The sequence below is a fragment of the Camarhynchus parvulus genome, unplaced genomic scaffold (genome assembly GCF_901933205.1).
Source record: "Camarhynchus parvulus unplaced genomic scaffold, STF_HiC, whole genome shotgun sequence".
NCBI classification, from domain to species: Eukaryota; Metazoa; Chordata; class Aves; order Passeriformes; family Thraupidae; genus Camarhynchus; species Camarhynchus parvulus.
The window spans coordinates 1-119,289 of record NW_022148633.1 but is presented as its reverse complement, the minus strand read 5'-3'; the positions used below and the strand labels follow the sequence as shown (position 1 = coordinate 119,289).

At 50.8% G+C, this 119,289-nt stretch overlaps 8 protein-coding genes across 10 annotated transcripts; 5 read left to right on the top strand and 3 right to left on the bottom strand.

Annotated features, from left to right (window-relative positions):
• Window positions 1–7,643: 7,643 nt before the first annotated feature.
• On the top strand, window positions 7,644–20,668 carry LOC115916984 (carnitine O-palmitoyltransferase 1, liver isoform-like). Its single transcript, XM_030970718.1, has 7 exons — window positions 7,644–7,669; window positions 11,210–11,372; window positions 14,092–14,193; window positions 14,871–15,008; window positions 16,493–16,571; window positions 18,860–18,967; window positions 20,640–20,668. The coding sequence occupies exons 1-7, from the start codon at window positions 7,644–7,646 to the stop codon at window positions 20,666–20,668; spliced, it is 645 nt and encodes a 214-aa protein (XP_030826578.1).
• Window positions 20,669–24,521: 3,853 nt separating this feature from the next.
• Window positions 24,522–32,391, top strand: LOC115916983 (carnitine O-palmitoyltransferase 1, brain isoform-like). Its single transcript, XM_030970717.1, has 9 exons — window positions 24,522–24,596; window positions 25,396–25,501; window positions 27,039–27,155; window positions 27,233–27,391; window positions 28,157–28,288; window positions 29,151–29,303; window positions 29,629–29,730; window positions 30,138–30,233; window positions 32,353–32,391. Exons 4-9 carry the CDS (start codon window positions 27,275–27,277, stop codon window positions 32,389–32,391), a joined length of 639 nt encoding a protein of 212 aa, XP_030826577.1. The 5' UTR covers window positions 24,522–24,596; window positions 25,396–25,501; window positions 27,039–27,155; window positions 27,233–27,274.
• Window positions 32,392–32,442: 51 nt separating this feature from the next.
• On the top strand, window positions 32,443–40,398 carry GRWD1 (glutamate rich WD repeat containing 1). The gene is given in 8 exon segments (XM_030970723.1): window positions 32,443–32,682; window positions 33,551–33,668; window positions 34,693–34,855; window positions 35,493–35,721; window positions 36,989–37,128; window positions 38,706–38,906; window positions 39,940–40,155; window positions 40,157–40,398. Coding segments are annotated over 8 exon segments (1,389 nt in total). The 5' UTR covers window positions 32,443–32,465; the 3' UTR covers window positions 40,262–40,398.
• Window positions 40,399–41,555: 1,157 nt separating this feature from the next.
• Window positions 41,556–43,187, bottom strand: TSEN34 (tRNA splicing endonuclease subunit 34). 2 transcript variants are annotated; one of them, XM_030970724.1, is made up of 4 exons: window positions 42,659–43,187; window positions 42,538–42,577; window positions 42,348–42,467; window positions 41,556–41,868 (listed from the first exon to the last, which is right to left on the bottom strand). In XM_030970724.1, the coding sequence occupies exons 1-4, from the start codon at window positions 42,965–42,967 to the stop codon at window positions 41,678–41,680; spliced, it is 660 nt and encodes a 219-aa protein (XP_030826584.1). In that variant the 5' UTR covers window positions 42,968–43,187; the 3' UTR covers window positions 41,556–41,677. The 2 variants fall into 2 exon arrangements, with proteins under 2 accessions (XP_030826584.1, XP_030826585.1); XM_030970725.1 differs by lacking the exon at window positions 42,348–42,467.
• Window positions 43,188–43,600: 413 nt separating this feature from the next.
• Window positions 43,601–53,472, top strand: MBOAT7 (membrane bound O-acyltransferase domain containing 7). The gene is given in 9 exon segments (XM_030970716.1): window positions 43,601–43,802; window positions 46,602–46,731; window positions 48,016–48,142; window positions 48,968–49,124; window positions 49,767–49,858; window positions 49,860–50,116; window positions 51,433–51,609; window positions 51,861–52,290; window positions 53,443–53,472. Coding segments are annotated over 9 exon segments (1,476 nt in total). The 5' UTR covers window positions 43,601–43,726.
• A 395-nt stretch (window positions 53,473–53,867) lies between these two features.
• LENG1 (leukocyte receptor cluster member 1) lies at window positions 53,868–58,427 on the top strand. Its single transcript, XM_030970722.1, has 4 exons — window positions 53,868–54,087; window positions 54,516–54,650; window positions 56,406–56,668; window positions 57,568–58,427. Exons 1-4 carry the CDS (start codon window positions 53,956–53,958, stop codon window positions 57,761–57,763), a joined length of 726 nt encoding a protein of 241 aa, XP_030826582.1. The 5' UTR covers window positions 53,868–53,955; the 3' UTR covers window positions 57,764–58,427.
• A 926-nt stretch (window positions 58,428–59,353) lies between these two features.
• Window positions 59,354–79,049, bottom strand: LOC115916980 (CCR4-NOT transcription complex subunit 3-like). The gene is made up of 5 exons (XM_030970715.1): window positions 79,016–79,049; window positions 66,291–66,501; window positions 63,247–63,379; window positions 60,508–60,633; window positions 59,354–59,690 (listed from the first exon to the last, which is right to left on the bottom strand). Exons 1-5 carry the CDS (start codon window positions 79,047–79,049, stop codon window positions 59,592–59,594), a joined length of 603 nt encoding a protein of 200 aa, XP_030826575.1. The 3' UTR covers window positions 59,354–59,591.
• A 2,537-nt stretch (window positions 79,050–81,586) lies between these two features.
• On the bottom strand, window positions 81,587–103,355 carry LOC115916985 (CCR4-NOT transcription complex subunit 3-like). Of its 2 annotated transcripts, none has more exons than XM_030970721.1 (8): window positions 102,922–103,355; window positions 101,429–101,524; window positions 94,846–95,064; window positions 90,964–91,094; window positions 89,562–89,609; window positions 87,957–88,293; window positions 85,676–85,783; window positions 81,587–81,627 (listed from the first exon to the last, which is right to left on the bottom strand). In XM_030970721.1, exons 3-7 carry the CDS (start codon window positions 95,003–95,005, stop codon window positions 85,740–85,742), a joined length of 720 nt encoding a protein of 239 aa, XP_030826581.1. In that variant the 5' UTR covers window positions 95,006–95,064; window positions 101,429–101,524; window positions 102,922–103,355; the 3' UTR covers window positions 81,587–81,627; window positions 85,676–85,739. The 2 variants fall into 2 exon arrangements, with proteins under 2 accessions (XP_030826581.1, XP_030826580.1); XM_030970720.1 differs by having other exon boundaries at window positions 89,553–89,609; window positions 102,922–103,353.
• Between the last annotated feature and the right edge of the window lie 15,934 nt (window positions 103,356–119,289).

Genomic DNA, 119,289 nt, shown 5'->3' with positions numbered 1-119,289 from the left:
CCTGGAGGGGGAAGATTTTGGGGTGAATTGAAAATTTTTGGGGGGGTTTGGGTAAAGGAAAAGGGTTTTGGAAGGGGTCAGGAGGAGTTTTGTGGGGGTTTCAGGGATTTTGTTGGGGTTCGAAGGTGATTTTGGGGGGGTCTAAAGGGGATTGGGGACGTTCAAGTAAAATTTGTGGGGGTTCAGAGGGGATTTGGGGGGGTTTAAAGGAGATTGGGGGAGGTTTAAAGAGGATTTAGGGGGGTTCAGAGGGGATTTTGGGGAGTTCAAAGGAGATTGGGGAGATTCAAACAAGATTTGAGGGGTTCAAAGGGGATTTGGGGGGTTTTAAAGCGGATTTGAAGAGACTCAAATAAGATTTAAGGGGGTCCAAAGGGGATTTTGCGAGGTTCAAAGAAGATTTGGGGGGGGGTTCAAAGAGGATTTGAGGAGTTTCAAAGACTATTTGTGGGGTTCAGAGGGGATTTGGGCAGTTCAGAGGGGATTTTGAGTTGTTTAAAGGCGATTTTGGGGGGCTTCAGAGGGGATTGTGGGGGTTCAAAGGGGATTTAGGGAGTTCAGAGGGGATTTGGCAGTGTCCAAAGAGGATTTGGGGGGTTTAAAGGCCATTTGGGGGTTCAAATGGGATCTGGGTTTAAAGGGGATTTGGGAGGGTCTGGGGATGCTCCCGACAATTTACAGGGAACCCCAAAAATTTGGGAGGTGCTCAGGAGGCTGGAGGGAGAGCCAGGGGTGGAATCCCAGAAGTTTGAGCTCTGAGCATTTGAGGGGCTCCCATGAGGGTCTGGGAAGTGTTTGGGGGAACCCCAAATATCTGAATAATCCCCTTTGGCTGTTAATTGGGGGTTTATTGGGGTCACCGAGGATCCCCACCCCCCTCCCGGTTTGGGGGTGCCCCCTCCCCGCACTGACGGTGCTGTAGGTCTGGTTGTTCCTCTTGAGTAGGAAACTGGAGCAGTTCCGCACCACCATCCACTGCAAATGGGCCGACATGGCGCCTGCGGGAACCGGGGAGAGGCCTCAGCGCCCGCCGCCACACCGGCACCGCGGCTCCCAGCCCGCTCCCCGCTCCATCCCGTTCCTCCCGCCCTTAGGACCCTTCCCCGGGGTTGGGGACCCCTCCCCCGGCACCACGGACCCCACGGGCCGCCCCAAAGCGGAGCCCCCACGCCGCACCTCCGCTCCCTGCGGTCGCCGGAAACGGAAAGAGCGAGAGGCTGCGGCGCCTTGCTAAGCTCCGCCCCCTTCGGCAATTTCCGCTCTCACTTCGGCAATCTCCGCCGACACTCGGTAATCTCCGCCCGACTCTCGGAGTTCTCCGCCAACACTCGGAAATCTCCGCCAGTGTTCGTGAATCTCAGCATTCCTTCGGAAATCTCCGCTTTGTTTCGGGATTTTCCGGCCCTCTTCGGCAATCTCCGCCGTAACCTCGGAGCTGCGTTCGGGTCCTTTCGGCTCCGTGAGGGAGTTTACGTAAAATGGCGGGAAACGTGAGGGGGGAAAAACGGCGGGAAGTGTGACGGAGAAATTATGGGAAACGTGAGGGGAAAAAGGCAAGAAAAACGAGGGAAAAGGGTAGGGAATGTGAGCGGGGAAAGGGTGGGAAACGAGGGAAAATGGGTGGGAAGCGTGAGGGGGGAAAATGGCGGAAAGCGTGAGGGGAGAAAAGGGTGGGAACTCTGAGGGGAAGATTATGGGAAACGTGAGGGGAAAAAAGGCCAGAAAAATGAGGGAAAGGGGTGAGAAATGTGAGGAGAGAAAAGATTGGGAAATGTGAGGGGAGAAAAGGGTGGGAAGTGTGAGGGAAGAAACGGGCGGGAAGCATGAGGGGGAAAAGGGCGAGAACTCTGAGGGGAGAATTATAGGAAATGTGAGGGGAAAAGGGTGGAAAACGAGGGAAAATGGGTGGGAAATGTGAGAGGAGAAAAGGGCGAAAAGCGTGAGGGGGGAAAAAAGAGTGGGAACTGTGAGGGGAAAATGATGGGAAACGTGAGGGGAAAAAAACCCAGAAAAATGAGGAGAAAGGGTGGGAAATATGAGGGGAGAAAAGATTGGGAAATGTGAAGGGAAAAAGAGTGGGAAGCATGAGGGGGGTCCTACCTGGAGCAACCCTTGCAGGTGAGGCCTTACTTGAGGGGGTTTTTGGGGGAATGTGGGTTTTTTTGGGAGGGTCTGTGAGCTTTTCCCACAACAATCGGGTGATACTGGGAGTTGTACTGGCTTGTGCTGGTTTATGATGGTTTGCACTGGGTTATTCTGGATGTGTTGTTTTATACTGGGTTGAATTGGCCCATACTGGGTTATTTGGAGTTATACTGGGTTGTAATGGGTTATACTGGTGTAGACCGAGCTGTACTGGTTTGAAACAGGTTATCTTGGGTTATGTTTAGTTATACTGGTTTATACTGGGTCCCTGAGAACCGGACGCCCATCCCCCACCCCGGCTGGGTGGGGGGGGTCCCGTGGGAACCTCACCCCCTCCCCCTCCACCCTTCCTGTTGTTTTTGGGGGGGGCAGGAAATGGGGGGGGGAGGGGCGAGGCCTTAAAAACTGCCCGGGGGGAGGGATGATGGGGAACAGCACCCATGGGAGCAGGTGAGAGGGGACCCCAAAATTGGGAACCCTCAAAAATGAGAACCTCCAAAAATGAGAATTCTCACCCCAAAATAATGGGATCTCAACCCCCCCTGTTCTGGGTTTGGGGGTGGTTCAGGTTTTTTGGGGGGATTGGGGTTTTTGGGGGGTTTTGGGGTCGTAATTTGGGGGGGATTGAGGGAGTTTGGGGGGTTCTGGGGTCCCCAAATTGGGGGGGGTTTAGAGCAATTTGGAGGTCCCAGTTTGGGGGGATTTTGGGGTCCTGATTAGGGGAGTTTGGGGTCCCAGTTTGGGGGTTTGGTGAATTTGGAGCCCTGATTTAGGGGTTTTGGGGTCCCAAATTTGGGGGGCTTTGGGGGTTTTTGGGGTCCCAGTTTGAGGGGGGTTTGGGGTCCTGATTTGAGGGTTTGAGGGTGGGTTGGGGTCCAGATTTGTGGGGTTTAGGGTCCTGATTAGGGGGGTGTTTGGGGGACTATGGGGTCCTGATTAGGGGGGTTTGGGGTCCCCAGTTTTGGGGGCTTTTAGAGGGATTTGGGGGTCCCACTTTGGGGGGGTTTGGGGTCTTGATTTGAGGGATTTTGGGGGGGGGGTCTGGGGTCTTGTTTAGGGGGGTTTGGAGTCCCCAATTTTGGGGGGTTTGGAGGGCTTTGGGGTCCCAAATTTGGGGGGCTTTGGGGTTGCAGTTTTGGGGGTTTGGGGGTCCCGATTTGGGATGTTTGGCATCTGGATTTGGAGGTTTTGGGGTCCTGATTTCCAGTTTTTGGGGTCCTAATTTGGGGAGGGTTGGGGTCCCAAATTTGGGGGGGTTTGGGGTCCCCACTTTGGGGGGGTTTGGGAGGGGGTTTCTGGTCCCTAATTTGGGGGGCTTTGGGGGGTGTTTTCGGTCCCAATTTGGGGGGTTTGGGGTCCCATTTGGGGGTGTTCTGGGGTGTTTGGGGTCCCAGTTTTGGGATCTGTCCCCCCCGCCCTCTCCCAACCCGGTACCGGTGTCATTGTCACAACCCCGGTGCCGGGGATGGGGGGGGATGGGCGGAGGCACCTGCGGCGGGACCCCCACCCTGGGGACACCCCGGTGTCACCCCTGCAGTGTCACCCCCATTGGGGACACCTCGGTGTCACCCCGACGGTGTCACCCCCCCAGGGACACCCCAACAGTGTCACCCCACCCTGGGGACACCCCGGTGTCACCCCGACAGTGTCACCCCTCCAGGGACACCCCAACAGTGTCACCCTGGCAGTGTCACCCCCCCCAGGGACACCCCAACAGTGTCACCCCGGCAGTGTCACCACCCCCAGGGACACCCCTGCAGTGTCACCCCACCTTGGGGACACCCTGGTGTCACCCCGACGGTGTCACCCACCCCGAGGTCACCCCATCAGTGCCACCCCTGCAGTGTCACCTCCTGGGACACCTCCCAGTGTCACCCACTGTCACCCCAGTGTCACCCCCCCAGTGTCACCCAATGTCAGCTCCATGTCACCCCAGTGTCACCCCAGTGTCACCTCCCAGTGTCACCCACTGTCACCCCAGTGTCTCCCAGTGTCACCTCCATGTCACCCCAGTGTCACCCCAGTGTCACCTCCCAGTGTCACCCACTGTCACCCCAGTGTCACCCCCCCAGTGTCACCCCCAGTGTCACCCCATGTCATCTCCAGTGTCCCCCAGTGTCACCCCCCAGTGTCACCCCCAGTGTCTCCCAGTGTCACCCACTGTCACCCCAGTGTCTCCCAGTGTCACCTCCATGTCACCCCAGTGTCCCCCCAGGGTCACCCCCCCCGAGTGCCCCCCAATTTCATCCCCAATGTCCCCCTGTTCCCCCCCAGTGTCACCTCCATGTCACCCCGCAATGTCCCCCCCAGTGTCCCCAAATGTCCCCAATGTCCCCTCCAATGTCCCCCTGCCTCTCCCCCCAAATTTGGACGGCACCATTTGGGGGGTTCCCATTACTTTTGGGGGGTTCCCATAAATTTTGGGGGGTTTCCCATAAATTTGGGCGGTTCCCATAAATTTGTGCGGTTCCCATAAATTTGAGGGGGTTCCCATAAATTTGGGCGGTTCCCATAAAATTTGGGCAGTTCCCATAAATTTGGGGGGGGGTCCCATTAATTTCGGGGGTGCCCCCTAAATTTAGGGGGGTTCCCATTCATTTTGGGGGTGTTCCATTAATTTTGGAGAGGAGTCCCATAAATTTGGGATATGTCCCATTAATTTTAGGGGGCTCCCATAAATTTTTGGGGGTGTCCCAAAAATTTGGGAGCTTCCCATTAATTTTGGGGGGAATCCCATAAATTTTAGGGTGTTCCCATAAATTTGAGGGGTTCCCATTAATTTAGGGGGATTCCCATAAATTGGGGGGTTCCAATAATAAATTTGAGGGGGTTCCCATAAATTTGGGCGGTTCCCATTAATTTTGGCGGTTCCAATTAATTTTGGTGGGGGGTTCCCATAAACTTGGGGGTATCCCATAAATTTGGGAGCTTCCCATAAATTTCGGGGGGATTCCCCTAAATTTGGAGATGGTCCATTAATTTTGGGAGGGTTTCCATAAATTTGGGGAGCTTCCCAATAATTTCGGGGAGCTTCCTATAAATTCGGGGGGGTCCCCTGCTATTTTGGGGGGGGGTTCGCCCTCGCTGGCCCCGCCCCTATCGGGGAGGGGGGAGGGGCGGAGGGGAGGGGCGGGGGGGGGCCGCTCCCGCCTCCTCCGCAGCATCCTCGGCCTCGGGGGGACCCCCCGGACTCCCGAACCCCCCAAAAATTTGGGGTGACCCCTCCCCATCCCATCGGGGAGCCCCCCCAGAAAACCTCGGGGTGTCCCGGCCCCCCCCCCGCGGGCAGGGAATGGTTTGATCCGGCGGAAGCTCCAAGGTGAGGGGGGGGGGTTGGGGACGGGGGTGGGTGTCCGTCCCCTTCCCCCCCCCCAATCGACCCTCGCGGGGGCTGTCGGGAGGGGGGGGGAGGGGCGGATCGAACCCCCCCGGGGGATGGAGTGGGGTGGGGGAGGGGCCGAGCATCCCTGGGGGGCGAGGGGATTTGGTGGGGGGAGGGGATTTGGGGGGTCCCGATTTCTTAGGGGGGTTTGGGGGGGGGATTTGGGGGTCCTGGGTGGATTTGGGGAGTATTTGGCGTTCCCAATTGATTTTGGGGTGGAATTCGGGGGGTTCTGATGGGTTTGGGGGTCCCCGATGGATTTTGGGGTGGATTTGGGGGATCCTGGTGGATTTGGGGGATCCCAGATGGATTTGGGGGGGGTCTCAGGTGGATTTTGGGGTAGAACTTGGGGTGTCAATGGATTTTGGGACTCCCCAATGGATTTTGGGGCAGATTTTGGGTTTGGATTTTGGGTTTGGATTTTGGGGTTTCCCCCGCAGATTTGGGGTTCCCCAATGGGTTTCAGGGCTGGATTTTGGGGCGGATTTCGGGGATTTCTGGGTTTCTGTCCCCCCAGATGGCAGAGGCCGCCGTGGTCGGTGCTTTTGGGGGTCCCCAATGGATTTTGGGGCAGATTTTGGGGCAGATTTTGGGGATCCCCAATGGATTTTGGGGCAGATTTTGGGGTTCCCCAATCGTTTGGGATGGATTTTGGGGCAGATTTTGGGGTTCTCCAATGGTTTGGGGCAGATTTTGGGGATCCCTAATGGTTTGGGATGGATTTTGGGGTTCCCCGATGGATTTTGGGGCAGATTTTGGGGATTTCTGCGTTTCTGTGTCCCCAGATGGCAGAGGCCGCTGTGGTCGGCGCCTTTGGGGGATCCCCAATGGTTTGGGATGGATTTGGGGTTCCCCAATGGATTTCAGGGCAGATTTTGGGGTTCCCCAATGGATTTTGGGGCAGATTTCGGGGATTTCTGGGTTTCTGTGTCCCCAGATGGCAGAGGCCGCTGTGGTCGGCGCCTTTGGGGGATCCCCGATGGATTTCAGGGCAGATTTTGGGGTTCCCCGATGGATTTTGGGGCGGATTTTGGGGTTCCCCGATGGATTTTGGGGCAGATTTTGGGGATTTCTGTGTTTCTGTGTCCCCAGATGGCAGAGGCCGCTGTGGTCGGCGCCTTTGGGGGTTCCCCGATGGATTTCAGGGCAGATTTCGGGGATCCCCAATGGTTTGGGATGGATTTCAGGGCAGATTTTGGGGTTCCCCGATGGATTTTGGGGCGGATTTCGGGGATTTTTGGGTTTCTGTCCCCCCAGATGGCAGAGGCCGCCATGGTCGGTGCCTTTGGGGTTCCCCGATGGATTTTGGGGTTCCCTGATGGATTTTGGGGCGGATTTTGGGGTGGATTTTGGGGTTCCCCGATGGATTTTGGGGCAGATTTCGGGGATTTCTGGGTTTCTGTCCCCCCAGATGGCAGAGGCCGCCGTGGTCGGCGCCTTTGGGGGGTCCCTGGGGGCTCCGGGGGGGCCCCCCCCGGGCCCGGGGCCGCTGCAGCACCTGGGCCGGGGCATCCTGAGCTCGGCACGGAGGAGAATGCGCAGAGTCGGGGTACGGCACCCCAAACTGGGGAGGGGAACCCCCAAAAATGGGGAGGGGACCCCCAAAATGGGGGAGAAAGAGGCCAAATTTGGGGTGAGGGGAGTCCAAAAATGGGGAGGGGACCCCCAAAAAATGGGGAGGGGGGGAGTCTGAAAAATGGGGAGGGGGGCACCAAAATTGGGTAGGGGACCCCCAAAAATGGGGAGGGGACCCCCAAAATGGGGGAGAAAGAGGCCAAATTTGGGGTGAGGGGAGTCCAAAAATGGGGAGGGGGACCCCCAAAAATGGGGAGGGGGAGTCTGAAAATGGGGAGGGGGGCACCAAAATTGGGGAGGGGACCCCCAAAAATGGGGAGGGGGGCACCAAAATTGGGGAGAAAAAGGCCAAATTTGGGGTGAGGGGAGTCCAAAAATGGGGAGCGGGAGTCTGAAAATGGGGAGGGGGAGTCCTGAAAATGGGGAGGGGGGCACCAAAATTGGGGAGGGGGACCCCCAAAAATGGGGAGGGGGGCACCAAAATGGAGAGGGGGACACCAAAATTGGGAGGGGGGCACCAAAATGGGGAGGGGACCCCAAAATGGGGAGAAAGGGTCCAAATTTGGGGTGAGGGGAGTCCAAAAATGGGGAGGGGGATGCTGAAAACAGAGAGGGGGAGCCCAAAATGGGGAGAGGGACCCCCGAAATTTGGGACAGAGACCCCGAAATTGGGGAGGGGGGAGCTGGAAATGGATATGGGACCCCCCGAATTGGGGGAGTGGGAACCCAAAAATTGGGGTCTCAGGTTTGGTTCTGGGGGTCCCAAGCTGATTTTTGGGGGTCCCGGGGTGGATTTTGGGGTCCCAAACCGATTTTTGGGGTCCCAAGCTGATTTTTGGGGGCCCAATGTGATTTTGGGGGTCCCCAGACCCGCCCTGCGGGCCCCAGGACGTGGCTGTTTTTGGGGGGGGTTTGGGGTGGATTTGGGTGATTTTTGGTGTGTTTTTGGGCTGGATTTTGGGGTTTTGGGGGGGATTTGGGGGGTTTTGGGGGTGTTTTGGGGTTTTTTGGGGTGCTGAGCCCATTTTTGGGGGTCCCAATGTGATTTTTGGGGTCCCAATGTGATTTTTGGGGTCCCCCAAACCCACCCTATGGGCCCCCTGGACGTGGCTGTTTTTGGTGGGGTTTTGGGGGTGATTTTGGTGATTTTTGGTGTTTTTTTGGGCTGATTTTTGGGGTGGATTTTGGGGTTTTTTGGGGTCCCAAGCCGATTTTTGGGGTCCAAATGTGATTTTTGGGGTCCCCAGACCCGCCCTGAGGGCCTCCGGATGTGGCTGGTTTTTGGGGGGCTCCTGGGAGGATTTTAAGGATTTTTGAGGCCCTGGGATGGATTTTTGGGGTGGGTTTTGGGGTTTTTGGGGTCGCACACCGATTTTTGGGGGTCCCAAGCTGATTTTTGGGGTCCTAAGCTGATTTTTGGGGGTCCCAATGTGATTTTGGGGGTCCCCAGACGCACCCCGCAGGGGCCCCAGGCCGTGGCTGTTTTTGGGGAGGGGATTGGGGGTAATTTTGGTGATTTTTGGTGTTTTTTTGGGCTGGATTTGGGGGTTTTGGGGTTTTTTGGGGGGGGATTTGGGGTTTTGGGGTGATTTTTTTTGGGGGCCATTTGGGGTTTGTGTTTTGGGGTGATTTGGGGCCCGTGGCTGTTTGGGGGGTGATTTTGGGTTTTTTGGGGTTCTGGGCCGGGATTTTGGGGTCCCAATGTGATTTTGGGGTCCCAATGTGATTTTGGGGGTCCCCAGACCCACCCCGTGGGCCCCAGGACGTGGCTGTTTTTGGGGGTGATTTTGGTGATTTTTGGTGGTTTTTGGGGCTTTGGGGTTGTGGGGGTTTCTTGGGGTTTTGGGGTGCTGGGGAGGCCCATTTTTGGGGGTCCCCAAACCCAGGAGGGTGATTTGGGGGTCCCCAAATCTGGGGTGGGTTTCCAAAATCTGGGGGCTCCCAAAATCTGGGGGTTCCTAAAACTTGGGAAGGGTCCCCCCAAATTTTGGGAGGGGGGGGGGGAGAAGCCCCAAATGGGGATTTGGGTCGGGTTTTGGGGGGGTGATTTTGGGGTTTGGGATGGAAATTTTGGGCTATTTTGTTTTGGGTTTTTTTGGGGTTCCCATTGGCCTGTTGGCCCAAGCCCGGGGGTCAGGGGTTGGGTTTTGGGGCTCCTGGGGGTCTTTGGGATTTAGGCATAGACATTTGGCTTTTGGACGTCCTGGGGCTTTTGGGGGTTTTGAGCCGGGGGCTTCCCCCTGGTGAGGGTTGGGTCCCCAAAGCCGTTTTGGGGTCCCCAACCGGGGTCCCCAAATCCCGTGGGGGGTCCCCAAATCTTGGGGGGGTCCCCAAAATATGGGGGGGAATCCAAAATCTGGGGAGGGGTCCCTAAAACTTGGGGGAGGTCCCCAAAACCCAGGAGGGTCCCCAAAATCTTGGGGGGTCACCGAAATCTGGGGTGGGTTTCACAAAATCTGGGGGGGGCTCCCTAAAATCTGGGGGGGGTTCCTAAAACTTGGGGAAGGGTCCCCAAAATTTCCCAAATTCTTGGGGAGGGGGGAAAAAGGGGAGAAGCCCAAAAATGGGGGATTTCGGGGGTCCTGGGTGGAATTTTGGGGTTCTGGGGTGGATTTTGGGGGTTTGGGGATGGAAATTTTGGGATTTTGGGGGTCCCTGGGTGGATTTTTGGGGTTTTTGAGGGTCCTGGGGTGGATTTTGGGGGCCCCATGTGAATTTTTGGGGTCCTGGGTGGAATTGTGGGGTCCTGGGGTGGATTTTTCGGGTTTTGGGGTTCCCTGGGTGGATTTTGGGGGTTTTGGGGGATCCTGGGGTGGATTTTTGGGATTTAGGAATAGAAATTTTGGGTTTTTGGAGGTCCTGGGGTGGATTTTGGGGGTTTTTGAGTTTCCCAGGGTGGATTTTTGGGGTCCCTGGGTAGATTTTTTTGATCCCTGGGTGTGTTTTGGGGTCCCTGGGGTAGATTTTTGGGGGTTTTTGGGGTCCCTGGGGTGGATTTTTGGGGTTTTTGGGGTCCCTGGGTAGCTGTTTTTGATCCCTGGGTGTGTTTTGGGGTCCCTGGGGTAGATTTTTGGGGTCCCTGGGTGGGTTTTGGGGGTTTTTGGGGTCCCTGGGGTAGATTTTTGGGGTTTTGGGGTCCCTGGGGCTGGGTTTTTTGGGGTCCCTGGGTAGCTGTTTTTCCCTGGGGTGTTTTGGGGTCCCTGGGGTTTTTTGGGGTTTTTGGAGTCCCCGGGTAGATTTTTTTTGATCCCTGGGTGTATTTGGGTTTGGGGTCCCTGGGGTGGGTTTTTGGGGTTTTGGGGTCCCTGGGGTGGGTTTTTGGGGTTTTGGGGTTTTTGGGCTCCCCGGGTAGCTGTTTCTGATCCCTGGCTGTGTTTTGGGGTCCCTGGGGTGGGTTTTTCCCGGGGTGTTTTGGGGGTTTTTGGGGGCCCCCGGGTAGCTGTTTCTGATCCCTGGGTTTTTTCCCTGGGTGGGGTTTTTGGGGTTTTTGGGGTCCCTGGGGTTTTTTGGGGTTTTGGGCTCCCCTGTGTTTTTGTCCTGGCTGTGTTTTGGGGTCCCTGGGGTGGATATTTGGGGTTTTTGGGTCCCTGGGGTGGGTTTTGGGGTTTTGGGGTTTTTGGGCTCCCCGGGTAGCTGTTTCTGATCCCTGGCTGTGTTTTGGGGTCCCTGGGGTGGGTTTTTGGGGTTTTGGGGTCCCTGGGGTGGGTTTTTTGGGGTTTTGGGGTCCCTGGGGTGGGTTTTTGGGGTTTTTGGGGTCCCTGGGGTAGATATTTGGGGGTTTTTGGGGTCCCTGGGGTGGGTTTTTGGGGTTTTTGGGGTTTTTGGGCTCCCCGGGTAGCTGTTTCTGATCCCTGGCTGTGTTTTGGGGTCCCTGGGGTGGGTTTTTGGGGTTTTTGGGGTCCCTGGGGTGGGTTTTTGGGGTTTTTGGGTGTTTTTTGGGGTCCCTGGGGTGGGTTTTTGGGGTGTGTTTTGGGGGTCCCTGGGGTGGGTTTTTGGGGTTTTTGGGGTCCCTGGGGTGGGTTTTTGGGGTTTTTGGGGTTTTTGGGCTCCCCGGGTCGATGTTTCTGATCCCTGGCTGTGTTTTGGGGTCCCTTGCCCCGTGTCCAGCCCGCTGCTGCCCGCTGCCCTGCGGGCCCCGCTGGCGCTGCTGCTCTTCTGCTCGGGGCTCTGGCTGCTGCTGGGGCTCACCCTGCGCCTGGGGCTGCGCCTGCTCCTGGGGGGCACCGGGGGCGCCCTGGGCCGGCCCGGACCCCCCCCCCGCCTCTGGGTGGTACGTGCCGGTCCTGGGGGGGGTCCTGGGGGGGTTTGAGGGGTCCTGGGTGGAGTTTGGGGGTCCTGGGGGGTTTGGGGGGATTTGGGCAGATTTGGGGGGGATTTGGGGGACCCTGGGCGGGCCTGAAGTCTCCCCCCACCTCTGGGTGGTACGTGCCAGTCCTGGGGGGTTTGAGGGGTCCTGGGTGGAGTTTGGGGGGGCCCTGGAAGGGCCTGAACCCCCCCTCGGCTCTGAGTGGTACGTCCTGGTCCCGGGGGTCCTGGGGTGGTGGAGTTTGGGGGGTCCTGGGGGGGATTTGGGGTCCCTGGGGGGGCACCAGGTTGGGGCTTTGGGCGGGGACGGGCGGTCCCTTCTGGGGTTTTTGGGGAGGTTTGTTGGGTTTTTGGTAGGGATTTTTGTTGTTTTTGTTTGTTTTGTTTTTTTTTTTTTTTTTTTTTTTTTGTGTTTTTTTTTTTTTTTTTTTTGTTGTTTTTTGGGTTTTTTTTTTGTTTTTTTTTTTGTTTTGGGGTTTTGGGGCAGTTTAGAGTTATTTTGGGGGTTAATTTCGGCCTTGTATTCTCTGGGTGGGGGGGGGGTGAAAAAAAAGTACATCTGGGGGTTTTTGGGGTATTTTGGGGGGTCCCTGGGGTTATTTTGGGGGTTAATTTTATAATTTGGGCCCTGGTGCATGTTCTCTGGGGGTGTTTTTTTTTGGGGCAGTTTTTTTTAGGGCAGTTTTTTTTTTGGGGCAGTTTTGGGGCAGTTTATTATTTTAGGGTTAATTTCGGGTGATTTTAGGTGTTAATTTCTGTATTTTCGGGTGTCCCCAGGCCCTGGTGCGCATGTTCTCTGGGGGGCATTTTTGGGTTAATTTTGGGGCAGTTTTTGGGTTAATTTTGGGCAGGTTTTGGGGCAGTTTTTGGGGCAGTTCAGCAGTTATTTTCGGGTTAATTTCGGGTTAATTTTAGGGTTAATTTCGGGTGATTTTAGGTGTTGATTTCTGTATTTTCGGGTGTCCCCAGGCCCTGGTGCGGATGTTCTCTGGGGGTCATTTTTGGGTTAATTTTGGGGCAGTTTTTAGTTAATTTTGGGGCAGTTTTGGGGCGGTTTAGCAGTTATTTTCGGGTTATTTTCGGGTTAATTTCGGGTTAATTTCGGGTGATTTTAGTGTTAATTTCTGTATTTTCGGGTGTCCCCAGGCCCTGGTGCGGATGTTCTCTGTGGGTGTTTTTGGGTTAATTTGGGGCGTGAGTTTTGGGGGTTTATTATTTTAGTTATTTATTTTTGTTATTTTGTATGTTTTCTGGGGGCATTTTGGGTAATTTGGGGCAGTTTTTGGGGCAGTTTTTGGGGCAGTTTAGGAGTTATTTTAGGGTTAATTTCGGGTTAATTTTGTGTAAATTTCTGTATTTTCGGGTCCCCAGGCCCTGGTGCGGATGTTCTCTGGGGGTGTTTTTGGGTTAATTTGGGGCAGGTTTTGGGGCGGTTTAGGAGTTATTTTCGGGTTAATTTTGGGTTAATTTTGAGTTAATTTTCTATGAATTTCTGTGGTTTTGGGTCCCCAGGCCCTGGTGCTCATGTTCTCTGGGGGTGTTTTTGGTTTAATTTTGGGGCAGTTTTTGGGTTAATTTTGGGGCAGTTTTTGGGTTAATTTTGGGGCAGTTTTTGGGGCAGTTTAGCAGTTATTTTAGGGTTAATTTCGGGTGATTTTAGGTGTTAATTTCTGCATTTTCGGGTATCCCCAGGCCCTGGTGCGCATGTTCTCTGGGGGTATTTTTAGGTTAATTTTGGGGCAGTTTTTGGGTTAATTTTGGGGCAGTTTTTGCAGTTAATTTCGGGTTATTTTAGGGTTAATTTCGGGTGATTTTAGGTGTTGATTTCTGCATTTTCGGTGTCCCCAGGCCCTGGTGCGCATGTTCTCTGTGGGTGTTTTTGGGTTAATTTGGGGCAGTTTTTGGGGCAGTTTAGCAGTTATTTTCGGGTTAATTTCGGGTTAATTTCGGGTTAATTTCGGGTTAATTTCGGGTGATTTTAGGTGTTCATTTCTGTATTTTCGGTGTCCCCAGGCCCTGGTGCGCATGTTCTCTGGGGGCAGTTTTTGGGTTAATTTTGGGGCAGTTTTTGGGTTAATTTTGGGGCAGTTTTTGGGGCGGTTTAGGAGTTATTTTCGGGGTTAATTTTGGGTTAATTTTGAGTTAATTTTCTATGAGTTTCTGTATTTTCGGTGTCCCCAGGCCCTGGTGTGCATGTTCTCTGGGGGGCATTTTTGGGTTAATTTTGGGGCAGTTTTTGGGTTAATTTTGGGGCAGGTTTTGGGGCAGTTCAGCAGTTATTTTCGGGTTATTTTCGGGTTATTTTTGGGTTAATTTCGGGTGATTTTAGGTGTTGATTTCTGTATTTTCGGTGTCCCCAGGCCCTGGTGCGCATGTTCTCTGTGGGTGTTTTTGGGTTAATTTTGGGGCAGTTTTTGGGGCAGTTCAGCAGTTAATTTCGGGTTATTTTAGGGTTAATTTCGGGTGATTTTAGGTGTTGATTTCTGTATTTTCGGGTGTCCCCAGGCCCTGGTGCGCATGTTCTCTGGGGGGCATTTTTGGGTTAATTTTGGGGCAGTTTTTGGGTTAATTTTGGGGCAGTTTTTGGGGCGGTTTAGCAGTTATTTTCGGGTTATTTTCGGGTTATTTTAGGGTTAATTTCGGGTGATTTTAGGTGTTGATTTCTGCATTTTCGGTATCCCCAGGCCCTGGTGCGCATGTTCTGCGGGCGCCGCCCGGGGCTGCGCAGCCTGCAGGGGGCGCTGCCCGCGCTGCCCCTCCCCCCCCTGAGCGACACCGTGCGCCAGGTGCGGGGGGGGAGGGGCGAGAATTTGGGGGGGCCTGGGGGGGTCTGGGATTTTTTGGGGTTTTTTTGGGGGGTTTGGTGTCCCTGGGATTTTTGGTTTTTTTTTGGGGGATTTTGCGGTCCCTGGGAATTTTTTGGGTTTTTTTGGGGGGGGGGGTTTGGGGTTTTTTTGGGGGGATTTTTGGGGTCCCTGGAATTTTTTGGGGAGGTTTTGGTGTCCCTGGAATTTTTGGGGTTTTTTTGGGGGTTGGTGTCCCTGAGTGGGATTTTGGGGTTTTTTTGGGGGGGTTTGGGGTCCCTGAGTGGGATTTTGGGTTTTTTTGGGGGGGTTTTGGTGTCCCTGGGATTTTTTGGGGAGGTTTTGGGGTCCCTGAGTGGGATTTTGGTTTTTTTTTGGGGGGGGGTTTGGTGCCCCTGGAATTTTTGGGGGGGTCCCTGGGATTTTTTGGGGTCCCTGGAATTTTTGGGGATTTTTTGGGGGGGGTCCTGGGTGGGGGTCTCTGGGTGAATGTTCTGGGGTTTTTTTTTGTTTAATTTTTTTTGTTTGTTTGTTTAATTTCGTTTGGGTTTTTTTTGGTTCTGTTTCGTTTTTCTTTTTCATTTTATTTGGTTTTTTTTTTTTGGTTTAATTTCCCGTTTTTTCCGCATTTTCGGTGCCCCCCCCCCGCCCCCCCCCAGGCCGTGGAGTCGCTGCAGAGCCTGGGGCCGGGGGGGGTGGGGGAGGGGCTGCCCCCCCTCGCCCGCAGCTTCTTGGGGGGGCCCGGCCCCCAAATCCAGCGGTGGCTGCGCCTGCGGGGCTGGGCCCTGCCCTGCTACGTGAGGGGGGGGCCGGGGGGGTTTGGGGCGATTTTGGGGGGTCCTGGGAGGGTTTGGGGGTCCTGGGGGGGTTTGGGGATTTTGGGGGGTCTTGGGGGGATTTTAGGGGGTCCTGGGGGGGTTTGGGGGGCCCTTGGGGATTTGGGGGGATTTGGGGGTCCTGGGGGGGTTTTAGGGGTCTTGGGGGGATTTTGGGGCGATTTTGGGGGTCCTGGGGGGATTATGGGGGGATTATGGGGGGTCTTGGGGGGGTTGGGGGTCCTGGGGGATTTTGGGGGGTCTTTTGGGGGGTTTTGGGGGTCTTGGGGGGGATTTTAGGGGGGGGTTGGGGGCTGGGGGATTTGGGGGGTTTGGGGGTTGAGGGGTTGGGGTTTGTTTTGAGGGTTGGGGGTTTTTTGGGGGTTTGGAGGTGGGGTTGGGGGTGTTTGGGGGTTGGGGGGGGGTTTGGGGGTTGGGGGGGGGTGGGGGGGGTGGGGGGTTGGGTTGGGGGTTGGGGGTTGGGGGTTTTGGGGGTTTGGGGGGTTGGGGTTTGGGGGTCCTGGGGGTTTGGGGGGATTTTGGGGGTCTGGGGGGCATTTTGGGGGGTCTGGGGAGGTTTGGGGGGTTTGGGGGTATTTTGAGGGTCCTGGGGGGGTTTGGGGGGGATCCTGGGGGGCAGGGGCTGGGGGTCCTGGGGAGGTTTAGGGGTTTGGGGGATTTCGGGGGTCCTGGGGGGATTTTGGGGGTCCTGGGGGTTTGGGGGGGATTTGGGGGGAATTTTAGGGGGTCCTGGGGGTTTTGGGGGGGGCGTTTGGGGGTTTTGGGGGAGTTGGGGGTCCTGGGGGTTTTTTGGGGGGATTTTTGGGGTCCTGGGGGATTTGGGGGATTTTGGGGGTCCTGGGGGGATTTTGGGGGTCTTGGTGGGGTTTGAGGGGTCCTGGGGGGGTTTTGGGGTCCTGGGGGGATTTTTTTGGGGGGGGGGGTTTTTGGGGGTCCTGGGGGAGTTGGGGATCCTGGGGGGTTTTGGGGGTCCGGGGGAATGGGGGGTCCTGGGGGGGTTTGGGGGGTCCCGGTGGGGTTTGGGGGGATTCTGGGGGGATTGTTAGGGGTCCTGGGGGATTTTGGGGGGTCTTGGGGGGGGTTGGGGGGTCCTGGGGGGATTTTTAGGGGGCTTTGGGGGGTCCTGGGGGGGGTTGGGGGGCCCTGGGGGGATTTGGGGGTATTTTGGGGGGTCCTAGGGGGGTTTGGGGTGATTTTAGGGGCTCTTGGGTGGATTTTGGGGGGATTTGGGGGTATGGGGTCCTGGAGGGATTTGGGGGAATTTTAGGGGGTCCTGGGGGAGTTTTGAGGGTCCTGGGGGGAATTGGGGGAATTTTGGGGGAACTTTGGGGGGTCCTGGGTGAAATTTGTGGGATTTTGGGGGGTGCTGGGGGATTTGGGGGGGCTTTAGGGGTCCCGGGTGCATTTTGGGTTTTTGGGGTCCCCAATTTTGTGTTTCCCCCAAGCTGAGTGAGCTGTGGGAAGGAGCAGCTGCACTTGGGGGCTCGGGGACCCCTCCCCAGCACGGGCAGCTACTACCTCATGGTGAGACCCCCGAAATTGGGGAGCCCCCCAAAAAACCACAAAAAATAAAAAAAAAAACCAAAAAAACCCCCAAAACTGCCAAAAACCCTAAAGATTAAAAAGAAACCAAACCAAAAAACCCCAAAAAACACCAAAAATCCCCCAAAACCCCCAAAAATCCTCTTAAACCCCCCCCCCCAAAAAACCCCAAAGAAACCCTAAAAAAAAAAAAACGGAAAAACTCCCAAAAACCAAAAAAAAACCTCCAAAAAGACCCTAAAAAACTCCCCAAACCCCCGCCAAAAACCCCCAAAAACCAAAAAAAGAACCCCAAAAAAACCCAAACCCCCCCAAAAATCCCCCCAAAACCTCCAAAGACCACCCAAAAACCCCAAACCCCCTCCCAAAAACACCCCCAAAAAAACCCTTAAACCCCCCCAAAAACCAAAAAACCCCCAAAAAAACCCACCCGAACCCCCCCAAAAAAACTCCCCAAAAGACCCAAAAAACCCAAAAAAAGCTCCCCAAAAAAAACCCCAAAACCCCCCAAAAATCCCCCCAAAAACCCTCAAAACCCCCCTCCAAAAAAAACCAAAAAACCCTAAAAATCCCCTCTAAAAAACCCCAAAGAACCCAAAAAACAACAACAAAAACACCCCAAAATTTCGGGGTTTGGGGGGTGGGTGAGGCTCTGACCCCCCCAAATTTGGGGTTGTGATTTTGGGGTGACCCCCAGGACCTTTTGGGGTCCCTTCCCTCCAATTTTAGTGCCTTTGGGGTCTCTTACCCCCAATTTTTGGGGTTTTTTGGGGGTTTTCCCCCCCAAATTTGGGTTTTGGGGGCCCAGAGCCCCCAGGTTTGGGGTCTGACCCCCCCCAAATTTGGGGTTCTGATTTTGGGGTCCCCCCAGGACCTTTTGGGGTCCCTTCCCTCCAATTTTAGTGGCTTTGGGGTCTTCTACCCCCTTTGGTTTTTTTCCAAATTTGGGATTTTGGGGGGTCCTGAGGTCTGCCCCTTGGGTTCTGATTTTGGGGTCCCCCCAGGACCTTTTGGGTTCCCTCCCTCTTAATTTTAGTGGCTTTGGATCTCTTACCCCAAATTTTGTTTTTTGGGGGTTTTCCCAAAATTTGGGTTGGGGTCCTGTTTTTTGCCCCCCTTTGGGGTTCTGATTTTGGGGTCCCCCAGGCCTTTGGGGCCCTTCCCTCCAATTTTAGTGGCTTTGGCATCTCTTACCCCCAAATTCGGGGTTTTTGTCCCCCAAATTGTTTTGGGGTCTGACCCCCAAATTTGGGGTTCTGATTTTGGGGTCCCCCCAGGACCTTTTGGGGACATTTCCCCATCATTTTTAACAGGTTTGTCTCTCTAATTTTAGGAGTTTGGGTGGTTTTGCCCCTCAAATTTGGGGTTTTTTGCCCCAAAATTTGGGATTTTGGGGGGTGCGTGAGGCTCTGACCCCCCCAAATTTGGGGTTGTGATTTTGGGGTCCCCCCCAGGACCTTTTGGGGTCCCTTCCCTCTTAATTTTAGTGGCTTTGGCATCTCTTACCCCAAATTTGGGGGGTTTTTTTTGGGGGTTTTTCCCCCCAAAATTTGGGATTTTGGGGGGTCCTGAGTTTCTGACCCCCCCAAATTTGGGGTTCTGATTTTGGGGTCCCCCCCAGGACCTTTTGGGGTCCCTTCCCTCCAATTTTAGTGGCTTTGGATCATCTCTTACCCCCAAATTTGGGGTTTTTGTCCCCCAAATTCGTGATTTTGGGGGGGTCCTGAGGCTCTGACCCCCCCAAATTTGGGGTTCTGATTTTGGGGTCCCCCCAGGACCTTTTGGGGACATTTCCCCATCATTTTTACAGGTTTGTCTCTCTAATTTTAGGAGTTTGGGTGGTTTTGCCCCTCAAATTTGGGGTTTTTTGCCCCAAAATTTGGGATTTTGGGGGGTGGGTGAGGCTCTGACCCCCCCAAATTTGGGGTTCTGATTTTGGGGTCCCCCCCAGGACCTTTTGGGGTCCCTTCCCTCCAATTTTCGTGCATTTGGGATCTCTTACCCCCAATTTTTGGGGTTTTTGTGGGGGGTTTTCCCCCCCAAATTTGGGGTTTTGGGGCCCAGAGCCCCCAGGTTTGGGGTCTGACCCCCCCCAAATTTGGGGTTCTGATTTTGGGGTCCTCCCCAGGACCTTTTGGGGTCCCTTCCCTCTTAATTTTAGTGGCTTTGATTAATTTGGGGGTTTTTGGGTTTTCCCAAATTTGGGTTTTTGGGGGGTCCTGAGTCTCTGACCCCCAAATTTGGGGTTGTGATTTTGGGGTCCCCCCCAGGACGTTTTGGGGCCGCCCCCCTCGCGGGTCCCGGCCGCCCGAGCCGCCAACGTCGCCTTCGCCTTCCTGAGCTTCCGCAGCCTCGTGCGGGCCGGGAGCCTGCCGCCGGTGAGCGCCGGTGCGGGATTTGGGGCGAATTCGGGGGGAAATGGGAAAATTGGGGGAATGGGGAAATTTGGGGGAAAAGGGGAAATTTGGGGAAAGGGGAATTTGGGGAAATGGGGAATTTGGGGGAATGGGAAATTTGGGGTCCTGGGAGGGGATTTGGGGGTTATAAGGGGAAATTTGGGGGAAAAGGGAAATTTGGGGTGGAAAAGGGAAAATTTGGGGGGAATGGGAAATTTGGGTGGAAAAGGGAAATTTGGGGGAAAAGGGAAATTTGGGGGGAAAAGGGGAAATTTGGGGGGGAATGGGAAATTTGGGGGGAAAAGGGGAAATTTGGGGGGAAATGGGAAATTTGGGGGATGGGGAATTTGGGGGTAATGGGAAATTTGGGGGGAATGGGGAAATTTGGGGGGGAATGGGAAATGTGGGTGGAAAAGGGGAAATTTGGGGGGAAAAGGGAATTTGGGGGAAAAGGGAAATTTGGGGGGGGAAAGGGGAAATTTGGGGGGAAATGGGAAATTTGGGTGGAAAAGGGGAATTTGGGGGAAAAGGGAAATTTGGGGGGAAATGGGGAAATTTGGGTGGAAAAGGGAAATTTGGGGGGGAAATGGGAAATTTGGGGGGAAAAGGGGAAATTTGGGGGGAAATGGGAAATTTGGGGGGGAATGGGGAATTTGGGGGGAAATGGGGAATTTGGGGGGAATGGGGAATTTGGGGGGGAAATGGGAAATTTGGGGTCCTGGGAGGGGATTTGGGGTTTATAAGGGGAAATTTGGAGGGAAAAGGGAAATTTGGGGGGAAAAGGGGAATTTGGGGGGAAATGGGAAATTTGGGGGGAATGGGGAATTTGGGGGGAAATGGGAAATTTGGGGGAAAAGGGGAAATTTGGGTGGAAAAGGGGAAATTTGGGGGGAAAGGGAAATTTGGGAGGAATGGGGAATTTGGGGGGAAAAGGGGAAATTTGGGGTCCTGGGAGGGGATTTGGGGTTCATAAGGGGAATTTGGGGGAAAATGGGGAAATTTGGGGTCCCCAAGGTGGAAATTGGGGATTGAAAAGATGAATTTTGGGGTTCAAATGGGGTTATTTTGGGAAATTTTGGGGTTTAAAAGGGGAAAATTTGGGGTGTCAAAGGGGAATTTTGGGGTTTAAAATGGGAATTTTGGGGTTCTGGAGAGAATTTGGGGTCCTGGGAGGGAGATTTTGGGGTTTGAAGGGGAAAATTGGGGTTTAAAAGGGGAATTTTGGGGGGGTTGTGGTGGGATTTGGGGTCCCCAGGGGGGAAATGTGGGAAATTTTGGGGGTTTAAAGGGGAATTTTGGGGTTCAAAGGGGAATTTTGGGGTCTAAAAGGGGAAATTTGGGATTCTGGGAGGGGGATTTGGGGTTTAAAAGGGGAAATTTGGGGTGTCAAAGGGGAATTGTGGGGTTTTGGGGACAATTTGGGGTTTAAAGGGGGAATTGGGGTCCAGAAGGGGAAATTTTGGGGGTTTAAGTGGGGGGGTGATTTGGGGTCTAAAGGGGGAAATTTGGGGTTTCAGGGGGAATTTTGGGGGATCAGGGTGGGATTTGGGGTTTTGGAGGAATTGTGGGGTTGTTTTGGGGTGATTTTGGGGTCACTTTGGGTTGTTTTTGGGGTGACTTTGGGCTGTTTTTGGGGTGATTTTGGGATCCCCAGGTGCTGTTCCGGGGCTGATTTTGGGGTGATTTTGGGTTGGTTTTGGGGTGACTTTGGGGCTGTTTTTATGGTGATTTTGGGGTGACTTTGGGTTGAATTCTGGGTTGTTTTTGGGGTGATTTTGGGGCTGTTTTTGGGGTGACTTTGGGGTGTTTTGGGTTGTTTTTGGGTTTTGGGGGTGATTTTGGGGTGTTTTGGGGTGACTTTGGGGTTGTTTTTAGGGTGCTTTGGGTGTTTTGTTTTGGGGTGATTTTGGGGTGTTTTTGGGGTGACTTTGGGGCTGGTTTTGGGGCGACTTTGGGGCTGTTTTTGGGGTGACTTTGGGGTGTTTTTGGGTTGTTTTTGGGGCGACTTTGGGGTGATTTTGGGGTCCCTGGGTTGTTTTGGGGTGACTTTGGGGCTGGCTTGGGGTAACTTTGGGGTGTTTTGGGGTTTTGGGGCTGTTTTGGGGTGATTTTCAGGTGCTGTTGACCCCCCACGTTCCCGCTGTAGGCCAGCACCACGCGGAGCCCCCAAAAAAACCCCCAAAAAAACCCCAAAACCCCAAAATCCTCCCCAAAATCCCACACGGGACCCCCAAAATCCCCCCTAAAACTCCCCCAAGTTTCACCTGGGATCCCCAAATTTCCCCTTTTTCCCACCTGTGATCCCCAAAATTCCCCCCAGACACCCCAAACCTCCTCCGAATCCATTTTGGGACCCCCAAATTCCACCCGGGACTCCCAGATTTCCCCCCAAATCCCCCCTGGACCCCCCAAATTTCTTTTGGGACCCCCAAAACTCCCCCAAATTCCACCTGGAAACCCCAAATTTCTCCCAATTTCCTCCCCTTGGGACCCCTAAACACCCCCAAATCCCTTTTGGGACCCCCAAATTCCATCTGAGACCCCCAAATTTCCTCCAATTCCATCTCTGGGACCCCCAAATCCTTTTTGGGACCCCCAAATTTCCCCCAATTCTCCCCCAAGGACCCCCAAACCTCCCCAGATCCCTTTTGGGACCCCCCAAATCCTTTTTGGGACTCCCAAAATTCCCCCAAATTCCACCTGGGACCCCCAAATTTTCCTCAATTCCCCCCCCAAGGACCCCCAACCCCCCCCCAAGTCTCTTTGGGACCCCCCAAATTCCACCTGGCACCCCCAAATATCTCACAATTTCCTCCCCTTGGGACCCCCAAACCCCCCTGGGACCCCCAAATTCCATTTGAGACCCCCAAATTTCCTCCAATTCCATCTCTGGGGGCCCCATATCCCTTTTGGGACCCACAAATTTCCCCCAAAACCCCCCCTGGACCCCCCAAATTTCCCCCAATATTCCTGTGTGATCACCAAAACCCCCCCTGGACACCCCCAAATCTATTTGGGACCCCCAAATTTCACCTGGGACCCCCAAATTTCCCCCAAACTCCATTTGGGACCCCCCAAACCCCCCCTGGACCCCCCAAACTCCATTTGGGACCCCCAAACCCCCCCCAAATCCCCTTTTGGACCCCCCAAATCCCATTTGGGACCCCCCAAACCCCCCCAAAACCGCCCCTGGACCCCCCCAAATCCCTTTTGGGACCCCCAAACCCCCCCCTAAATCCCCCTTTGGGCCCCCCAAATCCCATTTGGGACCCCCCAAACCCCCCTGGACCCCCCAAATCCCTTTGGGACCCCCAACCCCCCCAAACCCCCCTAGACCCCCCCAAATCCCTTTGGGACCCCCCAACCCCCAAATCCCCTTTGGGACCCCCCAAACCCATTTGGGACCCCCAAATCCCCTTTTGGACCCCCCAAATCCCTTTGGGACCCCCAAACCCCCCCTAAATCCCCTTTGGGACCCCCAAACCCCCTCCATTTGGGACCCCCAAAACCCCCCCTAAATCCCCTTTGGGACCCCCCAAACTCCATTGGGGACCCCCAAACCCCGGACCCCAAACCCCCAAAATCCCTTTTGGGCCCCCCCAAATCCCCTGGACCCCCAAACCCCATTTGGGACCCCCCAAACCCCCTTGGACCCCCCAAATCCCTTTGGGACCCCCAAACCCCCAAATCCCTTTTTAACCCCCCAAACCCATTTGGGACCCCCAAACCCCCCAAATCCCTTGGGGACCCCCAAACTCCATTTGGGACCCCCCAAAACCCCCCTGGACCCCCCAAAATCCCTTGGGGACCCCCAAACCCCCCCTGGACCCCCCCAAATCCCTTGGGGACCCCCAAACTCCCCCTCTGCTATTGGGGGGCTCCCCTGACGTGCCCGTGCCCCCCCAGACCGGCTGCTGCGTTCCGGGGGGGGCTCTGGGGCGCTGGCCGTGCTCTGGGGGGGGCGCCTGTTCCGGGTGCCCCTGCGGGCGGGGGGGGGGCGGCCCCTGAGCCCCCCCGAGCTCCAGGGACAATTCCAGAAAGTTCTGGAACAGCGGCGGGGCCGGGGGGGAGCCCCCCCCGAGGCAGAGAGCCCCGCGGTGCTGACGGCCGGGGACAGGTGAGGGGGGATTCGGGGGTTTTGGGGAATTTTGGGGCAGATTTGGGACATTTTGGGGGGAATTTTGGGGGAGATTTGGGGAATTTTGGGGCATTTTGGGGGGGTTTGTGGGATTTAGGGACACTTTGGGGGGAATTTTGGGGGAGATTTGGGGAATTTTGGGACATTTTGGGGGAATTTTGGGGGAGATTTGGGGCATTTTGGGGGGGGTTGGGGGATTTTGGGACATTTTGGGTTGAATTTTGGGGGAGATTTGGGGGAATTTTGGGACATTTTGGGGGGTTTAGGGACATTTTGGGGGGAATTTTGGGGGAGATTTGGGGCATTTTGGGACATTTTGGGGGGTTTAGGGACATTTTGGGGGGAATTTTGGGGGAGATTTGGGGCATTTTGGGGACATTTTGGAGGGGTTTGGGGGATTTAGGGACATTTTTGGGGGAGATTTGGGGAATTTTGGGACATTTTGGGGGAATTTTGGGGGATTTAGGGACATTTTGGGGGGAATTTTGGGGGAGATTTGGGGCATTTTGGGGGGGTTTGGGGCATTTTTGGGACATTTTGGGGGATTTAGGGACATTTGGAGGGGGGATTTTGGGGGTTTTTTGGGGGGATTTGGGGAATTTGGACATTTGGGGGGACATTTGGGACATTTTGGGGGAGATTTGGGGAGATTTGTGGGGATTTTGGGCAATTTTCAGGGGATTTGGGGCATTTAGGGCCATTTTGGGGGGTTTTGGGTGGATTTGAGGATTTTTGAGGGATTTGGGGGGGATTTGGGGCATTTTTTGGGAGACTTGGGGCATTTTTGGCGTGGTTTTGGGGGTATTTGGGGGATTTCTGGATTCTTTTTTTTTTTTGTTATTTTGGGTTATTTTTGGGGTATATTTGGGTATTTTGGTATTTTTGGGGCATTTTGGGATCCCTGATGAGTTTTTTGGGTTCCCCAGGTGCCCCTGGGCCCGGGGTGGTTTGGGGTATTTTTTGGGTATTTTTGGGATATTTTGGGGTATTTTTTGGGTATTTTGGGTTCCCCAGGTGTCCCTGGGCCCGGGGTGGTTTGGGCTATTTTTGGGGATTTTTGGGCTATTTTGGGTCATTTTTTGGGTATTTTGGGTTCCCCAGGTGTCCCTGGGTCTGGGCCCGGGCCCTGCTGGCAGCTGGGGGTGGTTTGGGGTATTTTTGGGGTATTTTTTGGTTATTTTGGGTCATTTTTTGGGTATTTTGGGTTCCCCAGGTGCCCCTGGGCCCGGGCCCGGGCCCTGCTGGCGGCCGGGGGGGGTCCCAGCTCTGCAGCCCTGCGGCTCCTCGAGGACGCCCCGTTCGTCATCGCCTTCGACCCCTCCCGGGAGCCCCCCAAAAACGGGGAGCCCCCAAAACGGGGAAACCCCCAAAAACGGGAACCCCCAAGCAGAACCCCCGAGGAGCGAGACCCCCCCCGGGACGGGGACCTGACAACGAGGCCAAGGCGCTGCTGCTGGGACCCCCCCACAACCGGTCAGAGAGCCCCAAAATCCCCTTAAAACACCCCAAAATCCCCCTGGGAACCCCAAAATCACCTTAAAACACCCCAAAATTCCTCTGGGAACCCCAAATCCCCCACAACCGGTCAGAGAGCCCCAAAATCCCCCAAAAATCCCCTTAAACCACCCCAAAATTCCTCTGGGAACTCCAAATCCCCCACAACCGGTCAGAGAGCCCCAAAATCCCCAAAAATCCCCCCAAAATCACCTTAAAACACCTCAAAATCCCCCTGGGAACCCCAAAATCACCTTAAACCATCCCAAAATTCCTCTGGGAACTCCAAATCCCCCACAACCGGTCAGAGAGCCACAAAATCCCCCAAAATCCCCCCAAAATCCCCTTAAAACACCCCAAAATTCCCCTGGGAACCCCAATCCCTTACAACTGGTCAGAGAGCCACAAAATCCCCCAAAAATCTCCCCAAAATTCCCCCAAAACACCCCAAAATCCCCTCAAATTCCCCTGGGAACACCTAAACCCTCCCAGAGTCAGTCAGAGAGCCCCAAAATCCCCTAAAATCACCTCAAAATTCCCCTGGGAACCCCAAATCCCCCACAACTGGTCAGAGACCCCCAAAATCCCCTTAAAACACCCCCAACCCCCCCTGGGAAAACCTGGGCCCCCTCAGGTGCTTCTTGGAGCTGTTTGGGGACATTCTGGGAGGGGTTTTGGGGGGTCAGGGATATTTTGGGTGCTCAGGGATATTTTGGGGGGTCCCAGGGTGGGATTTTGGGGAGATTTGGGCCCCCCAGGACCCCCCGTGTCCCCCCAGGTGGTTCGACAAGTCGCTGACGTTGGTCGTGTTCCCCTCGGGGCGCGTCGGGCTCAACGTGGAGCACTCGTGGGGAGACCCCCCCGTGGCTGGGCACCTCTGGGAGGTACCCCAAAAATACCCAAAAGCACCCCAAAAATCTCTCCCAAATCGTCCCAAAAATCCTCCCAAAAATACCCCAAAAATACTCTCAAAAATACCCAAAAATCCCTCCAAAATCCACCCAAAAATACCCCTGAAGATACTCCCAAAAATCCCCCAAATCCCCTCAAAAATTTGCCAAAATCTCCAAAATCTACTGAAAATTACCCCTGAAAATACCCCAAAAATCCTGCCTTAATCTCCCCAAAAATCCCCCCCCAAAATTTCCCCCAAATCCCCCTAAAATTACCCCTGAAAATACCCCAAATCCTGCCCTAATCTCCCCAAAAATACCCCCCAAACTACCCCAAATCCTCCTAAAAATTCCCCCAAAAATACCCCAAATCTCCCCTCAAAATGCCCCCAAAAATCCCCCTAAGTCCTCCCAAAATCCCACTAAATTTCTCCTAAAATCTCCCCCAAAATCCCTCTGAAATTCCTCTCAAAATCCCCCCAAAATGGCTCCTGAAATGCTGCTAGAATCACCCCAAAAATCCCCCCAGAATCACCCCAAAAATTCTGCCAAAATCTCCCAGAACTCGGGAGCCCCCCAAAATCTTTGGAAACTTCCCCAAAATCCCCCCAAATCTGGGACCACTCCTCAATTTTGGGTGGAATCGCGGGGCCCAAAATTGAGGAATGTGAGGGGAAAAAAGGTGGGAAATGTGAGGGGGAAATGATGGGAAATGTGAGGGGAGAAAAAAGCAGGAAAAATGAGGGGAAAAGGAAGGAAAACATGAGGAAAAAAGCCAGGAAATGTGAGGGGAAATGTGAGAAATGTGAGAGGAAAAAGGGCAGAAAATGTGAGGGGGAAATTGAGAAATGTGAGGGGAAAAGGGCGGGAAACGTGAAGGGACAAAAAGAGCGGGAAACGTGAGGGGGAAAAGGACAGGAAATGTGAGGGAAGAAAAAAGCAGGAAAAATGAGGGCAAAAGGAAGGAAAACACGAAGAAAAATGGCAAGAAATCGGAGGGGAAAGGCAGGAATTGTGAGAGGAAAAAGGGGAGAAAATGTGAGGGGAAAAGTGAGAAACACGAGGGGAAAAGGACAGGAAACGTGAGGGGAGAAAAGGGCGGGAAGTGTGAGGGGAGAAAAAAGCGGGAAAAATGAGGGGAAAAGGGAGGAAAACACGAGGGAAAAATGGCAAGAAATGGGAGGGGAAAAGGCAGGAAGAGTGAGAGGAAAAGGGCGGGAAAACGTGAGGGGGAAAAGAGCGGGAAAACGGAGGGGAAAAGGGCGGGAAAACTTGAGGGGGAAAAGGGCGGGAAAACGAGGGGGGAAAAGGGCGGGAAAACGTGAGGGGGAAAAGAGCAGGAAAACATGAGGGGAGAAAAAGGATGGGAAAACGTGAGGGGAGAAAAAGGATGGGAAAACGTGAGGGGAGAAAAAGGATGGGAAAACGTGAGGGGAGGAAATGAGGAAGAAATTTTTAGGGAAGGGTCAGGGGGAAATTGGGGAGGGTCCCCACTTTTGGGACCCCTCCCCTAATTTGCCCCCCTCAGTTCGCGCTGGCCCTGGACCGGTCCCTGGGCTACGACGAGTCCGGGAGCTGCATTGGGGAGAGCCAGGGCAGGGCCCCAGAGCCCCCCCAGGAGCTGCACTGGGACCTCCCCCCGCAGGTACTGGGAGCACTGGGAGGGATTGGGAGAGTGTTTTGGGGGAGTTTTTGGGGTATTTTTGGGATATTTTCGGGCAGGTTTCGGGGGTGCTGCCCCAGGCCCGGGAGCAGTTCCAGGCCATGGCTGAGGGGCTCCAGCTCCATGTGGTGTCGGTCGAGGCCCCCCCAGGAACCTCCGGGACCCCCGAGAGCTCCCAGGAGCTGCTGGCGCTGGCGCTGGAGCTGGCACTGGTCAGGGTGAGACACTGAGAGCCCCAAAATTCACCCCTGGGATCCCCCAAACTCCATCCCAGATTCCCAAAATTTCCTCAAAATTCCCCCAGGAACGCGGCCCTGCCCTCATATACGACCTGATCATGACTCAATTTTCCTTGAGGACTCCAAAACCCACCTGAGACTCCCTAAATCCCATTAAGATCCCCCCAAACTCCATCCCAGAGACCCCAAAATCCCCCAGATTTCCAAATCTCCCCAAAATCTCTTCAGGAACGTGGCCCTGCCCTCACATACAAGCTGATCCCGACACACCTTTTCCTCCAGGGCTCCAAAAGCTGCCTGAGACCCCACAAATCCAACTGAGATCCCCCAAAATCCAACTGAGACCCAACTAAACTCCATTCCGAAGACCCCAAAGTCCCCCAGAGTCCCAAAATTTCCCCAAAATCCCCTCAGGAGCACGGCTTGGCCCTCACATATGAACACATCCCGACTCATCTTTTCCTCAAGGACTCCAAAACCCACCTGAGACCCCCTAAATCCAACTGAGACCCCCCCAAACTCCATCCCTGAGACCCCCAAATCCCACAGATTCCCAAAATCTCCCCAAAATCCCCTCAGGAGCGCAGCCCTGCCCTCACATACGAGCCGATCCCGACTCGCCTTTTCCTCGAGGGCTCCAAAACCCACCTGAGACCCCACAAATCCAACTGAGACCCCCCCAAACTCCATCCCTGAGACCCCCAAACCCCCTGGATTTCCAAAATCTCCCCAAAATCCCCTCAGGAGCGCGGCCCTGCCCTCACGTACGAGCCGATCCCGACGCGCCTTTTCCTTGAGGGCCGCGCTGACGGCGCACGCGGCGTGGGGCGGCCCCTGCTCGAGCTGGAACGTGCCCTGAGGGACCCCCAAATTCCTGTGAGGAACCCCAAAAATGGGGCTGGGGACCCTAAAATGGGTCTGGGGGATGCTGAGAGGTCATGGGTTTGGGGGAGTCACTGGAGGTGTTGTTTGGTGGTGGGAAATGTGAGGGGGAAAGGGCGGGAAACGTGAGGGGAGAAAATGGTGGAAAATGTGAGGGGAGAAAATGGCAGAAAATGTGAGGGGGTAATGGTGGGAAATGTGAGGGGAAAAATGGGGGGAAACAGGAGGGGGAAAAGTGGGGGAAACGTGAGGGGAAAATGGTGGGAAACGTGAGGGGGGAAAGGGTGGAAAACATGAGGGGAAAATGGTGGGAAATGTGAAAGAAAGTTGTGGGAAATGTGAGGGGGAAAAGGGTGGAAAATGTGGGAAGCGTGAAGGGGGAAAATGGTGGAAAATGTGAGGGGGAAAAGGGGGGAAATATGAGGGGAATATGGTTGGAAACGTTGGGGGGAAAGGGCGGGAAATGTGAGGGGAGAAAATGGCGGAAAACGTGAGGGAGGGAGAAAAGGGCAAGGGGGGTCCCGGGAGGATTTTGGGGCGATCATTGGGGGGATTTTGGGGCAATTTTTGGGGGTCTCTGGGGGTATTTTGGGGTGATCATTGAGGGTCTTATTGGAGATTTTGGGGTGTTCATTGGGGGTCTCTGGGAGGATTTTCGGCAATCATTGGGGGTCTCATTGGGGATTTTGGGGCGATCATTGGGGGGATTTTGGGGCAATTTTTGGCGGTCTCTGGGGGTATTTTGGGGTGATCATTGGGGGATTTTGGGCAATCACTGGAGGTCTCTGGGAGGATTTTGGGGTGCCCATTGGGGGTCTCGGGGTCCCCCTAACCCGCAGTTCCCCTCTGTGCCCAGCGGGGGCGCCGGCGGGCGCTGCTGGAGGCGGCGCTGGCGCAGGCGCGGGGGCGGCGCCGGGCGGCCATGACGGGGGCGGGGCTGGAGCGGCACCTGCAGGCGCTTGCGGCCGTGGCCAATCAGATGCAGCTCCGCCCACCCTTCCTCACAGAGGTGGGCGGGGCTTTGGATGGGGAGGGAGTGTGACCTGAGAGGGGGGTGTGGTTTATAATGAGGAGAGGCGGGGCTTGGCTGGAATTGCCATGTAAGGAGGTGGGGTGGAGCTTGAGGGCTAAGAAGGGGCGGGGCCTAAACCAGGAGGGGTGGGGCTTGATGAAGAGTTGCCTTATAAGGAAGTGGGTGGGGCTCAACAGGGGCATGACCTTTATGTGGTCAGTGGGGCATGGCCACCAAAGGGTGTGGCCTAAAGAGACTCAACAGTGATTGGCTGGCACACTGTGTGTAGGTGTGGTCTCATTTGCATATCCCCACCTCCTAGGTGCTGGGGCAGCCCTGGGCTCTGGCGTTTAGCCCCGCCCCTCGGCCACACCCCCCACTGCTGCCCCACCCCCTGCGGCCTGCGGGGGGGGGATTCAACCCGGTGGGTACTGGGGGGACTGGGAGGGACTGGGGGGAACTGGGATGGACTGGGATAGATTGAGATGAACTGGGAGTTACTGGGATGGACTCGGATGAACTGGGAGGGAACTGGGGGGGGAATGGGATGGATTGGGAGGGAACTGGGATGGATTGGGATAGATTGAGATGAACTGGGAGAGACTGGGGGGTACTGGGAGGGACTGGGGGGTTCTGGTTTTACTGGGATGGATGTAGGGGCACTGGGAGGAACTGGGGGGCCCTGGGGGCTTACTGGGATGAACTGGGAGGGGGCTAGGTGTTACTGTGATGAACTGTGAGGGGGCTAGGTGTTACTGGGATGAACTGGGAGGGGGCTAGGGGTTACTGGGATGAACTGGGGGTCACTGGTGCTGACTGGGACCCCCCCAGCCCCACCAGGACGGGTATGGGGTGTCCTTCACCGGGGGAGGGGACGCCGGCCCCGTCCTTGTCCACATCTCCTGCAGGGAGGGCTCCCCAAAAACGGTGAGTGACCCAAAAACCCCAAAAAACCCCCAAGATCCCGCCCAAAACACCCCCCAAAAATCCCCAACACCTCAACCCCTGAAAAAAAACAAAAAAACCCCCAAAAACTCCAAAATCCCACCCCAAAAAAACCCCCAAAATCTCCTCCCCTCCCTCAGCGATTTGGGGGTTCTAGGGGGGGTTTTGGGGGTTCTGGGGGGATATTTGGGGGTTTTGGGGGGTCTGGGGGTGGTTTTGGGGTTGTGGGGGGGATTTGGGGGTGGATTTGGGGGATTCTGGAGGGGTTTTTGGGGGAGCTTTGGGGGGTTCTGGGGTGGATTTTGGGGGGTTCTGGGGGAATTTTGGGGTTCGGGGGTCCGTGACCCTGCCCTTCTCCCCCTTGTTAATTTTGGGGTCTCTGGGGGGATTCTGGGGGTTTGGGGTGGATTTGGGGGTTCAGGGGGGTTTGGGGGTGGATTTGGGGGTTCAGGGGTGGATTTTGGGGTTTAGGGGGGTTCGGGGTGGATTTGGGGGTTCAGGGGGTTTGGGAGTGGATTTGGGGGTTCAGGGGGGTTCGGGGGTGGATTTGGGGGTTCAGGGGTGGATTTTGGGGGTCAGGGGTGGATTTTGGGGTTTAGGGGGGTTCAGGGGTGGATTTTGGGGTTCAGGGGGTTCAGGGGTGGATTTGGGGGTCAGGGGTGGATTTTGGGGTTCAGGGGGGTTCAGGGGTGGATTTTGGGGTTTAGGGGGGTTCGGGGGTGGATTTGGGGGTTCAGGGGGTTCGGGGTGGATTTGGGGGTTCAGGGGTGGATTTTGGGGGTCAGGGGTGGATTTTGGGGGTTTAGGGGGGTTCAGGGGTGGATTTTGGGGTTCAGGGGGTTCAGGGGTGGATTTGGGGGTCAGGGGGATTTTGGGGTTCAGGGGGGTTCAGGGGTGGATTTTGGGGGTTTAGGGGGTTCGGGGGTGGTTGGGGGTTCAGGGGGTTCGGGGGTGGATTTGGGGGGTTCAGGGGTGGATTTTGGGGGTCAGGGGTGGATTTTGGGGTTTAGGGGGGTTCAGGGGTGGATTTTGGGGTTCAGGGGGGTTCAGGGGTGGATTTGGGGGTCAGGGGTGGATTTTGGGGTTCAGGGGGGTTCGGGGGTGGATTTGGGGGTTCAGGGGTGGATTTGGGGGTTCGGGGGGGGTCTCTGACCTGTGCCCCTCCCCCCAGGACCCCCGTTTGTTCTCTCGGCGGCTCCGGGCGGCGCTGGGGGAGCTGGGGGGGCTCCTGGGGGGGGAGGGGCCGGGGGGGGCACCCCCAGAGCCGCCCCTCCCCCCCCAATAAAGAACTGCCAGAACCCCCCAGTGCTGGACTGGGATGGACTGGGAGGGACTGGGAGAGGATTGGGGGGCACTGGGAGGGACTGGGATGGACTGGGAGGGACTGGGAGGGACTGGGATGGACTGGGGGAACTGGGAGGACACCGAGAGGTCACTGGGAGGGTCACTGGTGTTACTGTGAGTTATTGGGAGGTCACTGGTCTCACTGGGAGTTACTGGGAGGGTCACTGGGATGTCACTGGGAGGTCACTGGTCTCACTGGTCTCACTGGGAGTTACTGGGAGGTCACTGGGATGTTACTGGGAGGTCACTGGTGTTACTGGGAGGGTCACTGGTGTTACTGGAGGTCACTGGGAGGTCACTGGTCTCACTGGGAGTTACTGGGGGTTACTGGGAGGTCACTGGGGTCACTGGGATGTCACTGGGAGGGTCACTGGTGTTACTGGGAGGGTCACTGGAGGTCACTGGGAGGTCACTGGGATGTCACTGGGAGGTCACTGGTCTCACTGGGAGTTACTGGGAGGTCACTGGTCTCACTGGGAGTTACTGGGAGGGTTACTGGGGGTTACTGGGAGGTCACTGGGAGGGTCACTGGGAGGGTCACTGGGAGGTCACTGGGAGGGTCACTGGTGTTACTGGGAGGGTCACTGGAGGTCACTGGGAGGTCACTGGGATGTCACTGGGAGGTCACTGGTCTCACTGGGAGTTACTGGGAGGTCACTGGTCTCACTGGGGTTACTGGGAGGGTTACTGGGGTTACTGGGAGGTCACTGGGAGGGTCACTGGGAGGTCACTGGGAGGTCACTGGTCTCACTGGGAGGACCCTGAGGCCTCCCGACCGCCATCGGCTGTCACGTGACCGGAAGCCACCTCATCACCACCCACAAGTGGGCGGAGCACTCACCGGAAGTGCCACCTCCCCTCACGGCCAAGATGGCGGCGCGGCGCGGCTCCTCCAAAGCCCGCGCTCCGAATCGCCTCAGGGCTCCGAATCGCGACCGGCCCCGGCCCCGGGCCCGCAATCGCGACAGAGAGAACGCGGAGCCCCCCGGACGCGTGTACCTGCCCGGGGCGGGGCCGCCGCTGGGCCCCGATGAGGAGCTGGTGATGGATGAGGAGGCGTACGTGATGTATCACCGCGCCGGCACCGGTACCGAGGGGATGAGGGGAAACCGGAGGGACTGATGGGAACCGGGGGATGAAGGGGCTGGAGAGGCTGAGGGGAAACCGGGCTGAGGGGATGAGGGGAACAGAGGGGCTGAGGGGGCTGGAGAGGCTGAGGGGAACCGGGGGATTCTGAGGGGAGCCGGGGGGTTCTGAGCGGAGCCGGGGAGTGATGAGGGGGCTGGAGAGGCTGAGGGGAACCGGGCTGAGAGGGCTGGAGGGGATGAGGGGAAATCAGGGGTCCTGAGGGGAACCGGGGGGGTCCTGAGGGGAAGCAGGGGCATGAGGGGAACTGAGGGGAGGAGGGGAACTGGAGGTTGATGAGGGGACTGAGGGGAACCGGGAGGTCCTGAGGGGATCCTGAGGGGAACCGAGGGATGAAGGGAACCGGGGGGATGAGTGGAACCAGGGGACTGAGGGAGCTGGAGGAGATGAGGGGAACTGTGGGGACCTCAGGGGAACTGTGGGGTCCTCAGGGGAACTGTGGGGTCCTCAGGGGTTCCAGAAGGGGACGAGGGGGCTGGGGGGGCACTGGTGTTACTGGGAAGGCACTGGGAAGGGGATTATGGGGTGCTTTGAGGGGGGATTGTGGGGTGGTTTGAAGGGGGGGGTTTGGGGGATTTGTGGCAGGGTTTTGGGAGGATTTTGGGGTGGGTTGGGGGAGGATTTTGGGGTTTGAGGGAAGATTTTGGGGGGCATTTGAGGAAAGATTCTGGGAGGATTTTGGGGATGTTTGTGGGAAGATTTTGATTGGATTTTGGGGGAATTTGAGGGAGGATTTTGGGGGTTTGAGAGAGGATTTTTGGGGGCATTTTGCGGGTGTTTCGGGGTCTCTGAGCGCCCCCTCCCCCCAGGGTCGCCGTGCCTGAGCTTTGACGTGGTGCGGGACGGGCTGGGGGAGGGGCGGGAGGAGCTGCCGCTGTCGGTGCTGCTCTGTGCGGGAACGCAGGCCGAGACCCCCGGGGCCAACCGGTGAGAGACCCCCGGGACCCCCCAATTACCGTGAGACCCCCAATTCATCCTGAGACCCCCGGGACCCCCCAGATTACCCTGAGACCCCCGGGGCCAACCGGTGAGAGACCCCCGGGACCCCCCCAGATTACCGTGAGACCCCCGGGGCCAACCGGTGAGAGACCCCGACCCCCAAATTACCCTGAGACCCCCGGTGATCCCCCCCAAATCCCCCAGAGACCCCCCCCGGGGCCAACCGGTGAGAGACCCCCGGGACCCCCCCAAATTACCCTGAGACCCCCGGGGCCAACCGGTGAGAGACCCCCGGACCCCCAGATTACCGTGAGACCCCCAATTCATCCTGAGACCCCCGGGACCCCCCAGATTACCCTGAGACCCCCGGGGCCAACCGGTGAGAGACCCCGGGACCCCCCAGATTACCCTGAGACCCCCGGGGCCAACCGGTGAGAGACCTCCGAGACCCCCCCAAATTACCCTGAGACCCCCCTGATCCCCCCATTCATCCTTGACCCCCGATTCCCCCCAAACCCCCCTCCCCCAGAAAAACCCCAAATCACGCCAAAAAAGCCCAGACCCCAGGGATGGGTTTGGGGTGGATTTTGGGGTAGTTTTGGGGTGGATTTTGGGGTAGTTTTGGGGTGGGTTTTTGGTTGGATTTGGGGTGTTTTTGGGTTGGTTTTAGGGTGGGTTTGGGGTGGATTTTGGGTTGGTTTTGGGGTGATTCTTGGGGTAGGTTTTGGGGTGTTTTTGGGGTGGGTTTTGGGGTACTTTTGGGGTGGTTTTGGGCTGGTTTTGTGGTGGTTTTAGGATGCTTTTTGGGGTGGGTTTTGGAGTGGGTTTTGCGGTTGGTTTTGGGACGGGTTTTGGGGTCCTTTTGGCGTGAGTTTGGGTGGTTTTGGGGTGGGTTTTGGGGTACTTTTGGGATATTTTTGGGGTGGGTTTTGGGATATTTTTGGGGTGGTTTTTGTGGTGGTTTTTGGGGTGCTCCCAGCCCTGATTTGGGGCGTGCTCTCCCCGTTTTCAGGGTGCTGCTGCTGCAGATGCAGAACCTGCACGGGCTGCGGCGGGGGAGGGGAGGGGACAGCAGTGACAGCGACAGCGACAGCGAGCAGGAGGAGGAGGAGGGGCGGGAGCCGCAGCTGCTGCTCATCATGGCCCCCCATTATGGGGGGGTCAACAGGCTCAGGGTATGGACCCCCCCACGCAAAAACAGCCCCCCAAAAAATCCCCACAAAAACACTACCTCGGAATCCAAAAACCCACCTGGGAACCCCCAGAAATCTCCAAATCCACCCTGGAACCCCAAAAACCTACCTGGTAACCCAAAAAACCCTCAAAAATCCACCCTGAAACCCCAAAAAATCCATTCTAAGACCCCAAAAATTCACCCTGGGAACCCAAAAACCTACCTGGGAACCCAAAAAAAATCTCAAAAATCCACTCTGGGGACCCCAACAACCCCTCTGGGAACCCAAAAATTCACCTGAGAACCCAAAAACCCTTAAAAAACCCACCCTGAGGCCCCAAAAACTCACCTGGGAACCCAAAAACCTCCAAATCCACGGTGGGAACCCCAAAAACCACTGAGACCTCCAAAATCCACCCTGTGACCCCCAAAAAGCCCCGAAACTCCACCCGAGTCCCTCCCAGCACCCTCTGGGACCCCCAACCACCCCCTGGGATCCCCCAAAAAACCCCGAAGCTCTCTGAGACCTTCTCCAAAAAGACTTGGGAGCCCCAAAATTCCCCCAAATCACCCCAAATCCCTTCCTTAGCCTCATTTTGGGGGTCCCTGACGCCCCCTCTTCCATGTCCCCCCCACAGGTGACATCTCTTGTTGGGGAGTCCCCAATCGCGGCCGTGTGGTCGGAGCGGGGCCAGGTGGAGGTGCTGGAATTGAGGGGGGCCCTGGGCGCCCTGGGGACAGAATTTGGGGAGGGGGATTTGGGCAGGAGGCCCAAGAGCGTCCAGCAGGGAGCTCTGCCCACCCTCGCCACCTTCAGCGGCCACCTGGACGAGGGATTCGGGCTGGACTGGAGCCCCCTGAGCCCAGGTGAGGATTTTGGGGGATTTGGGGAAAACGTGAGGGGAAAATGGCGGGAAACGTGAGGGGAAAATGGCGGGAAATGTGAGGGGAAAATGGAGGAAACGTGGGGAAAATGGAGAAGTGAGGGAAAATGGCGGGAAACGTGGGGAAAATGGCGGGAAATGTGAGGGGAAAATGGCGGAAACGTGAGGAGGGAAAATGGAGGGAAATGCGTGAGGGGAAAATGGCGGGAAACGTGAGGGGAAAATGGCGGGAAACGTGAGGGGAAAATGGCGGGAAACGTGAGGGGAAAATGGCGGGAAACGTGAGGGGAAAATGGCGGGAAACGTGAGGGGAAAATGGCGGGAAACGTGAGGGGAAAATGGCGGGAAACGTGAGAGGAAAAAGGGCAGGAAACGTGAGGGGAAAATGGAGGGAAGCAGGAGGAGAAAATGGAGGAAAATGTGAGGGGAAAATGGGTGGGAAACATGAGGGGAAAATGGAGGAAAATGTGAAGGGAAAATGGTGGAAAATGTGAGTGGAAAATGGTGGAAAATGTGAGTGGAAAATGGTGGAAAATGTGAGGGGAAAATGGTGGAAAATGTGAGGGGAAAATGGGTGGGAAACGTGAGGGGAAAATCGTGAAAAACGTGAGGGGGAAAAGGGGCAGGAAATGTGAGGGGAAAATGGAAGAAACGTGAGGGGGAAAATGGGTGGAAACGTGAGGGGAAAAAAGATGGCGGAAAGAGGAAGAAATGGCAGAAAATGTGAGGGGAAAAAGGGCGGGAAATGCAAGGGGAAAAGGTCAGAAATGGGGAAAAAGTGGCAGAAAATGTGAGGGGGAGAAGAGTGGGAAACGTGAGGAGAAAATGGGAGGGAAACATGAGGGGAAAATGGCAGAAAACGTGAGGGGGAAAATGGAGGGAAACTTGAGGGGGGAAAATGGAGGGAAACGTGAGGGGGAAATCGAGGGAAACATGAAAGGAGAAAATGGTGGAAAGGGAGAAATGTGGCAGAAAACGTGAGGGGGAAAAGAGTGGGAAACGTGAGGGAGAAAATGGCAGAACACTTGAAGTGAAAATGGTAGGAAATGTTAGAGAAAAAAGGATAGAAAACATGAGGAGAAAAGAGGTGGGCGCTGCTGGAGGGGGTCCTGTGAGAAGTTTGAGGTGATCATTGGAGGTGCCCCTAACCTGCAGTCGGGAAATTGGAGATTATGGGGTGGTCTGGTGTGGATTTGGGGGAAACGTCGTGATTTTGGGGTTTGTGATGTCGCTGCTCCCTTCTCCCCCAGGCCGGCTGCTGTCCGGGGACGTCCGTGGCCGCATCCATCGCTGGGAGCCGCGCGAGGGCGGCTGGGCCGTGGATCAGCGGCCGCTGCTCGGCCACGGCGGCAGCGTGGAGGACATCCAGTGGTCACCCAGCGAGGCCTCGGTGAGCGGGGACAGAGGGACAGAGGGCAGCCAGGCTGATCCCTGAGGGGACAGACGGACAGAGGGACAGAGGGCAGCCAGGCTGATCCCTGGGGGGACAGACGGACAGAGGGCAGCCAGGCTGATCCCTGGGGGGACAGAGGGACAGACGGACAGAGGGCAGCCATGCTGATCCCTGGGGGGACAGAGGGACAGACGGACAGAGGGCAGCCAGGCTGATCCCTGAGGGGACAGACGGACAGAGGGACAGAGGGCAGCCATGCTGATCCCTGGGGGGACAGAGGGACAGAGGGCAGCCAGGCTGATCCCTGAGGGGACAGAGGGACAGAGGGCAGCCATGCTGATCCCTGGGGGGACAGAGGGACAGAGGGCAGCCAGGCTGACCCCTGGGGGGACAGAGGGACAGAGGGCAGCCATGCTGATCCCTGGGGGGACAGAGGGACAGAGGGCAGCCAGGCTGACCCCTGGGGGGACAGAGGGCAGCCAGGCTGATCTCCTGCAGCAAAGGAGATGCTGAAACAATGGCGGAAGATGAAGAGGTCGATTTTTAGCAGAGATTAATCCCAGGTTTATCGATTTTTAGCAGAGGTTAATCCCAGGTTTATCGATTTTTAGCAGAGATTAATCCAAGGTTTATCGATTTTTAGCAGAGATTAATCCAAGGTTTATCGATTTTTAGCAGAGGTTAATCCAAGGTTTATCGATTTTTAGCAGTGGTTAATCCCAGGTTTATCGATTTTTAGCAGGGGTTAATCCAAGGTTTATTTCAGGAGCTCTGAGGAGCCCATATAAACCCCGTGCTGAGAGGTGCCAAAGTTACATTTAAAAGGAGGTGGAAACCTAAAGTAGATAAAATTTACTTGCCAATAAGAAAAATTAAGGGATGGATGCTGGGAAATGGGAGGGAAATGTGAGGGGGAAATGGTGGAAAATATGAGGGAAAAATAGAGGGAAACATGAGGGAAAAATAGAGGGAAATGTGAGGGGGAAATGGTGGAAAATATGAGGGAAAAATAGAGGGAAACATGAGGGAAAAATAGAGGGAAACGTGAGGGGAAAATGGTGGAAAACGAGAGGGGAAAATGGTGGAAAATGTGAGGGAAAAATAGAGGGAAACGTGAGGGGAAATGGTGGAAAATATGAGGGGAAAATGGTGGAAAATGTGAGGGAAAAATGGTGGAAAACGTGAGGGAAAAATAGAGGGAAACGTGAGGGGAAAATGGAGGGAAACTTGAAGGGAAAATGGCAGAAAACATTTAAAAGGAGGTGGAAGGTCAGCATGTGGAGAAACACTTGAGGGGTTGACCCTTAGCCTCTGGATAATCACTCAACATCCTGGATGGAAAGTTCTGGATGGAGGGGATGGGATGCTGAGTGACTGACACAGAGCCAGGGTGGGGATTTGGGGATTTTGGGATGATCACAGCAAAGGAAAGGGATACACAGGTAAAAGGAGAGAAAAAATTGGGAAAAATCCTGAGATAAAAAACCAAAACTATTACAGAACACAAACCCACGCTGCAACAGGGACAGGGAGCCCCCGAATCACCCCAAACTCAGCCATTTTCCCCCGCCCAGGTGTTCATCTCGTGCTCCTCGGACGCCTCCATCCGCGTGTGGGACGTGCGGGCGCCGCCGGGCCGGGCGTGCCAGCTGAGCGTGGCCTCGGCGCACGACGGCGACGTCAACGTGGTCACCTGGAGCAGGAGGGACCCGGCAGCGCTGCTCAGCGGCGGGGACGACGGCACGCTGCGGCTCTGGGACCTCAGGAGCATCCGGGTGAGGGACAGGGACACCCCGAGAGGGACAGGGACACCCAGAGAGGGACAGGGACACCCAGAGAGGGACAGGGACACCCCAAATGGACCCAGGGACACCCCCAGTGGGACAGGGACACCCCCAGTGGGACAGGGACACCCAGAGAGGGACAGGGGCACCCCAAATGGACCCAGGGACACCCAGAGAGGGACAGGGGCACCCCAGGGACACCCAGAGAGGGACAGGGGCACCCACAGGGACACCCAGAGAGGGACAGGGACACCCAGAGAGGGACAGGGACACCCCAAATGGACCCAGGGACACCCAGAGAGGGACAGGGACACCCCAGGGACACCCAGAGAGGGACAGGGACACCCAGAGAGGGACAGGGACACCCCAAATGGACCCAGGGACACCCCCAGTGGGACAGGGACACCCAGAGTGGGATGGCACGCTGCGCCTCTGGGACCTCAGGAGCATCCGGGTGAGGGACAGGGACACCCAAAGAGGGACAGGGGCACCCAGAGTGGGGCAGGGACCCCCCAAACCAACCCAGGGACACCCCCAGTGAGACAGGGACACCCCAGAGTGGGACAGGGACACCCAGAGTGGGACAGGGACACCCCAGAGTGGGACAGGGACACCCAGAGTGGGATGGCACCCTGCGCCTCTGGGACCTCAGGAGCATCTGGGTGAGGGACCAGAGTGAGCCAGAGACCCCCCAAACCAACCCAGGGACCCCCAAACCAACACAGGGACCTCCAGAGTGGGACAGGGACACCCCAAATGGACCCAAGGACACCCAGAGCGGGACAGGGACCCCCAGAGTGGGGCAGGGACACCCCAAATGGACTCAAGGACACCCAGAGAGGGACAGGGACATCCCAGAGTGAGACAGGGACACCCAGTGTGAAACAGGGGCACCCAAACCAACCCAGGGACCCCCAGAATGACCCAGGGACCCCCAAACCACCCCATAAACCCCCCGAAACCACCCCCCATCCCCCATTTTCCCCTCCCCGCTCACCCCCTGCCCATTTTTGCCCCTCTCCAGAGCAGCCCCTCGAGCGTGGCCACCTTCAAGCAGCACCGGGGCCCCATCACGTCGGTGCAGTGGCACCCGGGCGAGAGCGGCGTGCTGGCGGCCGCGGGCGAGGACGACCTGGTGACCCAGTGGGACCTGGGGGTGGAGAGAGACCCCCAGGAAACTGGGGAGGGGTCCGGGGAGGGGCTCTCGGAGCTGCCCCCGCAGCTGCTGTTCCTGCACCAGGGGGGAGAGGGAGGTGAAGGAGCTGCACTGGCACCCGCAGTGCCCGGGGCTGCTGCTGTGCACGGGCAGGGAGGGCATCGCTGCCTTCCGCACCATCAGCGTGTGAGAATAAAAATTGGGGTAAAAACATCCAAATTTGGGGTCAGGAATGTTCAAATTGGGGTGGGAACAGCAGGAATTGGGATGGGAATGGCACCCGCAGTGCCCGGGGCTGCTGTGGGGCATTGCCACCTTCTGCACTATTAGCGTCTGACATAGAAATCGGGGTAAAAACACCCAAAATTGGGGTAAAATCACCTAAAATTGGGGCGAGAACAGCCAAAATGGGGGTCAGGAATGTTCAAATTGGGGTGGGAACAGCAGGAATTGGGATGGGAATGGCACCCGCAGTGCCTGGGGCTGCTGCTGTGCACGGGCAGGGAGGGCATCGCTGCCTTCCGCACCATCAGCGTGTGACAGGAAAAATTTGGGGTGAAATCACCTGAAATTGGGGTCAGGAGTGTTCAAATGGGGGTGGGAACAGCAGGAATTGGGATGGGAATGGCACCCGCAGTGCCCGGGGCTGCTGCGAGGGCATTGCCACCCTCTGCACTATTAGCGTCTGACATTGAAATCGGGGTAAAAACACCCAAAATTGGGGTAAAATCACCTGAAATTGGGGTGAGAACAGCCAAAATTGGGGTGGGAATAGCAGGAATTGGGATGGGAACCCCCTGGGAATGGCACCCGCAGTGCCCAGGGGTGCTGTGGGGGCGTCACTGCCTTCTGCACCATCAATGTGTGAGAGTAAAAATTTGGGTAAAAACATCCAAAATTGGGGTGAAATCAGCAAAAATTGGGGTCAGAACTCCCTAAAATTGAGGTGGCAACCCCTGAAGTGGAACTGAGACCCCAAAATGGGGCAGGAATCCCCCTCAAAACGGGGTTGGGAAAGCTGCAAAAATGAGGGTGAAACACCCCCAAAATGAGGATCAAACACCCCAAAAATGGGAGGGAAATTCTCACAAAATGGGGGTGGGAATTGGGGTTGGAATCCCCTCAAAATGAGTCAGAAATCCCCCTAAAGCAGGGATGGGACCCCTCCAAAATGAGGATGGACACCCCCAAATTCAGGGGTCTCTGATCCCCCAAATAATGGGGTCAGCTCATCCCATTGCCCCCCAAATCAGAATTTGCCCCCATTTTAGGGGGTCTCTGACCCAAATTCAGGGGGTCCTACCCCCAATTCACCTTCCTCGTCTCCCCACATTGGCTGATACCCCCAAGCCAAACTACTCAAAAAATTGATTTTATTTTTATTATTAAAATTTAAAAAAAACCCCATTTTATTTCGAGCATTCCTTATCCCCCACAACGCAACGCTGACACCCGCCAGTGAAACATCACCAAACAACTCCAAAAAATCGATTTTATTTTTATTATTAAATTAAAAAAAAAAAACTTTTCAATTTCCAGCGTTTCGCGAAGCGCGGGAAAATCCTCACGTGCACCGCCACGTGATCCAGAGGGGGCGTGGCCAGGGTCACGTGAGGTCGGCGCGCCACGTGAGCGCGGTGACCGCCATGGCGCCCCCTGGCGGGGCGGAGCAGAGCAGCAGCGATTTGCGCACGCTCGTGCCCAGGCGCGCGGCCGCCAGCAGCGCCCCCAGCGGCTGCGCCTGGGAACTGCAGGGACACAGCGCCACTGCGCCTGCGTGGAACAGCGAGGGGGGGCCTGGAATGAAAAAGGGGGGGGGGTCAGGGATAATGGGGAGGGGGTCAGGGATACCTGGGGAGGGGGCTGGGAGCCTTGGGGGAGTGTCACAATTAATGGGGAGGGGGCTGGGATATGTGGGGAGGGGGTATGGGTCTTCTGGAAAAGGGACAGGAATAAAGGGGAGGGGGCTGGGAGCTTCAGGAGAGGGTTAGAAATAAAGGGAAAGGGTCTGGGGATACCCGGGGTGTCCCAGGAATAAAGGGGAGGGGTCGGGGGACACCCAGGGGGTGACAAAAATAATGGGGAGGGGTCCAGGGATACCCAAGGCGGGGTCAGCAATAAAGGGGAGGGGTCGGGGAATACCCAAAGTGGGTCAGCAATAAAGGGGGAGGGGTCTGGGACCCCTGGGAGGGGCACGGGAATAATGGGAAGGTGCATGGGACCTATGGGATGACGTCAGCAATAAAGGGGAGGGGTCTCGCCCCCGGCCCCCTTACCGGGGTACACCAGGAAGTCGCCCCCGAATTTCCCGCCGGGGGTCACGTGCAGGCCCCGCCCCCACAGCTCGCGGAAGACCCGGAAGCGGCGTTCGGAGGGGGAGGAGGGGCGGGACGGCTCTGGGAGGGGGGGAGGAGTCAGCGCCTCTATGACCCCGCCCCCAACCCCGCCCACCACCCCTCCCCCCACCTGGCGGGGTCTCCTCGGGCTCCGCTTCGGCCTCGTCAACCTGGGGGGGGGGGAAGGGGCGGCTCAGGGGGGGCTCCGGGCGCCCCCCACCCCCAACTCCCCCTTCCCCCACCCCCGGTACCGGCTCCACGGTGGCTCCGCCGCTCTCCCGGAGCGCCCGCGCCTCCTCCGGACTGAGCTCCAGCGGCAGCCGCGGCCCCGCCGCTCCCGCTCCGGCGCGGCCGCGGCGCGGGGGGGTCCCGACCAGCGCCCCCCACACGCGGTGCCGCTCCCGCAGCGCCCGCGCCGCCCTCGGGGCCCACACCAGGAACCGCCCGCGGTGCCGCCGCACCCGGGGCCGCTCCGTGAGGGCGTCCGGGGGGGTCCCGGGGGTCTCTGAGCCCTCCCCGCCCCCGCAGACCCCCGGGACCCCCTCAGGCCCCGCCGCCATTTTGCCCCCGCCTTCCCGGAAGTGGCCCCGTGAATCCCGGCGGTTTTAAAACGGCGATGCCGCGTTGGCCCCACCACGACTCGTAAAAAGCTATGGGAGAGACTCAGCCCCTTTTAAGAGCGACTCTTAAAGGGACCGAGCGGCTTAACGGGACAGAGTCCTTTTAAATGCCGCCATTACGGGCCCCACCAGCCCTAAAGATCCAGGCCCCTTAAAAAACCGTCTTAAAAGAGCGTGCGCCCCGCGTCTGGGGCCCACTCCTCTTAAAGGTCCAGGACCCTTCAAAAGCCCCCACCCCCATGGTTCCTACCACCTCTTAAAGGGCCAGACCCCTTTAAGGCTCCCCCCTGGCGGTTCCCACCCCCCCTTAAATGGCCAGACACCTTTTCACAGGCTCCTCCCCCTCTCTTAAAGGGCCAAATCCTCTTTAAAGACCCACCCAGTTGACTCCGCCCCTCCTTTAAACCTCGACACTCCCAAAATCCGCACATGAGTCTCCCCTACACTAATATGGCCCCGCCCATTATGGGCGTACTTTTATGTGACCACGCCCACAATTCGACCCGGTTTGCGGGCGTGGTTTAATGTGCGGGTTGCGGTTTGTGGGCGTGGTTTGTTCAGACCACGCCCCCCTCCGCCCCCGCTCGGAGCCCGCGGAGCCGCGCAGGGGCCTCGGGGGGGCCCCGGGGCGGTTTTGGGGGGCCCGGGCCGGTTTTGTGGGGCCCGGGGGGGTCCCCGGAGGGTCCCGGAGCCGCCGCCATGAACCGAGAGGAGCTGACGTACCTGGGCGTGCTGCTGGGCTCCATCCCCGTGGGCTTCGTGCTCAAGGAGCGCGGTGAGAGGCGGGTTCCGAGGGAACTTGCGGGGTCCTGAGGGAACCTGGAGGGGTTTTGAGGGGAATCTTGAGGGATTTTGGGGGGTCCTGAAGGGTTTATGAGGGGTTTAGGGGGGTTCTGAGGGATTTTGGGGGGTTTCGGCCGAATCTTGAGGGATTTTGGGGAATTCTGAGGGATTAAGTGCGGGTTCTGAGGGGGTTTGGGAAATCCTGAGGGGCCCTGAAGGATTCTGGGGGTTCTGAGGGGCCTTGGGAGATCCTGAGGGGTCTGGGGTTGTTCTGAGGGCTTTTCGGGGGAATCTTGAGGGATTTTGAGAGGTTCTGAGAGATTAAGGAGGGTTCTGAAGGGTTTTGGAGGGTCCTGAGGCTATTTGGGGGATTCTGAGGGGTTCTGGGAGGTCCTGAAGGATTTTCGGGGGTTCTGAAAGATTTTGAGGGGTCCTGAGAGGTTTTTAGGGGAATCTTGAGGGGTTTTGGGGAGGTCCTGAGGGGTTTTGGGGAACCTGAGAGATTCTGGGGAATCCTGAGGTGTTTGCGAGGGAGTTTGGAGGATTTCGGCGAAATCTTGAGGGATTTTGGGGAATTCTGAGGGTTTAATGGGGGTTCTGAGGCGTTTTCTGAGATCCTGAGGGAACTTGGAGGGGTTTTGAGGGGAATCTTGAGGGATTTTGGTGGGTTCTGAGGAGATTTGGGAGGTTCTGAGGAGATTTGGTCATGAGGGGTTTTCGGGGGAATCTTGAGGGATTTTCGGGATTTCTGAGGGGTTTGGGGGGTTCTGAGGGGTTTTGTGGGGAATTTGAGAGGACTTTGGGATCCTGAGGGGTGTTTGGGGAACTGGAGATATTTTGGGGAGTCCTGAGGGAAATTAGAGGGGTTTTGAGGGGAATCTTGAGGGATTTTGGCCCGTTCTGATGAGTTTGGGGGGTCTTGAGGGATTTTGGGGGAAATCTTGAGGGATTTTGGGGGGTTCTGAGGGGCTTTGGGGGTCCTGGGTGATTTGGGGGGCTCACAGGTGGATTTTGGGCAGTCCCAGATGATTTTTGGGGGCTCACAGGTGGATTTTGGGGAGTCCAAATTGGATTTGGGGGGATCCCACGTTTTGGTAAATTCAGAGCATTTGGGGGGAATTTGGGGAATTTAAGGGAGGTTTTGGGGGATCTGAGCGGATTTGGGGCATTTGAGGGGCTCTTGGAAGGTTTTTGTGAGGCAGTAAAAGGGTTTTTAAATTTTGCTTGGGGTTTTTTGGAGTCTGGGCAAGATTTTGCGGGTGTACATTTTCAGTGTATTGTGGGTGCATTTTGGGGGTGTTTTAGGTGCACTTTTGGTGTATCTCTGGTACATTTTGGGGGTGTTTGGGTGCATTTTGGGGGTGTTTTGGTCCATCTCTGGTACATTTTGGGGGTGTTTTGGTGCATTTTCGGTACATTTCTGGTACATTTTTGGGGTGTTTTGGTGCATTTTCAGTGTATTTTGGGTGCATTTTGGGGGTATTTTAGGTGCATTTTTGGTGCATTTCTGGTACATTTTGGGGGTGTTTTGGTGCATTTTTGGTACATTTTGGGTGCATTTTGGGGGTGTTTCAGTGCATTTTCAGTACATTTTGGGGGCATTTTTGGGCGTGTTTTGGTGCATTTTCGGTGCATTTCTGGTACATTTTGGGGGTGTTTTGGGTGCATTTTCAGTGTATTTTGGGTGCATTTTGGGGGTATTTTAGGTGCATTTTCAGTGCATTTTGGGTACATTTTTGGGGTGTTTCGGTGCATTTCTGGTACATTTTTGGGGTGTTTTGGGTGCATTTTCAGTGTATTTTGGGTACATTTTTGGGGTGTTTTGGTGCATTTTCGGTACATTTTCGGTACATTTTTGGGGTGTTTTGGGTGCATTTTCAGTTATTTGGGTGCATTTTGGGGTTTTTAGGTGCATTTTTGGGCATTTCTGGTACATTTTGGGGTGTTTTGGTGCATTTTGGTACATTTTGGGTGCATTTTGGGGGTGTTTCAGTGCATTTTCAGTACATTTTGGGGGCATTTTTGGGCGTGTTTTGGTGCATTTTCGGTGCATTTCTGGTACATTTTGGGGGTGTTTCAGTGCATTTTCAGTACATTTTGGGGGCATTTTTGGGCGTGTTTTGGTGCATTTTTGCATTTCGGTATAGGTGTTTTGGTACATTTTTGGTACATTTTGGGGGTGTTTCAGTATTTTGTTACATTTTGGGGGCATTTTTGGGGGTGTTTTGGTGCATTTTCGTGCATTTTTGGTACATTTTTGGGGTGTTTTGGGTGCATTTTCAGTGTATTTTGGGTGCATTTTGGGGGTATTTTAGGTGCATTTTCAGTGCATTTTGGTACATTTTGGGGTGTTTGTGTTTCTGGTACATTTTGGGGTGTTTTGGTGCATTTTTTGCGTGCATTTCAGGTGCATTTTGGGTTGGTTTTTGGTGCATTTTCGTACATTTTGATTGGGGTGTTTTGGGTGCATTTTCAGTGTATTTTGGGTACATTTTTGGGGTATTTTGGTGCATTTTCGGTACATTTTCGGTACATTTTCAGTACATTTTTGGGGTATTTTAGGTGCATTTTCAGTGCATTTTGGGTACATTTTTGGGGTGTTTTGGTGCATTTTGGGTACATTTTTGGGGTGTTTTGGGTGTATTTTCAGTGTATTTTGGGTGCATTTTGGGGGTGTTTCAGTGCATTTTCGGTGCATTTCAGGTGCATTTTTGGGGTGTTTTGGTGTGTTTTCGGTACATTTTCGGTACATTTTTGGGGTGCCCCCCTCTGACCCCCCCCGCCCCCCCAGGCCCGCGCTGGCGCCAGTTCGGGGGGGCCGCGGTGGGGCCGGGGCTGGCGCTGCTCACCTGCGGCCCCCACCTGCTGCACTCGCTGGGCACCGTGCTGGGCACCTGGGCCATCCTCACCTGCCTGCCCAGGTGAGCCGCGGGTCCCTGACCCATTCTGGGGGTCCCAGGTGCATTTTGGGGGGTTCTGGGGGGTCCCTGACCCATTCTGGGGGGTTCTGGGGGTCCCTTACCCATTCTGGGGGGTTCTGGGGGGTCCTTGACCCATTCTGGGGGTCCCCAATCCATTCTGGGGGGGTCCTGGAACCATTTGGGGGGTCCCAGCTGCATTCTGGAGGGTCCTAAAGCCTTTGGGGGGTCTCTGACCCATTTTGGGGGATCCCAGGTGCATTTTGGGGGATTTTGGAGGCCCCAGAACCCTGGGTTGGGGTCCCTGACCCAGGTTGGGGGGGTCCCTGAGTTCTGGGGAGGTCCTGAAAGTGTTTGGGGGGTCCCTGACCCACTTTGGGGGGTCCCTGAGCCATTTGGAGAGGTCCTGGAACAACTTAGGGGATCCTGGAACCACTTGTGGGGTCCCAGGTGCATTTTGGGGGGTCCTGAACGCATTTGGGGGGTCCCTAACCCATTTGGGGGGTCCTGAGGCCTTTTGGGGAATCCCTGACTCACTTTGGGGGGGTCCCAGGTGCATTTTGGGGGGATCCCTGACCCTTTTTTGGGGGTGTCCCGAGTCTTTCCTCCCCTCCCCCACCAGTTCTGGGGCTCGTTACGACACCCGAGCTCGTTATTGCTTAATTAGGGCCAGGGTAACGAGATGGGGGGGGGCAAATTCCTTGTAATGGGGGGGTCAGAGACATTTTGGGATCCTCAAATTTGGGGGTGAGAGACGTTTTGGGACCCCCCCAAATTTGGGGGGATCAAAGACATTTTGGGACCCCCCAAATTCTTTATGGGGGGGCTCAGAGACATTTTAGGACCCCTCAAATTTTGGGGGCTCAAGAGACATTTTGGGACTCCCAAATTCTCTGTTGGGGGGGTCAGAGACATTTGGGACCCTCTGAAATTTGGGGGGCTCAGAGACATTTTAGAACCCCCCCCAAATTCACTTTGAGGGGGAATCAGGGACATTTTAAGACCCCAAATTTTGGGGGCTCCAAGACATTTTGGGACCCCCTCAAATTCTCGGGGGAGGGACTCAGAGGCATTTTAGGACTCCCCAAATTTGGGGTGTCAAAGACATTTTTGGGACCCCCCCAAATTCTTTATGAGGGGGAATCAGGGACATTTTAAGACCCCAAATTTCGGGGGCTCTGAGCCATTTTGAGACCCCGCAATTTCTCCACCCCGTGGATGATTTTGGGGGGGGGTTTAAAGGTGGGGGGATTTTGGGGTACCCCAAATTTATCGGGGCCCCCCCAGGCACGCCGGGGGGGCCGCCCTGCTCTGGGTGTTGGGGTACCTGCTGTTCTTCCGCACGCCCTGGGTCTGGGGGCTGCCCGAGCCCCCCCCCTACGCCAACGCCCTGCAGCTGCTCGTCACCCTCAAGGTACCCGGGGGCATTCGGGGGGTCCTGGGGGGGTTTTGGGCGGTTCTGAGAGGGTTTTGGGGAGTCCTGGAGGGGTTTTGGGGGGAATTTGGGGGGGTCCTGGGGGGGTTTTGGGGGGGTTTTAGGGGTTCCTGGGAGAATTTGGGGAGATTTTGGGGGGTCCGGGGGGGTGTTGGGGCATCCTGGGGAGTCCTGGGGGGATTTTGGGGAGTCCTGGGGGATTTTGGAGGGGATTGGGGAGTTATGGGGCAGATTTTGGGGGTGTCTGGGGGTGTTTTAAAGGGTCTCAGGGGGGTCCTAGGAGGATTTGGGGGGTCCTGGGGGGGTTTGGGAAGTCCTGGGGGGGATTTGGGGGGTTTTGGGGAGTCCTGGGGGGGATTTGAGGGGTTCTGAGAGGAATTTGGGGGGTCCTGGGGGGGTGTTGGGGGGAATTTGGGGGGATTTTGGGGGGGCTGAGGTGTTGGAAGGGGTCTCAGGGCAGTCCTGGGGAGGGTTGGGGGGAATTTTGGGGGTGCCCTGGGGTGACTTTGGGGGGATCTGAAGGTGATTTTGGGGGCTTCAGATGTGATTTTGGGAGGTCTGAGGGGGATTTGAGGGGTTCAACGGTAGTTTTGGGGTGATTTGGGGGGTTTAGGGGTAATTTTGGGGTGATTTGGGGGCTTTAGGGGTAATTTTGGGGTGATTTTGGGGCAATCTGGGGCAGCAATTGTAGGAACACTGCTGAGCCAGCAGGGGGCGCTGAGCATCTCAGGGGGGCGTGGCTTGTGCTGCCCCACACCCATATATGGAATAACAGGCGTGGCCTCACTGTGGCCCCGCCCCCAGATGGCCAGCCTGGCCAGTGACGTGCAGGAGCTGCGGGAGGCGGAGCTTAAGGGGGTGACATCAGAGGAGACACGGCTGCTGATTGGCTCGCTGAGGCGCGTGCCGAGTTTGATTGACATCCTGTGCTACAGCTACTGCTACCTGGGGCTGCTTACAGGTGGGGGCGGGGCCTAAAGGGGCGGGGCCAAGGGACACCTGGGGGACACCTGGGTGGGGTTGGGGGGGGCTGAGGGGATTTTGGGGGTCCCAGAGAGAATTTGGGGGGATTTGGAGGGTCCCAGAGGGAATTTTGGGGAGGTCCCTGAGGGGATTTTGGGGGAATTTTTGGGGCTTCCCAGAGAGAATTTGGGGGGGAATTTTGGGAGGTCCCTGAGGGGATTTTGGGGGGAAATTTTGCTGGGTTCCAGATAGAATTTAGGGGGAATTTGGGGGAGGGGTCCCTGAGGGGATTTGGTGGGGGGGATTTTGGGGAGTCCCAGAGAGGATTTAGGGAGAATTTTGGTGTTTCCCAGAGGGAATTTTTGGAGGTCCCAGAAGGAATTTTGGGGCTTCCTAGGGAGAATTCGGGGGGGAATTTCTGTGGTCCTAAAATGAACTTTGGGGGGATTTTGGCGGAATTTTTGGGGTCACAGAGGGGATTTTGGAACCTCCAAGAAGAATTTTTAGCACTTTCTACCCAAATTCATCTCCCTCGTCCATAAATTTGGGCCTTCCTGGGTGTCCCCTGTGTCCCACCTGGGTGTCCCCTGTGTCCCACCTGGGTGTCACCTGTGTCCCCACGTGTCCCCTCTCCCCGCAGGTCCCTTCTACCGCCTGGGCACGTACCTGGACTGGGTGTGGGGTCCCCCCGGTCCCCCCGCCCTGCGCCGGCTGCTGTCCCACGTGCGCTGGGCCCGCTGGGGTCCTGGGGGTGCTGGTGGGCCGGGCGTGGCCGGCCAGGGCCGTGCTGGAGCCCGAGTTCGGTGCCCGGCCCTGGGCTGCCCGGCTGGCGCACATGGTGCCCGTGTTCCTGGCGCTGCGCCTGCGCCTCTACGTGGGCTGGCTCTGCGCCGAGGGCGGCTGCGTGGCCGCGGGGCTGGGGGCGTACCCCAAATCCGCCAGGGCCAAACCGGGACAGGGACCCACGGTGCCATGGGAGCGCCCCAAAACGTGAGTGACACCATTGGGGTACAGGGCTGTGGGGCTGGGGGCGTACCCCCAAATCCGCCAGGGCCAAACCGGACAGGGACCCACGGTGGCATGGGAGCGCCCCAAAACGTGAGTGACACCATTGGGGTACAGGGATATGGGGTACAGGGGCTGTGGGGCTGGGGGCATACCCCAAATCCGCCAGGGCCAAACCGGGACAGGGACCCACGGTGGCATGGGAGCGCGCCCAAAACGTGAGTGACACCATTGGGGTACAGGGATATGGGGTACAGGGCTGTGGGGCTGGGGGCGTACCCCAAAACTGCCAGGGCCAAACCGGGACAGGGACCCACGGTGGCATGGGAGCGCCCCAAAACGTGAGTGACACCATTGGGGTACAGGGGCTGTGGGGCTGGGGGTGTACCCCAAAACTGCCAGGGCCAAACCCGGACAGGGACCCACGGTGGCATGGGAGCGCCCCAAAACGTGAGTGACACCATTGGGGTACAGGGGCTGTGGGGCTGGGGGCATACCCCAAATCCGCCAGGGCCAAACCGGGACAGGGACTTACAGTGAGCTGGGAGCGCCCCAAAACGTGAGTGACACCGTTGGGGACTTCATTGGGGTACAGGGACATTGGGGACATCATTGGGGTACAGGGGGGGACATCATTTGGGACACTGGGATTCAGGGACTGTGGGGCTGGGGATGTACCCCGAAACATGAGTAACATTGGGGACAGTGGGGTACAGGGACATTGGGGCACAGAGTGGGGGGGTCCCTGGGTGTCACTTGAGTGTCCCTGGGTGTCCCCATGTGTCACGTGAGTGTCCCTGAATGTCACCTGAGTGTCTCACCTGTCCCAGGTGTGCCAATGTCGCCCGCTGGCCAATGGGATTCTGACACCATTCACACCATGGGGCAGGGACTGGGGGGTCCCTGAGTGTCCCTGGGTGTCACCTGAGTGTCCCTGGGTGTCACCTGAGTGTCCCTGGGTGTCCCCATGTGTCACCTGAGGGTCTCACCTGTGCCAGGTGTGCCGATGTCCCCACTGGCCAATGGGATTCTGACACCATTCACACCATGGGGCATGGACTGGGGGGTCCCTGAGTGTCACCTGTGTCACATGAGGGTTATCAGGATGTCACCTGAGTGTCCCCATGTGTCACCTGAGTGTCTCACCTGTCCCAGGTGTGCTGATGTCCCCGCTGACCAACGGGATTTCGAGTCCATCCGCACTGTGGGGCAGAGACTGGGGGGTCCCTTGGTGTCCCTGGGTGTCACCTGAGTGTCCCTGGGTGTCCCCATGTGTCACCTGAGTGTCTCACCTGTGCCAGGTGTGCCGATATCCCCGATGACCAATGGGATTTCGAGTCCATCCGCACCGTGGATCCCTGGGGCACCGAGGTCGGCCGGAGGTTCCGGGGCGGCCTCAGGCGCTGGAACATGACGGTGCAATGGTGGCTGGCGGCGTACGTGCACCGCCGGGGACCCCGAAACTACCCCATGCTCAGGTACTGGGAGCACTGGGAGCACTGGGAGCTGACTTTTAGTGAGGGCACATTGAATTTTGAGGGGTGTAAATTCAATTTTGGGTGCTTAGGCTGAACTTTGAGAGTCACAAACTGAATTTTGAGGCGCTCGTGCTGCACTTGCCATCACATAAACCCCATGCCAGTGCCTCCAACCCCAATTTTAACCCTTCCAATTACATCCTCCCCACCCCTCCCTAACCCCATTTTTAAATTTTTCTCCCCAAACCCAGGAACGCCTGGACCATGCTGGCCTCAGCCTACTGGCACGGGCTGCACGGGGGGCAGTACCTGTCCTTCCTCACCGTGCCCCTCTGGCTGGCAGCCGAGGCAGCAGCTGAGGGGGCCCTGTTGGGCTATTTCGGGGTCCCCCTGGAGAATTTGGGGGGCTGGAAGGGCTCGGCGCTGCGGGGAGCGCAGTGGTTCCTCAAAATGAGAGCGTTCGAGTACCTGAGCATGGGATTTGTGCTGAGAGAAGCGGCGGCCACGCTGCGTTTCTGGGCCTCGGTGCATTTCTGCCTCCATCTTGTGCCTCTCCTCATCCTCCTCACGGCGGCGGCGGCGGGAAAAGGGCGGGAAAAGGGGCGGGGAAAAGGGCGGGAAGAGGGCCGGGGAAAAGGGCGGGAAGAGCGTGAGGTAGAGGCGGGGACGGGGGACGCGCAGGTGAGGAGGAGGAGGGAGCGCTGTGAGGGGGAGGGTGGGGATCCCCTAAATCCTAAAGGTCATGAGGGGGGAAACCCCCTAAATCCTAAAATTCAAGGGGGAGACCTCCTAAATCCTAAAATTCATGAGGGTGAGGACACCTTCAATCCGAAAATTGACGAGGCATGGGATCCTCTGAACCCCAAAGTTCATGAGGGGGGAGATCCCCTAAATCTTAAAAATCAGGGTGAAAATCCTCTAAATCCTAAAATTGATGAGGGGTGGAACCCCCTGAACCCCAAAATTCAGGGGGAAAACCCCCTAAATCCTAAAATCCATGAGGGTGAGGACACCCTAAGTCCTAAAATTCAGGAGGGAGAAGATCCTCTAAACCCTAAAATTCAGAAGAGGGGAGATGCCCTAAATCCTAAAATTCAGGAGGGTGGGGATCCTCTGAATCCTAAAATTCAGGAAGGTGGGGATCCCCTAAAATCTAAAATTCATGAGGGGTGGGACCCCCTGAACCCCAAAAGAGAGGCCAGGGAGGAGCCCCCAGCCCCCAAATCCCAGGAGCTGAGGAAGAGGAGGGACCCCGAGGGTCGGGATGGGGATGAACCCCAATAACCAAAGCTCGGGGGGACCCCAGACTTTGGGGTGAGGATGAGAATGAAACACCCCAATTCTCAGGTCAGGGGGAGAAAAACCCCAATGGAAAATGGGGGGGGAAACGCCCTGAACCCCAAAATCCAAAATGGGGGAGCTCTGATAGCCCCAAATCAGGGGGACCCCCACGTGAGGAAGAGGAGGGACCCCAATAATGAGAATTTAGGGGGGACCTCCCATCCCCCTGAACCCCAATGCCCAGAAAGGGGGGGCTGGGGAGGGATTTGGGGGGTGTTGGGGGCTGCGGGCACCCCCCGGGGGGGATTTTTAGTGGGGTAGGATTGAGGGGCTCTGTTTTTGGAAGGGGCCCCCCAAAATGGAGATCAATAAAAGCCTTGAGTGACATCCCCGTGTGTTTGGTGTGTGTGAGGACCCCGAAACTGATGAAACCACCACAAAAGTGACCCCCCCAAAGCCCTGAGATTGAATAAAATACATCTAAAATAGAGACGAACACCAAAAATTGATCCAAAATGATCCAAATCCCTCTGAACTAACCTGATCCTGCAGGATCCCCAAGGCCCTGAGGAGGATCTTTGAGAAAAATGAGGCAAATCTGGGAGCAAATCCTTGAAATGTGGAAAAAAGTCGGGCTGGGAGTTCCCAATGAGGTTTTGAGAGTTCCCAGAGTAGTTTTAGGTTTATTTTGGGGATTCCGAGGGGATTTGGGGTTTTTCTAGAGGGAGGTTTCAGGGACGCACCCGCCTGCCCTCACGATTCAAAATGGCGGCGCCTCCACAACGCGAGAAGGCGGGAAACCTTCACTTCCGGCCTCGCCCCCGTAAGGAAAGCCGGTGAGCCAATCAGAGTCGTGAAGGGAGCGGGACTATAGCGCTCAGCAAATCAGAGCGCGACAACGGGGCGGAGCGAAATAACTGGGCGAATCAGAGCGAGAGAAGGGCGGAGCGACAAGGGCTCGACCAATCAGAACAGAGAGTGCGGCAGAGAGGGCGGTGCGGCCGCGGTGCCTCAGAGTCGCGGCCTGGTCCAGCTCCCGGCCCCGGTGCCGCCGCCGCCGCCGCCATGAACATCCTTCCGAAGAAATCGTGGCATGTGCGGAACAAGGACAATGTGGCGCGCGTGCGGCGGGACGAGGCGGCGGCCGAGGTGGAACGGAGGAAACGGGACGCGCGCGCGCTGCGGGCGGAGCAGGAGGCGAGTGCTGAGGGAACGGACGGGGGGGGAGGGGGTTGGGGGGTAGGGATGGGAAAGGGGGCGTGGCTTGATTGCTGGGAGCGAATCAGCATGAGCAGTTTTGAATATATTATAAGTAAGGGGCGTGGTTCAGCGTGATTGCCATGAACCATTTTTGTTGACTCGGGGGGAAATGGACTGGGCTAAAAAGGTTTTTTGGGGAGGGCAAAACAAATTCAGGGGCGTAAAAGAATTTCGGGAGGGGGCAGAATAAATGGGGGCGGGTTAAAAAGTCTGTGGGATCAGATTTGGGGATAAAATTACCCGGGAGGAATAAATTTTGGGCGGGTTGGGGGGTGGAAAAGCTCTGTGGGGAGGGGGATATTGGGGAGGGGAATTTGGGGCGCGGGAGGAATTTTGGGGGTCCTTGAGCCCCTCTTTCCCCCCAGGTGCGCACCGAGCTCCTGCGGAAGCGGGCGCGGGTCGGGGGTCGCAGCCCCTCCCCCCCGGCCCCCCCCGTGCTGTTCCCGCCCCCCGAGGAGGCCCCGAACCGCGAGCACGAGGCTGAAAAAAGGCGGGAACAGGTGAGGGGGAAGGGGGGGATTGTGGGGGAACCCCCCCTCAAAATATCCCCTCAGGTGAGGGGGGGGTGGAAATAGGATCTGGGGGAAAAAAGGGGGGTTTGGAGGGATCCCAGGTGGAGTTTCCACCCTCAGGAGGAGATGAAGGGGTGAAAATGGGGCGGTTTTGGGGAAAAAAGGGATTTTGGGGGGGAATTTGGGAGAAAACTGGGGGGATTTTGGTATAGTGGGTGTTGCCTGAATCCCCCTCCCCAATTTTCCCCTCAGGATCGGTGGGAGATTGGAGGGGTTGAAAACAGTGGCATTTGTGTGGGAAATGGGAGGATTTTGATGGAAAAGGGAGGAATTTGGGTATAGAAAGGAGGAATTTGGGTGGGAAAAGGGGGAAATTAGGAGAAAAGGGTGAGATTTTCAGCCGGGGGGGTCGCCTGAATCCCCCTCCCCAATTTTCTCCTCAGGAGCGGCGGAAGATTGGAGGGGTGGAAAATGGCAGGATTTGGGTGGGAAATGGGGAAATTTGTGTGGGAAAATTGGAGAATTTGGGTGTAAAAAAGCAGGAATTTGAGGAAAATGTGGGGGTATTTTCACCCTGGGTGGGGACTAAATCCCCCTCCCCAATTTCCCCTCAGGAGCGGGGCGGAGATTGGAGGGGTGGGGATGGAAAATGGCGGCATTTGTGTGGGAGAAAGGGGAAATTTGTGTTGGAAAAGAGGAAATTCGTGTGGAAAAAGTGGAAATCTGGGTGAAAAAAGGGGGGAAACTGGGAGAAAAGGGGGAGATTTTCAGCCGGGGGTGGTCGCCTGAATCCCCCTCCCCAATTTTCCCCTCAGGATTGGCAGGAGATTGGAGGGGTGGGGATGGAAAATGGCGGCATTTGTGTGGGGAAAAAAGGGAAATTTGTGGGGGGGAAAAGGGAAATTTATGTGGGAAAAGGGGAAATTTGTGTGGGAGAAGGTGGAATTTTGGGGGAATTTGGGAATAAAGGAAGGAATTTTCACTGGGGGAGGGTCTTACCCCAAATCCCCCTCCCCAATTTTCCCCTCAGGAGTGGCTGAGATTGGAGGGGTGGGGGTTGAAAATGGCGGCATTTGTGTGGGAAAAGGGTGGGATTTGGATGGAAAACGGTGAATTTGGGTATAAAAAGAAACAATTTCGATGGGAAAAGGGAGAATTTGGGAATGAAGGAGGTGTTTTTGGCATAGGGGGGGTCAGCTGAATCCCCCTCCCCAATTTTCCCCTCAGGAACAGTGGGAGATTGGAGGGGTGGGGGTTGAAAATGGCAGCATTTCTGTGGGAAAAAAGGGGACATTTGTGTGGAAAAATGGGAGAATTTTGAGTGAAAAAAGCAGGAATTTGAGGAAAAGCTGGGGGGATTTTCACTCTGGAGGGGGGGGACTGAATCCCCCTCCCCAATTTCCCCCTCAGGAACGGTGGGAGATTGGAGGATTGGGTATGAAAAATGGCGGCACTTGTGTGGGAAACTGGGTGTAAAAATCAGGATTTGTAAAATTTCAGGAATTTGATCCTTGTAAATAGTTTGTGGTTTTCACCGGGAGGGTCCTCACCTTGAATCCCCCTCCCCAATTTCCCCCTCAGGAACAGTGGGCGATTGGAAGGGTGGAAAATGGCAGGAATGGGGAAATTTGTGTGGGGAAAAAGGGAAATTTGAGTATAAAAATCAGGAATTTGATGAAAACCCGGGGGGATTTTCACTGGGAGGGGTCTCACCTTGAATCCCCCTCCCCAATTTCCCCCCAGGAACGCCGGGAACGGGCCCTGGGGGTCCTGACCTACCTGGGCCAGAGCGCGGCCGAGGCGCAGACCTGCCCCCCCTGGTACCTGCAGCCCCCGCGAAAAGCTGGGGAGGGGTCCCGGGAGGTGCAGGGGGCGCGCAAGGCCGTGCTGGACCCGCTGCAGGACATGAGGAAGGGGCTGCACCGAGCCCCCAGCCCCACCAAACCCCCCCAGCCTCGGCAACAGAGCCCCCCCCGAGCCCCCCCGGAGAGGGGCGGGGCAGGAGGGTGAGTGGTTAATTAGTGCTTAATTAATGGATTCATCGCATTTTCCATTCGTTAGTGCTGCCATGAATATCCTTCCCCTCTTAATTACCTCCTTAATTAATTAATGCGTTAATTATTTACTTAACCCTGTCGCCCCAATAAAGGCGTGACCCACGCAAATTAATTACCCCTAATTAACCACCTAATTACCCCAATTAACTACCTCTAATTATCCCCTAATTAACCGCTTAATTACCATAATTAATTATGTCTAATCACCCCTTATCAGCTGCTTAATTACCCCTAATTAACAAATTATCTTTAATTGCTCCTATCTCTAATTATCCCCCAACTAACCACTTAATTACCCCTAATTAACCCCTTAATACACCTAATTAACCCCTTGATTACCCCTAATTGACCCCTTAATTGCCCCATAATTAACTACTGAATTACTCCTATTTAACTAATTATCTCTGATTACCCCAACGAACCACTTAATTATCCCCAATTAACCCCTTAATACACCTAATTAACCCCTTGATTACCCCTAATTAACCCCTTGATTACCCCTAATTAACCCCTTAATTACCCCCTAATTAACCACCTAATTACCCATATTATCTCCAATTACCCCATGATTAACCACTTAATTACTTCTATTTAACTAATTATCTCTAATTACCCCAACTAACCACTGAATTGCCCCTAATTATCTCTAATGACCCCAACTAACCACTTAATTACCCCTAATTATCTCTAATTACCCCAACTAACCACCTAATTACCCCTAATTAACCTCTCAATTACCTCTCATTAACCCCTTAACTCCCCCTAATTAACCAATCGCCCATTAACGACCAGCCGTTCCCCCGTGCCGCTCCCCAAGGAGCGCTAATTAGCGCTAATTGCCGCTGCAGGCTGGCGGAGCTGCGGCGGCAGCGCCGGGCGCGGGAGGCGGCGGAGGCGGCGCGGAGCCGGGAGCTGCTCCGGGGGCTGCGGGAGCCGCGCGGGGACCCCCGGGAGCCCCGAGACCCCCGGGACCCCGAGCGGCAGCGGCCCTACAACAGCCAGTTCCACCCGCGGCTGGCACGGGGGGCCACAAAGTTCAACTGAGAGCCCGAAATCCACCTGGGACACCCCCAGAATTCACTTGGAACATCCCCAGATTCACCTGGAATTACTGATGGACAGTTCCACTCGCGGCTGGCACGGGGGGGCACGGGCTTCAACTGAGAGCCCGAAATCCACCTGGAACCCCCCCAGGATTCACTTGGAACATCCCCAGAATCGGCAATGGACAGTTCCACCCGCGGCTGGCACGGGGGGGGGCACAAAGTTCAACTGAGAGCCCGAAATCCACCTGGGACACCCCCAGAATTCACTTGGAACATTCCCAGATTCACTTGGAGCATCCCCAGAATCGGCAATGGACAGTTCCACCCGCGGCTGGCACGGGGGGGAACACAAAGTTCAACTGAGAGCCCCGAAATCCACCTGGAATTCCCCCAGAATTCACTTGGAACATCCCCAGATTCACCTGGAATTACTGATGGACAGTTCCACCCGCGGCTGGCACGGGGGGGGGACAAAGTTCAACTGAGAGCCCGAAATCCACCTGGAACCCCCCCAGAATTCACTTAGAACATCCCCAGATTCACCTGGAATTATTGATGGACAGTTCCACCCGCGGCTGGCACGGGGGGGCACAAAGTTCAACTGAGAGCCCGAAATCCACCTGGAACCCCCCAGGATTCACTTGGAACATACCCCAAAATTCACTTGGAACATTCCCAGAATCGGCAATGGACAGTTCCATCCGGGGCTGGCGCGGGGGGGGGGCACAAAGTTCAAGTGAGAGCCCCGAAATCCAGCTGGAACCGCCCCAGAATTCACTTGGAACATTCCCAGATTCACTTGGAGCATCCCCAGAATCGGCAATGGACAGTTCCACCCGCGGCTGGCACGGGGGGGAACACAAAGTTCAACTGAGAGCCCCGAAATCCACCTGGAATTCCCCCAGAATTCACTTGGAACATCCCCAGATTCACCTGGAATTACTGATGGACAGTTCCACCCGCGGCTGGCACGGGGGGGGGACAAAGTTCAACTGAGAGCCCGAAATCCACCTGGAACCCCCCCAGAATTCACTTGGAATATCCCCAGAATCGGCAATGGACAGTTCCATCTAACCCTGGGGGGGGCACACAGGGTGCCCCCCAAATTCACCTGAGAGCCCCCAAACCCCCCCTCAAATCTTCAATGGACAGTTCCATCCCAAACTGGAGCAGGGAACCCCAAAATCCCCCCCAGGAACCCCAAAATACCCCCAGTACCCCCCCTCCCCCCCAAAACCCAATGGAACCTCCCAGTCCCTCTTAGAACCCCCTTGAGGTGGAACAAACCAAAGTAAATTTGGGGGGGGGATGATCAACCCTGAAATTCTGAGGGAAAAGAAGATTTTTGAGGGGGGGGGGAGGGGAAGCTCGAAAATTTTGGGGGGGTCCAAGAAGATTTTGGGGAGTGGGAGACCCCAAAAATCCCCTCCCCCCACAACGACCTCTGATATAAAACTATTTATTCATAAATATTTTCCAAAATGAAAATAACTTTACGAAAAATATCTTCAACTGCTTGGGATGGGAGATGGCAAAACCCCAAACCCCCCCCCGGGGGGGAGACCCCCCAAAAAAGAAACCAAAAAACCCCAAACCAAAAAAAAAAAACCCCAAAAAATCCCAAATTTTTTAACCCCCCCTCCCCCACCCCAAAAAAACAACAGCACCGGGAGGGGGAAATTTGGGGTGAATTCGGAGGAATTTGGGGCTGTGGTTGGTTCTGACCCCCCCCAGGGCATGCAGGGGGGGTCTGGGGGGGATTTTGGGGTTTTCTGGGGGGGTTTTGGGGTTTTTTGGGGGGATTTTGGGGTTTTTTGGGGTGCCCCTCACTGCAGGTCTCGGTCCTCCAGGTATCGGTACTCGAAGGTGAATCCTTCCTTCTTGCGCTGCCCCCACTTCTCGTAGTCGAAGTAAATGTAAGTGCCCTGGAAATGGAAATTTCGGGGGGGTAAAAGGGTCAGGGGGACCCCAGAAATCAACAGGGGGACCCCAAAAACCCCAACCCCAAAAAAAACCCCGTGAAAATCGGATTTAGAGCGGGGATTTTAGGGCATTTTTGGGGATTTTAGGGGAATTTTTTTTTTATTTTTGGGGGATTTTTTGGGATTTTAAAGGGGATTTTTTTGATTTTTTGGGGGTTTTGGGGCACAGATTTTGGGGGACAACCCCAAAAAACCCAACCCCCAAAAAACCCCGTGAAAATCGGATTTAGGGTGGAGATTTTAGGGCATTTTTGGGGGATTTTAGGGGAAAATTTTTGGATTTTAGGGGGATTTTTTTTTATTTTAGGGAAAAATTTTGGGATTTTAGGGGAATTTTTGAGATTTTGGGGTGCAGGAATTTGGGGAGAACCCCAAAAAACCAAAAGGGGGACCCCAAAAACCCCAACCCCAAAAAAAACCCCGTGAAAATCGGATTTAGGGCGGAGATTTTAGGGCATTTTGGGGGATTTTAGGGGAAACTTTTTGCCCCCAAATTGGGATGTTTTTTTGGGGAATTTTGGGTGAAAATTTGGGAATTTTTGGAATTTTGGAAGTCTGGGATAGAAATTCAGGAATTTGGGAATTCTGGGATGGATTTTAGTGACTCTATCCTAAAAACATCCATTAAAAATTCAATTTTAATCCGATTTAAATCCATTAAAATCGGATTTTGAAGCCATTTTAAGGCCGATTTCGACGGGATTTTTTGCCCAAAAATCGGAATTTTTGGGGGAATTTTGGGAATTTGGGGAATTCTGACCTGCTCGAACTCGTCCGTGATGGTTTTGGGCTCCTCGTGCCTCTGGAACCACATCATGTACTTGGTGTGGAAGCGCCACGATTGCTTCTTCAGGGCCTTGGCCGCCAGGTACTGAGCCTTGGTGCCCTAAAAACGCCCAAATTCACCCCAAAAATCAACGGAACTGCCGCACGAACGGCCCCAAAACACAAACATTTCAGTTAGGAGGGATGTTCTGGAATTTTACCCCAAAATAGCTGAATTTTCCCCCCAAAAAATCGGAATTTATACTGAATTTTTACCAAAAAAAATCAGAATTTAGTCTGAATTTTCCCCTCAAAAAATCAGAATTTATTCTGAATTTTTACCAAAAAAAATCAGGATTTAGTCTGAATTTTCCCCCAAAAAATCAGAATTTAGTCTGAATTTTTACCCAAAAAATTCGGAATTTATTCTGAATTTTCACCCCCAAAAATTGGAATTTATTCTGAATTTTATCCCCCAAAAAATGGATTTTTTTCTGAATTTTAACCCAAAAAAATCGGAATTTATTCTGAATTTTTACCCAAAAAAATCGGAATTTATTCTGAATTTTCACAAAAAAAATCAGAATTTATTCTGAATTTTAACCCCAAAAAATCGGAATTTATTCTGAATTTTCCCTTAAAAAAATCGGAATTTATTCTGAATTTTCCCCAAAAAAATGGAATTTATTCTGAATTTTCCCCAAAAAAACTGGAATTTATTCTGAATTTTCACCCCAAAAAATTGGAATTCATTCTGAATTTTTACCCAAAAAATTGGAATTTATTCTGAATTTTAACCCAAAAAAATTGGAATTTATTCTGAATTTTCACCCCAAAAAATTGGAATTTATTCTGAATTTTCGCCCAAAAAAATCAGAATTTATTCTGAATTTTCACCCAAAAAAATCGGAATTTATTCTGAATTTTCCCTTAAAAATATCGGAATTTATTCTGAATTTTCCCCAAAAAACTGGAATTTATTCTGAATTTCACCCCAAAAATGAATTTGAATTTTTACCCAAAAAATTGGAATTTATTCTGAATTTTCACCCCAAAAAATCAGAATTTATTCTGAATTTTCACCCAAAAAAATCGGAATTTATTCTGAATTTTTAACCCCCCCAAAATTCTCAATTTTTCCCCACAAAAAAAACTGAATTTATTGTGAATTTCCCCTCAAATATTCTAAATTTAATCTGAATTTTACCTCAAAAAAATCACCCCAAAAATTCTGATTTTTATTTTGATACAGTTTTTGGTGCTTTTTTTTAGGGTTTTTTTTTAGATTTTTAGGGATTTTGGAATCTTTGGATTTTGGGGTAAATTCTGGGAATTTTGGGTGGATCTGGGGGGGGTTGGGGCAGTTTTGTGCATTTTTTAAGGGTTTTTTTGATTTTTGGGGCGGCTTTTGGGATTTTGAATTCCCAGGATTTTGGGCTGAACTCCCCGGGATTTTTGGGGTGAATTCCAGGGATTTTGGGGGAAATTCTCAGGAATTTTGGGGTAAATTTTGGGTGGATCTGGGGGGATATTTAGGGGGACTTTGGGGCAATTTTGGGGTTTTTGGAGTTTTTTGAATTCCCAGGATTTTGGGGTAAATTCCGGGGATTTTGGGGCAGTTTTGGGGTGAATTTTGGGTGAATTTTGTGGGGATTTTTGGGATTTTGAATTTCCAGGATTTTGGGGTGAACTGCCCGGGATTTTTGGGGTGAATTCCGGGGATTTTGGGGCAGTTTTGGGGTTAATTTTGGGGGGAATTTTTTGGGGATTTTTGGGATTTTGAATTCCCAGGGTTTTGGTGTAAATTCTCCGGGATTTTTGGGGTGAATTTGGGTGAATTTTGGGTGAATTTTGTGGGGTTTTTTGGGATTTTGAATTCCCAGGGTTTTGGGGTGAATTCCGGGGATTTTTGGGGTGAATTTGGGGGATTTTGGTACCTCCAGGGAGTAGAAGATGAAGAAGAGGCTCTGGAGAGCAGATTCTGGGCATTTTGGGGTGAATTCTCAGGAATTTTGGGGTGAATTTTGGGGGATTTTTGAGATTTTGAATTCCCAGGATTTTGGTGTAAATTCTCCGGGATTTTTGGGGTGAATTTGGGGGATTTTGTGGGGATTTTTGGGATTTTGAATTCCCAGGATTTTGGGGTGAACTGCCCGGGATTTTGGGGTAAATTTTGGGTGGATCTGGGGGGATATTTAGGGGGACTTTGGGGCAATTTTGGGGTTTTTGGAGTTTTTTGAATTCCCAGAATTTTGGTGTGAATTCCCTGGGATTTTTGGGGTGAATTCTCTGGATTTTGGGGCGGTTTTGGGGTGAATTTTGGGGGATTTTTGGGATTTTGAATGCCCAGGATTTTGGTGTAAATTCTCTGGGATTTTTGGGGCGAAGTCTCTGGGATTTTTGGGGTGAATTCTAGGAATTTTTGGTGTAAATTCCAGGGATTTTTGGGGTGAATTCCGGGGATTTTTGGTGTGAATTCTCTGGGATTTTGGGATTTTGAATTCCCAGGATTTTTGGTGTAAATTCCTCGGGATTTTTGGGCTGAATTCCAGGGATTTTTGGTGTAAATTCTCCGGAATTTTTGGTGTGAATTCCTCGGGATTTTTGGGCTGAATTGGGGTGATTTTTGGGGCGAATTCCGGGGATTTTTGGTGTAAATTCTCCGGGATTTTTGGTGTAAATTCCTCGGGATTTTTGGGGTGATTTTTGGGGCGAATTCCGTGGATTTGGGTACCTCCAGGTAGTAGAAGATGAAGAAGAGGGTCTCGGTGCTCAGGCGCTGGTAGAACTCCACGGTGTCCGAGTGGGGGGGGGGCAGCTGGTGGTGGTAGGGGGGGGTGGGGCAGGGGTTGCGGGGCAGGTACTGCCTGGGGGGGCAAACAGCGAAAATCGGGTCAAAACGGCCAAAAACGGGCAAAAAACGGCCAAAAACAGCCAAAAACAGGCAAAAACGGGCAAAAATGGCCAAAACCAGCCAAAAACGGGCAAAAAACGGGCAAAACCAGCCAAAAACGGGCAAAAACGGGCAAAAATGGCCAAAAACAGCCAAAAACGGGCAAAAAACGGGCAAAAACGGGCAAAAATGGCCAAAAACGGGCAAAAAACGGCCAAAAACAGGCAAAAACGGCCAAAAATGGGCAAAAACGGGCAAAAATGGGCAAAAATGGCCAAAAAATGGGCAAAAAACGGGCAAAAACGGGCAAAAAACGGCCAAAAACGGGCAAAAACGGCCAAAAACGGGCAAAAATGGCCAAAAATGGGCAAAAAATGGGCAAAAATGGCCAAAAACGGGCAAAAATGGCCAAAAAATGGGCAAAAATGGGCAAAAACGGGCAAAAATGGCCAAAAACGGGTAAAAATGGGTAAAAATGGCCAAAACCGGGCAAAAAACGGGCAAAAATGGCCAAAAATGGGCAAAAAACGGGCAAAAATGGCCAAAACCGGCCTAAACCGGGCAAAAATGGCCAACAACGGGCAAAAATGGGCAAAAAACGGGCAAAAATGGGCAAAAAACGGGCAAAAAAGGCCAAAAACGGGCAAAAATGGCCAAAAACGGGCAAAAAAACCGAAAAAAACTAGAGGGGAACAGGCTGGGATTTAAGGGGGAAATGATATGAGGCCAAGAAGTGACCAAAAAACCGCCAAAAATTCACATTTCACTGCTCTGAAACCCCCAAAAACCCCCCAAAAAACCCCTGGAGTCCCCCCAAATCCCACCCAGGACCCCCAGAATTTTGGGAATTTTTGGGAATTTTTGGATTTTAGGGAATAATTCCCACCTGACCCTCTCAGAACCCAAGATATGGAACAGGAAGTGACCAAAAAAAACCCCAAAAATTCACATTTAAGTGCTCTGAAATCCCCAAAAAAACCCCCAAAAAACCCCTAGAGGCCCCCAAAATCCCACCCAGGACCCCCAGAATTTCGGGAATTTTTAGGAATTTCGGGAATTTTAGGGAATAATTCCCACCTGATCCTCTCGGAGTCGGACGGGTGGAGCATGTGGGGCAGGGACTGCACTTGAACCACCCTAAAACCCCCAAATCCCACCCGGGACCCCCAGAATTTTGGGAATTTTGGGGAAGTTTTGGGAATTTCGGGACCAATTCCCACCTGACCCTCTCAGAACCCACAACGTGGAACAAAAAGTGATTAAAAAAACCCCAAAAATTCACATTTCACTGCTCTGAAATCCCCAAAAAAACCCCAAAAACCCCTAGAGGCCCCCAAAATCCCACCCAGAACCCCCAGAATTTCGGGAATTTTTGGGAATTTCGGGAATTTTTGGATTTCAGGGCCCAATCCGCACCTGATCCTCTCGGAGTCGGACGGGTGCGGCATGTGGTGCCAAAAATGCCAACTTAATTCCTCTGAAACCTCCTAAAATCTCCCCAAAATCCCACCCGGGACCCCCAGAATTTCGGGAATTTTTGGGAATTTAGGGACCAATTCCCACCTGACCCTCTCAGAACCCAAAACGCGGAACAAAAAGTGATTAAAAGAAACCCAAAAATTCAGATTTAACTGCTAAAAATCCCCAAAAAATCCAAAAAAATCCCACTATAGCCCCCCAAATCCCACCCGGGAGCCCCAGAATTTCGGGAATTTTTGGGAATTTCGGGAATTTTAGGGCCCAATTGCCACCTGACCCTCTCAGAACCCAAAACGTGGAATAAAAAGTGATGAAAAATCCCTGAAAATTCACATTTCACTGCATTTTCAACCCCCCAAATCTCACTGAAACCCCCTCAAACCCCCCAGAATTTCGGGAATTTTTGGGAATTTCGGGAATTTCAGGGCCCAATCCGCACCTGATCCTCTCGGAGTCGGACGGGTGCAGCATGTGGTGCCAAAAATGCCAACTTAATTCCTCTGAAACCTCCTAAAATCTCCCCAAAATCCCACCCGGGACCCCCAGAATTTCGGGAATTTTTGGGAATTTAGGGACCAATTCCCACCTGACCCTCTCAGAACCCAAAACGTGGAACAAAAAGTGATTAAAAGAAACCCAAAAATTCAGATTTAACTGCTAAAAATCCCCAAAAAATCCAAAAAAATCCCACTATAGCCCCCCAAATCCCACCCGGGAGCCCCAGAATTTTGGGAATTTTTAGGAATTTCGGGAATTTTAGGGCCCAATTGCCACCTGACCCTCTCAGAACCCAAAACGTGGAATAAAAAGTGATGAAAAATCCCTGAAAATTCACATTTCACTGCATTTTCAACCCCCCAAATCTCACTGAAACCCCCTCAAACCCCCCAGAATTTCGGGAATTTTTGGGAATTTCGGGAATTTCAGGGCCCAATCCGCACCTGATCCTCTCGGAGTCGGACGGGTGCGGCATGTGGTGCCAAAAATGCCAACTTAATTCCTCTGAAACCTCCTAAAATCTCCCCAAAATCCCACCCAGGACCCCCAGAATTTCGGGAATTTTTGGGAATTTAGGGACCAATTCCCACCTGACCCTCTCAGAACCCAAAACGTGGAACAAAAAGTGATTAAAAAAAACCCAAAAATTCACATTTGACTGCTCTGAAACCCCCCAAATCCCACCCAGGACCCCCAGAATTTCGGGAATTTTTGGGAATTTTTGTGAATTTGTGGATTTCAGGGCCCAATCCGCACCTGATCCTCTCGGAGTCGGACGGGTGCGGCATGTGGGGCAGGGACTGCACTTGAACCACCCTAAAACCCCCAAATCCCAGCCAGGACCCCCAGAATTTCGGGAATTTTTGGGAATTTTTGTGAATTTGTGGATTTCAGGGCCCAATCCGCACCTGATCCTCTCGGAGTCGGACGGGTGCGGCATGTGGTGCCAGGCGGGCTCCTGCAGCGCCTGCTGGTACAGCTGCTCCTTGGGCAGGGGCAGGGGGCCCAGGGGACAGACCCCCAGCGAGAGGGGGATGCTCACCTCGCCCAGCGACCCCCCCGGAGCCCCCCCGGAGCCCCCCGAGCTCGGGGCGGCGCCCCCGGGGCCCAGCAGCAGCTCTGGGGGAGAAACGGGGGAAAAACAACGGGGTCAGGGCGGGGAAACTGGGGGGTTTGGGGAAATTGGGGTCAGGGCGGGGAAACTGGGGGTTTGGGGAAATTGGGGTCAGGGCAAACTGGGGGTTTGGGGAAAAACGGGGGAAAAACAACGGGGTCAGGGTGGGGAAATTGGGGGATTTGGGGATTTGGGGGATTTGGGGTCAGGGCGGGGAAACTGGGGGATTTGGGGAAAAACGGGGGAAAAACAACGGGGTCAGGGCGGGGAAACTGGGGGGGTTTGGGGAAATTGGGGAAAACAACGGGGTCAGGGCGGGAAATTGGGGATTTGGGGGAAATTGGGGTCAGGGCGGGGAAATTGGGGGGATTTGGGGAAATTGGGGGAAAACAACGGGGTCAGGGTGGGGAAATTGGGGGATTTGGGGAAAAACAGGGGAAAAACAACAGGGTCAGGGCGGGGAATTGGGGGGATTTGGGGAAAAACGGGGGAAAAACAACGGGGTCAGGGCGGGGAAACTGGGGGGGTTGGGGGAAATTGGGGGAAAAACAACGGGGTCAGGGCGGGGAAATTGGGGGGTTTGGGGAAAAACAGGGGAAAAACAACGGGTCAGGGCGGGGAAACTGGGGGTTTGGGGAAATTGGGGTCAGGGCGGGGGAAATTGGGGGGATTTGGGGGAAATTGGGGGAAAAACAACGGGGTCAGGGTGGGGAAATTGGGGGATTGGGGTCAGGGCGGGAAACTGGGGGGGGATTTGGGGAAAGTGGGGTCAGGGTGGGGAAATCGGGGGATTTGGGGAAAAACGTTGGAAAAACAACGGGGTCAGGGTGGGGAAACTGGGGGGATTTGGGGAAATTGGGGTCAGGGGTGGGGAAATTGGGGGTTTGGGGAAAAACGGGGGAAAACGTGGTCAGGGCGGGAACGGGGGGATTTGGGGGAAATTGGGGGGGTGGGGATGGAAAATGGCGGCATTTTGTGTGGGGAAAAAGGGGTGGCAGGGGGAAAAATTTATGTGGGAAAGGGGAAATTTGTGTGGGAGAAGGTGGAATTTTGGAAATTTGGGAATAGGAAGGGGTACCACTGGGAGGGTCTTACCCCAAATCCCAATTTCCCCTCAGGAGTGGCTGGGAATTGGAGGGGTGGGGGTTAGTAGGCATTTGTGTGTGGGAAAAGGGTGGGATTTGGATGGAAAGCAGGGTGGGTAGGTATAAAGAAACAATTTCGATGGGAAAAGGGAGAATTTGGGAATGAAGGAGGTGTTTTTGGCATAGGGGGTCAGCTAGATCCCCTCCCAAACCTCCCCCTCAGAACAGTGGGAGATTGGAGGTGGGAGTTGAAAATGGCAGCATTTCTGTGGGAAAAAGGGGCATTTGTGTGGAAAAATGGGAGAATTTTGAGTGAAAAAAGCAGAATTTGAGGAAAAGCTGGGGGATTTTTCACTCTGGGTGGGGGGACTGAATCCCCACCCCAATTTCCCCCCTCAGGAACGGTGGGAGATTGGAGGATTAGGGATGAGAGAAAATGGCGCACTTATTGTGGGAAATGGAGAAACTTGGGTGTAAATCGAATTTGATGAAAACCGGGGGATTTTTCACGGAGGTCTCACCTTGAATCCCCACTCCCATTTCCCCCTCAGGAACAGTGGGCGATTGGAAGGGTGGAAAATGGCAGGAATGGAAATTTGTGTGGGAAAAATTTGAGTATAATCAAGGTGATATTAAAACCAATTTTCTGGATCTCACCTTAGTCCCCCTCCCAATTTCCCCCTCAGAACAGTGTAAGGCGATTGGAAGGGTGGAAAATAATTTCAGGAATGGTGTGGAAAAATTTGGGTATAAAATCAATTTATTAAGCGGAGAGGGATTTTTCCACAGGAGTCTCAATCAAAGATCCCCTCCCCCATTTCCCCCCCTCTCCAAGGGGCAGTGGGGAATTGGAGGATTGGGGATTGGAAAATGGCGGCAGTATTGGCAGGAAGTAGGAGAATTTGGATTGTAAAATCAAATTTGATAAAAAGCCAGGGGGATTTTCACCGGGGGTCTCACCTTGAATCCCCACTCCCCCAATTTCCCCCAGAGGTGCCTCGGGAACGGGCCTGGGGGTCAGGCTACCACCTGGGGCCGAGAAAGCTGACCGAGGCATAGACCTACCCCTGGTACTACAGCCCCGAAAAGCAGGAGGGTCCCGGAGGTGGAAGCAAGGCATTCTGGACCCGCTACAGAACATGAGGAAGGAGGCTGCACCGAGCTAGCCCACCAAACCCCAGCCTCGGCAGCAGAGGCCCCAGGCCCCCGGAGGGGCAGGAGGGTGGTGGTTGGTGGTGCTTAATTAATGGATTCATAGCATTTTCCATTACGTTAGTGCTGCCATGAATGTCCTTCCCCTCTTAATTCCACCTCCTTAGTGAGTGTCGTTGGTATTTGCACTTAACCCTGTCCCTTTAATAAAAGTGACCCACTGCATTAGTACCCCTAATTGTACCTAGTACCCCCAGTGCTTACTCTAATTGTCCCCTAATTAGCAAGCTTAGTACCATAGTGGTACATGTCCCCAATCACCCCTTATCAGCACAACTAGTACTAATTAACAAATTATCTTTAATTGCTCCTAGCCTCTAAGTATCCCCCCAGCCCCAACCACTTAGTACCCCTAGTAGCCTTAATACCCTAGGTAACCTTGGTACCCCATTGACCCCTTAATTGCCCCATGGTAACTACTGAATTACTCCTATTTGGCATTATCTCTAGTTACCCCAACTGAGCCACTTGGTATCCCAATTAACCCTTAAGCCTAATTAACCCCTTGATTACCCCTGTTAGCATAGTACCCCTAATTAGTACCCATACCCATGTATCTCCAAATTTACTTGATTAGCCACTTCTACTTTATTTAACTAATTATCTCTATGTACCCCACCAATCACTAGTTGCCCTAATTATCTCTAGCGACCCCAACTAACCCCTTAATTCCCCTAATTATCTCTAGTACTCCAACTAACCACCTAGTACCCCTAATTAACCTCTCAATTTACCTCTCATTCACCTATACTCACTAATTGACCAGCGTCCATTAGCGACCAGCCGTTCCCAGGTGCGGCTCCCCCAAAGGGAGGTGCGGCTAATTGCATGGTGCAGCTGCAGGCTGTGATGGGCCTTGTCGCTTGGGGGGGGGGGGAGGGTGGGGCGGGGGAGCTCTCGGGGGATTTTGGGGGCAGCGGGAGACCCCGAGAGGCCACCCGGGACTCCGCGACATACCTCAGTTCCCGCCTGAACAAAGTTCAACTGACCCATCCATTCACCCCAATTCACTTACTCCCCAATTCACCTGGATTGCTATAATTCCCTCCGTAAGGGGAATTCAACTACAAATCCACCTACCCCCAATTCATTAGTCGTGACGTTCCCCACATGAAATTATGTGTGTCCACCTACACCCCAAATTCAGTAGAACATTCCCAGATCTTACATCCCAAGTCGCAATGGACGCTTTTCCACCCCTTGGAGGGGAACACAAAGTTCAACACCCCGAAATCCACCTGATTCCCCTTCACTTGGCTCCCAGATTCACTGATTATGTGAGTTCCACCCCCTCAGGGGGGGACAAAGTTCAACTGAGCCAAATCACCTGGACCCCCAGAATTCCTTAAACATCCCCAGATTCACTCAATTGTGATGACGTTCCACCCAGCCTGGCAGGGGCAAGTCAGCTTAGAGCCCAAACCACCTGGAACCCCCAGGATTCACTTGGAACATACCCCCCAAATTCACTTAGGAACATTCCCAGAATCGCGTGGACGTTCATCGGGGGCTGGCGAGGGGACAAAGTTCAAGTGAACCCCAAATCCAGCTGAACACACAGAATTCACTTGGACATTCCCAGATTCACTTGGACATCCCAAGATCGCGTGGACATTCCACCCGCACTGCAGGGGGGCACAAAGTTCAACTAAGAGACCCCGAAATCCACCTGAATTCCCCAGAATTCACTTGGGACATCCCCAGATTCACCTGGAGTTACTGATGGACGTTCCACCCTTGGCTGTACCGGGGGGACCAAGTTCAACTGAGACCCCGAAATCCACCTGACCCCCCAGAATTCACTTGGAATATCCCCAGGATCGGAATGGACAGTTCCATGTCCCAACCCTGGGGGCCACGGGTGCCCCCAAATTCACCAAGCCCCCCAACCCCCCCTCAAATCTTCATGACTTCCTCCCAAGCTGGCAACCCCCAAATCCCCCCACCCCCCTCCCGTCCCCCCCTCCCCCCCCCATGATCTCCCCCCTCTTAGACCCTTGAGGGGTAACAGCAAAGTGGGTGTGGGGGTGTACCCTGGTTCAGAGGAAGAGATTTTTGAGGGGGAGGAGCTAGAAAATTTTGGGGGGCCAAGAGATTTTGAGGGGGGACCCCCAATCCCCTCCCCCACAACACTCTGTATAAAACTATTTATTCATAAATATTTTCCAAAATAAAATAACTTTTACGAAAAATATCTTCCAACTGCTTGGGATGGGAGATGTCAACCCCAAGCCCCCCGGGGAGCCAAAGAGACCAAAACCCCCACCAAAAAACACCCCCCAAAATCCCAAATTTTTTTAGCCCCCCTCCCCCACCCCAAAAACAACAGCACCGGAAAATTTGGGAGTGGAGTAGAATTTGGGGCTGTGTGTTGGTTCTACCCCCTGCAGGGGGTTGGGGAGATTGGTGGGGTTTTCTGGGGGGTTTTGGGGTTTTAGAGAGATTTTGGGGTTTTAGGGTGCCCCCTCACTGCAGGTCTGGTCCTCAGTGTCTGTTTCGAAGGGTGAATCCTTTCTTTTGCTCTTTACTTCTGATGGTGAAGTAAATGTAAGTGCCCTGGAATGGAAATTTCAGGGGGGTAAAGGGTCAGGGGACCCCCAGAAATCAACAGGGGCCCCAAAACCACCAAACACAAAAAAAACCCCGTGAAAATCGGTTTAGGCGGGGATTTTGGGAGCATTTTGGGGATTTTAGGGGGTGAATTTTTTTATATTTTGGGGAATTTTGGGATTTTAAAGGGGATTTTTTGATTTTTGGGGGGTTTTGGGGTGTTTTGGGGACACCCCAAAAACCCAACCCCCAAAACCCCGTTAAAATCAGGATTTAGGGTGGAGATTTTTAGGGCATTTTAGGGATTTTTAGGGAAAATTTTTTGGATTTTAGGGGGAGTTTTTTTTGTTTTTAGGGAAAAAATTTTGGGATTTTGGGGAATTTTTTGAGATTTTGGGGTGCAGGAATTTGGGGAGAACTTCAAAAACCAAAAAGGGACCCCAAAAACCCCAACCCCAAAAAAAACCCGTGAGATGCGGTTTAGGAGGCGGAGATTTTGGGGCATTTTGGGGATTTTTAGGGAAACTTTGCCAAATTGGGATGTTTTGTGTAGGAATTTTGGGTGAAAATTTGGGGTTTTTGGAATTTTTGAAGTCTGGGATAGAAATTCAGAATTTGGGAGTTCTGGGATGGATTTTAGTGACTCTATCCTAAAACATCCATTAAAAATTCAATTTTAATCCGATTTAAATCCATTAAAATCGTTTTTGAAGCCATTTAAGGCCGATTTCGGCGGGATTTTTTGCCCAAAAATCCTGGAATTTTGGGAATTTTGGGAATTTGGGATTTCTCCTACTTCCAACTTCTCCGTGATGTTTGGGCTCCTCGTGCCTTGAACCACATCAGTACTTGGTGTAGGCCCCCATTGCTTCTTCCAGACTTAGCTATACTGAGTTGGTACCTAAAAACCCCAATTCACCCCAAAAATCAAGCGGAACTGCCGCCAGAAGCAGCTAAAACACAAACATTTCAGTTAGGAGGGATGTTCTAGAATTTTACCCAAAATAGCTGAAGTTTCCAAAAATAATTTATACTGATTTTTACCAAAAAATCAAAATTTAGTCTAAATTTTCCCCTCAAAAAAATCAAGAATTTATTCTGAATTTTTACCAAAAAAATCAGGATTTAGTCTGAATTTTCCCCAAAAAATCAGAATTTAGTCTGAATTTTTACCCAAAAAATTAATTTATTCTCAATTTTTCACTTAAAAATTGGAATTTATTCTATTTTATCCCCAAAAAATGGATTTTTTTCAATTTTAACTTAAAAATGAATTTATTCTGAATTTTTACCCAAAAAATCGAATTTATTCTGAATTTTCACAAAAAAATTAGAATTTATTCTGAATTTTAACCCCAAAAATAGAATTTATTCTGAATTTTCCCTTAAAAAATCAGATTTATTTTTTTTCTGAATTTTCCCCAAAAATCAATTTATTCTGAATTTTCCCCCAAAAACTGGAATTTATTCTGAATTTTCACCCCAAAAATTGGAATTCATTCTGAATTTTTACCCAAAAAATGGAATTTATTTGAATTTTAACCCAAAAAAGTGGAATTTATTCTGAATTTTCACCCCAAAAAGTGGATTTATTCTGAAATGAATTTTTCAAAAAAGTGGGTTTATTTATTTTCCCTTAAAAATTTTGATTTATTCTGAATTTTCACCCCAAAAATCAGAATTTATTCTGAATTTTCACCAAAAATCGAATTTATTCTGAATTTTTAACCCCCCAAAATTCTCAATTTTTTCCCCACAAAAAAACCTGAATTTATTGTGAATTTCCCTCAAATATTCTAAATTTAATCTGAATTTTACCTCAAAAAATCACCCCAAAAATTCTGATTTTTATTTTGATACAGTTTTGGTGCTTTTTTTTAGGGTTTTTCTTTTAGATTTTTAGGGATTTTGGAATCTTTGGATTTGGGGGTAAATTCTAGAGAATTTTAGGGTGGATCTGGGGGGGTTGGGGCAGTTTTGTGCATTTTAAAGGTTTTTTTTTTGATTTTTGGGGGCTTTTTGGGATTTTTTGAATTCCCAGGTTTTGGGCTGAACTCCCGGGATTTTTTGGGGTGAATTCAGGGATTTTGGGGGAAATTCTCAGGAATTTTTAGGGGTAAAATTTTGGGTGGATTGGGGGATATTTAGGGGGGACTTTGGGGGCAATTTTGGGGTTTTGGAGTTTTTGAATTCCCAGGATTTTGGGGTAAATTCAGGGATTTGGGGGCAGTTTTGGGGGTGAATTTTGGGTGAATTTTGTGGGGATTTTTGGGATTTTTGAATTTCCAGGATTTTGGGGTGAACTGCCGGGATTTTTGGGGTGAATTCGGGGATTTTGGGGGCAGTTTGGGGTTAATTTTGGGGGGATTTTTGGGGGATTTTTGGGATTTTTGAATTCCCAGGGTTTTGGTGTAGAATTCTCGGGATTTTTTGGGGTGGTTTGGGTGAATTTTGGGTGAATTTTGTGGGGTTTTGGGTTTTTTGAATTCCCAGGGTTTTGGGGTGAATTCAGGGGATTTTTGGGGGTGGATTTGGGGGATTTTGGTACCTCCAGGGGGTAGAAGATGAAGAAGAGGCTCTGGAGAGCAGATTCTGGGCATTTTGGGGTGAATTCTCAGGAATTTTGGGGGTGAATTTTGGGGGATTTTTGGGATTTTGAATTCCCAGGATTTTGGTGTAAATTCTCCGGGATTTTTTGGGAGGTGGGTGGGGGATTTTGTGGGGATTTTTGGGATTTTTTGAATTCCCAGGATTTTTGGGGTGAACTGCCGGGATTTTGGGGGTAAATTTTGGGTGGATCTGGGGGGGATATTTAGGGGGACTTTGGGGCAATTTTGGGGTTTTGGAGTTTTGAATTCCCAGAGGTTTGGTGTGAATTCCTGGGATTTTTGGGGTGAATTCTCTGGATTTTGGGGCGGTTTTGGGGTGAATTTTGGGGGATTTTGGGATTTTTGAATGCCCAGGATTTTGGTGTAAATTCTCTGGGATTTTTAGGGCGAAGTCTCTGGGATTTTTGGGGGTGAATTCTAGGAATTTTTGGTGTAAATTCAGGGATTTTTGGGGTGAATTCGGGGGATTTTGGTGTGAATTCTCTGGGATTTTGGGATTTTGAATTCCCAGGATTTTTGGTGTAAATTCCTCGGGATTTTTGGGCTGAATTCCAGGGATTTTTGGTGTAAATTCTCCGGAATTTTTGGTGTAAATTCCTTGGGATTTTTGGGCTGAATTGGGGTGATTTTTGGGGCGAATTCCGGGGATTTTTGGTGTAAATTCTCCGGAATTTTTGGTGTAAATTCCTCGGGATTTTTGGGGTGAATTGGGGTGATTTTGGGGCATTCAGGGAATTTTTGGTGTAAATTCTCCGGAATTTTGGTGTAAATTCCTCGGATTTTAGGGGTGGGTGGGGTGATTTTTGGGGCGAATTCCGGGGATTTTTGGTGTAAATTCTCCGGGATTTTTGGTGTAAATTCCTCGGGATTTTTGGGGTGATTTTTGGGGTGATTTTTGGGGCGAATTCCGGGGATTTTTGGTGTAAATTCTCGGGATTTTTGGTGTAAAATTCCTCGGGATTTTTGGGGTGATTTTTGGGGCGAATTCCGTGGATTTGGGTACCTCCAGGTAGTAGAAGATGAAGAAGAGGGTGTGGTGCTCAGGCTGGTAGAACTCCACGGTGTCAGTGGGGGGGCAGCTGGTGGTGGTAGGGGGGTGGGGCAGGGGGTTGCGGGGCAGGTACTGCCTGGGGGCAAACAGCGAAATCGGGTCCAAAAGCGGCCAAAAGCGGGCAAAAGCGGCCAAACAGCCAAAACAGGCAAAAAGCGGGCAAAAATGGCCAAAACCAAAAGCAGGCAACCGGGCAAAACCAGCCAAAAGCGGGGCAAAAGCGGGCAAAAATGGCCAAAAACAGCCAAAAGCGGGCAAAAAGCGGGCAAAAGCGGGCAAAAATGGCCAAAAAAAGCGGGCAAAAGCGGCCAAAAACAGGCAAAACCCGGCCAAAAATGGGCAAAAGCGGGCAAAAATGGGCAAAATGGCCAAAAATGGGCAAAAAAGCGGGCAAAAGGCGGGCAAAAACGGCCAAAAGCGGGCAAAAAGCGGCCAAAAAGCGGGCAAAAATGGCCAAAAATGGGCAAAAAATGGGCAAAAATGGCCAAAAGCGGGCAAAAAAGTCCAAAATGGGCAAAAATAGGCAAAAAGCGGGCAAAAATGGCCAAAAAGCGGGTAAAAAATGGGTAAAATGGCCAAAACGGGCAAAAAAGCGGGCAAAAATGGCCAAAAATTGGGCAAAAAGCGGGCAAAAATGGCAAAACCGGCCTAAACGGGGCAAAAATGGCCAACAACGGGCAAAAATGGGCAAAAAACGGGCAAAAATGGGCAAAAAACGGGCAAAAAGGCCAAAAACGGGCAAAAATGGCCAAAAACGGGCAAAAAACCGAAAAAAAACTAGGGGGACAGGCTGGGATTTAGGGAAATGATATGAGGCCAAGAAGTGACCAAAAACCACGCCAAAATTCACATTTCACTGCTCTGAAACCCCCAAAAACCCCCCCAAAAACCCTGGAGTCCCCCAAATCCCACCCAGGACCCCCCAAAGTTTGGGAATTTTTGGGGAATTTTTGGATTTTAGGGAATAATTCCCACCTGACCCTCTCAGAACCCAAGATATGGAACAGGAAGTGACCAAAAAACCCCCAAAAATTCACATTTAAGTGCTCAGCGAAATCCCCAAAAACCCCCAAAAACCCTAGAGGCCCCCAAAATCCCACCCAGGACCCCCCAGAATTTCGGGAATTTTTGGGAATTTCGGGAATTTTAGGGAATAATTCCCACCTGATCCTCACCGAGGTGGGGACGGGTGGAGCATGTGGGGCAGGGACTGCACTTGAACCACCCTAAAACCCCCAAATCCCACCGGGACCCCCAGAATTCTGGGAATTTTGGGGGAAGTTTTGAGAATTTCGGGACCAATTCCCACCTGACCCTCTCAGAACCCACAACGTGGAACAAAAAGTGATTAAAAACCCCCAAAATTCACATTTCACTGCTCTGAAATCCCCAAAAAACCCTAAAACCCCTAGAGGCCCCCAAAATCCCACCCAGAACCCCCAGAATTTCAGGGGAATTTTTGGGAATTTCGGAATTTTTGGATTTCAGGGCCCCAATCCCCCCCTGATCCTCTCGAGTCGGGACGGGTGCGGCATGTGGTGCCAAAAATGCCAACTTAATTCCTCTGAAACCTCCTAAAATCTCCCCAAAATCCCACCGGGACCCCCAGAATTTCGGGAATTTTGGGGATTTGGGACCAATTCCCACCTGACCCTCTCAGAACCCAAAGCGTGGAACAAAAAGTGATTAAAAGAAACCCAAAATTCAGATTTAACTGCTAAAATCCCCAAAAATCCAAAAAATCCCACTATAGCCCCCCCAAATCCCACCCGGGAGCCCCAGAATTTTGGGAATTTTTGGGAATTTCGAGAATTTTAGGGCCCAGTTGCCACCTGACCCTCTCAGAACCCAAAGCGTGGAATAAAAGTGATGAAAAATCCTGAAAATTCACATTTCACTGCATTTTCAACCCCCAAATCTCACTGAAACCCCCTCAAACCCCCGAATTTCCAGGGAATTTTTGGGAATTTGAGAATTTCAGGGCCCAATCCGCACCTGATCCTCTCGAGTTGGGACCGGGTGCGGCATGTGGTGCTCAAAATGCCAACTAATTCCTCTGAAACCTCCTAAAATCTCCCCAAAATCCCACCCAGGACCCCCAGAATTTCGGGAATTTTTGGGAATTTAGGGACCAATTCCCACCTGACCCTCTCAGAACCCAAAACATGGAACAGAAAGTGATTAAAAGAAACCCAAAAATTCACATTTCACTGCTCTGAAACCCCCAAATCCCACCCGGGGGACCCCCAGGAATTTTTGGGAATTTTTGGGAATTTAGGATTCTCCTTGAGTGATGTGGCGGTCCTGCGCTGACTCCTGGGAGGGCAGGGGCAGGGACAGCCCCAGCGAGAGGGGATGCTCACCTGACACCCCCGGAGCCCCCGAGCCCCCAGCCGGAGAGCAGCTTGGGGAAAAGCAGGGGGAAAAACAGCTGGGGGTTTGGGGTGGGGGTCAGGGTGGGGGAAATTGGGGGTTTTGGGTGGATGGGGTAACAACGGGGGGAATTGGGGGATTTGGGGGATTTGGGGAAAGCGGGGAAAAACAACGGGGTCAGGGTGGGGAAATTGGGGGGGTTTGGGGAAATTGGGGGAAAAACAACGGGGTCAGGGCGGGGAAGTTGGGGGTTTGGGGAAACTGGGGGAAAGACGGGTCAGGGCGGGGAACTGGGGGGGTTTGGGGAAAAGCGGGGGAAAACAAGCGGGGTCAGGGGCTGGGGGTTTGGGGGGTTTGGGGTAGGGGAAAGTTGGGGAAAAACAGCGGGTGGGGGTAGGGGGGGGTTGGGGGATTTGGGGATTTGGGGGTTTGGGGGTCAGGGTGGGGAAGTTGGGGGGATTTGGGGATTTGGGGAGTTGGGGTCAGGGTGGTGGGAAATGGGGGTTTGGGGAAGTGGGGGTGGGAAAAACGGGGGTCAGGGTGGGGGAAACGGGGGATTTGGGGAAATTGGGGGGGTTTGGGGTCAGGGCGGGGAAACTGGGGGGATTTGGGGAAATTGGGGGGATTTGGGGAAAAACGGGGGAAAACGGGGTCAGGGTGGGGAAACTGGGGGGATTTGGGGAAATTGGGGGAAAAACAACGGGGTCAGGGCAGGGAAATTGGGGGGGTTTGGGGTCAGGGTGGGGAAATTGGGGATTTGGGGGGGATTGGGCTCAGTTTGGGGAGTTGGGGCCAGTTTGGAGGGGTTTTGGGTCAGTTTGGGGGAATTTGGGGTCAGTTGGGGGGATTTGGGGGGATTTGGGGGGTGTTCTGGAGGGGATTTAAGGAGGATCTGGGGGGAGTTTCTGCAGGGGTTTGGCGATTTGGGGGTCTTGGGGAGACTTGGGAGGGATTTTGGGGGAAGTTTTGGGGGGATTTAGGGAAATTTGGGGGGATTTGGGTCAGTTTGGGGAAGTTTTGGGGGTTTGGGGAGAATTTGGGGGGATTTGTGGATGATTGGAAGGGGGTTCAGGGAGATTTGGGGAAGTTTTGGGGGGGATTTTGGGGAGATTTGGACAAGTTTTGGGGGGGATTTGGGGGTGACTGTGGGAATTTGGGGGGATTTTGGGTGGATTTGGGGGGATTTGGGCAGGGGCAGGGGGATGCTGACCATGCCCAGGGACCCCCCCGGGGCCCAGCAGCAGCTCTGGGGGAAAAACGGGGGAAAAACGGGGAAAAACGGGGTCAGGGTGGGGAAATTGGGGGATTTGGGGGGTTTGGGGAAGTTTTGGGGGGATTTGGGGGAAGTTTGGGGGGATTTGGGGAAATTTGGGGTCAGTTTTGGGGAAATTTGGGGGGATTTTGGTGGGGGGTTGGGGAAGTTAAGGGGGAATTTGGAGGTAATTTTGGGGGGATTAGGAACTAATTAAGAATTAATTAAGCTAATTACGCATTAATTACCCCTCACGAGGTGCAGAGAGGATTAGGGATTAGTGAGGAATTAATTAACCTAATTAAGCGTTAATTATCTCTCTCTCCGAGGTGCAGGGAGGCATTCGTGATTAATTAAGTGTTAATTAAGCTAATTAGGGTTAATTACCTCTCTCGCCGAGGTGCAGGGGGGCATTAGGCATTAATGAGGGTGCAGGGGCTTAGATTGTTTAGCGTTTTCTCTGCAGGTGCAGGGGATTAGGCTGTGTAGGTGTTAATTAAGCTAATTAGGGTTAATTACCTCTCTCGCCGAGGTGCAGGGGGGCATTAGGCATTAATGAGGTATTAATTAAGCTAATTAGGGTTAATTACCTCTCTCGCCGAGGTGCAGGGGGGCATTAGGCATTAATGAGGTATTAATTAAGCTAATTAGCGTTAATTACCTCTCTCGCCGAGGTGAAGGGGGGATTAGGGATTAATGAGGTGTTAATTAAGCTAATTAGGGTTAATTACCTCTCTGCCGAGGTGCAGGGGGCATTAGGGATTAATGAGGTATTAATTAAGCTAATTAGGGTTAATTACCTCTCTCGGCCGAGGTGCAGGGGGGCATTAGGGAGGTATTAATTAAGTAATTAGGTTAATTAAGCTAATTAGGGTTAATTACCTCTCTCGCCGAGGTGCAGGGGGCATTAGGCATTGGGGCTATCGTTAGCTCATTAATGGGTATTATTGCTAATTAGGTTCTACCTCTCTCTGCAGGGGTCCCGCCCTCCAGCCTTCCGCCCGGGCCGCCCGCTACGCCTTCAGGCTGCTCAGCGCCTCGGGCGCCTGAACCCCAAATCCCCAAATCCCCAACATTTCCGCTTCTGCCCCCAAAATTCCCATTTCCCCCCAAAACTCCCATTGCCCACAAAATTCCTGATTCATTCCCACCAAAATTCCCCGTTTTCCCCCCAAAAAAATTCTAATTTTCCCCCTAAAATTTCCCCAACATTCCCGGTTCTTTCCTGAGTTTTTCCCCAAAATTCCCATTTTTTCCCAAAATTCCCATTTAATTCCCAATTTTCCCCCAAAACTGCCGGTTTTTTCCCATCAAAATTACCATCTTTTCCTCCAAAATTCTCTTTTTTTTCCCCCAAACCTCCCACATTTTCCCTCCATAATCCCCATTCTTTTTCCCAAATTTTCCCCCAAAATTCCCGATTTTTTTTTCCCAAAACTCCTCATTTTTCCCGATTTTTTGCCCAAAATCCCCGGTTTTACCCTCAAAATCCCCATTTCTCCCCCCACCAAAATTCCCCTTTTTTAATCTGTGAATTTTCCCCCCCATTTTTTCCCCAAAACTTTTTCCATTTTTTTCCCCAAAACTCTTTTTTCCCAAAATGCGCTGTTCCCCAAACTTTCCCCCAAAATCCCCAATTTTTTTTTATTTTTTCCCAAAATCGCCCATTTTTTTTTCCCAAAATCTTTCCCCAATTTTTTCCCCAAAATCCCCAATTTCTTTTTTTCCCAAAATCCCCATTTCTCCCCCAAACTTCTTCCCCAAAATTCCTAATTTTTTTCCCAAAATTCCCAATTTTTTCCCATTTTCCCCAAAATCCCAAATTTTTCCCCAATTTTTCCCCCCAAAATCCCCAATTTCTTTTTTTCCCAAAATCCCCAAATTTTCCCCAATTTTCCCCCAAAATCCCCAATTTTTTTTTCCCAAAATCTCCATTTCTCCCCCAAACTTTTTCCCCAAATTCCCAATTTTTTCTCAAAATTCCCAAAATTTTCCCGAATTTTGTCCCCAAAATCTCCAATTTATTTTTTCCCAAAATCTCCACTTCTCCCCAAAATTTTCTCCCCCAAATCCCCAATTTCTTTTTTCCCAAAATCGCCTTTTTCCCCCAATTTTTTCCCCAAAATTCCCATTTTTTTCTCAAAATTCCCACATTTTCCCCAAATTTTTTCCTCCCAAAATCCCCAATTATTTTTTGCCAAAATCCCCATTTTCCCCCCAAATTTTTTTCCCCAAAATTCCCAATTTTCCCGAATTTTTTCCCCAAAATCCCCCAATATCCCCCTTTCTCCCCCAAAATTCCCAATTTTTTTTTCTCAAAATTCCCACATTTTTCCCCCCAATTTTTTTCCCCAAAATCCCCAATTTCTTTTTTTCTCAAAATCTCCATTTCTCCCCCAAATTTTTCCCCCAAATTCCCAACTTTTTCCCCCAAATTCCCAATTTTTTTCTCCAAAATTCCCACATTTTTCCCAATTTTTCCCCCCCAAAATCCCCAATTATTTTTGCCCAAAATCCCCATTTCTCCCCTAAATTTTTTCCCCAAAATTCCCAATTTTTTTCTCAAAATTCCCACATTTTCCCCCCAATTTTCCCCCCAAAATCCCCCAATTTTTTTCCCCAAAATTCCCAATTTTTTTTCTCAAAATTCCCACATTTCCCCCCCCCAAAATCCCCAGTTATTTTTGCCCAAAATCCCCATTTTTCCCCCAAAATTCCCACATTTTCCCCCAATTTTTCCCCCCAAAATCCCCAGTTATTTTTGCCCAAAATCCCCATTTTTCCCCCCAAATTCCCGTTTTCTCCTCACCTTGATGTCGGGGGCGGGGCCGAAGGGGGCGGGGCCGTTGAGCAGCGCCGGGGCCGCCCCTCCCCCCCCCTTGTGGCTCGGGGAAGGGGGGGGGGGGGGGGGGTTGGGGGGGGCGGGGCCGAGCAGCGCAGCCCCGCCCCCGGCCCCGCCCCCCGCGGCCGGAGGGGGAGGGGCGGGGGCCGGGTCCTTCCTGTGGGGGAGAAAAATGGGGTGAAAAACGGGGAAATTAGGGCAAATTGGGGTTAAAAATGGGGAAATTGGGGTTAAAACCAGGGAAATTGGGCAAATGGGGTTAAAAACGGGGATTTTGGGCAAATTGGGGTTAAAAACGGGGAAATTGGGGTTAAAACCGGGGAAATTGGGGTTAAAAACGGGGAGTTTGGGCAAATTGGGTTAAAAACGGGGATTTTGGGCAAATTGGGGTTAAAAACGGGGATTTTGGGGTTAAAAATGGGGATTTTGGGAAAATGGGGTTAAAAACGGAAATTGGGAAAATGGGGTTAAAAACGGGGAAATTTGGGTTAAAAATGGGGAAATTGGGAAAATGGGGTGAAAAACGGGGAAATTGGGAAAATGGGGTTAAAAAGGGGGATTTTGGGAAATTTGGGTTAAAAACGGGGAAATTGGGGGTTAAAAATGGGGATTTTGGGAAAATGGCGTTAAACATGGGGAAACTGGGGTTAAAAACGGGGAGTTTGGGCAAATTGGGTTAAAAACGGGGAAATTGGGAAAATGGGGTTAAAAACGGGGATTTTGGGCAAATTTCGTTAAAAATGGGGAAATCAGGGTTAAAAATGGGGATTTTGGGGTTAAAATGGGAATTTTGGGAAAATTGGGTTAAAAATGGGGAAATTGGGGTTAAAAACGGGAATTTGGGAAAATGGGGTTAAAAACGGGGAAATTGGGGTTTAAAATGGGGAAACACAGGGAAATTTGGGTTAAAATTGGGGAAATTGGGAAAATTTGGGTTAAAATTGGGGAAATTGGGGATAAAAATTGGAAAATTGGGTCAAAAATGGGGATCTTGGGAAAATTGGGGTTAAAATTTGGGAAATTGGGGTGAAAAATGGGGAAATTGGGAAAATTTGGGTTAAAAATGGGGATTTTGGGAAAATTTGGGTTAAAATGGGGAAATTGGGAAAATTGGGGTTAAAATTGGGGAGATTGGGGTGAAAATGGGGAAATTGGGGTTAAAAATGGGGATTTTGGGCAAATTGGGTTAAAAATGGGAGGAAAAATGGGGTTAAAATGGGAAAATTTGGGTTAAAAACGGGGAAATTGGGAAAATTCGGGTTAAAAATGGGGAAATTGGGGAAATTGGGTTAAAAATGGGAAAATTGGGGTTAAAAATGGGGATTTTGGGAAAATGGGGTTAAACATGGGGATTTTGGGGTTAAAATGGGGAAAATTGGGGTTAAAAATGGGGAAATTGGGAAAATTCGGGTTAAAAATGGGGAAATTTGGGTTAAAAATGGGGAAATTGGGGAAATTCGGGTTAAAAATGGGAAATTTGGGTTAAAAATTGGGAAATTGGGGTAAAATTGGGGATTTTGGGAAAATTGGGGTTAAAAATGGGGAAATTGGGGTTAAAAATTGATATTTTGAGAAAATTGGGGTTAAAAATGGGAAAATTGGGGTTAAAAATGGGGAAATTGGGAAAATTTGGGTTAAACTGGGGAAATTGGAGTTAAAATGGGGAAATTTGGGTTAAAAGGGGGGGGGTTTTGGGTGGGTTAAAAATGGGAGGAAAAATGGGGTTAGAAATGGGAAAATTTGGGTTAAAAATGGGGAAATTGGGAAAATTGGATTAAAAATGGGGAAATTGGGAAAATTTGGGTTAAAAATGGGGAAATTGGGAAAAATGGAGGGAAATGGGGAAATTGGGGGTGAAAATGGGGTTAGAAATGGGGATTTTGGGGAAAATTTGGGGGGGAAATGGGGGAAGGAATGGGGAATATTTTCGGGGTTAAATTGGGAAAATTTGAGGGATTTTTTTGGGGTCATTCTGGCATATTTTTCAGGATATTTTGAGATTATTTTGGGATAATTTTGGGGTATTTTCAGGGATTTTTTGGAGATATTTTTGGGGACATTTTCCGGGATTTTGGGGATATTTTTGGGAATATTTTGGGGATATTTTGGGGATATTTTTGGGGATATTTTCAGGGATATTTTGGGGGTATTTTTTAGGATACTTTGAGGAAATTCTGGGGGATATTTTTGGGGTTAATTTGGGATATTTTGGGGGATATTTTGAAGTTATTTTGGAAATATTTTTGGGGTTATTTTGGCGTAATTTTGGGATAATTTTGGGGTATTTTCAGGGATTTTTGGGGGATATTTTTGGGGTTAATTTGGGATATTTTGGGGGATATTTTGAAGTTATTTTAGAATATTTTTGGGGTTGTTTTGGGGCATTTTCAGGGATTTTTTTGGGATTTTTGGGGAATATTTTCAGGGTTATTCTGGAATATTTTCAGGATATTTAGGACAAATTTAGGGTTATTATGGGATGTGGCACTCACTCGCGGGGGTCCGTGTTCAGGGGGCTTAATGATAATATCAATTTTAGATATTTTGGGGTTTGGGGAATTCAGGTTATTTTTGGGATATTTAGGATATTTTGGGGGTTTTGGATATTTTGGGGGTTTTAGGATACTTTGAGGAAATTCTGGGGTATTTTGGTTTTTTTGGGGGATGAGTTGTTTGGGGATTTTTGGTATTTGGGTAATTTTGGGGTATTTTGGGGATTTGGTTTTGGGGGATTTGTTTTGTGGGGATGTAATATTTTTGGGGTTGTTTTGGGGCATTTTCAGGGATTTTTTGGGGCTATTTTGGGGAATATTTTGGGAGTTATTTTGAAATATTTTCAGGACATTTTAGGGGTTATTATGGGATGTTTCCTGGCACTCACGCGGCGCTGCCGGGGGCACCGTGGCCGAGGGGCTGCCCCAGGGGGGGCTGGGGTTCATTAATGATAATTACTGATAATTAATGATATTTTTAGGATATTTTGGGGTTATTTTGGGGATATTTTCAGGTTATTTTTGGGATATTTTAAGGATATTCTTGGGGTTATTTCTGGGATATTTTGGGGGTATTTTTTAGGATACTTTGAGGAAATTCTGGGGGATAATTTTGGGGTTAATTTGGGATATTTTGGGGGATATTTTGAAGTTATTTTGGAAATATTTTTGGGGTTATTTTGGCGTAATTTTGGGATAATTTTGGGATAATTTTGGGGTATTTTCAGGGATTTTTGGGGGATATTTTTGGGGTTAATTTGGGATATTTTGGGGGATATTTTGAAGTTATTTTAGAATACTTTTGGGGTTATTTTGGGGCATTTTCAGGGATTTTTTTGGGGATTTTTTGGGAATATTTTCAGGGTTATTCTGGAATATTTTCAGGATATTTTAGGACAAATTTAGGGTTATTATGGGATGTCTCGGGCACTCACGCGGCGCTGCCGGGGGCACCGTGGCCCGGGGGCTGCCCCAGGGGGGGCTGGGGTTCATTAATGATAATTAATGACAATTAATGATATTTTTAGGATATTTTGGGGTTATTTTGGGGATATTTTCAGGTTATTTTTGGGATATTTTAAGGATATTCTTGGGGTTATTTCTGGGATATTTTGGGGGTATTTTTTAGGACACTTTGAGGAAATTCTGGGGGATATTTTTGGGGTTAATTTGGGATATTTTGGGGGATATTTTGAAGTTATTTTGGAAATATTTTTGGGGTTATTTTGGCGTAATTTTGGCATAATTTTGGGGTATTTTCAGGGATTTTTGGGGGATTTTTTGGGGTTAATTTGGGATATTTTGGGGGATATTTTGAAAATATTTTGGAATATTTTTGGGGTTGTTTTGGGGCATTTTCAGGGATTTTTTGGGGCTATTTTGGGGAATATTTTGGGAGTTATTATGAAATATTTTCAGGACATTTTAGGGGTTATTATGGGATGTTTCCTGGCACTCACGCGGCGCTGCCGGGGGTCCCGTGGCCCGGGGGCTGCCCCAGGGGGGCTGGGGTTAATTAATGATAATTACTGATTATTAATGATAATTAATGATATTTAGGGGTTATTATGGGATGTTTCCTGGCACTCACGCGGCGCTGCCGGGGGCACCGTGGCCCAGGGGCTGCCCCAGGGGGGGCTGGGGTTCATTAATGATAATTAATGATAATTAATGATAATTTAGGGTTATTATGGGATGTCTCCGGGCACTCACGCGGCGCTGCCGGGGGTCCCGTGGCCCGGGGGCTGCCCCAGGGGGGGCTGGGCCCCTCCCACGCTCAGCCCCGGCTCCGAGGCGCTGTCGCGACCACCGAGCTGTAACCTGGGGGGGGCAAAACAAACACAAAATAAACAGAAAATTAACATCAAAACCAGCAAATCAATAGAAAACCAACATCCATAACACCAAACGAATAGAAAATTAACATCAATAACAGCAAATCCATTAAAAATCAACATCCATAACACCAAACGAATAGAAAATTAACATCAATAACAGCAAATCAATGGAAAACCAACATGAATAACACAAAATCAATAGAAAATTAACATCAATAACACCAAATCAATTAAAAATCAACATCCCTAACACAAAATCAATTCAAAATCATCATAAAATAAACTTAAAGTAACCCAAAACCGACACAAAGAACCCCAAACCCACGAAATAACCCAAACCGGATGGAAAATACCAAAAAATAACCCCAAATAAACAGAAAACAATCACAAAATAAACAGAAAATAACCAAGATAACAGAAAAGAACCGAAAATAAAACAGAAAACCCCAGAATAAAGAAAAAACCAAATAAAGCCAAAAATAAAGCCAAAATAAACTCAAAATAGACATAAAATAACCAAAACCCCAAAATAAACACAAAACGGGCACAAAACTCCCCCAAACCCACAAAATAACCCCCAAACCCCCCAAAACAGACACAAAACAACCAAAATAATTCTGAACAAACACGAAATAACCCAAATTACACAAAGCTGAACCCAAACCAGACACAAAACCAAAACTAACCCAAAAAATCCAACCCCAAAACGGCCCCAAAACTCCAAAACGGACCCAAATCCCCTCAAAATAACCCCAAACCCACAAACGCCCCCTGAATTCCCTCCCAGTCCATCCCAGCCCCATTAACCCCTCCCAGTGTTCCCAGTTTGCCCAGTTTGGAACTCACTGGTGCTCCCCCACCCCCATTAACCCCTCCCAGTGTTCCCAGTTCACTCACTGGTGGCCCCCCAGTCCCTCCGGTTCCGTCCTTCACTGGTGGCCCCCAGTCCCTCCCAGTTTGCCCAGTTCACTCACTGGTGGCCCCCAGTCCCTCCCAGTGTTCCCAGTTCACTCACTGGTGGCCCCCAGTCCCTCCCAGTCCCTCCCAGTGTTCCCAGTTCACTCACTGGTGGCCCCCCAGTCCCTCCCAGTCCCTCCCAGTGTTCCCAGTTCACTCACTGGTGGCCCCCAGTCCCTCCCAGTGTTCCCAGTTCACTCACTGGTGGCCCCCAGTCCCTCCCAGTCCATCCCAGTGTTCCCAGTTCACTCACTGGTGGCCCCCAGTCCCTCCCAGTCCCTCCCAGTGTTCCCAGTTCACTCACTGGTGGCCCCCAGTCCCTCCCAGTCCCTCCCAGTGTTCCCAGTTCACTCACTGGTGGCCCCCAGTCCCTCCCAGTGTTCCCAGTTCACTCACTGGTGGCCCCCAGTCCCTCCCAGTCCATCCCAGTGTTCCCAGTTCACTCACTGGTGGCCCCCAGTCCCTCCCAGTCCCTCCCAGTGTTCCCAGTTCACTCACTGGTGGCCCCCAGTCCCTCCCAGTGTTCCCAGTTCACTCACTGGTGGCCCCCCAGTCCCTCCCAGTTTGCCCAGTTCACTCACTGGTGGCCCCCAGTCCCTCCCAGTTTGCCCAGTTCACTCACTGGTGTCCCCCAGTCCCTCCCAGTGTTCCCAGTTCACTCACTGGTGGCCCCCAGTCCCTCCCAGTGTTCCCAGTTCACTCACTGGTGGCCCCCCAGTCCCTCCCAGTTTGCCCAGTTCACTCACTGGTGGCCCCCCAGTCCCTCCCAGTTTGCCCAGTTCACTCACTGGTGGCCCCCAGTCCCTCCCAGTCCATCCCAGTGTTCCCAGTTCACTCACTGGTGGCCCCCAGTCCCTCCCAGTGTTCCCAGTTTGCCCAGTTCACTCACTGGTGGCCCCCAGTCCCTCCCAGTCCCTCCCAGTGTTCCCAGTTCACTCACTGGTGGCCCCCCAGTCCCTCCCAGTCCATCCCAGTGTTCCCAGTTCACTCACTGGTGGCCCCCCAGTCCCTCCCAGTCCCTCCCAGTGTTCCCAGTTCACTCACTGGTGGCCCCCCATTCCCTCCCAGTCCATCCCAGTGTTCCCAGTTCACTCACTGGTGGCCCCCCAGTCCCTCCCAGTCCCTCCCAGTGTTCCCAGTTCACTCACTGGTGGCCCCCAGTCCCTCCCAGTCCCTCCCAGTGTTCCCAGTTCACTCACTGGTGGCGCCCCCGTTCTGTTTCCCGGCCTGTTGAGCGCTGGGTGGGCGGGGCTGGGGCGCGCTGGGGGGCGGAGCCGGGGGCGGAGCCACGGCCTGGGCGTATGGGGTGGGGGTGGAGCTTGGCGGGTGAGCCCCGCCCCCTCCGGGCCCGGCCCCGCCCCCTTGGGGCCCCCCCGCGCTTTGGGGGGGTTGGGAGCCTCCCCCAGGCCCCGCCCCCTGGGCGGAGCCGGAGCCGAGGGGGGCGGGGCCAGAGGAGGGGGCGGGGAATGGAGGGGGCGCGGCCGGTGAGGGGGCGTGGCCGTGGGGGAGGGGCTTGGCCCCGTTCTTGGCAGGAGACTGGAAGAGAAAAAGGAGAGGAAGGGGTTAATTAATGGGGGAATTAATTAATGGGGGGTTAATTAGGGGGTTTAATTATTGGGAGTAGTTAATAGGGATAATTAATTCGGGGTTAATTAATTCGGGTAATTAATAAAGGGTTAGTTAATGAAAGGGTGGAATTGATATGGGGCAGGGTTAATTAATGGCGTTCAATTAATGGGCGTTAATTAATGGGGGTAATTAATGGAAATATTGATTAATGAAGTTGGGGAATTGAAATGGGGGAGGGGTTAATTAATGGGGTTAATTAATGAATGGGGAGGGGTGAAATGGGGGGGACACTCAAAATGGGAGAGTCCATTGTGGAAATGGGGGGGGAGACCGCCTAAAATGGGGAGGGGTCTTTAAAGGGGGAGGGGTCCCCATTAAAAATGGAAGAATCCATTATGGAAATGGGGGGGAGACAGCGCTTAAAATGGGAGAATCCACTGCAAAAACTGGGGGGGACATCCCTTAATTGAGGGGGGGTTTTAATGGGGGGGGCCCATTAAAGTGGAAGAATCCATTATGAAAATGGGGGGGACACCCCCTAAAATGGGAGAATCCACTGTGAAAACGGGGGGACACCCCTAAATTGGGGAGGGGTCTTCAAAGGGGGTCCCCATTAAAATGGGAGAATCCATTATGAAAATGGGGGGAAAAGACCCCTTAAAATAAGGGGGGCACACAAAATGGGAGAATCCATTATAAAAAGGGGGGGAACAACTGCTAAAATGGGAGAATCCATTATGAAAATGGGGGGAACACTCCCCAAAATGGGAGAATCCATTATGAAAATGGGGGGAACAGACCCCTTAATATAAGGGGGGGAGCACAAACAATGGGAGAATCCATTACAAAAAAGGGGGGGGGGAAACATCTCCTAAAATGGGAGAATCCATTGCAAAAATGGGGGGGGGAACCCCCTAAAACGGGGAGGGGTCTTTAAGGAAGTCCCCAAAAAATGGGAGAATCCATTATAAAAAAGGGGGGGGAACATCTCCTAAAATGGGAGAATCCATTGCAAAAAAGGGGGGGAACACCCACTAAAATGGGAGAATCCATTATAAAAAATGGGGGGAACATCTCCTAAAATGGGAGAATCCATTGCGAAAACGGGGGGGGAAGACGCCCCGAATTTGGGGAGGGATTTAAAGGGGGCAAAGGGGATAAAAGGGGTTGGGGGGCACCCCCAGACTCGGGGACCCCTCCCCACATTTGGGGCTCCCCCCCCTCACCTGTCCCACCTCGCTGTCGGTGGAGCGGCCGCGCTTCTTGTCGTCCTCCGAGTTCTCCTGGGGGGCAAAATGGGGAAAAAACGGGGAAAAAGGGGAAAAAAGTGAAACCAAAATTGGGGAGGGGGCCCCAGCAATCTCCTGGGGTGGGGGGTTGGGGTTTTTTGGGGGTTTTATTGGTGGGTTTGGGGGTTTTTGGGGTGGTTTTGGAGGATTTTGGGTTTTTTTTTCGGGGTTTTTTGTGGTTTTGGGGGTTTCTGGGTTATTTTGGGGGTTTTGGGGTTTCTTCGGGTGGTTTTGGGGTTTTTAGGTGGTTTTGGAGCTTTTTGGGGGTTTTGGAGCGTTTTTGGGCGATTTTTGGGGTTTTTTTGGGTATTCCGCGGGTTTTTTGGTGTTATTTGGGGGGTCTTTTTTGTATTATTTTGGGGTTTTTTTGGGGGGGTTTTGGTGTATTTGGGGGGGGTGGTTTTTTTTGATGGTTCTGGAAGGGTTTTTTGTGTTTTTTGGGTTTTTTTGGGTTTTTTGGGGGGTTTTGGGATATTTTGAGGATATTTTGGGATATTTTGGGGGTAGTTTCAGGATATTTTTAGGGATATTTTTGGGATATTTTGGGATATTTTTGGGGTAGTTTCAGGATATTTATAGGGATATTTTTAAGGATATTTTGGGATATTTTTGGGGGTGTGGGCCGGAGTTTCGGGATATTTTTGGGATATTTTGGGGGGTAGTTTATGGTTTTTGGGATATTTTGGGGGTAGTTTCAGGATATTTTAGGGTATTTTAGGACATTTTTGGGTGTCACTCACAGCGTTGGCAGCCGGACTCGGGGGGATCGGGGAGCTGGAGGATTTTGGGATATTTCAGGATATTTCAGGATATTTTTAGGGATATTTTAGGATATTTTAGGACATTTTTGGGTGTCACTCACGGCGTTGGCAGCCGGGCTCGGGGGGATCGGGGAGCTCGACGTGGTCGAGACTTTTGGGATATTTTGGGATATTTTTGGGGGTAGTTTCAGGATATTTTTAGGGATATTTTAGGGATATTTTTGGGGGTAGTTCAGCGATATTTTAGCGGATTTTTTGGGATATTTTAGGATATTTTGGGTGTGTTCACAGCGTTGGCACGGACTTCGGGATGCGTTTTGGGGTAGTTTCAGGATATTTTTGGGATATTTTGGGATATTTTTGGGGGTAGTTTCAGGATATTTTTTGGGATATTTTGGGATATTTTTGGGGGTATTTTCAGGATATTTTTAGGGATATTTTTGGGATATTTTAGGATATTTTTGGTGTCACTCACGGCGTTGGCAGCCGGACTCGGGGGATCGGGGAGCTGCGCGAGGTTTTTGGGATATTTTGGGATATTTTGGGATATTTCGGGATATTTTAGGACATTTTTGGGTGTCACTCACAGCGTTGGCAGCCGGACTCGGGGGGATCGGGGAGCTCGACGTGGTCGACGTGGGCGTGCTGCTGCTCTGGTTGAAGATCTCGTCCTCCATCTGCGAGTGGCTGGGGGGGGACGTGGCCACCAGAGCCTGCGCTGGGGGGGCACAGGGGACACGGGGGGGCACTGTCAGCGCCCCTCCCCCATCCTGAACCCCAACAAACCCCTCAGGCTCCTCCCCAAAAAACTCCATTCCCAAACCCCCTTTTATTCCCCAAAAATCCCGCCTGTGACACAACAAATCCTAAAAAAACTCGCCTTTTTTACTCCAGAAAATCCCAGTTTTTCCCCAATTCATTTCCCTGCCCGAATCACTTTTTCCCACCCATTTTTTCTCCCCATTTCCCAGCCCATTTTTCCCATTTTTTCCTATTTTCCCACCCATTTCTCTGCCCATATTTTCCCATTTTCTTCTGTTTTTTCCCCATTTCCCACCCATTTTTCCCCATTTCCCACCCATTTTTTCCACATTTCCCACCCATTTTTTCCCCATTTCCCACCCATTTTTCCCCATTTCCCACCCATTTTTCCCCATTTCCCACCCATTTTTCCCCATTTCCCACCCATTTTTTCCCCATTTTCCCAACCATTTTTCCCCATTTTCCCATCCATTTTCCCCACCATTTTTCCTGCCATTTTCCTTTTTTTTTCCATTTTCCATTTCCCCTGTTTTTCCCCCATGTTTTCCCATTTCTCCCCCTCTTTTTCCTCCTCCTTTTCCCCCCTTTCCCCCCAATTTTTTCCCTTCACTTTCCCCCTCCATTTCCCCCCTCTTTCTCCCCCCACTTCCCCCCATTTTCCCAATTTTTTTTCCTTTTTTTCCTGTTTTTTTTTTCATTTTTTCCCATTTTCTCCCCATTTTTTCCCAATTTCCCTGTTTATCCCCCCATTTCCCGACAGATATCATCCAGATCCAGATCATCGTAGAGGAACTCATTCTCCTCCAAGATTTCCCTCCCATTTATCCAATTTTTTCCCCATTTTTTGCATTTTTCTCCCATTTTTTCCCATTTTTTTCAATTTTCCCCAATTCCCCGGTTTTTCCCCCATTTCCCTACGGGTATCATCCAGATCCAGATCATCGTAGAGGAACTCGTTTTCCTCCAAGATTTCCCTCCCATTTTTCACCGTTTTCCCTCCCATTTATCCACGTTTTCCCTGTTTTTTCCCATTTTTTCCCCTTTTTTTCCCATTTTTTTCAATTTTCCCCAATTCCCCCCTTTTTCCCCCATTTCCCTACAGATATCATCCAGATCCAGATCATCGTAAAGGAACTCGTTCTCCTCCAAGTTTCCCCCATTTTCCCTTTGTTTTATCCCATTTTTTCCCCATTTCCCCCCCCCATTTATCACAATTTCTCGCCATTTTTTCCCATTTTTTTCAATTTTATCCCAATTTTTTCCAATTTCCCCATTTTTCCCCACATTTTTCCCCATTTCCCTACGGATATCATCCAGATCCAGATCATCATAGAGGAACTCCTTCTCCTCCAAGATTTCCCTCCCATTTTACCCCCATTTTTCATCATTTTCCCTCCCATTTACCTAACTTTTTTCCCATTTATCCCATTTTTTTCCCGTTTTTTCCCATTTTTTCCCCTTTTCAATTTTCCCCAATTCCCCGTTTTCACCCCCCATTTCCCCATCGGATATTCAACCATTTCCGGGTCCAGATCATCGTAGAGGAACTCGTTCTCCTCCAAGTTTTCCCTCCTATTTATCCAATTTTTTTCCCATTTTTTCCCACTTTCTCCCTGTTTCTCCCCATTTTTTTCATTTTTCCCCAATTCCCCCGTTTTTCCCCCATTTCCCTACGGATATCATCCAGGTCCAGGTCATCGTAGAGGAACTCGTTCTCCTCCAAGATTTCCCTCCCATTTCTCACTGTTTTCCCTCCCATTCATCCCATTTTTCTCCCGTTTTTTCGCATTTTTTTCAATTTTACCCCATTTTTCCCATTTCCCCGTTTTCCCCCCCATTTCCCTACGGATATCGTCCAGGTCCAGATCATCGTAGAGGAACTCGTTCTCCTCCAAGTTTTCCCTCCCATTTATCCCATTTTTTCCCTCCCATTTCTCCCATTTTTTCCCCCCCATTTTTTTTTTCCATTTTCCCCAATTCCCCCTTTTCCCCCATTTCCCTATGGATATCATCCAGGTCCAGGTCATCGTAGAGGAACTCGTTCTCCTCCAAGTTTTCCCTCCTATTTATCCCATTTTTTCCCCTTTTTCTCACATTTTCTCCCCGTTTTTTCCCATTTTTTTCAATTTTCCCCAATTCCCCCGTTTTTCCCCCCATTTCCCTACGGATATCATCGAGGTCCAGGTCATCATAGAGGAACTCGTTCTCCTCCAAGATTTCCCTCCCATTTCTCACTGTTTTCCCTCCCATTCATCCCATTTTTCTCCCGTTTTTTCGCATTTTTTTCAATTTTACCCCATTTTTCCCATTTCCCCCATTTTTCCCCCATTTCCCTACGGATATCGTCCAGGTCCAGATCATCGTAGAGGAACTCGTTCTCCTCAAGTTTCCCCAATTTTTTCCCCATTTTTTTCTCCATTTTTCTCCCATTTATCCCATTTTTTTCCCATTTTTTTTTTCCCCATTTTTTTTTTCAATTTTCCCCAATTCCCCCGTTTTCCCCCCATTTCCCTACGGATATCATCCAGGTCCAGGTCATCATAGAGGAACTCGTTCTCCTCCAAGATTTCCCTCCCATTTCTCACTGTTTTCCCTCCCATTCATCCCATTTTTCTCCCGTTTTTTCGCATTTTTTTCAATTTTACCCCATTTTTCCCCATTTCCCCCGTTTTTCCCCCATTTCCCTACGGATATCGTCGAGGTCCAGATCATCGTAGAGGAACTCGTTCTCCTCCAAGTTTTCCCTCCCATTTATCCCATTTTCTCCCCGTTTTTTCGCACTTTCTCCCCGTTTTTTCCCATTTTTTTCAATTTTCCCCAATTCCCCGTTTTTCCCCCCATTTCCCTACGGATATCATCCAGGTCCAGGTCATCATAGAGGAACTCGTTCTCCTCCAAGATTTCCCTCCCATTTCTCACTGTTTTCCCTCCCATTCATCCCATTTTTCTCCCGTTTTTTCGCATTTTTTTCCATTTTACCCCATTTTTCCCCAATTCCCCCGTTTTTCCCCCATTTCCCTACGGATATCATCCAGGTCCAGGTCATCGTAGAGGAACTCGTTCTCCTCCAAGTTTCCCCCATTTTTTCCCCATTTTTCCTCCCATTTATCCCATTTTTTTCCCATTTTTTCCCATTTTTTCCCATTTTTTTCAATTTTCCCCAATTCCCCCGTTTTTCCCCCCATTTCCCTACGGATATCGTCCAGGTCCAGGTCATCGTAGAGGAACTCGTTCTCCTCCAAGATTTCCCTCCCATTTCTCACTGTTTTCCCTCCCATTCATCCCATTTTTCTCCCGTTTTTTCGCATTTTTTCAATTTTACCCCATTTTTCCCCAATTCCCCCGTTTTCACCCCATTTCCCTACGGATATCGTCGAGGTCCAGATCATCGTAGAGGAACTCGTTCTCCTCCAAGTTTCCCCCATTTTTTCCCCATTTTTCCTCCCATTTATCCCATTTTTTTCCCATTTTTTCCCATTTTTTCCCATTTTTTTCAATTTTCCCCATTTCCCCCGTTTTTCCCCATTTCCCTACGGATATCATCCAGGTCCAGATCATCATAGAGGAACTCGTTCTCCTCCAAGATTTCCCTCCCATTTCTCACTGTTTTCCCTCCCATTCATCCCATTTTTCTCCCGTTTTTTCGCATTTTTTTCAATTTTACCCCATTTTTCCCCAATTCCCCCGTTTTTCCCCCATTTCCCTACGGATATCGTCCAGGTCCAGGTCGTCGTAGAGGAACTCGTTCTCCTCGAAGTCGGGCTCCTGGCAGGAATCCACGTAGTACTCCACGTCGTCCTTGAGCTTGCGCACGGGGTCCACGGGGATGGAGTCGTTGTCCAGCATGCGCAGCAGCGTCTCCAGCATGCGCACGTGGAAGCGGTGCCGCTCCACCTGCCGCTTCAGCGCCTCGATCCGTCCTGTTTCTGGGGTGAAAAACCCAAAAAATGGTTTTGCCGTTGAGTATAAGGCCAGGGCTAGGTCCCAGGCTCCTGTTTGGGGTACAAAAATGGGAAAATTTAATTTTTGTATTGATTAGATATGAGTATTTAATGAATGGGATCCATGGGATCCATGGGATATGGGCTCAGGGATCCATGGGATCCCCAGGATGGATCCCCCAGGTGGGTGTGGAAGCGCTGCCGCTGCACCTGCTTCGGCGCCTCGATCCGGTCCTGCTTCTGGGGTGAAAACAGCCAGAAACGGGAAAATTTAAATTTTATATTCATTTAAACTGAGTATTTAATGCAGGGGAGCAATGGGAGCACAGCCAGGGATCCCCAGGATGGATGCCCCAGGTGGGTGTGCAAGCGGTGCCGCTCCACCTGCCGCTTCAGCGCCTCGATGCGGTCCTGTTTCTGGGGTGAAAAACCCTGGAAAATGGGAAAAACTTAATTTTATACTATTTAGATAGATTTTAATGAATGAGCACTGGGAGCCATGGGATCCCCAGGATGGGATCCACCTGCGGCTCCATGGATGGGCCTTTTGGGTGAAAACCAGAAGATTTTTGTGGGGCCAGATCCAGGGCCCATGGATGCCCCAGGTGGGTGTGCAAGCGGTGCCGCTCCACCTGCCGCGGAGCCTCGATCCGGTCCTGCTTCTGGGGTGAAAAATGGGGAAAATGGGAAAAAACTGAATTTTATACTAATTAGATATGAGTATTTAATGAATGGGAGCAATGGGATCCATGGGATCCCCAGGATGGATGCCCCAGGTGGGTGTGCAAGCGGTGCCGCTCCACCTGCCGCTTCAGCGCCTCGATGCGGTCCTGTTTCTGGGGTGAAAACAGCCAGAAAGGGGAAAATTTAATTTTTGTATTGATTAAATATGAGTATTTAATGCAGGGGAGCAATGGGATCCATGGGAATGGGCTCAGGGATCCATGGGATCCCCAGGGATGGATCCCCCAGGTGGGTGTGCAAGCGGTGCCGCTCCACCTGCCGCTTCAGCGCCTCGATGCGGTCCTGTTTCTGGGGTGAAAAACCCAAAAAATGGGAAAAACTTAATTTTATACTAATTAGATATGAGTATTTAATGAATGGGAGCAATGGGATCCATGGGATGCCCCAGGATAGGATGGATGCCCCAGGTGGGTGTGCAAGCGGTGCCGCTCCACCTGCCGCTTCAGCGCCTCGATCCGGTCCTGTTTCTGGGGTGAAAACAGCCGAAAATGGGGAAAATTTAATTTTATACTAATTAAATATGAGTATTTAATGCAGGGGAGCAATGGGATCCATGGGATGGGCTCAGGGATCCATGGGATCCCCAGGATGGATGCCCCAGGTGGGTGTGCAAGCGCTGCCGCTCCACCTGCCGCTTCAGCGCCTCGATCCGGTCCTGCTTCTGGGGTGAAAAATGGGGAAAATGGGAAAAAACTGAATTTTATACTAATTAGATATGAGTATTTAATGAATGGGATCCATGGGATCCATGGGATGGGCTCAGGGATCCATGGGATCCCCAGGATGGATGCCCCAGGTGGGTGTGGAAGCGGTGCCGCTCCACCTGCCGCTTCAGCGCCTCGATCCGGTCCTGCTTCTGGGGTAAAAAAGCCAAAAATGGGAAAATTTAAATTTTATATTCATTTAAACTGAGTATTTAATGCAGGGGAGCAATGGGATCCACGGGATCCCCAGGATGGATGCCCCAGGTGGGTGTGCAAGCGGTGCCGCTCCACCTGCCGCTTCAGCGCCTCGATCGGTCCTGTTTCTGGGGTGAAAACAGCCAAAAATGGGAAAAATTAAAATTTATATATTCAAATTAAACTGGGAGTATTTAATGCGGGAGCAATGGGAGCACAGCCAGGGATCCCCAGGATGGATGCCCCAGGTGGGTGTGCAAGCGGTGCGCCCGCTTAAGGAAGCGGTGCCGCTCCACCTGCCGCTCGCCCTCGGTCCGGTTCTGGGGGGTGAAAAACCGAAAAATGGGAAAATTTAATTTTTGTATTAATTAGATATGAGTATTTAATGAATGGGAGCAATGGGATCCATGGGATCCCCAGGATGGATCCCCCAGGTGGGTGTGCAAGCGGTGCCGCTCCACCTGCCGCTTCAGCGCCTCGATCCGGTCCTGTTTCTGGGGTAAAAACCCAAAAATGGGAAAATTTAATTTTTGTATTGATTAGATATGAGTATTTAATGAATGGGAGCAATGGGATCCATGGGATCCCCAGGATGGATGCCCCAGGTGGGTGTGCAAGCGGTGCCGCTCCACCTGCCGCTTCAGCGCCTCGATCCGGTCCTGCTTCTGGGGTGAAAAATGGGGAAAATGGGAAAAAACTGAATTTTATACTAATTAGATATGAGTATTTAATGAATGGGAGCCATGGGATCCATGGGATCCCCAGGATGGATGCCCCAGGTGGGTGTGCAAGCGGTGCCGCTCCACCTGCCGCTTTAGCGCCTCGATCCTGTCCTGTTTCTGGGGTAAAAAACCCAAAAAATGGGAAAATTTAATTTTTGTATTGATTAGATATGAGTATTTAATGAATGGGATCCATTAAAATCACAATTTCTCTGTGGGAGCAGCAGGAATGGGGTGAGGGATCCGCGGGATCCCCAGGGCTGCACGTGGAAGCGGTTTGTGAGGATCTGCGGTGGTTTTGGGGTGAATTTTGAGGATTTTGGGGTAATTTTGGGATGATTTGGAGGTGATTTTTAGGATTTTGGGGTAATTCGGGGTGATTTTCAGATAATTTTTGGAGTTTTGAGGTAATTTTGAGGTGATTTTTGAGGATTTGGGGGTGATTTTTGTGGATTTCAGGGGGATTTTGGGGTGATTTTTGAGGATTTTGAGGCAATTTGGGGAATTTTGGGGTAAATTTGGGGTGATTTTCAGATAATGTTTGGAATTTTGAGGTAATTTGGGGATGATTTTGGGGATTTTGGGGGTAGTCTTGGGGTGATTTTGGGGATTTTTGAGGATTTTGAGGTGAATTTGGGGATTTGGAGATAATTTTGGGAATTTTTGGGGTGATTTTGGGGTGATTTTTGGGATTTTTGGGGTGAATTTGGGGATTTGGAAGTAATTTTGGGGCAATGTTGGGAATTTTTGGGTGATTTTTGTGGATTTTGGGTGATTTTGGGGTGATTTTTGAGGTGATTTTTGGGATTTTTGAGGATTTTGAGGTGAATGTGGAATTTGGAGGTAATTTTGGGGTGATTTTTGGGATTTTTGGGGTGATTTTGTGGATTTTGGGGTGATTTGGGGGATTTTGGGGTGATTTTGGTTATTTTCGAGGTGATTTTGGGGTGATTTTTGGTATTTTTGGGGTAATTTTGTGGATTTTTGAGGTGATTTGGGGGATTTTTGGGGTGATTTTGGGGATTTTGAGGTGAATTTGGGGATTTTAGGGGATAATTTTGAGGTGAATTTTGGTATTTTTGGGGTGATTTTGTGGATTTTGGGGTGATTTTTGGTATTTTTGAGGTGAATTTCAGGATTTTGAGGTGAATTTTGGGTATTTTTGAGGTGATTTTGTGGATTTTTGAGGCAATTTTTGGGGGATTTTGAGATGATTTTGTGGATTTTTGAGGTGATTTTTGGTATTTTTGGGGTGATTTGGGGATTTTTGGGGTGATTTTGAGGTGAATTTGAGGATTTGGGGATTTTTGGGGTGATTTTGGTATTTTTGGGGTGATTTTGGGGGGGATTTTTGGGGTGATTTGGGGGATTTTTGGGGTGATTTTGGGATTTTGGGGTGATTTTGGTATTTTGGGGAATTTGGGGTTTTTGGGCGATTTTGGGGTGATTTTGTGGATTTTTGGGGTGATTTTTGGTTTTGGATTTTGGAGGTTTTGGGATTTTTGGGGTGATTTTGGTAATTTTGGGGTGATTTTGGTGGGGTTTTTTGGGGGTTTTTGGGGTGATTTTTGGGTGATTTTGAGGTATTTTGGGATATTTTGAGGTGATTTTTTATTTTGGGGTGATTTTGGGATTTGATTTTGTGGATTTTGGGGGATTTTGGTGTGATTTTGGGGTGATTTTGGTATTTGGGGTGATTGTGTTTTGGGTGATTTTGGTGATTTAGGGTATTTTGTGTTTTTGGGGTGATTTGGGGATTTTGGGGTATTTTGGAGGTTTTTAGGTGATTTTGTTTTTTATTTTGTATTTTGGGGATTTTGGGGTGATTTTGGGGATTTTTGGTTTTGGGGGTGATTTTTGGTATTTTGGGGTGATTTTTTGATTTTGGGGTGATTTGGGGGATTTTTGGGGTGATTTTTGTGGATTTTGGGGGTTTTGGATTTTTGGGGTGATTTTGGATTTTAAGGTGATTTTTGGTATTTTTATGGATTTTGGGATTTTGGGGTGATTTTGGGGTTTTTTTGGGGTGATTTTGGGAGGGATTTTATTTTGAGGTGATTTTGTGGATTTTTGAGGCGATTTTTATGGATTTTGGGGTGATTTTGTAGATTTTGAGCCGATTTTTGCGGATTTTGGGGTGATTTGGGGTGATTTTGGGGTGATTTTTGGTATTTTTGGGGTGATTTTTTGTGGATTTTGGGGTGATTTTGTGGATTTTGGGATGATTTTGTGGATTTTTGGGGTGATTTTTGGTATTTTTGGGGTGATTTTGGGTGATTTTGGGGTGATTTTAAGGTGAATTTTGGTATTTTTGTGGATTTTGGGGTGATTTTGGTAGATTTTGAGTCGATTTTTGCGATTTTGGGGTGATTTTGTGGATTTTTGAGGTGATTTTTATGGATTTTGGGGTGATTTGGGGTGATTTTGGGTGATTTTGTGGATTTTGGGGTGATTTTTGTATTTGATTTTGTGGATTTTTTAGGCAATTTTTGCGGATTTTGGGGTGATTTTGGGGTGATTTTGGGGTGATTTTGGATTTTGGGGTGATTTTGGGGATTTTTGGGGTGATTTTTGGTATTTTTGGGGTGATTTTGTGGATTTTTGAGGCGATTTTTATGGATTTTGGGGTGATTTTGTAGATTTTGAGCCGATTTTTGCGGATTTTGGGGTGATTTGGGGTGATTTTGGGGTGATTTTGTGGATTTTGGGGTGATTTTGTGGATTTTTGGGGTGATTTTTGTGGATTTTGGGGTGATTTTGGGTGATTTTGTGGATTTTGGGGTGATTTTGGGTAATTTTGGGGCGATTTTGTGGATTTTGGGGTGATTTTGGGGTGATTTTGGGGTGATTTTTGGGTGATTTTGTGGATTTTGAGGGTGATTTTGGGTATTTTTGGGGTGATTTTGTGGATTTTTGGGGTGATTTTTGGTATTTTTGGGGTGATTTTGTGGATTTTTTAGGCGATTTTTGCGGGATTTTGGGGTGATTTTGGGGTGATTTTGGGGTGATTTTGGGGATTTTTGGGGTGATTTTTGGGTTTTTTGGGGGTGATTTTGTGGATTTTGGGCGATTTTTATGGATTTTGGGGTGATTTTGTAGATTTTGAGCCGATTTTTGCGGATTTTGGGGTGATTTGGGGTGATTTTGTGGATTTTTGGGGTGATTTTTGCGGATTTTGGGGTGATTTTGGGTGATTTTGTGGATTTTGGGGTGATTTTTGGTATTTTTGGGGTGATTTTGTGGATTTTGAGGTGATTTTGTGGATTTTTGAGGCGATTTTTATGGATTTTGGGGTGATTTGGGGTGATTTTGGGGTGATTTTGTGGATTTTTGGGGTGATTTTTGGTATTTTTGGGGTGATTTTGTGGATTTTTTAGGCGATTTTTGCGGATTTTGGGGTGATTTGGGGTGATTTTGGGGTGATTTTCTGGATTTTGGGGTGATTTTGGGGATTTTTGGGGTGATTTTTGGTATTTTTGAGGCGATTTTTGCGGATTTTGGGGTGATTTTGGGGATTTTTGAGCCGATTTTTGCGGATTTTGGGGTGATTTGGGGTGATTTTGGGGTGATTTGGGGTGATTTTGGGGTGATTTTGTGGATTTTGGGGTGATTTTGTGGATTTTGGGGTGATTTTTGTGGATTTTGGGGTGATTTTGTGGATTTTGGGGTGATTTTGTGGATTTTGGGGTGATTTTTGTGGATTTTGGGGTGATTTTGTGGATTTTGAGGTGATTTTTGCGGATTTTGGGGTGATTTTGTAGATTTTGAGCCGATTTTTGCGGATTTTGGGGTGATTTTGGGGTGATTTTGGGGTGATTTTGGGGATTTTTGGGGTGATTTTTGGTATTTTTGGGGTGATTTTGTGGATTTTGAGGCGATTTTTATGGATTTTGGGGTGATTTTGTAGATTTTGAGCCGATTTTTGCGGATTTTGGGGTGATTTGGGGTGATTTTGGGGTGATTTTGGGGATTTCTGGCACTCACATCCTTGTCGCCCTTCTTCTTGCGCGTCTGCACCGAGAGCAGCTCCACCTCGCTCTCGAACTGATCCACCTGCATGTTGAGCGTGTCGATCGTGTTCTGGCACAAAAAACACCAAAAACGGCCAAAAGTGACACCCCAGCCCCAAAACCAAACAGAGCCAGCAAAAAACGAGTTCATTGCAATAAAAAACCCGGAGTTTTTAGCACAAAAATGGCGTTTTTAGCACAAAAATAGCGTTTTTCCGACGAAAAACTTGAAATTATAAATGCATTTTTTTGAAGAAAACAATTCAAATTTGAGTTGAAATAAGAAAAAAATTTTTCTGATAAAAAATGAATTTTTTTTTTAATATAAAGCCCGAATTTTCTGAGAAAAAACTCGAATTTTTCTGGTAAAAAAAGGGATTTTTTGGAGGAAAAAGTTCATTTTTCTGAGAAAAAAGTTTTGGGATTTTTGTGGTAAAAAATGTCATTTTAGCACAAAATACTGGAGTTTTTTGAAATTAACCATGAAAAAATTGGGGGTTTTTGGTAAAAAAAGCCCTTTTTATCACAAAATATTGAATTTTTTCCATTTTTTTCAGGAAACATTGGAATTTTGTTGTGAAAAATCCCATTCTATCACAAAAATACAGGATTTTTTTATGAAACAAACCACAAAAAATTGGATTTTTTTGGCCAAAAACGCCATTTTTACCACGAAAAATCTGATTTTTTTGGTAAAAATGCCATTTTAATCACAAAATACTGAACATTTTAGGGATTTTTTTTAGAAAAAATGGAATTTTTTTTTATTTTTACCAGGAAACGCTGCGTTTTATCACAAAATACTGAATTTTTTTTGGTAAAAAATTTCATTTTTACCACGAGAAATCGGATTTTTTTGGTAAAAAAAGCCATTTTTACCACAAAATATTGAATTTTTTCCATTTTTTTTCAGGAAACATTGGAATTTTTTTGTGAAAAACCCCATTGTATCACAAAACACCGTATTTTTCTTTTAAATTAACCACAAAAAATCGGATTTTTTTGGCCAAAAAACGCCATTTTACCACGGAAACTCGGATTTTTTTGGTGAAAACGCCGTTTTTATCACAAAAATCTGATTTTTTTGGCCAAAAAACGCCATTTTTACCACGAAAAATCGGATTTTTTTGGTAAAAAATCCCATTTTATCACAAAACACCGGATTTTTCTTTTAAATTAACCACAAAAAATCGGATTTTTTTGGCCAAAACCCGCCATTTTTACCACGAAAAATCAGATTTTTTTGGTAAAAAAGCCATTTTTATCACAAAAATACAGGATTTTTTTATGAAATTACCCACAAAAAATCGGATTTTTTTGGCCAAAACCCGCCATTTTTACCACGGAAAATCGGATTTTTTTGGTAAAACGCCATTTTCATCACAAAACGCCGGGTTTTTTTTATTTTTTCCAGGAGATGTTGCATTTTTCGATCCTTTTTCGGGCGGAAAGGGGGGATTTGCTCACCGTGAGCCACTGGCCGACCTCCTCCTTCTCCTTCTGCGCGGGGTCGACTTTCTGCGCCAGCCCCAGCCCCTCCTTGCTGTACGCCTTGGTCTTGGTCTCCCTCTCCACCACCTTGAACCGCTCCATTTGCTGCAAAAAACCCCAAAATCGGGAAAAAAACAAATTCAGGATGGGGTACAATATCAGAGACACCAAAAATTCCCATTTTCTACCCAAAAATCCATTTTTTGCCCCAAATTTCCCTTTTTTTTTCACCCAGAACTCCCATTTTGCCCCCAAAAATCCCGTTTTTTTCCCCTAAATCGCCACCCTGAACCGCTCCATTTGCTGCAAAAACCCCAAAATCGGGAAAAAAACAAATTCAGGATGGGGTACAATATCAGAGACACCAAAAAATTCCCATTTTCTACCCAAAAATCCCATTTTTCGCCCCAAAAATTCCCATTTTTCACCCCAAAATTCCCATTTTTTATCCCATTTGCTGCAAAAAACCAAATCCTGTTTTTGCCCAAAAAATCCCTTTTTTTGCCCCAAATTTCCCTTTTTTTTTCACCCAAAACTCCCATTTCGCCGCAAAAAATCCCATTTTTTGCCCCAAATCACCACCTTGAACCGCTCCATTTGCTGCAAAAACCCCAAAATCGGGAAAAAACAAATTCAGGATGGGGTACAATATCAGAGACACCAAAAATTCCCATTTTCTACCCAAAAATCCATTTTTTGCCCAAAAAATCCCATTTTTCACCCCAAAATTCCCATTTTTTGCCCCAAAAAAACACCCTGAACCGCCCCAAATGCACCAAAAACCCCAAAAAAATCAAAAAAAATATCGGAGAATTAAAATATCAAAAAAAATCCCAAAATAGCCCAAAAATTCGTGCCCCAAAATGCCCCAAAACCCCCCTCTTGCCCCAAAAATCCCATTTTTGCCCCTAAATCGCCACTCCTGACCCCCCCATTTGCTGAAACCCCAAAATTGGGAAAAAAAACCTCTGAGGGTGAGAAAATATCAGAAATGGTCAGAAATTCCCCTAAATTCACCAAAAAAATCACCAAAAATTCCATTTTTTTCCAAAATATCACTAAATATAAAAAAAAATCCCAAAATATCAAAAAAAATTTCGGGGGTCAAAATCCAGCCCAAAAATGCCCCCCCAAAATCTCGTTTGCTACCCAAAAATTGCCCCCATGTCTTGATCTGCCCAACTTTCTGAAAAGAAATCAGGAATGGCCCAAAACTTTACCAAAATGGCCCAAAATGTCAATAAAATATCTCAAAATACCAAAAATCATGCCATGAACATATACCAAAAAAAATCCCAAAAAAAAACCAAATTATATCAAAAAAAAAACCCATTTTCCCAAAAACTGGCCCCAAAAATGCCCCAAATCGTTTCCCCCCCGCCCCCCTCCTGTCCCAAAACACCCCAAAATTTACCCAAATACCCAAAAATATCATGAATATTTCCAAAAACCAAATATCAATAAAATATCTAAAATACTTAAAAATCAAAATAGAAAAATCAGCCAAAAACTTTTCCCCAAAAATCCTTCCCACAAAATCCCATTTTTTACCACCAATTCCCATTTTAAATCCTCTGGGCAAATTTCCCCAAAATACCAAAATTCCCCAAAAATACCACCAAATACTCTAAAATATTTAAAACTACCAAAACTTTTGCAAACATTCCCCCCAAAAACTTTTTTCCCTATTCCCATCTCCCAACCTGAGGAATTTCATTCCCAAACACAATTAATCTTAAAAAATCCCAAATCCCAAAATATAAAAAAAATCCCAAAATAGTTTTCCCAAAAATGCCCCTAAATTCGTTGGATGCCACCCGTCTTGATCTGGTCCCCAGCCTCTGAGGGGCAAAAAGGGTCAGAAATACCCAAAAATGAACCAAAATACACCAAAAATATCATAAAATATTCAAAATCCAAGTATTAATAAAAATCCTAAAACATCAAAAATCGCCCAAAAGCAAAAACCGCCCCCAAAAATGCCCCAAAATCTCGTTGGACGCCACCCATGTCTTGATCTGGTCCCGCAGCCTCTGAGGGGAAAAAAGGGTCAGGAATGGCCCAAAATGAACCAAAATGCCCCAAAAATATTCCACCAAATACTCTAAAATATTAAAAAATAGCCAAAACCAGCCCAAAACCAGCCAAAAATGGCCCAAAAATGCCCCAAAATCTCATCGGACAGCACCCATGTCTTGATCTGGTCCCGCAGCCTCTGAGGGGCAAAAAGGGTCAGGAATGGCCCAAAATGAACCAAAAAGGCCCAAAATGTCAATAAAATATCTCAAAATACCAAAAATCAGCCAGAAATATAAAAAAAAATCCCAAAAAATCCCAAAATACAAAAAAAACCAAAATAGCCCAAAAAATGCCCCAAAATCTCGTTGGATCCCACCCACGTCCTGATCTGGCCCCGCAGCCTCTGAGGGGCAAAAAGGGTCAGAAACACCCAAAATGAACCAAAATACACCAAAAATATCATAAAATATTCCAAAAAATCCAGAAATATCAATAAAATATCCTAAAATATCAAAAATCAGCCCAAAATAGCAAAAAATCAGCCAAAAATGGCCCAAAAATGCCCCAAAATCTCGTTGGACACCACCCATGTCTTGATCTGGTCCCGCAGCCTCTGAGAGGGGAAAAAGGGTCAGGAATGGCCCAAAATGAACCAAAATGGCCCAAAATTACCCCAAAACCACCCCAAAATATCCTAAAATATAAAAAATCAGCCCAAAACAGCAAAAAATCAGCCAAAAATGGTCCCAAAATCAGCGAAAAATGGCCCAAAAATGGCCCAAAATCTCACTGGACACCACCCACGTCTTGATCTGGTCAGAAATGGCCCAAAATGAACCAAAATAGCCCAAAATATAAGAAAATACCCAAACTTCCCAAAATAACCCCAAAACCACCCCAGGAACTCCAAAGCCACTCCCAAAAAACCCCGAAACATTAAAAAAAAAAACCCCAAAAACTCAAAAAAATCCCCCAAAATGTCCCAAAGAACGCTCCAAAACCTCCAGAAAAAAAAACCCCAAAAAAACCCCCAAAACCACCCCAAAAAATCCCCTAAACGTCCCCAAAAAAACCCCCAAAACCTCTCAAAAGAACCCCAAAAATCTCTCAAAAAATCCTAAACCCACTCCAAAAAACTCCACAAAAAAACCCCAAAACCTCCCCAAAGAAGCCCCGAAACCTCCAGAAAGAGCCCCCAAAAAAACCCAAAACCACCCCAAAAAATCCCCCCAAAAAAACCCCAAAACCCCAAACCCCCCAAAACCCCCAAAAAAACCCCAAACCCAAAACCCAAAACACCCCCAAAAACCCCAACCCCCCCCCCAAAACCCCAAAAACACCCCCAAAACCCCAAAATCTCCCTAAAACCAAAACCCCAAAAACCCAAAACCCCAAAAACCCCAAAAAACCCCCAAAAAAACCCCAACCCACAAACCCAACCCCAACCCCAAAAACCACCCCAAAACCACCCCACCACCAACCCAAACCCCAAAAACCCAAACCCCCCAAAACCCCAAACCCACCAAAACCCCAAAAACCCAAAACCCAAACCAAAACCCCAAACCCAAAACCAAACCAACCAACCCAAAACCCCCAAAAACCCCAAAACCCAAAACTCCCCAAACCCAACAAAACCCCAAAAACCCCAAATCCCAAAACCCCAAAAAACCCAAAACCCCAAAATCCCCAAACCCAACCCCAACCCAAACCCCCAAACCCCCCAAAAACCACCCCCAAAAACCCCAAACCCCAACAAAACCCAAAATCTCCCCAAAAACCCCAACCCAAAAACCAAAAACAAAAAAAAACCCCAAAAACCCCCAAACAAAACCCAAAAACCCCAAAATCCCCCAAAAAAAAACCCCCAAAAAAAACCCCAAACCCCTCTAAACCCCAAAACCCAAACCCCAACCCCAATCCCAAAACCCCAAAAAAACCCCCAAAAACCCCAAAACCTCACCCCCTAAAAAACCCCCAAAAACCCAAAAAAAAAACCCCAAAAACCCCTAAAACCCCCCCACCCCTAAACAAAAAACCCCTAAAACCCCCAACAAACCCCAAACAAAACCCCGAAAAATCTCCCCAAAAACCCCAACCAAAAACCCCACAAAAACCCCTAAAACCCCCCCAAAAACCCCCAAAACCCAAAATCCAAAACCTAAAAACCCCCAAACCCACAAAACCCCCCCAAAACCAAAATCCCCCCAATCCCCCCCCCCCCAACCCAAAAAACCCAAACACAAACCCAAACCCCAAAACCCCCAAACAAAACCCAAACAACCCCAAAAACCCCAAAAACTAAAACCCCCCCAAATCCCCAAACAAAACCCAAAACCCCAAAAACAACCCAAAACCCCAACCCCTAACAAAAACCCAAAACCCACCACCCCCAAAAACAACCCAATCCGAAACTCCCTAACAAAAAAAAACCAAACCCAAAACAAAAACCCAAAAAAACCCCAAAAATCCCCCAAAAAAAAACCCAAACTCAAACCCCAACTCCCCAAAACCCCACCCTCAAAACCCCCAAAAAACCCCCAAAAAACCCCCAAAACCCCAAAAAACAAAAAAAACCAAAATCCTCCCCAAAAACCCCCAAACTCCCCCCAAAAAACCCCCAAAACTCCCCAAAACCCCAAAAATCTCCCCCAAACCCCCAAAACCCCAAAAACCCCAAAACTCCCCAAACCCGTACCCTAACTAACCCAAACCCAAAACCCCAAACCCACCCCAAAAACCCCATCCCCCCAAACCCCAATCTCCCCAAAAACATCCCTAAAAACCCCAAAAAACTCCCAAAAACCCCAAAAAAAACCTCAAATCTTCCCCCAAAATCCTCCCAAACCCCCAGTTTCCCCCCAGCCCCGACCCGGAGCGGTTTTTGGTTCCTCGGCTTCCCTGCTTCTGCCCCAGTCCCCACCTGCAGCTTCTTGATCTCCTTCTTCAGGTCGGCCTCGTGCACTCTCCTCTTCTGGTTGGCGCTTCGCGTTTCGCCAGTAGCTATGCGGGGAACGGGAGGGCGGGTTGGGGAAAGAATTGGTTGGCGGGGGAAATTCGGGATTTTGGGGGGAATTCGGGATTGTGGGGGAAATTGGAATTGTGGGGAAATTGCTGATTTTGGGGGAAAGGGTGGGGAAATCTGGGATGGGGGAAATTCGATTTGGGGGGAAATTCGGTTGTTTGGGGAAATTCTCGATTGTGGGGGGAATTCGGATTGGGGGGAAATTTGATTGTGGGGAATTCAGAGATTGTGGGGGAATTCGGATTGTGGGGGAAATTGGATGTGGGGGAATGGATTTTGGGGGAAAAGATTGGGTGGGGAAATTCCGGATTGTGGGGGAAACTTCGAGATTTTGGGGGGGAAATTGGGATTGTAAGAATGGGGAAATTGATGTGGGGGGAAATTCGTGGGGGGATTTGGGGGGAAAATTGGAGGGATTTTTTGGGGGGAATGGGGGGGAAATTTGGCATTTTTGGGGGAAAATTTGGGGGAAATTTGGGGGATTTGGGGGAAAAGATTTGGTTTTGGGGAAATTCAGGATTTTGGGGGGAGGAAAAAATTTCGGGGTCTGGGGAAAGTTTTTGAAGATGTGGGGATTTGGGGAAAATTCGGGATTGTGGGGGGGAAATTTGGGGAATTTGGGGGAAATTCGGGATTTTGGGGGGAAATTTGGGGGGAAATTTGGGGAAATTGATTTTGGGGGAGGAAAATTTGGGGGAAATGTGGGGGATTTGGGGGAAATTCGGGATTGTGGGGGAAATTTATGGGGGTGGGGATTTTGGGGGAAATTCGGGATTTTGGGGGGGGAATTTGGGGAAAATGGGGGAAATTCGGGATTTTGGGGGAAATTCGGGATTTTGGGGGAATTGGGGGAAAATTTGGGGGAAATTCGGGATTTTGGGGGGAAATTTGGGGATTTTTTGGGGGAAAATTTGGGGGAATTTGGGGGAATTTGGGGGGATTTTGGGGGAAAATTTGGGGAAATTTGGGGGGATTTTGGGGGGAAATTTGGGGGGGAAATTTGGGGGGGAATTTGGGAAAATTTGGGATTTTTGGGGAAAATTTGGGATTTTTGGGGGAAAATTGGGGGGAAATTTGGGAAAAATTGGGATTTTGGGGGGAAATTTGGGGGAAATGTGGGGGATTTGGGGAAAATTTGGGGATTTTTGGGGGAAATTCGGGATTTTTGGGGGGAAAATTTGGGGAAAATGTGGGGGATTTGGGGAAAATTCGGGATTTTGGGGGGAAAATTTGGGGGAATTTGGGGGATTTTGGGAAATTTTGGGATTTTGGGGGAAAATTTGGGGGAAAAATTGGGGGGGAATTTGGGGGGAAATTTGGGGGAAATTTGGGGATTTTTGGGGGGAATTTGGGGGATTTTGGGGGAAAATTTGGGGAATTTTGGGGGGGAAATTTGGGATTTTTGGGGAAAATTTGGGGACAATTTGGGATTTTTGGGGAAAATTTGGGGACAATTTGGGATTTTTGGGGGACAATTTGGGATTTTTGGGGAAATTTGGGATTTTGGGGAAATTTGGGGATTTTTGGGGAAAATTTGGGGGATTTTTGGGGGCAAATTTGGGATTTTGTTTTGAATTTGGGATTTTTGGGGGTTTTGGGGAATTTTGGGGAAAATTTGGGGAGTTTTGGGGGGAATTTGGGGTGATTTGGGGTTTTTTGGGGGTGATTTTGGGCAGAGTGTGGGGGATTTTGGGGGGGATTTTGAGGCAGATTTTGGGCAGATTTTGGGCTGATTTGGGGGGGATTTTGAGGCAGATTTTGGGGGTGATTTTGGGGGGATTTTGTGAGGGGGTTTTGGGGCAGATTTTGGGGTGATTTTGGGCTGATTTTGGGGGTGATTTTGGGGGTGATTTTGAGGCAGATTTTGGGGTGATTTTGGGGGTTTTGGGGCTGATTTTGGGCAGATTTTGGGAGGATTTTGGGGGGGATTCTGGGGCTGATTTTGGGCAGATTTTGGGGTGGTTTTTGGGGTGGTTTTGGGGTGACCCACGGGCGGCAGGGACTGCACGATGTCGCTGTGGTAGATGAAGCCGGTGTGCGGCAGCACCGACGTGGACGAGAAGCCCGAGAGCGTTCGGCGCTGGGCGCCCAGCAGGAGGATGTTACAGGCGGGCAGCTTGGACAGCGGCGTCAGCCCTCCTGCCACCCCTGGAACGGAGAAAAAACATCCTAAAATAATCCTAAAATAACCCAAAATGAACCCAAAACCACAGCGGCGTCAGCCCTCCTGCCACCCCTGGAACGGAGAAAAACCACCCAAAATTAACCCTAAAATAACCCAAAAATAACCCAAAACCCAGCCCTGAAACACAGCGGGGTCAGCCCTCCTGCCACCCCTGGAACGGAGAAAAACCACCCAAAAATAATCCTAAAATAACCCAAAATGAACCCAAAACCACAGCGGCGTCAGCCCTCCTGCCACCCCTGGAACGGACAAAAACAACCCAAAATTAACCCTAAAATAACCCAAAATTACCCCAAAACCACAGCGGGGTCAGCCCTCCTGCCACCCCTGGAACGGACAAAAACCACCCTAAAATACCCCAAAAATAACCCTGAAATAACCCTAAAATATCCCAAACCCAGCCCTGAAACCCAGCGGCGTCAGCCCTCCTGCCACCCCTGGAACGGAGAAAAACCACCCTAAAATAATCCTAAAATAACCCAAAATGAACCCAAAACCACAGCGGGGTCAGCCCTCCTGCCACCCCTGGAACGGAGAAAAATACCCCAAAAATAACCCAAAAAATAACCCAAAAAATAACCCAAAAATAACCCAAAAATAACCCAAAAATAACCCAAAAATACCCCAAAAATAACCCAAAACCACAGTGGGGTCAGGCCTCCTGCCACCCCTGGAACGGACAGAAATAACCTTGAAATAATCCTAAAAACACCAAAAAAATAACCCTAAAATAACCCATAAATAACCCTACAAAAACGCTAAAAATACCTCAAAAATAACCCTAAAATAATCCTAAAAATACCCCCAAAATACCCCAAAAAGAACCCTAAAAATACCCAAAAAATAGCCCTAAAATAACCCTAAAAATACCTCAAAAATAACCCTAAAATAATCCTAAAATACGTCAAAAATAACCCTAAAATAACCCTAAAATAACCCATAAATAACCCTCAAATAACCCTAAAAATACCCCAAAAATAACCCTGAAATACCCCCAAAAAGAAATCCTAAAATACCCCAAAAACACCCCAAAAAACCCCTAAAAATACCCCAATTTTTGGGATTTTTGTGGCAATATTTGGGCCGTTTCTCGTGGGGACTTTTGGGGTTTTTTGACAATTCTCAGGCCATTTTTGGCAGGAATTTTTGTGGTTTTTGTGGTGATTTTAGGCCATTTTCCATTGGGATTTTGGGGGTTTTTTTGGGGATTTTAGGGCCCATTTTCAGTGGGATTTTTGGGGTTTCTGTGGCAATTTTTGGGCCGTTTTTCACCAGGATTTTGGGGCATTTTGGGGTCTTTTTGGGCCATTTTTCATGGGGATTTTTGGGGTTTTTATGATGATTTTAGGACCATTTCTTGTGGGGATTTTTGGGGTTTTTGGGGCGAATTTTGGCGGTTTTGTAGCAATTTTTGGGCGGATTTTTATGGGGATTTTTACAGGGATTTTTGGGGTTACTTTGGGGGTTTTTGGGCCTCTCACCCATGATCTTGGCGGCGGTGGAGGCGCCGAGGATGAGGGACAGGTTGGGGGCGATGAAGGACACGGGGACTGAATTTGGGGTTTTTGGGGGGGGATTGTGGGGTTTTTATGGTGATTTTAGGGCCATTTTTTGCGGGGATTTTTGGGGCTTTTGAGGCAATTTTGGGGCCGCTTTTCATTGGGATTTTTGGGGTTTTTAGGGTGATTTTTAGGCCATTTTTCACTGGGACTTTTGGTGTTTTTAGGGGATTTTTGGGCCATTTTTCAGTGGGATTTTTGGGGGTTTTGTGGCAATTTTGGACCCACTTCTCACGGGCATTTTGGGGGTTTTTGCGATGATTTTTGGGCCGATTTTCGCGGGGATTTTTGGGGTTAATTTTGGGATTTTTGGGGGGTTTTGTGGTGATTTTAGGGCCATTTCTTGTGGGATTTTTGGGGGTTTTTGTGGTGATTTTAGGGCCGATTTTCACGGGGATTTTGGGGGTTTTTGCGATGATTTTTGGGCCGATTTTCGCGGGGATTTTTGGGGTTACTTTGGGGGTTTTTGGGCCTCTCACCCATGATCTTGGCGGCGGTGGAGGCGCCGAGGATGAGGGACAGGTTGGGGGCGATGAAGGACACGGGGATGCGGTTTTGGGGTTTTTGGGGGGGGATTGTGGGGTTTTTATGGTGATTTTAGGGCCATTTTTTGCGGGGATTTTTGGGGCTTTTGAGGCAATTTTGGGGCCGCTTTTCATTGGGATTTTTGGGGTTTTTAGGGTGATTTTTAGGCCATTTTTCACTGGGACTTTTGGTGGTTTTTAGGGGATTTTTGGGCCATTTTTCAGTGGGATTTTTGGGGGTTTTGTGGCAATTTTGGACCCACTTCTCACGGGCATTTTGGGGGTTTTTGCGATGATTTTTGGGCCGATTTTTCGCGGGGATTTTTGGGGTTAATTTTGGGATTTTTGGGGGTTTTGTGGTGATTTTAGGGCCATTTCTTGTGGGATTTTTGGGGGTTTTTGTGGTGATTTTAGGGCCGATTTTCACGGGGATTTTGGGGGTTTTTGCGATGATTTTTGGGCCGATTTTCGCGGGGATTTTTGGGGTTACTTTGGGGGTTTTTGGGCCTCTCACCCATGATCTTGGCGGCGGTGGAGGCGCCGAGGATGAGGGACAGGTTGGGGGCGATGAAGGACACGGGGATGCGGTTTTGGGGTTTTTGGGGGGGGATTGTGGGGTTTTTATGGTGATTTTAGGGCCATTTTTTGCGGGGATTTTTGGGGCTTTTGAGGCAATTTTGGGGCCGCTTTTCATTGGGATTTTTGGGGTTTTTAGGGTGATTTTTAGGCCATTTTTCACTGGGACTTTTGGTGGTTTTTAGGGGATTTTTGGGCCATTTTTCAGTGGGATTTTTGGGGGTTTTGTGGCAATTTTGGACCCACTTCTCACGGGCATTTTGGGGGTTTTTGCGATGATTTTTGGGCCGATTTTCGCGGGGATTTTTTGGGGTTAATTTTGGGATTTTTGGGGGGTTTTGTGGTGATTTTAGGGCCATTTCTTGTGGGGATTTTGGGGGTTTTTGTGACGATTTTTAGGGTTAATTTTGGGATTTTGGGGGTTTTTGTGGTGATTTTAAGGCCGTTTTTCATGGGGATTTTGGAGGTTTTTGCGATGATTTTTGGGCCGATTTTCGCGGGGATTTTTGGGGTTAATTTTGGGATTTTTGGGGGGTTTTGTGGTGATTTTAGGGCCGTTTTTCATGGGGATTTTGGGGTTTTTGGGCCAATTTTCATTGGGATTTTCACAGGGATTTTTGGGGTTACTTTGGGGGTTTTTGGGCCTCTCACCCAAGATCTTGGCGGCGGTGGAGGCGCCGAGGATGAGGGACAGGTTGGGGGCGATGAAGGACACGGGGACACGGTTTTGGGGCAATTTTGGGGTTTTTTGTGATGATTTTTGGGCCGATTTTCGCGGGGATTTTTGGGGTTAATTTTGGGATTTTTGGGGGGTTTTGTGGTGATTTTAGGGCCATTTCTTGTGGGATTTTTGGGGGTTTTGTGGTGATTTTAGGGCCGATTTTCACGGGGATTTTGGGGGTTTTTGCGATGATTTTTGGGCCGATTTTCGCAGGGATTTTTGGGGTTACTTTGGGGGTTTTTGGGCCTCTCACCCAAGATCTTGGCGGCGGTGGAGGCGCCGAGGATGAGGGACAGGTTGGGGCGATGAAGGACACGGGGACACGGTTTTGGGGGCAATTTTGGGGTTTTTTGTGATGATTTTTGGGCCGATTTTCGCGGGGATTTTTGGGGTTAATTTTGGGATTTTTGGGGGGTTTTGTGGTGATTTTAGGGCCATTTCTTGTGGGATTTTTGGGGGGTTTTGTGGTGATTTTAAGGCCGTTTTTCACGGGGATTTTGGGGTTTTTGCGATGATTTTTGCGCCGATTTTCGTGGGGATTTTTGGGGTTACTTTGGGGGTTTTTGGGCCTCTCACCCATGATCTTGGCGGCGGTGGAGGCGCCGAGAATGAGGGACAGGTTGGGGGCGATGAAGGACACGGGGACACGGTTTTGGGGCAATTTTGGGGTTTTTTGTGATGATTTTTGGGCCGTTTTTCGCGGGGATTTTGGGGTTAATTTTGGGATTTTTGGGGGGTTTTGTGGTGATTTTAGGGCCATTTCTTGTGGGATTTTTGGGGGGTTTTGTGGTGATTTTAAGGCCGTTTTTCACGGGGATTTTGGGGTTTTTGCGATGATTTTTGCGCCGATTTTCGTGGGGATTTTTGGGGTTACTTTGGGGGTTTTTGGGCCTCTCACCCATGATCTTGGCGGCGGTGGAGGCGCCGAGGATGAGGGACAGGTTGGGGGCGATGAAGGACATGCGCGACTCCACGTACTCGTAGATGCGCAGCTTGGCCCCGCTCAGCGCCAGCGCCATGTCGCACGCGTCCTCGATGCGCCCCAGCTCCTCCTCCGACAGCTGCTGCCTGAAAACCCCAAAAACCGCCCAAAATCGGGGTTAGGGGCACCGAAAACACAAAAAACACCCCAAAAAACCCCAAAAACCACCCCAAAAACCCCAAAACAGCCCAAAATCGGGGTTAGGGGCACCGAAAACAGCAAAAACCACCCCCCAAAACCCAAAAACCCCAAAAACAACCCAAATTCGGGCTTGGGGGCACCAAAAACAGCAAAAACCACCCCAAAAAACCCCAAAAACCACTCCAAAAACCCCAAAAACAACCCAAATTCAGGGTTAGGAGCACCGAAAACAGCAAAAACCACCCCAAAAAACCCCAAAAACCACCCCAAAAACCCCAAAAACAACCCAAATTCGGGATTAGGGACATTGAAAACACAAAAAAACACCCCAAAAAACCCCAAAACCCCCAAAAACCACCCCAAAAACAACCCAAAATCGGGCTTGGGGACATCAAAAACATAAAACAACCACCCCAAAAAAACCCAAAAACCACCCCAAAAACCCCAAAAACAACCCAAATTCGGGGTTAGGAGCACCGAAAACAGCAAAAACCAGCCCCCAAAACCCAAAAACCCCAAAACCAACCGAAAATTGGGGTTAGGGACATCGAAAACACAAAAAAACACCCCAAAAAACCCCAAAACCACCCCAAAACTACCAAAAACTGCCCCAAAAAACCCCAAATCAACCCAAAATCGGGCTTGGGGGCACCGAAAACAGCAAAAACCACCCCAAAAAACCCCCAAAACCACCCCAAAAACCCCAAAACCCCCCAAATAAACCCAAAATCGGGGTTAGGAGCACCGAAAACAGCAAAAACCACCCCCCTAAACCCAAAAACCCCAAAAACAACCCAAAATTGGGGTTAGGGACATCGCAAACACAAAAAAACCACCCCAAAAAACCCCAAAAACCCTAAAATCAGGATTGGAGACACCAAAAACAGCAAAAACCACCCCAAAAACCCCCAAAAACCACCCCAAAAACACAAAAAACCACCCCAAAAACCCCCAAATCAACCCAAAATTGGGGTTGGGGACACCGAAAACACAAAAAAACCACCCCAAAAACAACCCAAAAACCCAGAAAATCAACCCAAATTTGGGGTTTGGGACATCAAAAACACAAAAAAACACCCCCCAAAACCCAAAAAACCCCCAAATCAACCCAAATTCAGGGTTGGGGACACTGAAAACACAAAAAACCACCCCAAAAAACCCCAAAACCACCCCAAAAACCCCAAAATCGCCCCAAATGACCCCAAAATTATGCCAAACCCCCCTAAATTTCCCCAAAATCTCCCGAAATCCTCCCAAATCCCCCATAAAAATGACCCCAAACCCCCCAAAATCCCCCAAAATGACCCCAAATCCCCCAAAATGACCCCAAATCTGCCCCAAAACAACCTCAAATAGCCCTAAAAATCCCCCAAATCCTCCCAAATCCCCCATAAAAATCACCCCAAAACCCCCCAAAATGACCCCAAAACGACCCCAAATCCCCCAAATCCTCCAAAATGGACCCCAAATCTGCCCCAAAAGACCCCAAAATGCTCCTAAAATCCCCCAAAATGACCCCAAAATGATGGCAAAGCCCCCCAAATTTCCCCCAAAATCTCCCAAAATGTGCCCAAACCCCCCCAAATCTGCCCCACAAGGGTCCCAAAATCCCCCAAAATCCTCCCAAATCCCCCATAAAAATCACCCCAAATCCCCCCAAAATGACCCCAAATCCACCAAACCCCCCAAAATCCCCCAAAATGACCCCAAATCTGCCCCAAAACAACCTCAAATAGCCCCAAAAATCCCCCAAATCCTCCCAAATCCCCCATAAAAATCACCCCAAAACCCCCCAAAATCCCCCCAAAACGACCCCAAATCCCCTAAATGACCCCCAAATCTGCCCCATAATGGTCCTAAAATCCCCCAAAATCCCCCATAAAAATGACCCCAAACCCTCCAAAATGACCCGAATTTCCCCCAAATCTGCCCCAAAAGACCCCAAAATGGTCCTAAAATCCCCCAAAATGACCCCAAAATGATGGCAAAGCCCCCCAAATTTCCCCCAAATCTCCCAAAATGTGCCCAAACCCCCCCAAATCTGCCCCACAAGGGTCCTAAAATCCCCCAAAATCCTCCCAAATCCCCCATAAAAATCACCCCAAAACAACCCCAAAATCCCCCCAAAATGACCTCAAAATCCCCAAAAATGACCCCAAATCCCCCAAAATGACCCCAAATCCCCCAAATTTCCCCCAAATCCCCCAAAACGGACCACAAATCTGCCTCAAAACAACCTCAAATAGCCCCAAAAATCCCCCAAATCCTCCCAAATCCCCCCATAAAAATCACCCCAAAACAACCCCCAAAATGATTCGAATTTCCCCCCAAAACGACCCCAAATCCCCAAATCCTCCAAAATGGACCCCAAATCTGCCCCAAAAGACCCCAAAATGCTCCTAAAATCCCCCAAAATGACCCCAAAACTCCCCAAATCCCCAAATTTCCCCCAAATCTCCCCCAAATGTGCCCCAAACCCCCAAATCTGCCCCACAAGGGTCCTAAACTCCCCCAAAATCCTCCCCAAATCCCCCATAAAAATCACCCCAAAACAACCCCAAAAACCCCCCAAAACCCCCAAAACGACCCCAAAACAACCCCAAAATGACCCCAAATCCCCCAAAACAACCCTAAATCTGCCCCTAAAACAACTTCACAATGGTCCCAAAATCCCCCAAAAATCCTCCCAAATCCCCCATAAAAATGACCCCCAAAACCCCCCAAAATCCCCCAAAATGACCTCAAAATCCCCAAAATGACCCCAAAATCCCCCCAAATTTCCCCCCAAATCCCCCAAAACGGACCCCAAATCTGCCTCAAAACAACCTCAAATAGCCCTAAAAATCCCCCAAATCCTCCCAAATCCCCCATAAAAATCACCCCAAAACCCCCCAAAATCCCCCCAAAATGACCCCAAATCCCCTAAAATGACCCCAAATCTGCCCCAAAATGGTCCTAAAATCCCCCCAAATCCCCCATAAAAATGACCCCAAACCCTCCAAAATGACCCGAATTTCCCCCAAATCTGCCCCAAAAGACCCCAAAATGGCCCTAAAACCCCCCAAAATGACCCCAAAATGATGGCAAAGCCCCCCAAATTTCCCCCAAATCTCCCAAAATGTGCCCAAACCCCCCCAAATCTGCCCCACAAGGGTCCTAAAATCCCCCAAAATCCTCCCAAATCCCCCATAAAAAATCACCCCAAAAACAACCCCAAAATCCCCCAAAATGACCTCAAAATCCCCAAAAATGACCCCCAAATCCCCCAAAATGACCCCCAAAACCCCCAAATTTCCCCCAAATCCCCAAAACGGACCCCAAATCTGCCTCAAAACAACCTCAAATAGCCCCAAAATCCCCCAAATCCTCCCAAATCCCCCATAAAAATCACCCCAAAACAACCCCAAAATGATTCGAATTTCCCCCAAAACGACCCCAAATCCCCCAAATCCTCCAAAATGGACCCCAAATCTGCCCCAAAAGACCCCAAAATGCTCCTAAAATCCCCCAAAATGACCCCAAAACTCCCCAAATCCCCCAAATTTCCCCCAAATCTCCCAAAATGTGCCCAAACCCCCCCAAATCTGCCCCACAAGGGTCCTAAACTCCCCCAAAATCCTCCCAAATCCCCCATAAAAATCACCCCAAAACAACCCCAAAATCCCCCCAAAAACCCCCAAAACGACCCCAAAACAACCCCAAAATGACCCCAAATCCCCCAAAACAACCCTAAATCTGCCCCTAAAACAACTTCACAATGGTCCCAAAATCCCCCAAAATCCTCCCAAATCCCCCATAAAAATGACCCCAAAACCCCCCAAAATCCCCCCAAAATGACCTCAAAATCCCCCAAAATGACCCCAAATCCCCCAAATTTCCCCCAAATCCCCCAAAACGGACCCCAAATCTGCCTCAAAACAACCTCAAATAGCCCTAAAAATCCCCCAAATCCTCCCAAATCCCCCATAAAAATCACCCCAAAACCCCCCAAAATCCCCCCAAAATGACCCCAAATCCCCTAAAATGACCCCCAAATCTGCCCCAAAATGGTCCTAAAATCCCCCCCAAATCCCCCATAAAAATGACCCCAAACCCTCCAAAATGACCCGAATTTCCCCCAAATCTGCCCCAAAAGACCCCAAAATGGCCCTAAAACCCCCAAAATGACCCCAAAATGATGGCAAAGCCCCCCAATTTCCCCCAAATCTCCCAAAAATGTGCCCAAACCCCCCAAATCTGCCCCCACAAGGGTCCTAAAATCCCCCCAAATCCTCCCAAATCCCCCATAAAAATCACCCCAAAACAACCCCAAAATCCCCCCAAAATGACCTCAAAATCCCCAAAAATGACCCCAAATCCCCCAAAATGACCCCAAATCCCCCAAATTTCCCCCAAATCCCCCAAAACGGACCCCAAATCTGCCTCAAAACAACCTCAAATAGCCCCAAAAATCCCCCAAATCCTCCCAAATCCCCCATAAAAATCACCCCAAAACAACCCCAAAATGACCCCAAAACGACCCCAAATCCCCCAAATCCTCCAAAATGGACCCCAAATCTGCCCAAAAAGACCCCAAAATGCTCCTAAAATCCCCCAAAATGACCCCAAAACTCCC

Bases quoted from the DNA above. Each gene is read 5' to 3' on its own strand.
- LOC115916984 (XM_030970718.1), top strand. From the start codon at position 7,644: ATGGGGAGAAAGGGTCCAAATTTGGG. The intron at 16,572-18,859 runs GTGAGACCCCCG...GGTCCCCCCCAG, and splicing joins CGGGCAGCTACTACCTCATG to GACGTTTTGGGGCCGCCCCC. The intron at 18,968-20,639 runs GTGAGCGCCGGT...TGGGATCCCCAG, and splicing joins GGGCCGGGAGCCTGCCGCCG to GTGCTGTTCCGGGGCTGATT.
- LOC115916983 (XM_030970717.1), top strand. From the start codon at position 27,275: ATGGCTGAGGGGCTCCAGCTCCATGTGGTGTCGGTCGAGGCCCCCCCA. The intron at 29,731-30,137 runs GTGGGTACTGGG...GGACCCCCCCAG, and splicing joins CGGGGGGGGGATTCAACCCG to CCCCACCAGGACGGGTATGG. The intron at 30,234-32,352 runs GTGAGTGACCCA...TCTCACTGGGAG, and splicing joins GGGAGGGCTCCCCAAAAACG to GACCCTGAGGCCTCCCGACC.
- TSEN34 (XM_030970724.1), bottom strand. From the start codon at position 42,967: ATGGCGGCGGGGCCTGAGGGGGTCCCGGGGGTCTGCGGGGGCGGGGAG. The intron at 42,468-42,537 runs GTGGGGGGAGGG...CCCCCCTCCCAG, and splicing joins GCCCGAGGAGACCCCGCCAG to AGCCGTCCCGCCCCTCCTCC. The intron at 41,869-42,347 runs GTAAGGGGGCCG...TTTTCATTCCAG, and splicing joins CGACTTCCTGGTGTACCCCG to GCCCCCCCTCGCTGTTCCAC.
- LENG1 (XM_030970722.1), top strand. From the start codon at position 53,956: ATGAACATCCTTCCGAAGAAATCGTGGCATGTGCGGAACAAGGACAAT. The intron at 54,651-56,405 runs GTGAGGGGGAAG...ATTTCCCCCCAG, and splicing joins CTGAAAAAAGGCGGGAACAG to GAACGCCGGGAACGGGCCCT. The intron at 56,669-57,567 runs GTGAGTGGTTAA...TTGCCGCTGCAG, and splicing joins GAGAGGGGCGGGGCAGGAGG to GCTGGCGGAGCTGCGGCGGC.
- LOC115916980 (XM_030970715.1), bottom strand. From the start codon at position 79,049: ATGCCTAATGCCCCCCTGCACCTCGGCGAGAGAG. The intron at 66,502-79,015 runs GTAATTAACCCT...TTTCTCCCCCAG, and splicing joins CCTGCACCTCGGCGAGAGAG to AGCTGCTGCTGGGCCCCGGG. The intron at 59,691-60,507 runs GTCAGAATTCCC...TTCCATTTCCAG, and splicing joins TCACGGACGAGTTCGAGCAG to GGCACTTACATTTACTTCGA.
- LOC115916985 (XM_030970720.1), bottom strand. From the start codon at position 95,005: ATGCTGGAGACGCTGCTGCGCATGCTGGACAACGACTCCATCCCCGTG. The intron at 91,095-94,845 runs GTAGGGAAATGG...GTGCCCCCCCAG, and splicing joins CCTGGACCTGGACGATATCC to CGCAGGCTCTGGTGGCCACG. The intron at 89,610-90,963 runs GTGAGTGACACC...TTTGCCCCCCAG, and splicing joins CGAGTCCGGCTGCCAACGCT to GAGAACTCGGAGGACGACAA.